This window comes from Prosopis cineraria, unplaced genomic scaffold (genome assembly GCF_029017545.1).
Source record: "Prosopis cineraria cultivar Desert tree isolate PC_DT_omini unplaced genomic scaffold, ASM2901754v1 PC14, whole genome shotgun sequence".
NCBI lineage: Eukaryota > Viridiplantae > Streptophyta > Magnoliopsida > Fabales > Fabaceae > Prosopis > Prosopis cineraria.
This window is the reverse complement of record NW_026555345.1, coordinates 27,824,740-27,943,592: the sequence shown is the minus strand read 5'-3', so window position 1 is coordinate 27,943,592 and position 118,853 is coordinate 27,824,740. Positions and strand designations below refer to the sequence as shown.

The 118,853-nt window shown below is 31.9% G+C and overlaps 9 protein-coding genes and 1 non-coding gene across 18 annotated transcripts; 5 read left to right on the top strand and 5 right to left on the bottom strand.

Moving 5' to 3' along the window:
- The first annotated feature begins 6,308 nt into the window (after positions 1 to 6,308).
- Positions 6,309 to 11,267, top strand: LOC129293409 (E3 ubiquitin-protein ligase XBAT33). 4 transcript variants are annotated; one of them, XR_008589153.1, is made up of 11 exons: positions 6,310 to 6,800; positions 6,904 to 6,963; positions 7,409 to 7,480; positions 7,718 to 7,905; positions 8,159 to 8,319; positions 8,394 to 8,452; positions 8,541 to 8,587; positions 8,672 to 8,815; positions 9,432 to 9,523; positions 10,247 to 10,889; positions 11,071 to 11,267. XR_008589153.1 is itself a non-coding variant. In XM_054931353.1 (10 exons), the coding sequence occupies exons 1-10, from the start codon at positions 6,624 to 6,626 to the stop codon at positions 10,780 to 10,782; spliced, it is 1,536 nt and encodes a 511-aa protein (XP_054787328.1). In that variant the 5' UTR covers positions 6,310 to 6,623; the 3' UTR covers positions 10,783 to 11,267. The 4 variants fall into 4 exon arrangements, 3 of the variants coding, with proteins under 3 accessions (XP_054787330.1, XP_054787328.1, XP_054787329.1); XM_054931353.1 differs by having other exon boundaries at positions 10,247 to 11,267; XM_054931354.1 differs by having other exon boundaries at positions 6,311 to 6,800; positions 7,721 to 7,905; positions 10,247 to 11,267.
- Positions 11,268 to 17,701: 6,434 nt separating this feature from the next.
- LOC129293403 (CEN-like protein 1) lies at positions 17,702 to 19,353 on the bottom strand. Its single transcript, XM_054931344.1, has 4 exons — positions 19,050 to 19,353; positions 18,602 to 18,663; positions 18,467 to 18,507; positions 17,702 to 18,307 (listed from the first exon to the last, which is right to left on the bottom strand). The coding sequence occupies exons 1-4, from the start codon at positions 19,248 to 19,250 to the stop codon at positions 18,090 to 18,092; spliced, it is 522 nt and encodes a 173-aa protein (XP_054787319.1). The 5' UTR covers positions 19,251 to 19,353; the 3' UTR covers positions 17,702 to 18,089.
- A 16,232-nt stretch (positions 19,354 to 35,585) lies between these two features.
- LOC129292738 (leucine-rich repeat receptor protein kinase EMS1) lies at positions 35,586 to 39,790 on the top strand. Its single transcript, XM_054930366.1, has one exon. It carries the CDS (start codon positions 35,760 to 35,762, stop codon positions 39,657 to 39,659), a length of 3,900 nt encoding a protein of 1,299 aa, XP_054786341.1. The 5' UTR covers positions 35,586 to 35,759; the 3' UTR covers positions 39,660 to 39,790.
- A 6,213-nt stretch (positions 39,791 to 46,003) lies between these two features.
- Positions 46,004 to 47,685, bottom strand: LOC129292555 (heat stress transcription factor B-2b-like). Its single transcript, XM_054930118.1, has 2 exons — positions 47,137 to 47,685; positions 46,004 to 47,050 (listed from the first exon to the last, which is right to left on the bottom strand). The coding sequence occupies exons 1-2, from the start codon at positions 47,383 to 47,385 to the stop codon at positions 46,346 to 46,348; spliced, it is 954 nt and encodes a 317-aa protein (XP_054786093.1). The 5' UTR covers positions 47,386 to 47,685; the 3' UTR covers positions 46,004 to 46,345.
- A 5,440-nt stretch (positions 47,686 to 53,125) lies between these two features.
- Positions 53,126 to 58,222, bottom strand: LOC129292125 (uncharacterized). Its single transcript, XM_054929647.1, has 3 exons — positions 57,608 to 58,222; positions 56,466 to 56,551; positions 53,126 to 53,422 (listed from the first exon to the last, which is right to left on the bottom strand). Exons 1-3 carry the CDS (start codon positions 57,837 to 57,839, stop codon positions 53,390 to 53,392), a joined length of 351 nt encoding a protein of 116 aa, XP_054785622.1. The 5' UTR covers positions 57,840 to 58,222; the 3' UTR covers positions 53,126 to 53,389.
- Positions 58,223 to 63,521: 5,299 nt separating this feature from the next.
- LOC129292175 (protein phosphatase inhibitor 2-like) lies at positions 63,522 to 68,222 on the bottom strand. Of its 4 annotated transcripts, none has more exons than XM_054929723.1 (5): positions 68,143 to 68,222; positions 66,867 to 66,938; positions 65,183 to 65,295; positions 64,622 to 64,786; positions 63,522 to 64,156 (listed from the first exon to the last, which is right to left on the bottom strand). In XM_054929723.1, the coding sequence occupies exons 2-5, from the start codon at positions 66,869 to 66,871 to the stop codon at positions 63,933 to 63,935; spliced, it is 507 nt and encodes a 168-aa protein (XP_054785698.1). In that variant the 5' UTR covers positions 66,872 to 66,938; positions 68,143 to 68,222; the 3' UTR covers positions 63,522 to 63,932. The 4 variants fall into 4 exon arrangements, with proteins under 4 accessions (XP_054785698.1, XP_054785696.1, XP_054785701.1 ...); XM_054929721.1 differs by having other exon boundaries at positions 68,008 to 68,148; XM_054929726.1 differs by lacking the exon at positions 68,143 to 68,222 and adding an exon at positions 67,990 to 68,102.
- Positions 68,223 to 68,951: 729 nt separating this feature from the next.
- LOC129294014 (U6 spliceosomal RNA) lies at positions 68,952 to 69,051 on the top strand. Its single transcript, XR_008589257.1, has one exon. It is a non-coding gene; the product is annotated as a U6 spliceosomal RNA (small nuclear RNA).
- A 7,989-nt stretch (positions 69,052 to 77,040) lies between these two features.
- LOC129293404 (uncharacterized) lies at positions 77,041 to 80,925 on the top strand. 3 transcript variants are annotated; one of them, XM_054931345.1, is made up of 7 exons: positions 77,041 to 77,182; positions 78,019 to 78,228; positions 78,315 to 78,455; positions 79,345 to 79,453; positions 79,602 to 79,663; positions 80,065 to 80,168; positions 80,313 to 80,925. In XM_054931345.1, exons 2-7 carry the CDS (start codon positions 78,136 to 78,138, stop codon positions 80,419 to 80,421), a joined length of 618 nt encoding a protein of 205 aa, XP_054787320.1. In that variant the 5' UTR covers positions 77,041 to 77,182; positions 78,019 to 78,135; the 3' UTR covers positions 80,422 to 80,925. The 3 variants fall into 3 exon arrangements, with proteins under 3 accessions (XP_054787320.1, XP_054787322.1, XP_054787321.1); XM_054931347.1 differs by having other exon boundaries at positions 77,064 to 77,182; positions 78,023 to 78,228; XM_054931346.1 differs by having other exon boundaries at positions 77,070 to 77,182; positions 78,089 to 78,228.
- A 2,374-nt stretch (positions 80,926 to 83,299) lies between these two features.
- Positions 83,300 to 85,401, top strand: LOC129292873 (E3 ubiquitin-protein ligase ATL6-like). The gene is made up of 2 exons (XM_054930546.1): positions 83,300 to 84,008; positions 84,737 to 85,401. The coding sequence occupies exons 1-2, from the start codon at positions 83,387 to 83,389 to the stop codon at positions 85,150 to 85,152; spliced, it is 1,038 nt and encodes a 345-aa protein (XP_054786521.1). The 5' UTR covers positions 83,300 to 83,386; the 3' UTR covers positions 85,153 to 85,401.
- A 307-nt stretch (positions 85,402 to 85,708) lies between these two features.
- Positions 85,709 to 91,161, bottom strand: LOC129292872 (methyl-CpG-binding domain-containing protein 13). The gene is made up of 6 exons (XM_054930545.1): positions 90,975 to 91,161; positions 89,567 to 89,677; positions 89,366 to 89,461; positions 88,997 to 89,143; positions 87,834 to 87,999; positions 85,709 to 87,214 (listed from the first exon to the last, which is right to left on the bottom strand). Exons 1-6 carry the CDS (start codon positions 91,056 to 91,058, stop codon positions 85,959 to 85,961), a joined length of 1,860 nt encoding a protein of 619 aa, XP_054786520.1. The 5' UTR covers positions 91,059 to 91,161; the 3' UTR covers positions 85,709 to 85,958.
- Positions 91,162 to 118,853: the final 27,692 nt, after the last annotated feature.

Genomic DNA, 118,853 nt, shown 5'->3' with positions numbered 1-118,853 from the left:
TCCTAATAAAGTAACTAACTTGTATTGTCCAGTGAGATAATTAAAAGCCACTTGTATGTTCCCATGACAAAGCTACTTATATTAAAAACTAGAATCAGCAACTTTCTTTTAACAATATTCCATAGGAACAAAAATTATCTTGTAAAAAGGAACAAATCATAACATTCTAAAAATCGCCAACATCTTATATCATAGAACATCAAATTATTTCAAAAATAATGTATGGTGAAAGAGGGCGGGTGAGTATCAATTACAATAAATATTTGAATCAAATTAAATAGAACCTACCTACTAATAAAATATTATCAACCTGTTCACCAAAAAATAATATCCGCTCACGTAACCAATTTTATTTTTATATTACTATGCTATTTTTTATTATTATGTAAGAATAAAAGATTGCATATAATACACCCTTCATAATCTGCTGTGGTACGTAGCATTAATGAATCACGGCTATATGGAGCAACCTTAAGGGGCAAGTAGTGGAGTGGATACTGGATACTCATCAAAGTTTCTAAATGTCCTATTGTGGGGAAAAAATTATTGGCATTCACATTCAAAAACCTTTTTATTCAATTCAAACTTTTATTATTACTAGACAGAATATGCGTGAGTATGCTTGGGACAAGTGATCAGTGTCTGAGTGTTAACTTATTCAACTGTGAGAGTGCAATTTAAAGATTGTTTAACACGCCAATTCTTCATAATTACTGGTTTAGATTTCAAACAATGGCATTATATACTAAATAGTGTTAAGAGATGACATGATTTTAATCTTTACTTTTAATAAGGTTTCAGTGGTTACAAGTTAATTTGTTGCTCTTAATTTTAATTTTATTGTTCCTTAAAATATGATGTTTGGTTGAGTTGTACACCTCATTTTAAGATGGATTAAGGTCATTGTTGTCCTTGGACTATATATGAAATATTATAAATGTCCTTAAATTCAACTATAAGTTATTTATATCTTTTAACTTTAAAAATTCCCTTTATCATCACTCTGATGTTGAAAACACATAATGTCCTAATGATTAGTGGGACCACTATTTTTTAAATTTTTTATCAGGTTAAGATTCATTTTTGTCTCTTAATTTAAATATTTTATAATAAAAAATATAATGTGAGACTCCCTAACAGCAGCTAAAAATCTATAATGTTGAGGGACTGAATCGACCTATAGGTGAGTTTAGGAACATTTTTAATCTTTTGTATATAGTTCAGAGATAAAAATGACACTTAATCGATTCTAAATTATCCCTTCACTCTAACCAAAAGGCATAATTAGGTTCAGCCACTCATTCTTGATTAAAACAAAATAATAAATATTAATTTTAAAATAATGAACTAAATTTTGAACCAACAATAGGCTCTAACAAGTGTCCAAGTCTTGTCGTTGGAGCTAATACAATTTTCCATACTTGATAACTTAAAAATGAAGAGAGAGAAAGTGGGGAGGTTAAGAGAAATTTTATAACCCAATTTAAATTATTGACAAATTTAATAAAATCGCTTAACCTTGATTAAATTTTCAAGTCTATGTGAGGTGATTAGGCTAAGAGAACCTACTTCTCCTTTACAAGGCATAGAATAATTATTTAATATTTAATATAAGTTATAAGGCATTTGAAGTACTCCCTCCATCCAATACTATAAAGCATTGTTAATTGGATCATGTTGTTTACTGAATTAGTTGATTATCTTTCAAGTTTATACATTCCTTCTATATTTATTCTTATTTAATAGAATTTTTTAATTAAAAAACCTTACTAGTTACATTCTTATTTTATTTTTTTAAAAATATCATTAATTACATTTTGAAATACTCAAAATACCTTATATTTTTTAAAATCTTACATAAAAAAAATGTCTCATATTTTTAAATAAATGGAGTGTCAATTATGTTTTATTTAATATTACTTTTATATAAATCCATTCATGAGAGAGAATGTAATGTAAATTAAAAAAATTATTTAAATAAAATTGAAATTAAAAGTTATTCTACTTTCAAATTTAAAATTAATAATTTAATTACCTGATTGCTTGATTAATAGTTAGTGATGCACTGGGAGTACTCGTAGATTGCAATATGGTTATAATATGGCGATATTTTTGGAGCTGGTAAGAATTTTTTCTATCTAAGACGAGCAATTTTTTTTTTTGGGATAAAAGGTCATGACAAAATCGTGCAGAAAAGTTAAATCCTAATCATATTTAAAGTCATAAAATTCTTATAGTCATCCAGTAAATTATTTAAAATCATAATATCAAAGTTTTTTAAATAAGATCTACACATTAGAAAATCATCATAATTATTTATTTCTCTATGCACGTCATAAAAAATGATCGCGCGGTCTCTCACAATGAAATTCTAAGATGAGCAATTAATGCGGGGATGTTCGGGTTTCATGAGCGGGACCGCATTCTCAAGCAAACATTTATGAACCGTTGATGATGGTTGGATCAAGGGGGTCCCGCTTATTAAAAAGGAGATCATTAAAATTGATCCACGTGTACGACTCATATCTCTAGGGACATGTGAGAATAGCTTTTCCTTTTGGTGGGTCCGGAATAGCGTGGTCCGTGGAGTACGATATATCTTTTTATACACACGAGGCGACACGCGCTTTGACTGTTCCTCTATGCTGTGTCAGGTACTGCTAAATCCAAGTACTAGTACTGCTTGGACTTTGGTATTTGGATTCCACTTGTGTTGGTCCTCACCTTCCCAGAAGATGATAATAAAGGTAAAATAAAAAATACTGACACTTATGATTTACTTTTTTTTTTTTGAGCAAATGATACTTATGATTTAGTAGACATAATTTTTAGAAAAACTTATCGAGTATTTTTTTTTTTTGTCTTTTTAGCAATGATCATTCATATATATTGGTTTGATTCTTGAGTACGTATATATGACAAGCTAAATGCTTGAGGTTAGCAGAATTAAATCACAATCAATCGCTAACCAAAGCGAAGTGCTAAGTTATTGATATTTTAGTTTGATTATAATGCAAGAGCCATGTCTACCAGACTACCACATTAAATGTTTTTTTTCCTGCAATACCCCTATATAATGCCTATCAATTCCTTTGTTTAAATGATTCCAAATTATTAGCCTAATTAAATGGTGGAGGTATTTTAGGAAAATTATCACAAATTTTAATTGCAAATACTCCTTCGTTTTTATTTGTAAAAAAAATATTATTTTTACTTATTTTTTAATATAAGTAAAATTACATATTTTAATAAGCATTTATTATATATTTTTTAAATTACCCTTATAATTTACATTATCAAAAAATAATTAATGTATGCTTTTATTGATTAACATAAGGTATTTTAGTTTAATTTTTTTATTTTCAAACATAATTATTATGATTAATTAATTTTCTTAAATTGTGTGATATAGTTTTTTTTTATATATAAAAATGGAGGGAGTAAATACTGAGTTAACATTTTTATAATCTTCATAAACTAAGCAAATGACTCTCATATCTAGGATCAGAGTGAGTATTCTTTAAAAAGGGAAAAAAAATCAACTGCTATTTAACATTAACGCTATGATTTGAATTTGAGGTGTGTTTTTTATTAAAAAGAGTAGTTTTTAAAGCGGTTTTTTGTTCATAAAAATTAAACCTACAATTATATTTAGAGTCAAGCCATTTTATTTGATACTCCATCTGATTTTATTTATAATTTATTTTTATTAATTTCATCAATATTAATATAATCAAAATATAATGAATTAAAGTAAGTGAAATGTCTAACATAATCCTAAAGTAAAAAGTAAATTAATTATATAATATTATTTTTTACCTCTCTTTTATTTTTTCAGGATAGTTTAAAAATTTTAATTTAAAACAAAATAATCACATTATTTAGTAACTTATAGTGTGAATTAAATTGTGTTTAGAGAAGGTAAGAAAGTATAAGGTAATGAAATTGTTCCTCTTGTTTTGTCAGCCAAACAACAGTTCTTAAATTTGTGGATTGAATTTTACATGTAGGCCGGAATACAGCAAAATTTTCATATTTTCATACCGCAAGACATGCTTGACAATAATTATTTTTTATTTTCTCAATTTAAAAATATAAAATATTTTTTTAAAAATTAAATGTTAAAAAATATAAAATATTTTTAGTATTTTGATGTGTAATAATGACTTTATATTTATTGTAGGGTATTTAATAGGGATAAATATAAAAAAATAGGATTAATATGAAAGTAAATAATAACTTTATTAAGGGTGAGATTCAGTTAAAAATATTTTATATTTTTTAATAGAGGGAGTATATTTTAAACATCTAGCCTCTTAAAAATTATATTTTATTTTTTTATTCAGATAGAATATTTATTATTTATAGGATGAAAGACGAAGATATATTAAATAGCGATGCAGCCACATCATCACCAATAATTTCGAATAATTAAAGCATGTGAGGGGGCGCTCATTATTATGTTATTTACAGTTAAACAACAAATTAATCAATGACACGTTCAAGTCCATTTTTAGGTGAACGTATTTTTCAGGAAATGCAAGTAATATTGATAAATTAAAAAAGTATTTGAGTTTTCAATTTTACTATTCACGATAATAATTTGTATTTAAGAATTACAATTTGATAAAATTGAGAAGGAATAATATTGTTTAAAATTAATTACTATATCCTGATCCTATATTCATAATCAAATGAGGTTTTAACTTTTAAAATTTTATCTTATAACTATGATCGGATGAGTACTTTATTTTTTAATTATATCCTTGCTTAACTCATAATGTTGTGCTGTTGGCATGACACGTGTTTAGTTTGACACTTTGACATTTGAAAGGTTAAACAATTTATTGGTACGTCAAAAACGTAAATTTGTTATTTTTATTTGTGTGTGTGTGTGTGTGTCTTGCAGAGCTGGAGGAGTCCCCCGTTTTCCTTATTTTTTTTATTCTCTTATCATTTCAATGGCAATACGAATTAAAATATTTATTTTAATAAAAAAATAACTTTGATCAATAAAAGAAATATATCGATTGAGATGTGCAGAGGTCAATTTCCACCGAATGGGAGAAAGGAAGAAAGACTTGCTATATAAATTGGGAAAAACATTGTGGTGGATTAGAATGCAAAGGCATGAATTTCATTTTTGGAAGACTTTAGGGATAGAGATCCCGTTTCACATACTTTATTTTCCCAGATAAGACAAAGAAGGATGCGCCTGTTACGACTATCACCGGAATAATTGAGGTTAGGTTTATTTTATTTTTTTAATTTTTTGGCCGTGAGGTTAGGTTTAATTTATAATTATTGCTTCCGACTAATATATTCTTTCTGAGTCATTCGAATATCACTTAACAATTTAGGAAGGGACGTTCCTTGCCTTTTTATTTTATTGCAGGCCTCTACTTCCTAATTTTATTTAATATATATAATATAAATATTTTTTTTTATAAAATACCTAATATCTTAGACCTCTCCTACATTGAGCTGAGAAAACTAATATAACCCAAACTAATTAGGATCAAGTTGGGCGGGAACCTCTCGGGTATGTTAATAGTTTAACTTTTTTTTTTTGGCCAACTAATAATTTAACTTTTGAAACGTTGTTCCAACCTTTTTCAGTTTAATTTTTAATAAATTATTAATTATTAATATCAATAAAATTTATAATAAATTACACTATTAACATAAGAATCACATATTCTCATTTGAATTATTTAATATATTTTTATATTTTTAAATGAAGACTTGTTACCTAAATCTCATGTAATGACAGAAAAAAATTTCTTTTTGCCGAATAAGGTAGCCCTATGAATTTCACATTCTCATTATTACTGCCTGAAAAATAGTTTTTTTTTTATTAAGAACTTCTGAATTGTTACACTTTTTTTTTGGTGTTATACTGTCATACAAGGAGGATGTAAAAACTTCTTAATTGAGTTGTTTTTTAGATAAATATAGAAATAAATTCTGTATCTCTCTTTCTCCAGCTATAGTGATAAACAAAAATCTGCTAATTAAACTGTTTACACAACTTGGATTTCCAGTCACTTAATTAAGGTAAAAGAGCTTCCACTCACGCCATTAATTCATGATGATATGAATATGAATTTTGTGTGTTACACAGTAGAAGCTAATCAAATGTAGATATTTAATCCAATAATTTAATTTAATCTACACTCAAGAGAGAGAGACAAAGAAAGAAAGGGGAAGAGCGGGGGAAACTCGTAAAGAAGACAAGAAGAAAAGAACACAGAAGGTAAGGTTAGCGGTTTCTACTATCACCTTTATTTGTTACCCACGTAAGTCAGAACTCCGACCCCAGGAGCCTCTCAAGGCTCTATTCATTCCATTCCTTCTCAGATTCACAGGACATAACAACACAGAGAGGGAGAGGGAGAGAGAGAGAGAGAGCCAAGGACGACTCTCACATATCTTCCACGTCAACATCCTCAACTTCTCAACCGAACTCCTAGTCTCTTCTTCCCTTCCTATATCCCATTGCGTGAAGTTTTTGCCCAGTTTCTGCCTTCCTTATTTCTGTCTCGTTCACCTAACATTGTTTCACTCTCAAGATTTGCTGCTCCACAGTGGGTTTGCTGCGGAAATCCTGACTCTGGGCTCTCATGGGGAATTCATTTGGGTGCTCCGCCTCCGGCGAGAGGTTGGTGTCGGCTGCTAGGGACGGCGATTTGGTTGAGGCCAAAATGCTTCTGGACTTTAACCCTTGTCTTGCCAAGTATTCTACTTTCGGTGGCCTCAATTCGCCTCTCCACTTCGCGGCCGCGAAGGGCCATAACGAGGTTTCGTGCCCTGATCTTTTTTCTTTTTTTGTTTTCGAGATTCTATTTTTATCATCTCACTACCCGTTTGATTCTCATAGTATTTTGTTTTTACCTCAATTAGATTGTGGCATTGTTGCTTGACAATGGAGCTGATGTGAACTCGAGAAATTATTGCGGGCAGGTGAGATTTTCATCTATTCTGTTCTCCCTTTTTGTGGCCGTTTGATCATGGGTTTATGTTTGAATTTTTCGGGTATTCGATTTGAGTTGACCAACTTACACGATGTGATTACAAATGGCGCGCAAGATTCGGCAGTGAATTTTTATTAAGTTCGAGGATTTGTTTTGTGTATGAACTTGGAAATCAGATTTCACTTTTTGGTCTCAGCTATTAAAAATTTAAGAGAATGATTTCATCCCATACAACGAAGTGCTGTCTGTCTTATCTAGAGTAAGTGAAAATCGAGAGATCTGGGTTCTGGTATCAATTCAATTGATGCCAACATGTTACGACGAAATTTATTAAGATTTAATTGAGATGCTACGTATTCTTTTTTTTAACTTTTTATACTTGTATATGTTGTGCTGACTTGAGATCATGTTTCACTTTGATGCCTCTTCTGAAGACGGCCCTGATGCAAGCTTGTAGATATGGGCATTGGGAAGTTGTACAGACCCTTATGCTTTTCAGATGCAATGTGAGTCCTGTTAAATTGCCTTCGATTAGCTCTGGATACCATCAATTCTATCTAAAGAAAACTGTATTTCCCCATAATTTTACATTTACTGTCCTGTGAAGATTATACGCTGAAAGTTTACTTAGAAAACTTCGACTATGTAGGACTTGTATACCTGGTCTTCCTGCATATTAATTTTCCTCTGTTCATGGTTAGACCTGCCTTTCAAGAATAACCAGACTGTAGTCAATTCACTAGCAGGTTATGAGAGCAGATTATCTCAGTGGGAGGACAGCTCTTCACTTTGCAGCTGTCAATGGCCACGTAAGATGTATCAGACTTGTTGTGGCTAACTTTGTTCCAAGCACTCTTAATGAAGCCAGAGACACTAGCTCAGATGCTGAAAGAGCCAACGGCTCAAATGTGAAGAACAAACATGATCAAAGGTATGCATGTTGAAATTACCATGTTTTCGTGCTTATAAAGTCACACAGGAAGTTACTACCCTGCACGATTAAGTCTAAGATAAAATGTTGAATGGAAGGCCATGCATGGTTTTGCTGCAGAAATATATGAAATTGATATTTTTCTTTTGGGTGATATTAGTTTGGCTCCTAATTTCACTGATGATATGTAGCAGAAAATTTTTTATTTCTATATTTTGTGTTCTTTCTATTTATCTACCTTGTTCCAGTGCAGTGCGCTGTCCAAGTTTGTAAATAAGACAGCTGATGGTGGTATCACTGCACTTCATATGGCCGCTTTAAATGGGTATTTTGATTGTGTACAACTGCTACTTGACCTTGATGCAAATCTGTCAGCTGTGACATTTCATTATGGAACATCAATGGATTTAATAGGTATATATTTTCCTTAATTTGATAAACATTATTAAGGTGGTTTTCCCCTCAAAAGAATAATATTCTTGTTAAAGGAGCCGGAAGCACTCCATTGCATTATGCTGCTTGTGGGGGAAATTTAAAATGTTGCCAGGTAAGAATTCCTTCAGTTTATACATACTATATACGTATTACTTCTGGTGCTTTCCTTTCATTATAACAATGACGTTCTTCACTTTCAGATCCTCCTAGCAAGAGGTGCAAGTCGGATGGCTTTAAATTGCAACGGGTATGATATTATATTTGCATATATAACCCTAGAGTTTTTATCTTATGACACAAAACCAATATAAGTCAGAATATTTTCCCCCAGATGGCTTCCTCTTGATGTTGCTAGGATGTGGGGACGCCATTGGCTTGAACCATTGCTGACACCCAGTTCTGATGCCACAATACCTACATTCCCTCCTTCAAATTACTTGTGCTTGCCTCTTATGAGCGTGCTTAACATAGCCAGGTATTAAGCAGTCAGCTACGTTTATATTGAAATGAAAAAGAGAGTTTCTGGATCATTTTGAATAATTATTAGGGGCTGATGAGTAGTTAAGGGCAAAAGAGACAGGAAAAGAATATGGGAAGCTGTGAAAGTACTCTCCTTAAGTCAGTTGGAAGACACAGATTACTCTTTATGCCCCTTAATTTGAAAAGAAAAGGAAGGAGAAGAAAAATTGATCAATAACTAGTGTGCCTGAAGTATAAGCCATCACTGCAGAACATTAATTCTTTCCTGACAAAGAAAATAATGGATCATATGTCAATTATTTTTATGGCCGTCTCAGTTTCGTCTGTATGCAAAATGGGATTTTATCCTTTCAGAATTTCCACTATTTTCTCTACATGGTCTTTTAGACAAGCTAATGTTGATCCTTCAATAAGTGGCCGTTTGCAAGCAGCTCTTTGTGGCTGTACCTTGGGGACTTGAGTTTAAGACTTGTACCGTTTCGTTAAGAATTTCAAATTGTCAAATAAAACTTGGTGAACTTTTTCAGTAGCTGTGTAAAACGACTAAGAATGACTTTTGTTATGAACTTCCTGTTATAAGTAGGACTAACAATGATGTGAAATAACTGCAGGGAGTGTGGATTGCAGTCATCTTTGCCATCACCCCATGAGACCGACTTTTGTGCCATCTGCCTGGAGAGGCCGTGTACAGTAGCTGCAGAAGGTACATAGTTATTTTTTCTTGTGGATACTGCCCTATCTGTTTAGTTAATCAGCCTTGACTAGTTATAATATTAGGACTACTTATTATCCTTCAAGGGTTGGCTAACTACTTATTATCCGTCACCTTTGTAATTTTCGATGTTTGCAATTAATAGTTTATGCTAAGTGGAAGTTTATGAGTAGTTTTATTAATATCGCTGATGCACCACTTTACATGAATGGCCTTTGGAGATGAAGAGGGGACAAAACATAGGCTCACTACACTTTATATTGAAACTCGATTTTGATTAAGAGAATTGAATAGCACATGTTGGACTTTTGACCCGTTGGACACTAAGTTTTCAATGTTGTGTCTAGGATTGCTTAAATGATTAAGCCTTTGGGTTGAAATGATTCTTGACATAATAGGAAAACGAGATCACAAAACAAGGAAATCAAGGAGGACAAATTGAAAAACTTCATCCTCTTTCATTTAAAAAAAAAAAAAAAAGAGGGAGGGGGGGGGAATCTTATCCCATCCCTCTATTGATCAGTATATGCAGCATCAAATTGCAACTTTCGTTCCTTCTCCCATTTCCTGAACTTGATATGGACATGGAAAACTTATTGATTAGTGACAGTCATTTCTTTAGGTCAATGGATGGAATGTTAAGAAATTCTTGCTCATAATGCTTTCCATATGTGCCAGAAAAGTTAAGTGATTTAAATGGACTTCCACATGCAGGGTGTGGTCATGGGCTTTGTGTAAAATGTGCACTCTATCTCTGCTCAACCAGCAATGTTTCTTCTGAAATTCTTGGCCCTCCTGGCTCCATCCCTTGCCCACTGTGTAGACACGCAGTTGTGTCTTTTGTCAAGTTACCTGGTTCTCATGCAAAAGAAAACAAATTGCATGTGTCGCTTGGCCTATGTACCCCATGCATGCTACATCCCCGTGACCCGGATCGGCCTCCCCTTTCTCACACACCAGATACTCAAGGAAATCGTGTATCTTCTGTACCTTCAGATATACTCTGTCCTGTCACTTGTAGTCCGTTTCCATCTATGGCAATTCCACTGTGTACCTGCAACGATGGACCCTGTCCCTCATATGAACCCCGTGAAGCTGAAACAGAAGATGAATCACGTTCACAATCATCGACAGCGGATCAGGATAAAATGGAAGGGCCAAGACTGGAGAAGACAACTTGTTCAAGCATGTTCTGGGGTAGAAGAAGTTGCAGCAGGGAGCACCAGTGCAATTCGGAGATAAATGCTTGACCAGTTTGGTTGTTGCATCGCCATTATTATGTTGTGGATGCAATTACAGACCCGTCAACGGATCTGTTTGCTTCACAGGCTGTATACTCTAGGCGTGATAAATACAGGTCTGTTTTCTTTTGAGGCGTCCTGAACACCTTCTGGACGCTTACTTATGATATTCATAGGGAGTGTGTAAAATTAGTGTTGTTAGGTTGTAATTGATTGCTATTGGATTTCATCTGAGAAAAGAAATAGTGATTTCTTACGGGGAAAAAAACTAAGGAAAATACTTCTTTTTTCTTTCAGGGGGTGTATCAGAGTAGCATGTTCTTTTATGTATACTATGTTTCTCTGGGATTCTTAAGGTATAAAAAGAGCGAATTTGGGGAGTTTAAGTTGCTTATTAATTAAGTGGCCCTGTGAAACAGTGGCTCTTGCAAGAGTTGCCTGTGTTGTAATATAATCAAATTTTAATATTCTCTTAAGTAGCCCTACTTTATTTATCTAGCAGCAGGGTTTAAGGGGTCAAGACTCGAGAAGTTGGTTGCACTTGCAGGGGCAAACCTTTGGTATTGTTTTGCATCTGAAAAACGAATGGACGTTTTCCACGTGGGTGAGCTCTGCCCCATCTGAAAAAGACTTAATTTGGATGCTTTGAAGTGAAAAATTCGTAAAATATTTTTAGTTAAATTTGTTCTACTTTTCTCTCCATTTTTATAAGCGCTTATTATTTCGGGAGATTCAAATTTTAAAGTTAATTTGTCAGTTTCTTGCTACAAATCTGTCCTTTTGTTGATCTTTCACAGGATATTCGATTGAGGTAAGTGGTAAAGAGGAGTTAAAAAAGAAAGAATGTTGATGGAAAACAAAGAGAGGAGAAGAAAAAATTGAATAAATCTGAAGTTTTTGACACTAGAAAAAAGAAACGCAAGTGCAGGCAAAAAGAAGATGAAAATGAAAAAAAAAATGAAAAAATGAGTTGAGAAAATATTAGAAGATGAAAGAAATTTCACATCTAAAAGTTAAAATATAGATCATAAACATATAAATTTAGGAAGCATCTAATTAAATGATTTAAACTATTTTAATAAAGTATACTATTCTTAAACATATTTAATATAAGAGATTTAACAATCAATCATCAGTACTAAGAACATTAAACTTAGTACATAAAAAATTAATTTGGAAGAAAATATTTTCAGCAAGAACCACAGTACTTATTTAAGATTCCTGAAATTTGCAGTTTTTAACTGCAAATAATGTCTTTAGAAAAACAATACTTGTCATTTCCCCTCTTTTTATCGGAAAAAGAAAAATTCCACTCTTAAATTTGGACTCTTATATAAGTCAAGTAGGATAACAGAAGTGAGAAGCCGTTATAAATTGATAAGAAATCAAATGATATATGATAAGTAGTCTAGCCAATCAAATAACAATTCATTGTTTTGAGATGAACAACACTATTATTTTTACGTAGCTAATTACAGAAACTAATTGAATCTGATAATTTAAAACCAAATTAATCTGAAAAACCAAAAAGCTGTTGTTAATAAAAGTGAAAAGTGATATCAACACTGTATTGTGGTGTTCATATTTAATGTCGAGAATTTGGAGAACCGGCTCAAATGAGCCTGACCCAAATAGACTTGAGTAGACTAGATTTCTAAAATATCTAAATGGTCAAACGCAACCCAAATTCTTTTGGGTTTCTGGATGCCTAAATATTCAAATTTTATTTTTAAAATTATTTTTAATTTAATTTTTTATTTAAAATTATTTAGTTTATTTTATAAAAATATAAAATATACTTTTTGGATATTTAAATTATGCACAGGACTCAAATTTTTTTTAAAAAAAATATTTGGGTCTTAAAATGTAGAAATCAATAATAAAATATATTTTGAGTATTATTTTGAGATATTTTATAGATTAAAAATAATAAAAATATTACAATATAAATATTTTTTTAAAAAAATATCCATAGTAATGCACTCAAATATATGGTATTTTAGTATAAAATGATCTTAAACTTAAAAAATTAATTAATATTTATTATATTTTATATATTTTTCAAAAAGATAATTTTTTATTCTGATTGGGCTTGGCTTGAATTTTTTAATCTTATTTGAGACTCGAATAAGCTTGAAATATTGATTTTTTTCCAAAGTACTATGCTTGACTTGGACTTTTTTCGAGCTTATTAGAGTTAGCCTGACTTGGGTTATCAACTCTATTCATATTATGTGATGTGAGTTTTTTTTTTTTTTTACATGGAACAACTTCACATAGAGTTAGTAATTTGGGTCAAGCCTTATGGACTGGCTTGAATAAGCCCAAAAAAGTTCGGGCTGAGCTTAATATTTTAAAAATATATTAATACTTTAAGCTTAATTGGGCTACTCAAATAAGCCTAGAAAAATTCGGGCCAACGCTGATCAAGTTTGGGTTTGACCTTAATACCTGAATAAAAAAAATTATCTTTTTTAAAAATATATAAAATATAGTAAATCTTAATTAATTCTTTAAGTTTTAAGTCATTTTATATTAAAATACTATATATTTGAGTGCATTACTATAGATATTTTTTTAAAAAATAAAAATGTTTATCTTGTGATATTTTTATTATTTTTAATCTATAAAATATCTTAAAATAATATTAAAAAATATATTTTAACATTGAATTTTGGAGTTTAAGACCCACATTGAATCCTGTACATTGTTTAAGTATCCAAAAAATATATTTTATATTTTTTATAAGACAAAATCATTAATTTTAAAGAAAAAAATTAAATTAAAAATGATTTTAAAAATAAAATCCAAGTATTTAGATCATTTGAAGCTGGAAGGAATTCAAGCTAGGCTTGACCATTTAGGCTTTGTTTGAAGTTTGGCCTATTCGAGTTTAGGTCTATTTGAGCCAAGTCTAAATAAGTTCAGCCTGCTTAAATTTCTGGTTCTAATTTCACACACACCTATCCTAATATGGATCATTGGATCTTTTGAAAACCAAAAAATCATGTTTAACACAAGCAAAATACATCAATTTGTTTTAGTTCATTAAATAATATTTTTTCCTTTAAACAATTTCACAAGTAATATTATTTATTATAAAGAGCAAAGGGGTAAAAAAACGCACCAAATGATTGGTTAGGAGCATCCAGTAGTCAAAAGTAAAAAAAAGGCAAAAATACTCTTAATATTATTAAAATTGGTGAAAAAATGATTAAACCGTTAACTTATCCTAACGTCCATTAGTTTTTAGAGTTGAATGCTGACTGTGCTTGCTATGTGTCAATATTTGCTAATGTAGACTAAAAAAAGACAGAAGTCATCGGCTAAAAGCTTCTAGTAGCCTAAAGTGAAAAAATAGTAGGAGTACCGTTAACGTTACTTTAATAGATGCAATAGTGATCAAATTGTCAAAATTCATACTACGTGGTTTCTTTCCATTGCCATGTATCCCATCTCCTCTCTCTCTCCCTACTTAATTTTCTTGTCTGCAAAACTTGAGATTTAACATAGTAAGATAGGTTGTATGTAATCAAAGATTGAGAACAAAGAGGCTGTGGCTTACTGTAAAGAACGCAAAAACTCCTTAAAGGAGGTTGTCTCTGCTTGTAACGCCTTCGTGACTATATACACCTCCTGTGCCACCTATACTACAATAGATCTAACAACAAAGGACGACTGTTTTTCCTAATAAAGGACTTAATATATATAGGTAGGAGATAATATAATATGAAGTTCCAGATTTAGAAAAGCAAAGAGGCCATATAAGACATACACGTTCCATAATCATCCTCTATAATTGGCCGTATAGAATTGTTATGAGCTTAGATTTTTTTTTTTTTGGAAATAGGGAGGCTGCTTTTCTAGCAGCCCCCTGCAATGCAAATACAATATACTCAATAATATTTTAGAATAGCTCAGAAATCATATTTACATTACTCAATTCAAAATTATAATGTTTACAATTTAATTACATCAAAATTATTGTATTTAAAATTTAATGATATAAACCAATCAATTTGCACTAAAATATCAATTCCTAAAATATCTAAACTACACAATGACATAGCTATGGCTATTTATGGTTGTGTCCCTTGTCTCTCCATACTTGTACCAACTACTAACACAATAATGCATTATTCATGAGCCATTATCAAAAACATCTAATAAAAATTTTCATTTAAGAGTACTAACTAGTTAGTAGTACTTTTAAAAAAAAATTCAATAATATAATGATTTAAAATTGAAAATTTCTTGGGCACTTAGCCCTTAATCAACACATCTATTACCTTCAATGACAAAAACAACAGTCTAACAACAACTATTACTTAATAGTAATATAATAAAATGCACTTAATTTATGAAGAGAAATAATTATAAAGAGAAATAAAGGACAAGCTGTCAAAAAAATAATTATAAAGGGAAAACACACACACACAAATGACAAGCTGTCAAAAAAATAATTATAAAGAGAAATAAAGGTTAATATAGACACACAAATGACAAGCTGTCAAAAAATAATTATAAAGAGAAATAAAGGTTAATATAGTCACCACGTGATTTGGAATACTCCAAGATAGAGGTCATATTGATATACATGCATGCATGTGTATTTGATCTCATATTATTTTATTTTCTTTTATTTGTTACAAACTGAAAATTATATATATGGTATGATATGGATAACGTAAGCGTGTGTGTATATTAATTAGTTTTTAAAACATTAGTAATTACTCTCTTCGTTAAAAAATATAATACATTTTTAATCGAATCTCACTCCCAAATAAAGTAATTAGCTACTTTCAAATTAACCCTATTTTTTATATTTTTACTTATTAAACACCTCATAATAAATATAAAGTTGTTATTAATAAAGGAACTTTTAAAAAAAGGCAATAATTACATCTTAAAAGATTAAAATGATTTACATTTTTTAACATCAAACTTCTTAAAAAATACCTTACATTTTTGAATGGAAGGAGTAGTTTTTAATTTTTTAAAGATTATTTCAAAGCGTTATTATTCCGGTCAAAAAGCTAGCTACTCAATGTAACATTGTAAAAACATGTGTAATTTTTTAATTTTTTTAGTTGGTTAGTACCTTCAATAAAAAAATTCCACACAATAGTTTAAAATTAGGACTTTTTGGAACACCTAGCCCTCTCTTCATGCTTAGTTTCTTCCAATACAATCTAATCAGACCTATTTCAACTCAACGATCTAATCCAAACAACATTCAACATTCAACATTCAACAACCCAAATATTTTAATTAAACCCCATATAACCTAAAATTAAAACCCAAACATAACATCATTTAAAAAGTTAAAATGTTGCACACAATAGCAATTCCACAATTCAATAACATGAGAGATTTTTAAATTCACATTATTGAACAAAAGAAATCAAACAACAAAAGCAAGTTACGAAAAATTAAACTTAGCCAAGAAAAATCCTAATTATTTATTTCAAACAAATTATAATTGAATATATTAAAAAAATAAAAAAAAAATACCTAAAGGTAGATGAAGAGGAAGCTTGAAGATGAAGACGAAGCAGAAACAGTGCTCAGCTTGAGGAAGCTGATGGCTGAGCTCAAATGGAGATGAATCTTGAAGATCCACGAAGATGGAGACGAAGCAGAAGCAGTGCCCAACTTTTCAAAAACCCACGGCGAGCTTTCCTTAATGAGACCAAAATCTTTGCTCGAGCTTAAAACGAAGATGAAGATGAAGGGCGAGTGGGTGATGGCCAAGGACGACAAAGATGAAAATGGCAAAGGGCGTGGGTGACGGTCGAGGAAACATATGAAGAAGGAAGAGAGACATTGCGGTGAAACTAAAATGAATTGGGGATTTAGGGGTTTAAAGGCAATATAGGATGGTTCAAGGTGATAACTGTCTTATATGTTATAATATATAGGACGGTTCTAAAAGAGAATCAACCTATAAACATTAACTATTTAAAAATAAATAAATTTTTAAAATTTGAATAATTATATGGATGGTTACAAAGATAACTGTGCTATAAATTATTATAGAGGATGGTTTGATAAGCAACCATCTTATATTGGTCAAACTAATTTTTTTTACTTTTTTGAACGCCTCTCCATATAGGATAGCTTTCTTTATAATTTCCTATATTAGGCATCCTATATTTGTAGTTTTGTAGTAGTGCTTCCTTAAAAATATTGGCCCAACCTTAAACGATTTTGTTTACAATGAGTTTTGAAATTCTCAAATGACTTTTGATGTTATTGGAAAAAAGCAAACCATTTGTTTGTTATTCGGTTAAAATGATATTTTTTTTATATGACATTGATACGATGACTAATCAACTTTTACTTAGGTATCAGCTAAACGATCAACATTTTAAGAGATTTGATGGATCGATCACTATTACATGTATTAAAGTACCATTATGAGTATTCCTATCCTTTTTCTTACTCTAGACTATTGGATACTGCTAGCAGACGACTTCTTAAGTATTTTTACCCTTTTTTATTCCACGTTAGCAAATATTAACACGTGACAAGTACAGTTAGCATTTAACACCAAAAATGTTAGGACATGTTAATGATTTTATTACTTTTGCATCAACTTTGATAATATTATTAGTATTTTTGTTCTTTTCTCAATTTAGGCCACTAGATACTCCTAGCCGATCATTTGGTGGGTACTTTTACCCTTGTTATAAATTATTTATTAGAGTAATATTACCTTTTAAATATCAAAATCATTGCAATATCATCTTCGGCTAACGAACATTAATATTGATAGCCATTGGAGCCATTGGATTATAAAGAGTAAAAATGTCCTTGAATCTTTTGTTCAGTAATTCTTGTACTTAAATTTCTTATAAACTCTTTGCCCTTGAATCTTCCTGGGTTCACAAGTCAAACGCCAAAAACAAAACAAAACAAAAGGCGATAAGCAGAAGCGTGATTAAATAATAGGTATGGATCATCCATATTCTACCTTGTATCCCAAATCCTACATAAACTCGAGAACAATACAAGGCTTTATAGCTAATAGACTATACAATAATGGCCCAACATCCCAGCAAGAGAATATTATGAAAGAATACAAGTGAAGAGTGAATATGAATTCCACCTTCTGTATTTATTCACTGCCCAACATCCCAGCAAGAGAATATTATGAAAGAATACAAGTGAAGAGTGAATATGAATTCCACCTACTGTATTTATTCACTCTTTATTTCTCTTCTAATTTACTTAATAATAATAATAATAATGCTTGAAGAGCTAGCATTGAGATCCGTTAGGGTAGTGAGACAGATGAGAGGTAGGTAGGGTTTTCATCGTCTTCTCGCAGCAGTCTCTCTCTGGGCGTTGAAGTAAACAGCAGCAACAGGCAGGCCCAAGCCATTATCCTGAGAGAAGCTCCTCGTGTTGAAATTATCTCTTGAACTCGGTCCTCTCACTGTCTGTCTTCCTCTCTGCTTGAATAGTATGAATACGTATCTGTGGATTCCTATCACTGGCTTTGGGCTTTCATACCCCACTATCTCTCTTCCTGCAATATTTTTTTTTATTAATTATTTACATATACATTTCCTTCTTCACGTATTGTTTCAACAAGTATATATGTATATATCTAACAGTTTATTATGAGCTTGTCTTTTTATTCAGGAAAAAAGAAGAAGAATGGACTAGTTAAGCTCAGAGTAGTTACCAAAGGAAGCATCTGTGGTCCCAGGAATATCTGTGACCATCCTGCAGGAATTGGACACCAACATGTTGGGAATAGAGAACAGAAACTTGTATGTGATCTGATACATACGCATTAGAGAGTTTCGAGAATACTAACCAGTGGAGATGTTCCCTTAGATATGGATCACTAGGACTCGGAGCGTCTGGGTCTGTCATAATCTGCAGATTCACACAAGTGCAAGGAAATAAGAGCATAAGTGTATATGTATATATATATAACTTATGTCAGTAAACAGCAGAATATATACATGTATAAATACAACTGGCTAAATTTTTAGCGCTAGATACAGGTGGTTTTCTGTAAATCTTTGACAACACAGATCTGCACTCCTTCACTTGCATGAGAAAAAATAAAAAAGAGAGACAAAATGGACTCTATGAGACTCTAAACTCACACAAGTGAGTCTCACTGCTTTCTCTCCTTTTCGTTGTCTCTGATGCAAGAAGATTCTCGCGCCGACTCAAACGACAAGACTACTATGTATCTGCAATACTTTAAAAAAAAAAAAAAAAAAACCAACTGAGAAAGAAAGTGAGAAACTTACCAAGGTATATGCAGATCTCATGTCATCACCACCAATGTCGACTCTTGGTTTGGCAGTAACCATTGAAGGCATAAGCTCATGACCATTGGCGACTCGGACGTTGGAATTGTATGTCACATTCATCCTCACGCTGGGGCTAAAGACGTCAATAACTTCTCCTATCACTCTTCCCACTGTAAGTGGTTCCATAACCCTAGACATTGTACACAGATCAGAAGGAAGACGATGCTGATCAGGGTAATGAATGTGAAGGAATGAATGAAGAGTTAGCTGGGCTATACAAAGTGAAGTGAGATCTTGAAGGCATTTTTATAAGTGTCATGTGTTTGGACCCATAAAGAAATCTAGATTCCAAACAGGCTTGTCTATATAGGGAAAGGACATGTGTGTTGTGTTTTCACAAAGTTGGCTTGTCTTTTTCTGTAAAATAGTCAGTAGAACACGCAAGAGAGTATGATAATTTGCGTTTATATTTATTAAAATGAGTTTGTATTGCTATTATTTTGTGTTAATGGCAGAATCTAGCATATACGGATGTCTTTGGCTTATTGGGGGAAAGGGAATGAAGAATATAACTTTTTTTGGCACTTTAATATAATATCTTTGGCGAATGGGAATTCACTTTTGATAATGTGCTAATGTCCATGCACATGCTTTCTTATCAACATCTGGCACTTTTATTTTTAATTCACCACTATACACGGAGATAGCAGCAGCCAGCAAGAACCCTATATTTTTGTTTGGAACGATTATATATTTATTTATTGGCCAGAGAAAAAAAGTTTTGATTGCTAATTTAAGAGGTGGAGCAAGAGAGTTGGCTCAAAGAGGTATAAGAAATATTATTTAATCAATTGATAATAATTAATCGCACACTATTTGTAAGTCATAAATATGATGTAATTCATGTATTAGACTAATTAAGTACAATATTATGTTTAACGTACAAGAAAATAGGCCTAGTTTAATATCAAAAGCTTGCAGCCAGTTTAACTTTGTAATTATATTACGCCAATTATAATTAGTTTTTTTTATGAAACTAATTAGAATTAGCTTTTAAGTGACTATAAATGAGTGGTTGAGTGAAATATATCTTTCATGTTCTGGAAGAAGCATCAATTTTATTTGAAATAAAACAAAATAAGACTTTAGTACTTCATTCTACACAAGTCATTAATTTTCTTTTTGTAGATTCATTCACTTCTTAACGTAATCATTCTTAAAAATGATTAACATCTTAACTTGATCATTTAAAGATATAAATCCCTGTGGCAAGAAAAAGTTATAACTCTGTCATAAAGGACCATTTTATATTTTCTAGATTAAGGTGTGAAGTAAAATTAGCTAACAATCTTAGAGCTTGTTTGGATACCCTTTTAAAATCAATTCTAGGTTCAAAACTATAATTTTGAAAAATTTTATCCAAACACCCCAATTTTTTCAAACTCTATTTGGAAGAAGTTGAAATTTGTTCCATTTTAAAAAATCAATATCATAATCAATTCTTGAAATTTTATCCAAACACCATCACATTCTAATAATCAATTTTTTTAATCAATTTTTTTTTAATTAAAATTCAAACACACCCTTAATCTTTTAAAAAATAACAATATATTTCCAAAACTATCTTCTTTAACGGTTGTGCTTTAATTTAAAGCACTTTGGATTAAATTAAATGGGAGTACTTTTTTTAATAATAAAATATTTAAGTGAGTTGGATACTAATAACTCAAAGGACAACATATCCCTTAAGTTCAAAAAGCATTTATAAAAATACTTATAAATTATCTACTAACAATATTTTCACATCGGACATGAGATTTGATCCCACGATTTTGTAGATTCCTTACCAACTAAGCCAACTTTTGTTGATCAATAAGAGTACTATTATTATGTCATAAATGCTATTTTTTATATGACATTTTAACTGTGTTAAATTCGAGCACTTTCTTGTGATATGAAATATACAAGCGTTGTATGAGTGTATTTACTGTTTAAGACCATCTAAAAATTACCTATGTTAAAAATTAAAAAATTTAATTTTTTTTTAGATACTTTTTGGCTCGTTATCAGCTATCTGTCAATATGAGGAAGACTGATCATTGCTGCCTTTCTGGATCCAATTCTTCAAAGAGACAAGATAAATAATACGTAACAATTATTGACGGACTAAATCAAGATAAGATAACTATAAAAAAAACTCTAATGAACTTTTACAGACAAAAATGCAAGCTAATCAACAAAATAATGAATGATTCCTTGGGATTTTTTACTAATGCGCCACATTATTTGCCTCCAGATGATAAGCAAATACGTTACGTAAAAGGAAAAAGGAAGGAATAACAAGCACAAAAATGAACAGATCGAAGGAATTCATTGGCCACTTCCCATTAATTATATTAATTAGTATTTCCTAAATCAATCTCACATGAAATTGGAGTCTCTCAATTATGACTATGAGATTCATGCATGTATCTCCCAATGACACGTGGCCTTTTAATATGATCTCTAGCTAAGTCACTAAATAGTGCACAGTTCATACACCCTGCACAAGAATCCTTGTTCATGACAAAATTGTGTCCCTCTCCATTCTTCTTCTTTTATTATGATCATTAATTAGCAGGTTGTAAGACGAAAAAGGACACTTGAAGAAATCAATAATCGCGGGATCTCTCTATTCATGGCTTATTGGAAGAATTGGTTTTATAGAAAGAGTGATCATAATTGAATCCCATGCGATCTTAAAAGGAAAAAAGAGTAATGGGAAAGGAGGATGAGGATTTGGGGAATAATGGAGGGGGAGGAAGACACGTGAGTGTGAGTAATTTGCAGAATATGGTTGTCTGCCAATACATAAATGTTTTGCTTTGTTTCTATATATGGAAGCGCCTTTTGTTAGTGTCTCTGATTCCATTTCATTTTAATTTGACTCACTTCCTTGTCTTTTCCTCTCTGTCTTTCAATTGTTTCCATCATCATCTTCTTTGTTTTACACTTGTCGTTCAACACGACGCATTTCATGGCCCCCACTGCATTGCATATATTTAAAAGCCATCTCAATTATCATTTGTATATCAATTAGCCTAACCAATCAAGTAGCTAGATTAGTTCAAAACTCAATTCAAATAAATACCTCACACGTGCAAATCGTGTTAGAGTATGTTTGGAGTGGTGATAGGGCATTAGCCCCACCAAAAGCACTTTGAAAAGGCAACAATTTGTTGTTTCAACGTTGAAAGTGCTTATATCGACCAAATACACAGTTAATGACGAGGTGATTTAGCATTAGACAGTCTTTTAAGAATGGAAAACTTGCTCGATAAATTATGAAACATCAAATATGAAAGATAATGATACAATTAATTAAGTAGTGTGCACGTTGTCCTGTTTACGTTTTTGTTTTCCAATGGCATCGACGAAAGACGTTTCTGAAGTTCGTTGTCCCGTAATCAAAGATGTTGTGACATTCCTGCACTCCATTTGCTTATATTTAATATACGAGAACAAAATTGATCGATGGTAATCAAAGCAATACAAAAACACTTGCATAAACATTTGATTTTCTATCAATACTCCTGCATAATATTGGATCGTACTAAAGAGGTATAATAAAGCTAAAGTAATGCATCTCAATTAGTAGAATCCATTGCTCATAATAATTACAGTGCAGTATTTATAGACGAAAGGAGCGTCAGCGTGCTACCGGCGAAGAGAAAATGATAAGCTCAAAAAGATAAGAAGAGGGACGCGTGGCTCTGTAGGCCTGTAGCAGTACCAAGTAATAGTGGGGCCTACACTGAGTAACAGTATCAGATTTGGTGGGCTATGCTTCGGCCTCAATGAACTGGGCTTGTGCATTTGCTTCTACACCTACTTCTGACATATATTCAGTCCTACAATAAGTGGGATCTGACATTTGGCCATCTCTATGCTTCTTTTTGGCAAAGTTGTTTTAAAAAGTCCAATTGACACTCGTACTAGAAGCATAGTATGCTTCTTCAATTCTTGACATGCATATAGACTCTATCTAGTATGAATTATGGGCGGAGGACCCTAATGTATCAAGCATATATAAAAGGAAATTAAAGTCCCGAGACAAGTGTATTTCCAAATTGAGCAGTTTCATAAAGGAAACCACCAAAGCATGCACATCCTATTCTATACATTAGTCTTAATCTTTGGGGTCTATCTCTCTCATTTCTTCAATATGTATGAATACTGCAGGATTACAGAACATCCAACTTCAACTATATATGAATGAGTACCCGTGAATCTGAGTTGTTGCCGGCAAAGGATGTGGCCAATACCAAGAGCATCCAAGGCTTTCCAAGCATTTGTTCATGTTGTCAGAGAAAAACCTGTGACTCTCAAGCCATTCGAGGACTCTAAAACCAAACTTCGAACACCTAACCTGCATTATACACAGGCATCAAAACAAGGCTCAGTAAGCACCAAGAAGAAGAAGAAGACTCTGTTAACACTTGAAATTGACACACAGAACTAACGGGGAGGTACCTGTGAAGTCCCAAGGAGGTTGCAAGGCCAGCAATCCCAGCACCCACAATCACAATATCTTAAGCTACTGATTCCATTCTATCTGTATCAGTCGTGTGTATCCTGTCTGGTTCAGCCTTATCTCTGCAGAATATCACTTATGTTGATACATATTCGCCTGTGGGTTTGTGTTTGGAGCAATGACGATGGTGGTGGGGAGCAATGATTCAAGATTCTGGCTTTGGTGATGAATTAGGTTCCACAGTGTTAAGAATATGGGTAAATAGAGTCAAGGTTTTGCACATAAACATTAAGATCTGGTTTGGTTGCTAGAAAGAAATATAATAAAATGAATTAAAAAAATTGAAGTAAAAATGAATTGAATTGCCTATAGTCCTATGATAAGTATAATAAAACTCATTAATGTATTTTATAAATGTAAAAATTATCATACCCTCCAAAAATTTCATGAATTATAATTCTCAATTTTATGAACTAAATTATTTCTCTCTTTATAAATGTGCTCACCTATTTTCTTTAATTATCACACTTATACTTTTATTTTTTTAATCCATTTTATTTCATTCTTTTCTGATAAGCAAATGTGACCTAAGTTAATCATAATACTTGATATAAGTATAGTAGCAAACACAAATATTATGACCTCATTCAATTAAAAATTCAACCTTTTATGCATTATACTTGTGAATAACGGATAGAATTCAATTGAGGTGAAATATACACGGTATCTTTATGTGTTTGTTTTGTCGACAAGGAAAAAACAACGTTTACGTGTCTTGTTTAACCTTTGAGTTTGAAGCTTGTTTTGCCTCCCCGCAATCATTTATTTATCTCTCACAATAAAATTTCGAACTTGTGTTCAACATATTATAAGAGACAAGATATTTTTCTAGATCCAATTTCTATTGATTAATGCATACCATTAATTGATGACGTGACTAACGTATAGCCAAACGTGAATGGGCAAAATTCTGCATGGCTTGATTTAGTTCTGTTATGGTTTAATTTTTTTGATGGAAAATGACAAAAATCACTCCTTATATTCATTCTCCAATAGCTAATAATGCTCACTTGGATTGTTGATTCCCGTATCATCTGCCAGCGGTTGAGTTGTTTACAAGCTAACACATTCAAGTCACCCATAACTTTAAAATTTAATGAATAAACCCTATTATTTATAAAAAAAAAATTATTCAAAGGATCAAATTCAGAAACAATTTATTTCTATAGATTCAAGCATGTAATATTCAAAATACGAAAATTTACTAGGGTTCATTCAAACATTCAAGATTTAACAGTCAAGGTTCTTAGAAATAAATAGTTAAATTTGGTCCTCGTGAATAATTTTTTCTTATTTATAAAATAATTATAATTATAATATATTTATTTAAGTATAAATAAAAATAAATAATCAGACCTGACAATGCTTTTTGGGTCCCCACCAATTGCCAGGCCTGGCATTCGTGTGCCTGACACTTTATGGCCCATCAAAGAATTGGTCCGTTCATCTCACCTCCATCACAAGAAGTTTAATTTGTCCACTCAAAGAGGATCCTACCTCAGTGGGAATCTGAATTAATTTGGAGTGAATTGGGTGGATAATGAACCCATCAACCCAGCATTTCCAAACACTTCAAGATACTAGGTGCAAAAACCAAAAAAAAAAAAAAATTGCCAACTCTTAATCTCACCGACGATGTGGTTACAATTTCATTTTAATATTCTTCTCTGATGAATCACGCTCTATAAAATTGTCAAGTTTTCTTGAGTTGACAGAAAGCGAGATTATTATTATTATTATTATTATATTGAATTTGAAGAAAAACAAAAGCTGGTCCAGTGAAGGTGGAGGTGTGAATAATGAGAATGATGAGGTGATATCAATGATATAACTAGTAGCAGTAGCTAAAATAATGACCATTATAATCATAATATAATGCGCTAGACTTTTGATAAAGGTCAAACCTGATAATATCTTCCTGGAATTTATTATCATGCACTTAATCACATGGGTATTAATATAAGCAGCAAACAATGTGGTGTTGTTTTCCGTGTTTTTATAGAATAGTATAATGAAAATATTTATTCCCACGTTTTAAACTCAGTCAAAAGCAGGATCAATTCTTGGAGAGGTAAACTTCTTTCTCAGCTTCTAGACTGACTTTAATAAAATCAGTTCTATTAGCCTTAAACATCCACATTATGTCTCGTGTGAACTTGCCAAAATCTATTTGTAATGCTATTGATTCCACTTGTGCAAATTTCTTCTAGGGAGACACTGAAGACAAAAGGAGATTACACCCCACAAATAAAAATTTATCTTTTCTCCCTCACTAATCAAGGAGGTTTGGACTAACGACCTACTGTCTTGGTTAACAAATCCCTTATTACAAAACAATTATGGAGAATCATTCATAATAATAATAAACGTAACATCCTAAATTTTAATATTTAAATTATTAATTGAGCCATTTTGATTGAAGACATTTTGAGTGACATCACCTTTTGAATAACACTCAATGTCCTTTTGAGTATTCAAATGAGAAGTTCTTTGGACTATATTTTTGCTCAATGTAGCTTTGCCAAATCTCTTTGGTCTATATGTCTTTCAATTAGAACCTCTTGTTATTCTAACCCTAGACTCATTGATTGGATCTTGAATGCTTTCAAACATCTTCATGCAGATGCTATGATTGATCATATTAGGCATATCATCATTCTATTAAATCTAATTTGGTTTGCGAGGAATCAATTGATACATCAAGGCACAATTCCTGAACGGATGAATTTGGCAAGAGCCTTTAGGAATCAATGCTTCATACTTGATAATGTTTGTTGTTGGGAAGACTCCATTCAACAAAAACATACGATTCCTCCCATTCCATCTAGACCTATAATTGTTTCCTCGGGTGAATGGGTCATTTGGAAGAGAAAGGTTAAAAACAGAAGTAGACTGAATGCCAGATTATTATACAATGGAACTCGCAATGCCTAAATGGGTTTGTACTACAGAAGCACATCCAAGACGCACAGTTTTTCTACCTTCTTTGCTTTAGATTGATATGGGGGATTCACAATGCTATCAGGAATTTCAACCTACCACATACAATCTTGAGAGTCAATTTTGTAGGCCAGAGATTTTTCAAGATTAGTTCTATCAACGAATTTAGAAGCATTGCTTTTGCAATGTACATTTTGAATCTCCTCTCTAACTTCTAGTTCTTTGACATTAATGTCTTGCAAGATGACTACTTCTTCTCTACTTTTCATTTTTCTCCTTGGTTTGTTAACTATAGAATTGTACTTTAGTTTGTTAATAATTAATTGTCCCAGCGACAACACCACATTCTTTTTTTAAAAAAGATCCTGAATTTGAATTTAGCGTTAATGTATTTATGTGCATGCGTGATATATATCTTCTTTTCTTATAGGAAATGATCAGGTTAGTGGTAAAATTTAAAAAAAAACTGTACTTTAATCATTTTATTGTTAATATATTATATTGACCATTTCTCCTAAAAAAAAAAAACCTGCAATGAAAATATTTAAGAAGGGTACAGGGAAAGGGTGGAGAATGGTGGTTCATAGGATGGTGGATGGGGTGGCTAACGGCTATGAGAGGCAGCATGAAGTTGCCTATTCTATTCTATTATGAGAGGCATCATTTTAGTGTCATTTAATATACATTACGTTCTGCCACTCTCCAATTACATCATAAGACATGCATGTTATTCCAATCATTCCACATTGCTTATATGCATATAATGCTTCGTCCTAGGTTTCTAGACTTGATGAATTCAGATTGACGTCTCCCTCCCAGTGGTTATAATTAAGGTAATCCACTTTCGACTTGATATATATGATTATATGTTTAGCAATGTAAGTAGGCTCCTTGAGCATATCACTCCGTATTATTGGACTAGCTAATCTATCATGGACACTGACTAAACTAGGAAGTCCCATTCTGTGCCTTGTTTTTTTTTTTTTTTTGTTGAGAGATTAACTATAATCTCAACATCTAGTAATTCCTCATGCTAAATAGAGTGTAGCCAACACATCGATCATTACCATCGCTCCAGTGCAACAAAAAGAGGTTACGGTACCTAGTCATGAAGTTCAAAAAACGTCAGTGTCCTACTTGAATTGTCTGAGATCATTTGTAAAAATAAAAACAACAAAAATGACGCGTTAGTTAAATACTCCAAGTTTGGATCACACACTTAATTTTTGCGATGTGTTACTAAAAATACCCCTATTTAATTAATTCAAGACTGTTCCAAAGGAAAAAAATTAGAGCCCACCCACTCTTTTTCATAGTTTTTTTTTTAAGAAAATAAGATTGCTAACTAATTTTTCTTTTTAGAAGATTTTAATTTCCCTAAAAATTAAAATATACTCCCTTCAATTTTTATCATAGAGTGCCTTTTAGAAAAAAAAATTATTCTCAATATAAAATTAGCTACCATTTACAAAAGAAGAGTACACTAAAAATAAGTACGACAATAAAACACTTTTTTTTTCAGTTGACAAAAAAAACACTTTTTGCACAAGCGATCGATATTTTAGGACAAGCCATCTTTTAAGTACATCAACAATTTCAAGTTAATCCGAACCGAGACATGACATGAAATTATTAAGATTGACAACCCTAACCCTTAAAGTGTTGCATACCCACATCTTGAACTCAAGACCTGTGGTTAAGCTAGCATAACTTCAACAACCCACGGGATTTATCAATAAATTATTTTATTTGTTGCACATGGTACTGTAAATACACACACGCAAACGCATCAAACATCGGGAAGCTTAAAAAAGTGTTAATTAATCATATAGACTTCATTCACCCCGTTTGATTGTGCTATTGTTTTTTCCACCATGGGATTTTTTTTTTGGAGGTATAATAGAGTCCAATATTTTTCAAGATTGTTAAAGTAACAGGAAATAGACTCTTCTTGGTTAAATTACTGCATGTACAAAAATTAATATTTGAATTCTTAATTATTTCTCTAATATTATTTGCAAAACAGTTCTAACATATTTAACTGAAATAAGAAAAACCTTAAAATATATTAACTTTATTTAAAAATTTAATAAATTTTCACCTAAACCTTATAATAAAGACAAAATAAATTATTTTTTAGTTAACATTGAAATTATTTTTTAGAGAAGAAGTGGTTAACCAGATTTTATTTCTCATATCCATATTTCTCAATATTTTTAGTTAACATTGCAAAATTTATTTTTACCAAAAAAGATAATTTCATAACATATGAATACGATTTTACTTCATATAATATCATGTTTTATAAACTGTAATTTTAGTATGCAAATATGACATCTTAATGAAAAATAAAATTTATATGAAGAGTAATATTAATATAAAATGTAAAAATTCTAATGAAAAAGGCTAATACTGTGTTGGCCAAAAAAATACTATGACATCCTTTCTAAATTATAAAATATTTTAAGAAAAGGTTTGACATCCTAAAATACAAGATATTTTGATAAAAATAATATTTTATTAATCATAATTTTTCAATATCTACCTTCCCATATATTATTTATTTAATATTATTTTACTATTTAATTATTAAATAAAACATATTTTTAAAAAATTTATATTTTTATATTAAAAAATAAAATAATAAAATATATTTAACGAACTTACTTGATACATGGAATTTTGTCAACCGAAAAAAAAAAAAGTGTTTTATAGTGGAGGGGGTGGCACGGGTGTGTAAATACTAATATGGATATGAGAAATAAAATCTGCTACCAAATTGTTAGAAAATAACATTAAAAATTAGCCACCGTACTTTCAGGTACTTTTTTCACCTAACTAAAAATATATTACCTACCGTTTTCTACTTTTATATATAAGGTTTTTTTTAATTAAATACTGCATATCAATAAAAATTTATTATTTAGTTGAAATTACATAAAATTACGGTGATTTTTCAGTTTTGCTTTTGATAATGTCATAATTAATATGATATTGGTGATAGGTAAAGCACACAACTAATATCTCTTTCATTTTTTAAGATATGGACAAAATTATTTAATTACTCAAAAATATCATGACATATCTTATATTTTCAAACAAAGTAAGCTTTTAGAAAAAATTTCATATAACATATATAGGGATGGAAGGGGTATTTTCAAAAATGTTCACATATTCAATTAATTTATTTGGGTGGCATGTTTGACTTTAAAATTTAAAGATATAATTAATAATTTTAATTTTGGGTAATTTGGGATTTCTAAAAGAATTATAAAAAGGAAGACACTTAACCAATTTTAACAACCTGTCTTAATTTGTGTAACTTGATTAATAAGAAGGGAGTGAGAGAGAGGGGGTAATACTCCAACTAAGAGTGGCAGAGACGAATTTCTCGCGTGATTGGAAGGATAGGAGGAGTTGGGTTGGTAAGAAGGGGAACAGCAATGAATGCGAGAGCTGGAGCACCATCCAATTCCAAGGTTCGAACTTGGAAGGAGAGTCAAGGGGGAAAGTTAAACAGTAATAATAAATGATGCTTTCTTCTAAGAAAAATGATGGCAAGTTTGATTAGGATGACATTCATGAGACCCTGCCACCCTGGCACTTGAAAGGAATCTCCTCCCCTTACCTCGACCTGCTCCTACCTCCTGCTGCTGCACATGATGCCCTCAGAGTGAGAGAGACTGAAAAATGAAAATGCATATAAATACACTTCCACTCACGCAAAGTCACATCACAATCTTCCTTCCCTTCTCATCCCTCCATCGTCCAATTGGGGAAACCCCAACTCCTTTTTATTTATTTATTTATTTGGGGGTGTTATTGACTTATTGTTTTCCAATGGCCTAGTAAGCGTGCACGTTTCCACTTTACCCTTCTCATTTATTACTCCTTCACTTATTTATTCATCTCCTAACGCTCCTCCCAAACGCTGCCTTCCTTTCCCCCTTCACGCCTCCTCTGTTTTTATTACGCCTCTCTTCCTCATCTACTCACTTCTTTTACTTTTACTTTTACTTTCATATTTCTTTCTTTATGTTACAATTGAATGCATCCATATTTTTGAATTATAAGTATTGAATAGATTGTTACTAATAATTAAATAGTGAACCCTGGCAGGATAAGATGTTCTTGTGAAAACTACAAGTCTCACCTGTGAAAGGGACAAGCGAGTTGGGTTTGGATCGCAAGGCTGAAGCCACTCTTGGAGGTTAAAAGGGAGCGGCCACGTGCCTGCCTTCCCCTCCCGTACCATTTCCTAATTTGCTTCTTCTCTGTTTATCTTTTGGCTTAAAGGGCATATATTTGTCCTGGAGCTTTTAGTGTAAAAGTAGAAAAAGATGACGTGTTGTGACTTGTGACTCAAAGTAAAAACGAAAGATTTAAAGTTATGGACTTACATCTATTTTTCAAATGGTAAAAGATAAGAGAGGTGAGATGAGAGGCGAGAGTGGTAGAGACATTATAAATAAAAACGTAAAAAAAATAAAAATAAAAACTCTCAGAATAACTGAAATTTTAAATAGTTATAATTCAGAGAAAATTTAAAATTATAAAAAATTAAAATAAAACATAAATTTGGATATAGATTAAATGGGAGGTTTGATTCAAATCCAAATTTTCGTCTTGATGTTAAATTACAAGCAACTCATCTCCTTTATGCATAATGTTGAGAGTTTAAATTTAATATCATGTAATTAGACATTAAATATTCATTAGTCATGGTTGAATTTGTATCACATTCGGTAGTGTTTGTATACAACCATTGAACTTGCAATTTTCTTGCACCTGAAAAATTGAAATGATCTAACTTGTTTTCAAGGGAATTGAAGATCCCCTATCCAACCTGTCTATCACTGGCGAACGAGGGAACGTGTAATGCTAACATGCTGTTACTATTAATATGATTTTTAGGTATTTCATTTTACTGTACTAATAGAAGTTTACTTCTCATAAAAAATATTGTATTATCATTAATATAAATATGAGTTCAGTTATTTGATGAAATATGTATCATATTAAAACAAAAGTCATTATATTTAAATTCGTATCAACGTAGTTCATTGAACCAATAAATGGTTAAGTCAGGTTCAATAAAATGCATTGTTCAAGATTGGTACTGATTAAGATAGTATTAAGATTTGACTATACTTTTAATAATTAAAATGTAAATTAATAGCTGAATTGATTCAATAATTAATAACTCAAAAAATAGATAATACGTTCAAAAAAATCCTGCTCCTTGAAAATATTTGAATGGATGATTCTCCCGATGAACTTTCCGGACAGAGTATCTCAGCCACGTCACTTCATATCATTTGCTCCTAACAGAATCTCCACGTGTTTCTAGAATGACGAGAATACCCCCACTCTCTTCGTAACATACGTTCTTCCCCTTTGCCCATCAGCGTCCCCAATCCCGAGTGCCCTCTCGGTTCTCGAGGGCTTTTCTGTCACTTAACTTTGGATATACTCCACCCTTTTTCCTGGTCCCTGTCTCAGAAGATCGTCCGAATATGCGTTTGTAAAAAGTCATAGTCTCCCTCCGGCGACCTCCAACCTGAACAAAACACTGCCTCTCATCGTTTTGAACTTTTGATATCGTCTTCAATGTAATATACCTTTTTTATGTAATTTTTTTTCATGATGCTCGTATTTATTAAAGTGTTTTTATTTCAAGCAAGGTTATAGGGCTGAGTATGTGTGTTTATTATGATCCTATTTAAAAGACACTTTAATTATTATTATATATATTTTTATATTTTATCCGTATTAAATGTTAAAAAATTTATCAAATATTAGAGTATTTTATTTTTAAAAAACATAATTTTGAATCTATGTATTTTGTTTAAGTTTTATTATAAGTCCCTATACTTTTATTTTTTAATATTCTAGGTAAACTTGAGCAAAGTATAAGAGCCTAAAATTATATTTTTTTTTATTTTTAAAGTATGTATATTCAATAGGAATAAAGTTAAAAATTTATTAAATTTTTAAATAAAATTAATAAAATTTAATATTTTTCCTGATTTTGATAAAAAAATTAAAATAATTTATAAATATGATAAAAAAATGTAAGTCTAAAAGCATTTGGGACCAAAATTTATTAATGTGACAATATTCCTTTTTAATGTTTGAAAAAGGTGTAATGTCACTAATTAATATTAACTTTAATTGTTAGTTGAAAATAAATTCAAAAAATAATCATAAAAATTAAAAAAAAAAACCTTAAAAATTGTCTGTTGAGGAGGCTACTCCTGATTTCAGTATTTTAGTCGGATAAAAATCAAGGTTGATGGGAGAACTAGAAATTTTGTTGACCAAGATGGAAGAACTAGGTCAGAATCTCGTAGGGCTTGCTTGATGAACTCATGAAAGTTGAAAAAGTGTAGTGAAAATAATAAAGCCTAGGCCATGGAGTAGCATTAGAATGTATGTTTATTGGCAAAGATAAAGCAAGAAGAGACAAAAATGAAAAAAAAAAAAAAAAAAGGACAGAGAAAGGCAGACATGCTCAGCCTCTATATTCGATAAGAATGAGTGTGGACAAAATCCGGGTTTTCTGAAACCCCCTTTGCCACTTCCTTGTCCTCTTTGACTAAAAAATTATGGCTAACTCTGCAATTTTTATTTTTCCTTCAACAACCCGTATTTTTTTTATCAGGTTTTAATGTCATTGTTAAGTGTGTGATTTTTAGTTTGCATCTAATAAAAAATTATTTAAAATATTTAATTATTTATTAAATTTGATAAAAATACATTCTAAATATAATTTGAATGTATTTTTAAGAGTCATTCAAATAGGGTATAAATCTTGAGAAAATGCGGCCACTTTACACGATAACAAAACCTGCCATTCATCTTTATATTAGTAAAATTTATATTATATCCTTTTGAACAATAATTATATAATTAAAAATTAGTATATTTTTTAATAAATAAATTAATATAATAGCTTTTTCTTAAACAATGTAAAAAAATAGCTCCTAACCCTTATAAAAGAATGGGATTAGAGAGCTTGTCACCAGAAGGTAGTAAATAATTTTTGTCAAATCATCCAACATTTGAAATTCATCTTACATTCCCACACTTCAAATTGAGCGAAATAAAATGTTGATTTGGAGTTGCGTATCTTTTACTCCCTCCATTTTAAATTATAAATATTTTTAAATAAAATTTCACATATCAATAAACTCATTAAATACACTCAATAACCTTATCTTTTTAAAATAAAAATATAAACTTTTAAAAATACCTATCATTTAATATATTAAAAAAAGATATAAATTAATTATAGAGAAAGAAAAAGTAATATTACAAATGTTGCATTCAATAAAATTTTAATTCATCCAAAATGTCTTATATTTTGGGTTAGAGAGACTCCTTTAAAAGTACCATATAATTTGAGACAGAGGTAGTATGAGTTACTAGTACTCCCCCTGTCTTAAATTGTAAAACACTTTTAAATAAAATCTTACATATCAATAAAGCACATTAACATATACTTTGCAACTTTATTTTTTCAGATAAAAATATTAACTTTAAAAAATATCCTTATTTTAATACTCTATTGATAAAAAAATATTGAAGAGAGAGAATATATGAGAAGGGTAATAATAAAAAAATAACATTAATAGAACTTTATTTTTATTAAAGTGTCTTATATTTTAGGATGTTAAATTTTTCTTAAAAGTATTTTATAATTTGAAATGAAAGAAATACTATATTTTACTATAAATCACTTGCCTATAATAGTGTTATATTTTTTTTGACCACACATATCTATACTCTCTCTATTTAATATTGTAAGGTACTCCCATAATTTCATAAGACATTTTGAAAGAGTTTTTTCATCTCAAAATATAAAATACTTTGAATATTTTAAGGTTTCATTAAATAAATCAATTTCAATAGTATCCTTTTTCTCTCTATAATTAATTTTCGTCTCTTTTCTTTTCAATATATTAAATGATGAATATTTTTAAAAATTTAGATTTTATTTTTAAAAAGATAAAGTTGTTAAATGTATTTAATAAAATTTATTGGTATGTGAGATTTTATTTAAAAGTGTTTTATAATTTGGGATGGAGTAAGTATTTTTAATCAAATCACATCCTTAATAAAGTGATTAATTATTTCTCAAATTATATACTCTTTACATAAAAAATGTCTTATCAATTAAAAACCTTATTAATTATACTTATAATTAAAGATATTTTTAAGAAATATCATTAGTTACACTTTAAAAAATCCAGAATATGCTATATTTTTTTTAAAAAGATGCTTTTTATTTTTTAATGAATGGCGTGTCTATGAGTGTCTTGAGTGATATAGGTAACCATTCACAGGTGGTAAAAAGAAACACGTTGTGTAACTAGTAATTGAGGTTCGTACTCTCATATATGATAAAAATAAATCATATATAATTTTAGAACTATTTGAATCCCTAAAAAAAAAAACTCATATTTAAATCTATAGATTTGATGTGTTTTTTCAATAAAAAACAAGTGGAATTCAAATATTATTTTTCTTAAATAAGAATTGTCAGTTTAAGGGTAGATCAAGAATTTAAAAGATATACATGAACCGACAACATTTTTTTATAAGTTATCCTGATATTTCAATTTATTCATAAAAAACCTGTATCACATTGGCATCTCATTTCAACATTTTGTAATTAATAAACATTAACAATAAGTATGACTCTCTAAAATTGTTTCTAATATTAAAAAGAATCTGAATGATGAACCTGTAGACTGTAGTCACGCCATCTCGGTCTTGGGTCTCAGTCTCATTACAGGTTAGGTGGTTTCTCTGATCCCAAGCTTGTATTTTGATAAATGTACTTTGCATGATTAAGGATGGTAAGGGAATGTAAAGTTCTCTTAAACGTGAAACTTTTGGCCGTCTTGAAAATTTGCTGTTACGAGAGGCGAAGTCACGTGAGGTCCGTTTTGCCACCTGACACTTAACTTCTTTAGGCACCCACTTCCCTCACTCCGCCTCTGCGTTTTCCGTATTTCGTTTTAGGCAAACGCCTTTCACGCCTTCTTCTTCTTCTTCTTCTTCTTCCCCTCCCTCTTCCTCTCTCTGCAATGCCATCTCATTTCCGTGCCTTCATCTCCTTTCCTCTTTGCCCCATGAACTCTTTCTACCTCACAAACTAATCCCTCTGCTTTTTTTCTCCGTCCGCCATGGCTCTGCCTTTCCATCTTCTTCTTCATTACTTTTTCGTGTTCCATCTCTGCTTTTTCCTCGCTGCTTCTATTACGCACCAGACGGATGAAAACCCTGAGAAAAACCATCTCCTTTCTTTCAAAACCAGTCTGCACAACCCCCACCTTCTTGCTTCATGGAACTCCTCAGCCCCACACTGCAACTGGGTTGGCGTTACTTGTGAGCACGACCGAGTTACCTCACTTTCTCTTCCGGCTCAGAACATCAAAGGCCCGCTCTCTTCCTTCCTCTTCTCCCTCACCGGCCTTACCGTCCTTAACTTATTCTCCAACGCACTCTCTGGTGATATTCCTCCACAGATAGCTAATATGAGAAACTTGAAGGAGCTCAATCTTAGTTATAACCAGCTTACTGGGGAAATTCCACACGAGCTCAGTGGTTTGACTCGGCTGACAACTCTCGCACTCAGCTCCAACTGGTTCACCGGGATAATCCCCCCGGAGCTGGGGTCCCTCTCACAGCTCCGTGTCCTCGACCTCTCTGGTAATGCGCTCACAGGAGCTGTACCGGAAACCATTGGAAACCTGAGTCGGCTTCAGTTCCTTGACCTCAGCAACAATCTTCTCTCAGGTTCTCTACCCTTGACTCTTTTCACAGGAGCTCTGTCTTTGATTTCCGTTGACGTTTCAAACAATTCATTTTCTGGTTCTCTACCGCCGGAAATCCGTAACTTGAGGAATATCACTGCCCTTTACATTGCTGTTAATAAATTTACGGGTAGGTTGCCTTCCGAGGTTGGCGAGCTTTCGCGGCTTCAAGTGCTTTATGCACCTTCTAGTTCTATAGAGGGTCCATTGCCCGAAGAAATGTCGGAACTGCAGTCATTGTCTAATCTTGACCTTTCTTACAACCCCTTGAAGTGTTCGATACCGAAGTTTATTGGGAAGCTTCAGAATTTGAAATTGCTCGACCTCTCTTTCGCTCAGCTTACTGGGTCCATACCGTCTGAGGTTGGAAGTTGTAGGAACTTGAGTTCTTTGATGCTTTCCTTCAACTCGCTTTCTGGGTCATTGCCAGAGGAGCTTTCCGAGCTTCCCATGGTGTCATTCATAGCTGAAAGGAATCAGTTTCATGGACCTTTGCCTGCTTGGCTTGGAAACTGGGATCAGATCACTACTCTTTTGCTTTCGCAGAATCGATTTTCTGGTAAGATTCCTCCTGAGCTTGGGAATTGCTCTTCATTGGAGCACCTCAGTTTGAGAAGTAACATGCTGGCAGGTCCCATACCTGAGGAGCTATGTAATGCTGCTTCACTTTCGGAGATTGACTTTGATGATAACTTCCTTTCGGGCACAATTGAGAAAGCATTTGTCAGGTGTAAGAACCTTATCCAGTTAGAGTTGATGAAAAATCAGATCACTGGTGCTATACCCCACTACCTTTCGGAGCTTCCTTTGATGGTGCTTGACCTTGACTCAAACAATTTTAGTGGGAGCATACCTTCAAGTCTATGGAATTCATCAACTCTAATGGAGTTTTCTGCTGCAAATAACCGTGTGCAGGGCTCTCTTCCTGCGGAGATTGGGAATGCAGTTCTTCTAGAGAGGCTTGTCCTTAGTAACAATCAACTGACGGGTACTATACCTAAGGAAATTGGAAATCTCACAGGTCTATCTGTTCTTAATTTGAATGGAAATCTCCTAGAAGGGAATATTCCATTGGAGCTGAGAGATTGCACTTCACTGACAACCTTAGACCTTGGAAATAATCAACTAAATGGATCTATCCCAGATGAACTAGTGGAACTGAGCCAATTACAGTGTCTGGTTCTGTCCCATAATAATCTGTCTGGGTCCATTCCTGCAAAACGATCTTCATATTTTAGCCGACCTGCCATCCCTGATCTGAGTTTTGTTCAACACCTTGGAGTATTTGATCTGTCCCATAACAAACTGTCTGGGATTATACCTGATGAATTGGGGAGCTGTATGGTCGTTGTGGATCTTCTGCTCGGCAACAACATGCTTTCTGGGAGCATCCCAAGCTCACTCTCTCGCCTGACAAATCTTACAACTCTGGATTTGTCTGGTAACTTCTTGTCAGGTTCCATTCCACCAGAACTTGGAGATTCCCTCAAGCTACAAGGATTATATCTGGGACATAATCAGCTTACAGGCACCATCCCTGAAAGTTTTGGAAAAATGAGTAGTCTGGTGAAGCTGAATTTGACACGAAATAAGTTGTCTGGTCCAATTCCAATTAGCTTTGGGAACATGAAGGAGCTGACTCACTTAGATTTGAGCTCTAATGAGCTCAGTGGACGGCTTCCATCCTCTCTATCAGGTCTTCAAAGCCTCGTTGGTCTTTATGTGCAGCAGAACAAGCTTTCTGGCCAGATAGAGATGCTCTTCTCCAACACCATGACATGGAGGATTGAGACAATGAATTTGAGCGTCAATTTCTTCAATGGGGATTTGCCAAGTTCTTTGGGGAACCTTTCGTACTTGACAAATTTGGATGTTCATGGAAATATGTTCACGGGAGAGATTCCATTGGAACTTGGGAATCTAGTGCAGTTGGAGTACCTTGATGGTTCTGGGAACAGGTTACGCGGAAAGGTTCCTGAGAAAATTTGCAGCCTAGTTAATCTGAACTACCTGGATTTGTCTCGAAACAGATTGGAAGGGCCAATACCCAGAAGCGGTATTTGCCAGAACCTGTCAAGAGTTGGATTTACAGGAAACAAAAATCTCTGTGGGCGGATTTTGGGTGTCAATTGCCCAATCAAAGGCATTGGTAGATTTTCGTTGTCTAATGCATGGCAACTTGCTGGGATTGGCATTACAATTACACTGATGACTCTGAGCGTTGCTTTTGTTCTACACAGATGGATTGGCAGGAGGCAAAATGATCCAGAAGACATTGAGGAACACAAACTAAACAACTATGTGGATCGAAATCTTTACTTCTTGAGCAGTAGCAGATCAAAGGAACCTCTGAGTATAAATGTTGCAATGTTTGAGCAGCCTCTTCTGAAACTAACTTTGGAGGATATCCTTGAAGCTACTGGCAACTTCAGCAAGACTAACATAATTGGAGATGGAGGTTTTGGGACTGTATACAAGGCTACGTTACCCAATGGCAAAACAGTTGCAGTAAAAAAGCTGAGTGAAGCAAAAACGCAGGGCCATCGTGAGTTCATGGCTGAAATGGAAACTTTAGGCAAGGTGAAGCATCAGAATCTTGTTCCACTTCTTGGTTATTGCTCCATGGGTGAAGAGAAACTCCTCGTTTATGAATACATGGTGAACGGGAGCTTAGATCTTTGGTTGAGAAATAGGACTGGTGGAGCCCTTGAAGTCCTTGACTGGAACAAAAGGTACAAAATTTGTACTGGTGCAGCAAGAGGATTAGCTTTCCTTCATCACGGGTTCATCCCCCACATCATTCACAGAGACATTAAAGCTAGCAACATATTGCTAAATGAGGATTTTGAGCCTAAAGTTGCAGACTTTGGACTTGCTAGGCTTATCAGTGCCTGCGAATCACACATCACCACTGACATTGCCGGAACATTTGGGTACATTCCGCCAGAGTATGGACAGAGTGGGAGGTCCACAACAAGAGGTGATGTCTATAGTTTTGGGGTCATCATGCTTGAACTGGTGACTGGAAAAGAACCAACAGGGCCTGATTTCAAAGACATTGAAGGTGGGAATCTGGTGGGGTGGGTCTTTCTGAAGATAAAGAAGGGACAGGCTGCTGATGTTCTTGATCCAAAGGTTCTGGATGCAGATTCAAAGCAGATGATGCTTCGGATGCTTCAGATTGCTTGTGTATGCCTCTCTGATAATCCTGCAAAGAGGCCTACCATGCTTCAGGTGCTCAAGCTTTTGAAGGGGATTAAAGGAGAGTAGTCATTAGAGGTGGTGGGTAGTATATGGCTATTTAGATATCAATAATCTGGAAACTGATCTAACAAAAAGCTAGCTAGAGTAGTACTGTAATCGCATATATAGTTATTTACATCAAATCTTTTCGTGTTGTTGACTGATTTCGCCACAAAATATTTCTCACATGATGAGGGACAATCTTGAAGAATTATCGTCTTAATTTCACCGGTTTGTTATAAATATGTGCTGATAATCTGCAGTTTATACAACATATTATATTTCTATGTAAACAAATGACCTATGAACTCACAATATATTTTATTAGCTTATACAGTGAAGCTTTGGACAATTCATAAATAAATTTTTGATAGTTTATATTTACTTACCTATGTACTATAATCTAATAATTTATCAATAGTTTTATGAAATATTAAATTTGAACACTCCAAATTTCATCCAAATTTCACAAACGATTGTAATGGCTTGCTGTGATACTGGTAAGTCTTTAGAATTAAAATCATCGACCAAACAGAAACAGTATTCTATCTCCAGAAAAAATTAATGCAGAAAGATGAATTACAGAAATGTGGGAACACGAATATGTCCTGCAAGCTGCAAGCGCACAAAAGCGAACTGTTATAAAAATTCTGAATAAAGAAGGGGGGATTAAGTAAATGAAAGCAAAACACCAAAGCGAACTGTTACAAAAATTCTGAATAAAGAAAGGGGGATTAAGTAAATGAAAGGAAAAAAAATAAAAAATAAAAAATCCCATCACATGTTCAACAGATTCACATTAATATACTGCTATTTTCATGAAACATTCCTTGGCAACTAAATACACGCTATGGAACAAATATTAATCATCAGAGATTATATATAAATTCAGCAGATTTACATTACTATTCCATGTACAACTTAACTAATGTGTTACTATATGTGAACAATTTACAATGCAATAGCAGTAGAATACATAATGAATCCAAAAGCCACAATGAGACAGACTACCTGCAAGTATATACTGAGCCCTCCGTTTTTCATATAAATGCCGACTGAGAAAGCGACACTTAAAGAAAAATTACTGTTGTTTTATTTAGTAAAAAAGTCAAGTAATCCATGAGTCTATTCGAGGTTTTTATCCAAATTTTCTAATTTTAATGACAAAAAAAAAATTCCATCAGCTTGTGAGTTTACAGATATATATATATATATATATTTAATTTGTCAATTACTGAACCCCACTTTAGGTTCTATATTACATGCAACCAAAGGGATTTTTTTTTTTAAGATTTCTAACAATGTCAAAAATGAAAAATTGGCATTTACACGAAAATTATTTTTCTAAAATCAAAATTTTCCCCATTCGGCCATAAAAAATATGAGCTTTTTACCTGGGCCGGCAATCTGGCTTCTTTGACTTATCCACCAAAGATGTCAAGTTTCATTTTGGGCCATATTATAGTGCTGAAGTCAGCCGAATTATCCTTAAATTAAAAATAATGAGTAATACTTTATATTAAATGTTGATGAAACTTTTTCAAGGGTTGAACTCTTACCTTCATTTCTCTTTTTAAGTTTACGAAGGTGAAATATTTATGAGAATCTTGATTATTTCGCTTATTGATCATCTCATGCTTTATCATTCAGAGAGCAACTGCAAAGCATAACACTTTTCTAAATGTCAAAAAAACACACTTCAATATCTTCACAACAAACTCTTATTATTAATATTATTAACATTTTAAAATTTAATTATTTTAATTTAATTAAATAAAAATATATTAAATATATAAAATTAAGTATAGAAATATCTTCCTTTGATTAAAGTTATGGTTCAACGTACGCAATGATCAATTTGTCTTTCATCTCACTCACAATAATTTAATACTTACTTTTTTTATTAGAAAAAAAAAGAGTCTGTATTTACCGTATATGGACGTTATTCATTGAACACGCGAAGACACCCTCTTGTTCATTGAAGATTATCTGGTAAAAAACATTTATAAAGGCGTGACGAACTTGTCCTGTATGGTTTTGTTATTTAATAAGATCACTGGCAAAAAAAAAAAGAGGAAAAAAAGAAAACAGAGAAATGTCTACAGACTTGAGTTTTTATTTCCATTAATTGAGGATAAATTCTTTCAGCGGGATTTGAAAATTTCTGGTGAATTAGAAATGTTCACGGAATGAAATGGGATAGAACTCTGTATCTCACCCCAAAAAGAAAAATCAAAAATAAATTTTTGTTCTATATCTTGTTCTATCCTGAAAGTCGTCTCATTCTATTAGGAATCGAGATAAAATTTGAAAGTCTCACCATTCTGATAAATCGAATAATGTCAAAAAAAGATCTAGATAATAAGATTCATTAAAATTTTAAATTAAATAATTTATTAAGTTTAAAATCAAAACAACACAAGTACATAAATTACAATAATTTAAAGTTAATTATTGAATTATATTAATCACAACTACACATTATTATAATACTTATAAATGATCTTTAGGTTATAAGAGTAGCAACAATAGACAAATCAAGTACAATATCAAATTATTGTTTTTTACTTTAGTTGAGATGTGTTAAGCTAATTTCTCTTTTAAAAATAAAGTAAGAAATAAGATATAAATAAAAGTTATTAAATAGATAGATATAAGAATAAATTGTATTAATATAATTAATATATTATAAAAAAAGATATTACCCTGTTTACTTTATATCATTAAAATTATCAATATAAAAAACTTTAATTTTATATAAAAATTGTAAGTATTAAAATTATAATTGATATAATTAATATAAGTATAAACTATATTAATATATTTAATTTATATTTTAAAACTAAAAATAATATATATATATATATAATATTCGGGATGAGACGAGATATTTTAATAATAATTTCGTGTCCCATTTTATCCCATCCTGAATTTTTTTTTTGTCCCGTCTGACAAAATTTCATTTTGATTGTTATTTTGATTGTTTTTGAACTTGGACGAGACTCATTCTGATTATATATTGAACCAATTGAAATTGGTACAGATTGAACACACCTACGGTAAACAGAGAAGTGAGTTTGTTGGTTCTCTTTGATAGTTTCTGGCAAAATAATAAAGGAAATAATTAATTAATAGTAGGGTCTAAGAAAGCGTAAATGAGGAAGGGCCAGAAAGTGTGGGTTTGATGAGGGACATGACCAATTTTGGAGCTTTGTATTTTTGGCGATCAATCATTGAACTTTGGAGCCTACTTTTGCTCTCTTCAAGCAACTCTTAATATTTAATAAAAAAAAAATCTGACTGTTTTGGCTTCTTGTGCCACCTTCATGCATTGCCAAGTAAAGGGAAAGTACCCAGAAACACTCTTTCTAATATTTTCTCTCTTCATCCTTTGAATGAGAAAGTCACTGCAGCGCCTTCTAGATCCACATCATATCTCGCCCTATCAATCACCTTTAAAAAAAAAATTAAAAAAAGGAGATGGAAACGATAAACATCGAAGCTTCTTGTTGCATCTCATTCAACTTTTTATTTACATAATTAATCGGAAACTTGATGTGTGATCAAGACGTGCCAAAGCCGAACAAAAAGGGGAAACGCATGGCCCTGCCCTGCAGCTCATATCGTTTAAATTCAGGTAAGCAAAAACTTACTCTTTATATGAAAATTTAAAAAAAAATTAATATATACTTCTTCTATTAAAAATATAAATCATTTTTAAAAGAATTAAATATTTAAAAATATATAACATTTTAACTCTTTTAAAAATAAGTCATATTTTTTTAAGACGTCTCTATTGAATAGATTACTTTATATTTTTTAAAATAAAATATGTTATTAAATAAAAATAAATATAAAAAATGACTACTATTTATTGAGAAGTGAGATTTAATTAATTTTTTTTATTTTTAAATAAAGGAAGTATGTGTGTGCGTATTTCTTAACCACCTTCTATTCAAGTGTTCTCCGTCCAAATAAGACGCTTCTTGCCATCATCATTTATTATACAAAAGATTACAATGATAGTGATTATTAAAGGTACTTGGTTCAATTAATTAACGAAATTAAATTAATTTATCTTGTACTTTCAATTTTATGTCCTGTGATATACTATTAGTTTGAGTTAGAGGTGATAATATTTCTAGAATTTTAACAATACCAAAAGATGGGATGAAAAAATGATTACAATGTTCTCAAACTCCATTGGAAATTTATTTATTTACAAAATCTAAGAACCAAATACATAAAACTAATGCAAGGATGTCACCCTAAGAATCATAAAACTAAATTAAATCAAATATTACAAACGAACTTCACACAAAAAAACACAAGCACTGCATGTGTAATTGACAAATCTTAGCCATTCCATCCCTATTTTCTTTAATATTTGCAATTATAAAAATATATCCACCCAAAAAATAAGAAAACTAAAACAATTCCTAGTAATATCATCCTTAAAACATAAAAAAGTAAATAGTCTCATAATTTATAGAATGAAATACAACGACATTCTTTTTGTTTTGCTCGAATTACATTGACCTTTCTTATATTTTCAAAACCTACACTTTAGTTTAATTATTAAAATAGATAGAAATGTTCCATTAAAAATTCTAAAATACTTAATTTTTTATTTGTAATATGTTAAAAATTTTAAAATTATTATTCTAACTTTATAATTTGATTGTATATTCTCTCTCTCCGAAACTAAAAAATTTAAATAATTACGTTGATATTTAAATAAATAATTTTAAATTTTATGTTTAATTAATAAAATTTAAAAAATATTTAAATTATATTGACTATCTTATAACATTAAATCCTATTATTTCATTAATTTTTTAACTGCTTCTCTACAATATTATTTTTGCCAATTTATGCATTAAAATTTTAGAAAATGTTACTGAATAAATATATGTATGTAACTAAAAATTAAAATATAGATGAGAAAGTAAAAATATATATATGCATTAATTTTTTTATAATTAGAATGATTTTTAGATAACTATATTTAAAGAATGAGTATTTTAGTCAAACATATATATAATTTAACTGTCAGCTAAGATGAAATTAAAATTTTAAAATAGAGAAAATGTTTGTATTTTCAATTTTGTAATTATTTATATTAGAAAACGTTCCTATATAGATATAAAAAATAAAATAATATATATATATATATAATTAAAGTAAAATAAAGAAGAGTTTGTTCACCAAAAAACAAATAAAGAAGAGTTTAGAGCATTTTATTCTAACTTATTATCACCGGCCGTCATCACAAGTCCCCAATATCTCACGATCAAGCTCAACGATGACTTCAAAAGACGTAACTACCAAACCAAAAAATATATTGGCTCAAAAAAAAAAAGATGACCAATTTTTTTTTTTTCAAGAATTTACCAGCATGCAAATGCTCACCACTGGGAGAAGAAAATGATACTATTTTAATCTTATTTATAAGTCACTTTTAATATATTTTATCAGTATAAAAAAATTTTAAAATTAATTAATTCTGTCTTAAAATTTAAATAAATTTTTAACTTTAACCTTATTAAATACACACAATTTAATAATATATTTTCTCTCTTCAATATTCAATGGAGGGTAAACAAAATTTATAATAAAAATTTAATGACGTGACTTATAAATAAAATTAAAAAAATTTTCTCTCTTTCTTTTAAATAGGATTAGAGAGAGTAATTTCAATCACTTAAAGAGAGAGCATAATCTAATGACCAATAACTACTCCCTCTCCTTCATAAAAAAAAAAAATATTAGTTTGGTCTTTTTTGTGACTTCCAAAAATATTTGTCGTTTAGAATTTCAAAGAAAATATTACTTTTTTTTCACTCCTCTACCAAGTATTTAAATGAACGGTATTAAATTTAATTACAATGTAAACTATTAAATAATTTCCCCGTTTCCCCGTAACCTTCCCCTCACCCCCTAAATGCATTTAAGGATGGCAATTGAGAATGAGTCAATGGGCTTAGGAGATGTTAGGCGCACAACAAACCTGTTGCTGACCATCTAATAAACACATGATCAAAACCTTCTCCCTTACTTTTTTTTATTTTAAATAAACTTTCACGTATCAATAAATTTTATTAAATATATTTATTATTTTTTAAATTAAAAATATAAAATTTTAAAAATCTTCATAATTTAACCTATTAAAAAAACCAAAATTAATCATAAAAAATAATATTAAAATTATTACATTTAATAAATTCTTAATTTACTTAAGACATCTTATATTTTAAAATAAAAAAATATTTTTAAAAATATTCTATAATTCAAAGACGGAAGAAGTAAAAGTTAAATTAGTAAATTAACAAAAGGAAAGGCACGTGAATTTAGACATTAGATGGAACAAGTTTCTGAATTCGCTTCCTTAGGGCGACGAAATTTAGTAATAAAAATATGGGATCTACATAAATTTTGATCTAATCTACAATACAGAGACCAAAGTTGAATTCAATGCAAAAATAGAAAGGCAAAATAATTAAACTACAGAGAGAGAGAGCGCATCGTTTTCTTTTCAAAGATGCAGACTCCGTGAATGCGCCTCTGAGAAACTTCTAGGAACTGGTCCCACTCGGTTAACGACGCACGTGACCCTTGGCTCGTACGTGCGTCTCCGTATTACGGGACCCGGATTCTCTATGCCGTTCCTATCCTGATCTAAGCATATTCCCCCACTGGTGTGTGCCCATTAATTAATTACACACACTCTGATTAGCCATGTCGCACTGATTCAGCCACGGTGTCTCCTGATTCTCTCGAACGTTCTGACAATCCAACGGCTCAGATTTCACCTCCGTTGGCCCCGGCTGGTGTAAGCTTAACAGTGTGTCCTCCTCCTCCGCTCCAGCGGTCGCTTCTCTCGCTCTCTTCGCCCCAATCGCCACCCCAAACAGCTTCGGATTTAACTCTTCCGCCGCCTCACCGGAGTTCCGTTTTGACGGCATCAAATCCAGCGGTTTCACGGCGTCTTTTCCTTGCAAAGCACCATCGTTTTGGTTGTTGGTGTAGTTGGATAACAGAGAGAAAATATTGTTACAGAGAGATCTCATCTCCGCTAATTCCTTCGACAGCTGGACGTTCTCTTTCCGCAGCCTGTCGTTCTCATCTATGAGGTCAGCCGGAGCTTTCGAGGACGACGAATTCGACGAAATCACTTGCTCTTCATCTGAGTTTGATGGCGATATGATAGGCATCGCCGTCGGTATAGAAGTCAACGGTACCGGCGTCGGCACTGCCACAGTCGCAGTGGCTCCGGCCTTCGCGACCGGCGACATCGTTGGCGGCGTCGAAGGTGTTGAAATCTTCCGTCGCTGTATCTCGCACAAAAGCCGTTTCTCGCCTCTGCGAAAACACTCGTTCGAGAACTCCCACCGATCGGGTACAACCTTTCTGAATCCCTGCAAATATACAAAAAATAAAATACAATTAAATTAAAGATTCAACGGATTGAAAAAAGAAGATTAAGACGATATATGATAATTACATAGGTGTTGAGTTGGCGGACAAAGCTAGAGAAGTTGTTGTGCTTAAAATATTTAGGAAGCAAATCTCTGGCGAATTCGGTAGGGTTCCAAACGATGAAAGTGGATCCGTCTTCGTTCCACGAAATAACATCGTCTATGGTGTGGTCGTCGACGAGCTGATACGTTTTGGTGAGAAACGGCGTTGGAATAGATCTCTGGGTGTCACCGGCCGTGGACTCGCCGTTGTGATCCACCGGCGGCGGAGCCATATAAAACTAGCCAGAAAGCACCGGAAAATATGACCCTGAGATCAGGTTAACTCGTAAAATTTACCTGAAAGTGGTGTCTTTGGGAGGGTTCAAGACCGGCATCGTCGGAAGGTGAGCCAGAAGCGGGGAGAGAGAGATGAGGGAAAAAGTGGAAGGAGGGAAGGGACGGAGGAATTATGAAAGCATTTCTAGAAGGTTCTCATGAGAATTTATGAATGAGAGAGAAAATGGAATGAAGGACGGAAAAACTGGGGAAGAGAGAGAAAAGAGGGGAAAAGGAAAGGAAAACGCTAGAAGGTACTACGTTACGTCTTCTAATCGAGAAACTTCCGTTTCTTTCGTTAGTTTCCGTTTTCATGCATATATGAACTACTTGTGTGTGCATGTGTAAACCGTACACATTCGGTTTTTTTTTATAAATTATTTTTATTAATCTTATCAATGTTAATAAAAAATTATAAAAAATAAAAATATGTAAAATTTTAAATATGTTTTTATAAATTTAATATATGATTTTATGTTCTTTAATAAAAGATAATTTTAAAAATATACATTGTAATTTATAAATAAAATTAAATAAACCTTTTAAAATATTTTTCATAAATGGAGGAGGGAGTACATTTATACTATGTTATATATTTTTTAAAAAAATTAAATAAGTTATATGCATAAAAAACTTATCAAAATCAAGATAATCTTACAATTTAAAAAGTATTTATAGAGTGCTGTCTACTCTCATGTTCTATTTATAAAGGAAAGAAAAAGATTTTAATTCTATATATGAATCGTGTTATTAATTGTTTATCAGAAGTTTTTATGGCTGGGATTAGGGAGAGTATTAATAAAGTTGTTATACTGATACTTGTGGATTATTTATGATCACGGGATTTACATCACCGCAAGGATTTTCAACGATGTTCTTGAGTTGTGAGGCTGGACCACGTCTGTTGGCTGGTAGCCCATCATCATTTATGTGGGGTGTCTTTTAAAAAAATTAATAATACACTTAGTTTTTTAATTTTATGTAAGATTTTAATTCATTTTTTAATTTTATAAAGTATTTTTTAATTCTTTACCTCATTAATAATTTTAAATAATTATTTTTATATTAATTATTATTATTTTAAAAAAATTAAACTTAATATATTAAAATTTAAAAATATTTTATTAGCATTTAAAAGTTTAATGTAAAAATTTGCTGTGAAGAAATTAATGATATGAAGATTAAAAATTTAAAGAATAATTTATAAAATTAAAAAATAAAATAAACTTTTATATAAAATTAGAGAATTAAATATGTATTTTAAGTAAAAAAAATAAAAGAATGAGATTTTATTCAAACTAAAAAAAATCTCTCTGTGGAAAGGGACAAGCACTATTTAACATTTTCAAGAATGTTATCTTGAAGAAGGTGCTCGTCCAAAAAGACGCACGTCTGCGTAAATAATAATTGAATAATATAATTATAGCAACAATTTTTTTAATAATGTATTGCTGGTCTATATTCCTCTGCTTTGGAATTGGAATAATGAAATATATCCGTCCAGTTCATCATCAATTCATGTAGTATTTATCGATATAACAATATTTTAGACTTCATACAAATTTTGTATTAAGAGCCATTCTTATACAAATTCTTTTTGAGTTAAATTATAGCAACTTAGTTTTTCTCTTTTTTTTCCAAACCAATACGGCAACTTAGTTTTGTTGTCAGTGTCCATTACTTTGTCTTGTTATGGTACTTTCACATCAGGAAATAATGCTTTGTCAATTGTCAGTATAAATACTGTAAAATATATTAAAATTTAAAGAAGAAAGGAAAGTAAGATGATCGAACGAAAACTGCACTCAAAATACCACATTAAATCAATTTAATTTTTTTTCCCAAATAAAGAAGTTTTTTACTTTTAAGTTTTACTTATTCTTCTAAACAAGCTGCAGGAATCTTCGCGGCCTTAAAAAGAAAGAAAGAAAATAAAATAAAAAAACAAAGCTGAAGAAAATCATTTTTCATGGACCAACAAAAACCTTCATGGTCAAGAAAGACAAGTAATAATGTTCAGAACAACATTGTAAGTGAACCATAATAATTATAAACGAATCAAAGACGATGACTATAAAGTTAATTATAATTATGATATCCATTATCCAGTAACGAGAATGCTCCGTCAATTTAATTAATATTTTAATAATTTTGATCTTAATCGTCTTATGATTTAATCTCCGCAGTTTCCTTATTCAAAAATCACACATACCTTCATGCATCTAAACAAAGGCAGTGAGAAGCGAGTAAAGTGGTAGAAGAAGATGATAAGCAAATGAAAATTAAAGACTGAGTTTGAGTGGGTCCCCCTTGGACCTGGGTTCGAGAGTGATCTTCGGCGGTTGGTTTCCATGCTTATTCTTGAGATGAAATATAGATCATTCAAATTTTAATCTAAATAATTTAAATTTAATATTTTATATTTATTAAAATAAAAATTATAAAATAATTTTAATAAGTTTTTTATTCTTAGTCTGATTTAGATTTAATTTAACAGGTTTGATTTAATATTAAAATTTTTATGCTTGATATATAATGATTATTCAGATGTATCTTACATAGTTCTGAACCGTGCAGAATAAATCTAAATAATCAATAGACATCAATTATAAAAATTTTAATATTAAATTAAACTTTTTAAATTAAATCAAAACTAGATTAAAAATAAAACATTTATTACAATTATTTTATAATTTTTATAGCTTGTATTTTAATAAATATAATATATAATAATATAATAATATTTTAAATCTGAATCATCTAAATTTTTTATCTAGATGATATAAATTTCATCTTAAACACGTGCTCATTTGAAAACGAGCAGGGAAACTCAATCTGTGATGGTTGTGAGGCCACCAATTATGCCAATCCTCTCATTGGCTTATCCTGTTCTCTTCTCCAAATTCCATTTTATGTTTATCCAAACCCATCGACGGCGACCCTCCCTATCTGTCTACCGCTCTCTTTCTCTTCACAGTTGATGATATTTTTTGTTTTAAATTATTAATATTGTGTGGAAAAGATTTAAATTTCTATAGTTATTCTTAAATGTGTCATCTTTCAAAACCTGCTCTCTCTCATGTGTAATATTCTACTCTACTCACAGGAAATATTATGAAAGGGTGAAATTGAAAAAAAAAAAAATCATACAAAGTGGAAGGTGTGACTTGTGTTTGGGATTATATGAAATATATTGATTTGTGTTATGGTGTCTAGCAAACGAAAAATCTTAGTTCATCACACCACTTTTCCTCCCTCTCTCTCTCTTCATTCCTTTTGAATGTTTTCGCCCTGAAATACACACATACACACATCAACAATTTAAATTCAATATTTCTTTAAACGAACAACAATAGTGGGACCATGTACCTTGAGGCTCACCTATTTTTTTTTGGCCAAAAAAGCTCACCCATTTTTTCAGTACAGCTAAAGAATTATTTTATTTTATATTTTATATGTTTCAAAATCAAAAAAATTTAAACAGTAATTTGACCCTTAATTATAAGCCCAACAACAATTGAAATTCTAAATTTATTTTTTTTATATAATATTCTCCTTCAACTTTTAAAAACAGTGCAGCGTCAAAAAGGATCAAGAAAATATTCTTAGTATTTTTCTTTAATTTTTGGGGTTCTTGTTTGTAATTTTTGAATAATTTTCTATAATTTTTTCCTGGTGGTTTCTTTTATTATTTTTTGATTAACTAATTATCTTTAATCTATAATTTAGGAATCCAGTTGTCCCTTAACCCAATAAAAAAAAACATATCACGTCTGAAAAAAATGTTCAACTCAAAACATTCCAATCTAACTGGGTGACTCAAAAAATGAATAACGAAAAAAATAAAAGGACATGCTAATAAAAGTTGGAGCTCTAGGCTAGATGATTACTTAATGAAAAATATAAAAAACCAATTTTTTTCTCGTTTCCCTTGGCCTTCCCTTCTCATTGTTTCATATTATGTCCTGTTTGGCATGAAAAGAAAAGTTTTTTATAGAAGGAAAAGTGAAAGTGAAATAATAAAATATATGCTATTTGATATGATGATAGAAGTGAGAAAAGAAATATGTTATTTGATACAGTGATAGATGTGAGATAACAATTTTATTTAAGTGAGAGAGATGTAATTGAATTCTAGCGACTTCTATAGTTCATGATGAAATTGAGTTTTAGAGAATTGAATTCCTACATATCAAATAAGTAAATTTCATAATTTCATTTTCACTTTCACTTCTTCAATCTAAATTCTTTCATACCAATTAATGAATGGCGTGTTTGAATTTCAATTGAAAAAATTTATTATTAAAAAGTGATGACATTTGCATAAATTTTCAAAAATTACTTCTGATAAAATTAAGAATATTTGGATAATTTTTTTATAATCAATTTTGAATGAAAACCAGAATTGATTTTTCAAAAATATAACAAATTTTAGCTTATTTTAAATAAAGTTTTGAAAAATAAATAGAATTTGGATAAAAAATTTTAAAACTATAATTCAATCCTAAAATTAATTCTAAAAAGTATTCAAACGGCCAGAGATATTATAGTTACTATTTGCATAAATTCCAGTTGATGACTTAAACCACGCTGATCAAGAAAACAGAGACACAAGCCCGTGGCTGAAACATGCACGTTGCGATCACAGAGAAAGATTTGTTTGTACTTCCAACCCGCTAATAAGTTTCCTTGTCATCAAAGCAATTATTTTCGTTCCATTCATAACCATAACTTTAGGGCATTTTACAAAAGAGATTAACTAACAATCGGCAAAATATGTTCAATGTCTGATCAATTGCTTGATACATCCATCTCGGTTTCTAATATGTTGAAATTAGAGTGTGGATCTTATATGCTTATATAAAGTTAAAAATAAGTTGCAATAAAACAATATAGAGCTAAAACAACAAAAATTAAAATGACTTTAGATTGTAATGACAAAAATAATAATTTACTCATTTATTTTTGATAAAAATAATTTACTCATTTTATTAACTCGACCAGCAAATTATTCATAGACAAACATAGGGGTGAACATTGATCGATTCGATTTGATCTCAAAATATGCAAGAACCGATCAATCGAATAACACTAAAAATGAAAATCAAATCAAACCGAATAAGGATCGAATCAAAATTTAATAATTTAATTTGATCGGTTAATTCAATTTTTTAATTTTATATTGAGCTATTGAAATTGGGCCTATTTTTTAAAATATCAAAACAAACAACACTATAAAATTGAGCCCTTTTTTTATTTATTTTTTTAATATGAGCTCATTTTAATTACATCCATATGACATAAAACTTAAATATTATAAGGGCATGATAATCAAATAAAAAATTTATAAAAAATAAGGTTGAGAGTAACTAATCAAAATAGGGTTTCAAGTGATGTTATTATTTTTTATTTTTTATTAAAATAAAAAATAAAAATAAAATAAAATAATTTATAAGTTAAATATAATTTATAAATTAATAAATTATATGTAATTCAATCGATTTAATTTTAAATTTTACTAATCGAATTGAACTGATCAACCGAAATATTTAAAATAAAAAATTAAATTGAACCAAAAAATTAAATAATCGAATTAAATAGATAAAATTTAATTCGATTCGGTTCGATTTAATTTTACTCACCCTTAAAGAAATGATATCAAACATAACTCATATAAATTTAATGGTGGAATTCATGTACAGCTAGCCAAATAATTGAAATAGGATTATAAAGTGAGAATTAGGGTTCAAAACCATTCATGGTACTCTAAAAAGACCTAATGTAGTGTGGGAAACTAATATCTGATTACAACGAAAAGAAGTGAAAAAAGAAACTTTAGCAAGAAGATAAATAATAATAATAATAATAATAATAAAATTGAAAGAAGAGACGAGAAGGATTCCAGGGTCTTGTCATGCAACCAACGCGACAGCACTTGCCTGCTCTGAATCATCAGTAATATCATGTTGTCCGTTTCTCAATCTCTGGGACCACCTGTTAGGGACGCATATAAATTAGCCATTGGTTCCCATGTGATAGATTTTTCAATTTCAAAAGCTACCAACTTTCGGTTGGTTGTGTTCTGAGTTTTCTTTCATAACAATGTAATATTGCATGCGCTCATGTATGCGTGCGTACATGATAAAACCATAGATTTAGTCATACGAACTATTTTTCAAAAAAATAGTGGATAATTTATATTATAAGGTGTTATGAAATAGATTATTAATAGCACCTAATACCAACCGTAATTTACTATTGACGAACATTTATTCAATATTATAGCCCTCACATGAATCTAATCTAATACGTGGCATTATTCATTCCTCCAATGCATCTCTCTCCTACCTCTCCCTTACCTTTAGCATGTCTTCTCTTTCACTCTCTATCCTCACCATCCCTGTCCTCTTGTTCCCGCTCCATCAATAAAACAACCCCACCCTGATGTGTTTGTGATTAGTGCCAATGCACTTAGTGCGAAAAGAATTCTGGTCATAGAAGGCTCTCTTCGGCCACCTGAAATGTCTCATCCAGCTTTACGCCAGCCTCAAAGATTCCAAGACTGGAGTCTACTTGAGGAGGTTAGAGGCTTGCTTGACACCTCCAGTGTCATTGATGGCGATCACGTTGAGGGGAGATTCCTTGAGAGTTGCGACAGTGAATGTTAGGAGTTCAACACGTGGTGCTAGACAAAGTCACCAACTCACTGGGATATTGCCATCCAAGAGCTTAACCCTCAGTTCACTCATGCATGGAAGTTGGTAGAAAGAGTTCTTGAGCTCTGTTTTAAGAGCTCAAAAACAAGGGTAGGAAGAAGGAGATCATGAAACGTGAAGGAACTTAAATCTAACTAACAATAAACTTGCAGAGGGTGATACCCATTATCCTTACTACAGACGCTACTGGTGGGTGACGAATTATGGGTTTCACTGGAGAAACGTAACCCATTAACTACTACAAATTGCTGCAATAGCAATAGTAACTTGCCACGCTTTTTCTTAAATCATAGGAAATCCCACATTTAAAAAAAAAAATAACCATGGGCTTTTTTTTTTTTACTGAAAAATACTATAGCCACGGTTTTCAAAATATGTTTTTCTCACGATTCATGTAGCCATGTTTTTTCACAACGGTCGGTAGGGCACTCTTCCAAGTTTGCAAACCGTGGCTATTGAACAAAGCAAACCGTGCCTCCATGCATGTTTGGTTATAGTGATTGGAATGTGGCTCTAAAAGCATAGGAGTATCATGGGGTCCAAATCGGGGAGAGAGAAACTTGGGCAAGAGATTTGTGCAAGCAAGTTGGAAATGGTGGTAAGAGTGAGGGTCTGAGCAACCACGACGAGGGAAGGAAGGAGTTGTTTGAGAGAGTGAGAATGTTGGGGAAGCAGATGAAAGCTGTGCTGGACATTTGTGGTGGGTTCCATGAGCTAGAAAATAAACAACTTTTGTGAAAAATAAACGTGAGGTGATGCTTTGATTTTTATAGTTCATCATTATTTTTTTCCATCACCTCATAATATAATAATATAATTATTCAGTGATCTTTAAAAAATAATTCACCACTAAATTTACATTTTACATGTACCTGCAATAAATATCAAGGTTTTAAAAACTGAATCAATCATTAAATCAGACGAGGCACTGATTCACAGTTCATTGGTCGAACTGCAATCTAACCAGGGTCAAACCGGTTAACATTAAATTAATATATTTTTAATTTATGTATCATAATTAAATAAGAAATACATTTAAATATGTATTTTTTTCAAAAATAAATTATAAATGCTTGGTAATATAATTTATTATTGATAAATACATAATTAATATTAATTATAAGTGAAGCTTTTCATTTAAATATCAAGAAAGATGTATTTTAATTTTAATTTATTTTTTTATTTTTTAACTTTTGTCCAGTTTTCTCATGAAAATTGATCCGGTTTTTATCCGATTTTATCGATTGTTAACCGACTCCATAATGATTAGTTTTTAAGGGGTCAACCGAACCGGACCACGAGCCGGTTTCCGGTTCAACCGATTGAACTGGCCAGTTCAATTTTTAAAACCTTGATAAACATTTCACAGCGACACTAAGGTGGGGATGATATTTTGGAGTCAATAAGAGGAATATCACCCCTTTTTTCGTTTTAAATATAAAACTATATTTGGGTGCTGTCTGAATAATTTTTTAATGTAGGCAACATGTCATTAATTGGACAAGCACAAAACGAGTAAGAATAAAAGATTCAATGAATATATATGCGGGAGTACAAGTGGAAAATAGCTGGATGGGCCGAGCTTATAAAGGTCAAGCTTTTAAGCTCAATTTTTTTTAAATTATTTTTTTTAAGCTTGATTGTTATTAAAAGGATTAAGGGTTGAGCCTATAGGCCTATAAGCATTTTATGATTATTTTTTATTTTTTAAAATTAAAAAATTTAATTATAACATTTTACATTTTTTAAAAATACAAATTATAATATTAAAAAATTAAAAATAAATAATAAAAAATTATATTTTAAAGTATAATCATATATTTTAAAATTTAAATTCAGTTTAAAAATAAATCTATTTGATATTTAAGAGTTAAAATGAAAAAGAACCTAAAAGGATTGTGTGCCAACCAAAGTTCATTTTTTCAAAACTTATTAAAACTAAGCTTCAAAACTTGATTTTTGTTAAAAAGAAACAGAAATTTTTTTAAACCCAAACTTTTATAAAATTGAATTTAAATAGGGGTTAGGCTCGCCTTTATTCCCTATTCTATGTGTATGTGGAGGCATTTAGGCCTAACAGCAAGGTTCATATTATTCTGCTACGTATTTAGCGTCCTAGTCAAACAATATCCTACCCACCTTATATCACCAGGAACAAGAGCCACCAAAATATTCATTTTCATAATTATTTATTCAACAATCAACACCTACACACACGCACACGTAACTTTAATCTCTTCCCAAATTTCACTGTTAATTATTAGCTCTAACGTCTTGGTTTAGTTATTCATATTAATTATTAGGATTAATATGTTACGTACCTGATCCTGGAAGGAATTGTAGGCTTGAGATGATCTTCTCCTCGGACTTCTTCTCCCCTTCATTCTGCTTCTTCCACCCATCAATCCTGCCAACTTTACACCGTCAACTTTCGGCTAACAACTAGCATTTAACCAAACAGCCTAAACGGAAGAGGCATACATTTAAGACGAAAAACGCGCACGTTCAGATCTCAATTAAATTTCTTGGCCCAAGAAAAGAATCAGAATTTTGACTCTGAATAATGAATAGTAAAGTTTACATGTGTACAGAAAAGTGACGACTCCTTTGTCCATTATATACATGCGCGCGCGCGCGGGCGGCAAGAAAAGTTTCTCTGTGACGTCCCGTTCGATCTTTTGGGATCTCCCCATCTATCCTTTTTTTTTTTTAATCAACTTTTTTCATTTCTTCTATATTTTTTAGCTAACTAACTTTTTCGGCCAACATAGTAAATACTAAATACAGTAACTGTATCTTTTGTATTTTTATTTTATATACTCATCACGCGCGCGCCGCGCGCTATGTATATCCGTATATATAATTAATATATATATATATAGTATTTAGTTTTTAAAATATTTTAAATGTATTATATATATAATTACAAGCGTTTCCATTGCACTAAACAAATTTTCGAAAAAAGAAAAGAAAAGTGATAGTATTACTACATCCCTCATTTAATAACTTAAAGATATAATAATAATAATAATAATAATAATAATAAGTCTAGAGAAAATAAGAAAAATATTTTTAATAAGTAATGTAAAATAAAATTTTTCCCAGCGAAAATAATAAAATAGAGCGAATGATTTTTTTTTTTTTACAAATATTGATCCGCTGGTTGTTTTCAAAAAATATAAAAAATTCAAATTAATAACCCCTTTTACACTAGAGAAATGAAGATGGTAAGTCCTGTTTGGTTTCATGGTCTGGGAGTTGTGTTGTACTGTAGGGTTAGAAACCGTCCGACACTTCGCACGCCCCCAACCAAGCAGCACCGATGCAACAAAAACAACCGGTTTCACCCGATCCCGGAAGCGCGCAAATTTCTTGGAATGTGGAGCCAAACGCGGCGTTCAACATCTCCGTCCAAAGGGACCGAGAGACAGAAGGATAAATGAGAGAGGAGCGCTAAGATTACCTGAATCAGCAGCGTTGACGGAGATGGTGCGGCGGGGATTCAGATCCGAAGTGGACTCCGAGGCGTCAAGCAAGCGAGGGCGGAGGCGGTGGAATGAGCGAGAGCTGTTTTCCAGCATTGCGGTGACGAAGGAAGCTTCTATGGAGTTCAGGAACTGCACGTGCTTCTCGTCCGTCCAAAACGACGCAGTTTCAGCAGCCGTGGCGGGATAGTTCTCGTCCTGCGACTCCATCGACGAGGATGAAAACGGAGAGATTACGGCTCAAAGCGAGCGACGGAAGGCGGAGAGCGTGAGGATAGAAGAATGAGAAAGAGGTAAGAGTCGCAAATGGAAGAGAATTAATTAAATGACGATTTTAACCCGCGATCCGTTTGGCGTAGATATTTTGAGCATCTGATTGATTGATGGATATGGCATCCAGGGAAAACAATAGTTTGCCTCTAGGGTTTGGATCGATGATACATGATTTAAGGGGAAATGGGTTTGGAAAATGGGGGAGGAAGGACTTAGGAGGCACTAATGAAAAGTCAAGTCACGATCAAAGAAGTGGAAATATCTGGGGCGTCTGGGGAAGGGCGAGTGAGGGAGGAGTATTGAATTACATCTGGCTGGGTGGAGAACAGGGACCGCTGGGTGTTAGATATTTTATGGTGAGAATCATTCTTTATTCCTTTTTTTCTTTTTCTGAGTTGTGAAGATATCAATCCAACCCCTCCATCGACCATCACCAATCACATCTCTACAGTCCCCTGCCCAAAGGTTACCCCCGCCTACCGTCAATTATTACTCCCTCTACCCCTACCTCTTCACCTTAACGCCGCCTCTCGGGTGTCATTACTTATTATCGGATTACCCTATTACCCTCTCCGTTTTAAATTACGTACACGTATATAAGTAAAATACAATTATAATACTTTATAATTTTTTTATTATAAATTTTCAAAAATTTTTATGCACGCTCAAAAATTATTTAAATTTTTTTATTTGAAGAGTTATATTAAAAATGTATAGTCAATAAAATCTTATTCTTCTCACATTGTTTTATATTTTAAAACAATAAAATTTTTTATAGTTATCTTATAATTTAATATGGAGGAAATATTAACTAATTTATATTTCTTTTAAAAAAATTGATTAAAATCTTGATTTTTAAAATTTTTCTTACATATTTTCAATTGTGTCGTAATATTTAATTTATTTAAAACACTCTCATTAATTATTCAATAAAATAAGGGTGTAATTGAAAAAATATATATAAATCTGCCCAATGCCTTGTTTTTGGATTAAGTAAAGTTTTTAGAAAACAATTTATATTATGATCTAAAAAGAGTAAATAGTAAATTTTCTTTAAAACTGCGGGTCTTGGAGCATTTAAAACCTAAATTTATTTTTAATATAATATCTCCATTTAATATTTAAAAATGATATAATATTGCTCCTATTATTAACAAAAATTAACTTTGATTGTTAGCTAATAAGAGAATAATAGAAAAAGAACTTACAAATTACCAAAAAAAGGACAAAAAATCATAAATTTTTTTATATAATACTTATTTGCAAATTTTTTATATCATTTTCTATTATTTTTTTTAGAGCTGGGAATTCGGGCGGGCCGGGCTTATTCGGGCTCGGCCCGAATAGGCCCAGCCCGAATAGGCCCGAACCCGAACAAGCCCGTTTTTTTAAAAAGCCCGAATGACTAAGCCCGGCCCGAATACCCGAATTTTATTTTTAAAATTATTTTTAATTAATTTTTTTACTTTAAAATTAATTATTTTATTTTATAAAAAAATATAAAATATATATTTTTAATACTTAAATGATGTTTAGGACTCAAATATATGATATTTTAGTATAAAATAACCTAAAAATTAAAGAATTAATTAATATTTATTATATATTATATATTTTTAAAAATAAAAATAAAATTACTCGGGTATTCGGGCCAAGCCCGAACCCGAATCGGGCTTGGCCCGAAATTTTTCGGGCTAATTCCGGCTAGCCCGTCGGGCTCGGCCCGAATTACCAGCTCTAATTTTTTTATTAATGAACGATCAATGTTAATTTTAATTAACAGTAAATGTGATGTTACATTGTTTTTAAATTTGGAAAGAAAACATTATGTAAAAAAATAAGTTCAAATTTATAAATGCTCCTAAATCTATAATTTAAAGATAAAATTATCCTCTAGCCCTTATTTACTCCTTTCATTCAAAGATATAAAGTATTTTTTAAGGGGTTGGATGTTAAAAAATGTAAGATATTTTTTATTTTTTGAAGTGTAATCATTATCTTTTTTTAAAGTGCCCTATTGAATAAATTACTTTATATTTATTTTAGGATATTTATAGGAATAAATATACAAACTAAAGTTAGTTTACAAATAAATAACTATTTTATTAGGGATGGAATTCGGTTAATAATAATTTATATTTTTTAATAGAGGGAGTATAAGATAGAGAAGGTTTTTCTTTTCCAATTTATAATGTATGTTATTGATTTTTTTATCATATATTTCTAAAATTTTATAATCAAAGTATATATATTTAATAAAGATAAAAAATTTTATTTAAGTTCTTAAGAGATGAATGATTTGTAATTAGAACTTGAGAGGGAGTATATAATTACAAAATAAAAAAAATTATCCCTTTCATCCCTTTTTATAACAAACAATTGACATTATTTATTTTAAATTTAAACGTAATAAATAGCTAGCTATTATTTTATGAATTTATTGAAAATTTTATTTTTAATCCTTATTAAACAAAATAACTATCATTATTTATTAAATACACAACCACCATAACAATTAATGAGTTTTTTAGAAAAAAATCTTAAATATATTTATTTATATCTTGACTTTTTTTCTATGTATAAAATTTGTATCTTGACTTATGTGATCTACTCTCTCCTGACTAAAATATAAAGAATTGATAATTGATTCACAATTTTAAAAAAATATTAGTTAAAATCCTAATTTTTTAAAATTTTTTACATCATTGCAACTATACCTGCATTAAATTTTTTATATAAGAGCTTTAATAATAATAATTAAAATTTTAATGCATTAATTTTTTTTAAAAAATAAATGAAATAGGAATATAGTTAAAAAAATAATTATAAAAGTTACTCATACTTTATATTTTAGATTAAATAATATATCTAAAAAATGCCTTATAGTATGATCTAGACAAATTGTTTGTTTTTTGTTGAAGGACATGGGTAAAAAAGTAATATCAACATCAATATATTTATAATAATAATAATAATAATAATATTTGGGATTATATACAGCTTATAACAGGGTATAATTATAACAGGGTATAATGCTGAATAGATACAGCTACGCACCATTTTGGTTCTCCTTATTCCCGAGGCAAAGAAGTTTAGGTCACATTTGGTTAATAAAAAAGAAAATAATAAAAATAAATGGAATAATAAAAAATATAAAGGAATGAAATCACCGTAACTATAAATTTATTTGATAGAATATTTAAATAGATAAAAATAAAATTTATTTATATTATTTATTTAAATATAAATTAAAATAAATAGGTCATAACTATATTATTTCTTGCATTAATGCATTTGCCTTCTTTCCTTTTTTTTCAAAAGTTTTCCAAAAGCTTTTAGTTTAAATTCTTACCCACATGCATAACATTCTTTAAAAAAATAAATTATTTTAAATTTAAATTTTACTCTATAAGAGAAAAACATTAAGGAAGATATGTAAAATATCATACACAGGGAATCAAATTTAAAATTTGACTAAATTCAAAAACTTGTTTAAAAAATATTTTTTTATAAGATTAAAAATATTCTAAAGAGAAAATAATAAATACAATTAAAACTAAAAATGTTATTAAATTTAATTTTTTAAGAAAAATTAACTTAAAAATATATAATTGACTACTGGCAAAAATGAAAAAAAATCAAGGGAAATAGGCTAGATATGTGAAAAGTTAACAAGGGCATTTTGATAAAAACATGTTGAATTCAAGGTGGGTAACATGATTCCTCTCATTTTTTCAAAAGCTTGCCCAATCTTAAAAATATGATAGTCCATATTTTTGGGAATGGTCATTTCTTGTCACTTATAAACAACCAACATAGATAAGATTGGAATAGAGATATGATTATCATTTTATAAGCCAAAATTTGTATAACCAAAGGTGACCTTGTTCCCTTGCAGATATAACCAAAATTTTTACACCAATCCTGTGACGAGTCCCTAGTTTTAGTTGCTTCTACATATTGGACAAAGTTGGTAGGAAATATGGGTTGATTTCTCACTATTAATTTTTTTTCTCTGTTATTTTTTAATATAAATTTAAACTGTTCAAGTTAAATTTATACTTTTAAAAATTATTAAATCTAAATCATAAAATTTAATTTAACAGTCTAAATTATAAGAGGAGAGCGAACTTTGGAAACATGACACAGTTATTTAAAAAATAATAATAATTACTAAAAAAAACCCTAAAATTTGAAAATACCCATTAAAGATTGGGCCTGGATTCCTCTTCGTGGAGAACTCGTGCCCGTAAAGATTTTTAATTAATGATACTATGAACCAAGTTTCATTTACTGGACAAACCACAGTTTTCTTCAAAAAAAGAAAGAAAGCTGAGGTGGAACAACTTGTAACATGTGGAAGTTTAGTAGACGCCTGTTTGAGAATAAAAAAATATTTAGAAACTATTTTCAATATTTATAACTAGAATCATAGAATGTGCAATTTTTTATAGGGTGGATAATGTTTATTTTTAAATATTTTCTTATTGAGCTTCTATCTTAAACAAGGGAGATGTTTATTTTGTTTCAATCACGTTTTTTACTTTTAAACACCATTGTGCTTTCAACTACCGTGCTCTTTGGTTGGCATATTTAATTTTTTAGATCTTTAACTGTCATTAATATTTAAAAAGTTCTAAAATATCATTTTCACAAGTCAAAAAGTTAGCTCCTTAACAACTTCATATATTACATGGGATAAGGGCTTTTCTTGGTCAGATTTCTTCTATGCGTTTTGTTGTCTATATTTAGACATGTCAATGCCACATTGCCATCACACCTGACAAGAACGCAAACCATTTTTTCTGCATAAATTTCCTCCGCACTTGTTAAGCCCATTTACAATTTTTCATAATTTTTTTTTCACATGTACCTTCTCATAAAAAACAAATAGTAATTGAAATAACTATAATCATTTGAAAATTTTATCTCAAGAAAAGTTCTCATTTAATCATTTAAATATATTTCTTATCTCATTCCATATTTTTAGTTCTACTTATGAGTAAGGAGGCAGAGAGCTTATTTTCAGTTTTCCAAAACAGAATAAAAAATAAAAATAAAAATATTCTCAATGCTATAGGGAATATTCAGTCACCATGGTAGAAACTTATAATAAATGAATAGAAAGTAGAGGAAGAAAGAGAAAATGAGTAAAGATAAGGGTGAGGGAGCCCTGTAGAATCAGAATCCAATCTAGAAAGAAAGAGAATCTCACAGAATTACTGAATAATTATTTATTCATGCTCATAATAATTCATAATAAGTATTTATAATCTACAACAACAATAACTTCCCTATCCCTAATACAAACCGACAACAACTAACTTAGGACACTTGTAATCGCCAACATAAGACACATGGTAAATATATAAAATACAAATAACATGATAATTACTGACAATAACTAACTTAGGACACCTGTAATCACCAACATAAGACACATGGTAAATATATAAAACACAAATAACATGACAATAAGGTTCTGGTACACTAAATTGACTCTTCATTATAAATAGGACTACCTAGCCTTTCCCTAGAATAAACTAGCAAAGGAAGATGGCTCCTAAGTCCTAACACACCAGCAACCAGAATAGAGTAAAATATACATCCACACGATAATGCATATAAACTCTTGTCAATAAAGGGGGAAAATCTTGGATACAATTTCTCAAGTGTTGGCTATACAGGAGGGAGACAATCAGGACACAAGCTATCAACTATATAAAATATTCAAGCACCCATCTATATCATTTTATAGCCACGCAAACAATGCCCATACCCACAAACAAATTCCCTAAAAACTCTGACTTATAAGTTCATGTCAGGACCCATCACATTTAGCATATTACAAGATTGTGTAGGATCGTGCCGGTTTGGATGATCAATAATCATTGTGGATGAAGAATGAAAGCCTACACTTTGTACCTAGAATACAAGTGATTCGTACAGTTATTTCTTATCCACAAAATAAAAGAAAAGACCCAAAATAAGGGAGTGGGCTTTATTTGCTGATCACCATCCCCAGAACAATTAGCTGGGGGCACTTAGCAAGTCTTCTTTCTTTCCATCAATGTCTATCCCTTTCACACTTGCACTCAGTGATGATGAGTCACAATTCTCCTTTTCACCAAGTTCAATATTACCATCTTCATCGCTTTCTTCCTCGAGTGCAGAACCCTTTTGCCGCAGCTCTTTGACTTTAAAAAATTCATCATAGTGAGCTTTTCTGTGTTCTTTGAACCTCAGGCTCCTATCTGTCCACGTGAGAATAGAGCAAGTAGCATGTCAATATAAAAGCATCAAACAGACTCACAATGGCTAATTTCTCCAGACAAATAAGTCTGGTTTTCAGGTATTCTGAATTTAACAGCAGCTGATAGCAACATGCTAATGGCCATTAGATATCCATTTTCTGACAGTGAACATTAATCCAAGAATACCAAATTTAATGATTTTCTATGGGCGATCCCCAGATTACATAGCAGATGGAATTGCTTGACTTAACTTCATGATCTTTTCAAACTTAAATCAATTCATGCTTGATTAAGGTTCTAAGATATGCGTATTAAACTATTTTAAGTATTTGTATAAACAAGTATTCATCATAATAGAACCATTTTAGATGAAGATCAACCCCGATAAAGATTCAAACTTTGAAGAAGGAATAATAAAGCTTCATTTTTTGACAAAATCAGATTATACACAAAGCAAATAAAAACCTTCATCATCTTGTTCCACTGCATCTGATTCATCCTCAGATGATGTCCAGCCACTAGATCGACCAATTCTGTTTCTGCTACAAGAGGCCCCATCTTCAGCTCCCACTACCACATTATCATTGTCAATACACGAATTAAAGCTTCCTTGAAGAGATGATGAAGAATCTACAAAGTTAAAGCATTAAGGTGATAAGCAGCTGTGCATAGGACCCAGAACACAGAGCTTAAAAAAAAAAAAAAGCACAGATATGGATCTTCATCTAGCTACATAAACAAACAAATAGATCAATACGCTTTAGCATTTAGAAATCAGACCATGTAAAGGCCACAAAAAAAAAATGTAGTACTTGGCAGTAAGACTTTATTGGAAAATACTCATTACCAGAACAATTAATGCAATGCCAGATTTAAAAATACTGTTAACTTGCCAAAATAAAAGCAATACATTGTTTCTATAAGTATACAAGCAGATACATACAATTATGAATGGACTTAATCCAATATGTGCTAGAAGATGTTGAAGAAGCATTCAGTCTAAGTGTTCTAGTGATCTGTACATACCATCATCATCAATCATAGGATGATATGGAGTCTTGGGCTCAGTAATTTTCTGCCTCACAGGTTTGTTTGCCTCAATTTCTTCAATGTTAGCCTCATCCCATGTTACACGGCCTCTGTTTTGCGATAACAAATGAAAGATTCATAATATTAAGAATATGTGAACCATCCTTATAAACAAAAAACTTTATAAATAAAAAGCTATGCAGGATTCCATTCCCCATTTTCTATAATCTAGAAAAGTTCACCATGTCTTAAAATTGCTAAAGGATAAGACAACTTTGACGTGCATTTACTTTCTAAATCACTTCTGAAGAGATTTGAATGACAAAGTTTGGAGTCTTAGAAAGCCTAGGATATTTCCACAAGTATATCTGAGAGAACTGAGGAAACCTTCTACTAGAAATCACTATACCAGGTTAGTTACAGCCTCTTCTATAGAGAAAGGACGAGGAAAAAGGGCTATTGCAACTAATTATAGCTGTTACAGTGAATAAATCCAGAAAATAGCAGCAGAGTTGTAAACGAACAAGGAGCAAAATAGAACAGTGTCAAGCTACTCCCTTGACGTTTGAGAGGTCAGGCCTCTCCCATGAACCAACCAAAAGAATCCCCCCTTTCCTTAGGGCACACAACCCTAGATAACAGTCTAACCCTTGCCCTCATTGGGCCTTGGGCCAGCATCAGATCCTATTTCTGTACCTTTCTCCTTGGGTAGCTTAGTGGCCCTCTTTCTCTCATAAACACAGCCCGCTTGGATGTTGGGCTTATCAATATCATACAGCAATGCATTCATCCTAGGCTATTTGGTTGACATTTTGTACCAGCATTCACTCAGCTACGAATTCTTTAACAATCTAAAATGCTAGAAGTTGTCTCTGAAAGCACATCTTCCTGCTATCAAAACCCCAATGAACTTACCAGACCATTGACCATAACATTGACAATACTTCTGACATCCAATATGATTTAACACCAACTGTATAACCAGGGAAATGACAGATAGTAACTCTCCCTAAAAGCAGCATACACAAATAAGCTTACCAACCAATCATATTTTATCATTGTTCTCACAATCTCTCCCATTATCAGCAGTACCAATTCTAGACCAAAAACTCAAAAGTTTATTTATAAACTTTATTTGACTTCAATAACTGATTTCATCCTCAGAAAATCACTGGAACAATAAAACTGTAGTGTTCTCCAACTTACAGAATAATATGGTCCTGCCAAATTAAGGCTACTTAGGACCATTTGCTGAATCTTGGCTGACTAAGAAAAGTACAGGTCCATATAACAAACCACTAAGACCCAATAAATCATGTACCTTTCCTGTTCTACATTTGCAATCAGTCTTTTAAGTGAAAATACAATGCAGTCTCTTTTTGCTTCAAACAGAAACAAATAGAAAGCAACAAAGTCAGCACTACAAAATTGTTTTCATATTCATGATATGCACGCTGTAAACATAAGTTTATGTATTTTCAAGAGTCAGTCTTCAACAAGAAAGTGTGAAAAAAAATTGCAAACCATTGGAAGGTACAAGTAATCTATCTAAAAGACTTATCAATTTATTGCTTAACAGTATACAACCTTAAATAATATGGACCTTTCTGATTTAAGTCATTTAAGCAGTTTCTTCAGAAAGAAATAAGCCAACTAATAAAAAACAGATTCCTTGCATTACTTCATTTTGCTAGATGGATGAACTCTTCAAACACGATGAGCATGCAAATCAATCTCCATGTGGCTAGGACAACTGAAAAAACACAAGAAGTTCAATCCTTAAGTTCTTAAACTTCAAAAGCACATATTTGGTGGGGAAACAAAAGAGAAACGATGGGGATAAAAAGGCAGGTAAATGCTATAAATAAATTCAGAGACAATGTGAACTTAGATTTGATAAAGAATCAAAAGGAAAACATAGAGGAAGCAACCATGGGAAAAGACAAAATCTGGTGCTGCCGTCTAATATAGGTTCTTAAACAGATATGCCACCATGATGATGATGCAAAACGTTGGTTGATCACATCATTAGCAAGGCCATCATAATTATAAGCAATGGCTAATGTTTACAAGTGAGTGTCTATGTGACTGCATCAACTAAACTAATCGTCAATGTGTGTGTGTGTGTAAGTAGCTAAGCCATATTGCTCAGAGAGTTGTGAATAGTATCACTTTCAATTTTAAGTTGGATGCAGAATCAGGGACGATAACTAATGTTTACAATTCCAGCCATCATAATTATAAACGATGCTCCCTTTGGTATAAGCTTCCACAATTCTGTATGATCATATAACTAACTCAAAGGTTTTTGTGGTCCGGTTTGAAATGAATCTGAACCTCCAAATCATGTTTGGATTGATCTAAATGTTTCTATAACAATAAACTGATAGTCTGAATCAATTCACACTCAAAACCTAATCCTCTGAGAAATGAACATTTCAATGAAAGCCATATTTTTTTGCCCCTGAATTGAAAAAGAAAAAGAAATGACTCCACGAGCAAGAAGCAAATGCATAATAATGTTAAAAATGCAAAGTAATCAGATCCAGCTTCAAGACTTTTGAATCCAGCTACAACAATAGCAAATAATGAACGGAGATCCATGAATCTAAAGCATTGATTCTAGTGAATTTCAGAGGCAAAAAGTAAATATAATTGATCATTGACTTGTTGTGAGAGTCTTGCAAGGAAATGGAATATTAAATCAAACAAAAAATCCAGATCCCCGATCAAACTAGAACGATAATTTGAAAGACACGCTATCAAGTTCGCAATATTGGAGTCTATCCCGTGGTCCAACCCACTTCGAAGGGAAAACCAACATTCAATTTTGCTGCAGTTTCACCGAGGAACAAGAGGCGAGAAGGAATGGAGAATCCAAATTGGTCGCTAAGAAAAGAAAACGATTGGAAAAACTGATATAGAATATTGCCAGGTTTAGGTGGAATTGGTCGAACTGCTCAATAAGCAGCAATTTCAAGCGTCAGAATTCTTCGCCGCGATTGAGAATTTTATAGTTCCAATACTGCCCTCCTGCTTCCCGGTTAAATATCCTATTTTATTTCGACCATTGAAACGGGGGATTCACGCTGTCCCTCTGATCGTGGTGGTCCTAATGAAACTAGAAGCTGACCAAAAAAAAAAAAAAACAAAAACAAAGAAAGAAAGTCCAAGAAGGCGAGAACCATTTATTTAAAAGATTCTTGAATTAGCTATGATATGAAGGCCGAAAATTATTGAAATGAGAATAAGTTTTAACAGCTAATAATGAAAATGACCCTCGTTTTAACCAAAAAAAAAAAAAAATCAGAACCTGCCTAAAAGAAAAAGAACGGAAGAAAACTTTCACAATTCAAAAAGAATTTAAAAAAATTTTAACTTTAAATTCTTGTACTTTATTTAAATTTTGTTATGATATTTGTATTTTTTTTAAATGTGTGGGATTTAAAATATTAAAAAAAATAAGAATTTAAAATATTAAAAAAAATATAAGAACTCAAAGTTAGGTTTTTTTTAACAAAATTTCATTAGGTTTTTTCTAAAAAAATTTCTCTTTAGCTTGTGAGCATTGGTGGAAAGAAGCATGATAAAAGGAAGAAGATAATGAAGACATGGATGGAAAAAAATGCTAAAAAAGAAGAGAAAGAGAATGAAAGCAGTAGATGATGAGAAAAATAGAGAAGAGGGAAAAAAATCAAAACACAAGAAAAAAAAAAATACTTTACGTACATGTGTGCGCATTGACAATGTAAAATACTGGAAAAAAGTCCCATAGGCATCCAATAAAATTGGAATAATACATAGGAGATTAGTATGGCCACTGTGCAATAATGACGCCCACAAATTGAGAAAAAATATTGAAAAAAAAGACGTGCTAAAATATAAAATTTTTACTTTTTTGCTAAAAATTTTTTATTAAATTTCACCTCCTAATAAAGTAATTATTTATTTTTAAACTAACACTATCTTTTTAAATGTACCCCTATTTAATAAGATATTTTATCCTAAAATAAATATAAAATAATTTATTTAATAGGGGCATCTTTTTTAAAAAGGCAATAATTATGCCTTAAAATAATAAAAATGCGTTACATTTTTAAACATCCAATCCCTCAAAAAAATGCTTTACATTGTTGAAAAGAGGAAGGATCAATTTCCCTGTTTTCTATTACTATTGTATTTGTATAATAATATAATGTTTAAAATTGATACACAAGTATCAAATGTTTAATATATTCATATATGTGTTTGGGCTAAAATATGAAATATTGCTTGGTAGGTTATAAAGATATTTAGATTGTGTTACAGAAGAGTCAGGCCCAATCTGAATGAAAGGGTTGGCCCCAAGTTTAATAGAAGACCACGATAGGGTGAACATGCCAAAATCTTGCCAGTTGCAAACATTGTATTATTAGCACATAAAGACATGATCCCAAGTGATCACGAAATCTACGAGAGCAGTATCATCATGCCTAGATATCTCAGTGAGATGGGCTGGTTGTCAAAAATAGAGAATATTGAGTAAAAACTATGTCATGAGTTTTGTGGGATTCATGATTCTTTGGCAGAACATTCTAAGTTTTAAAGGAGAGTCTACTATCACTCTGACACTATAAATATAATACAAAAACACAAAAGAAAGATAGTCAACACTTAATAAAGACTCGCATTCTGCACTCATAACTTTTTAGTTTTAATAATTAGTGGTCGTGGGATCGGCGACAATGGCTGTTTAAGGTTTCTAAGGCCTTTTAGATCCCCCAATCTCAATGGCTCCTGCTGAGCTAATAGAGGAACTACCTTTAGGGCCTTGGTAAAGGCAGTCTCCCAAACTTTATTGGCCCCAAGCCCTGAGTCCCCATTCCGGGGTTATAGTAGAAACGCCCTCTAGGTTAGTAATAGCCCCAAGACCTTCTAAGTCACCGGCACCATCAATGGCCGCGACAAGCATGGCTTCCGAAACCTCAACAGCAACTACAGGATCTCCTATGCTCCCCACCACCTTGCGGGCTACCTTACGAGCAATCTCTATAGGGTCCTTAGGGACTGCCTCAGGAATTGCAATAAAGGTAACCCTTTGGGAACCCACAATTGCCATAGGAATAACAAATATGACCACTTGAGGATCCGGCGTTAGCTCAAGTGTGATAGTGGAAGTAACTACCTGAGGGTTTGGAGTTTGAGCTTTTACCCCTCTACGGTGTAGGGGACTTATCCTGCTGTCATCAGAGTCATCGGACAGGATAATGGTCCGTTAATGCTTATGCATGTGCTTTCCCTTTTAGGGATAGGTCCAGCCGAAGAAGGTATGGAGGAAGGTTGATTAGTGAGAAGGGGTGTTGTCTTCTTTCTTCTCTTAGAGTCAGGTGAAGGAGATAGAGCCCGCTTCCTCTTATCAGGTCCATCTCCTTTATCCGTGCGGCTTAAGGTGACTCTTCCTAGATCCATGCTTCTTTGGGAGACATGAGAGGTTGCATCATCCCTCTCAATCTCTTTAACTACGGACCTTAATGAAGGGGCCGTCTAGGTCTCCGAAGCAATAAGATTGTCAATGTTTCCCCTCAAGAAATTCATCAGCACATGCGATTGTATCCAATTACAGCCTATAAAGATTCAAAACAGGTCAAACTATGTCAAAAAGCGAAAAGAAAAAACATAGAAAACAACACTTACTGGTATGGCTCTTTATTATGCGCTTAAAGTGCTAGGGCCACTATTTGTTGAAATAAAGGCAAGCAACACGGTCTACCAGTCCCATCTTGCACTGCTTTTAGGTAGTGTGTGGAATGGCTATGTGATTAATAGCCTCTCAATCCAGTAACTCTATGCTAATTTGGAGGTCAACCTAAACTGGCCTGCTACCAGGTAGGGTTAATATGACTCCAAGCAAACCTTCAAGGATTTAGAGGAAAAGTCAGTGTATGGCATCCACTTTTTTCTGGGAGTAGTGGCTGAGAGGAAAACCTCATCCCTTAACAATAAGGAAGGCTTGTTCTTTTGGTCCACCAAGTGCTTGTACCAGGTAGGAAGGCGACGGTCTAAAATGTTAAAGGGCTTTAAGGTCTTTCGTAAGGACCAGCTCTACCCACGAAGAACTCAAAGAAGTTCTTCGATTCATCCAGAGGATGACCACCTAATAAGCAAGTGAAAGGGTGATTGGTATGAGAGTTTTCATGGAAAGGTTCCTAACGGAGCAGAGGGAAGTATGCGGTCGTTCATAACTTCAAGAACTAAACAGGCTCGTGGAAGTTGCTAAAGGGCTTCTTCATTAGGGAATTCCTCATGTCGTCATATAGACGATATAACATCCTTAATTTTAAATTAAGATTAATTAAGTTCAATTAGACTAAATAAGTGTATTAGTGAGGTGTATGGCCAGAGAGGCTTAACTTGGTATAATTGTTGTGAATTTAGCCCTAAAAGTGGGTCCAAATTGATAGCGAGCTACCCGGGCAAGGAAAGAGGAAGAAAAAGTGAAGGTTTCCTCTCTACGTCACATGCCATGGTGTGTGGTCAATCCGCCATGGTGCACAGAGCCAGATTTGAATCTAACGGGCTCCTCTGCGCTATGTACCGTAGTGGAGGGCCAAAATTCTAATATATTAACTTTGAATCTGCGTGAGAGAAAGAGAGAAGAGGAAGACAGAAATAAAGAAACGAAAGAGTAGTGCTAGGGCTTGGGAGAACTAAATATTAGGAGTATTTTGAAGGTCCTAAACATCAATGGTAAGCTTTCTTATTTAAATCTTCCTCTCTTCTTCTATTTTCTCGAAGGTAAAGGTTAGGATTTGATTATTAATGGTGATTTTTGATTCATAGAAGCTATGAGTCCAAACCCATTGATTTAAATTAAGTTAATGGGAGTAGATTGAGCTACATAAACTGGTATTAATGGTTTTATGATGATTGGTGGTTTGAAGACATTAAATGTCTGAAATTCTCATAAATTTAGTGGTTAGGAATAATGTGATTTCATTAACAACCATTTAAGACCTCAATGTTATTAATGAGAGTTAATGGAAGCTAAGAAGCCTTAGGGGTAATTTTACATGAGTTAAGAATAAATCTTGAGTATTAAGAAATGATGAAATGTTAGTGAAAAATAGCTCAAAAATGGATATTGATGTTTTTCATGGTAAATGCTTGTAAAGTAACTACCATTGGCACCATTCAAGCTTCTTGGAAGCTTTCGGAGTGAGTAATTGAGGGGGTGAAATTTTTGACCTCTCAAAGGTTTGAGATAACTGGATAAATTCTATCTTATGCTTTTGTGTATTTATTAGTTTATGGATTTTATGATTTATCATTGAAATGTATAAATTTTAAAAAAAATGCAAGTGTGGCTTGATTTGTTAGAAAATCTACTAAATCAAATTGTGAATTTTATGCCTTATGATGTAAAATTTCTTGGAGAACAATATCGATGGATTTTTGTATTTTGTTATTAGGAGTTCAATGATTTTATGAATTGAGAAGTAACATGAATCTTTATTTATGAGAAGTTCTATGATGTTTAAAATAGTGGAGTTCAATTATTTTGAAGGTATGAAGTACAATGATTGTGAAGTTGGAGTTCAATGACTTATTGAGTTTGAAGTTTCATGGAAATGTGTTTTAAGAAATCTAATGATTTATGTAATGATAAGGTTCAATAAAAATTAAAAATGTGAAGTTTTATGAACTGTATATATGTGAATTATGGCATGAATGTACATTGCATGATTTTGAGAGGCAGGAGTTTGCTTAGGAAGAGGATTAGATGATAAAATCCATATGGTAGGGCCTATTTGTGAGATGGTTTGTCGGATTGATTATATCTATATTATCCCACTAAGTCAACGAGGGACTGTCCCACTAGTTCAACGAGGGATTGTCCCATTAGTTCAACGAGGGATTCAAACCTAGCTAACTATCCATCGGTTCAATAAGGAGCCTTGTTTAGGGTATATAACATCCCATAGTGTGAGAAATAGGGGAAACCATATTTCATAAGTGAGTTGGGTGCGCTTTGACCAGATAATCCCCTCACAAGTGTTTAGGTTAGGAAAGTCAAGGAATATAGACTATCCCATTGAGTTATAACCCACGGTTTCATGTTAGAGCAATAAGGAGGATATAAGGGAGGTGTGATCATGCATATAATGAGTAAAAGCACCTTTTGTCTATGTGGTATCCCTAATGATGATATCATGAGTTAAGTTTTAATTCTTTCAATGTATTTGTTGATGAATTGTGTGACCAACTCTCTTTATATGAAAAGCTCTAAAAAATATTGTTTCTCAAATTAATGCTATTATGTGAGCAGAATTGTGAATATCTATTTTCAAATGTTTTACATGGGTTAAAGCATTAACATTAACTACCACTTGCATTTAAACTAATTGACATGCATTATTATGGGTTAGTCGGACCTTGGTTACTGAGTAGTTATACTCATCCTATTATCTTTAATATTACAGGGAATAGTTCAAGAGGTGTGGATAAAGAAAAACATCAAGAGGCTTAAGACCACGATCCTTTTGTAGTAGGCCTTTTTATTTTGAGTAAACTTATGTGTATGATAATTTTCATTGTCAATTAGGAATTCTCATTTATTTTTTACTTGCATCATGTGAATTGTAAATTATAAGTGTATTTTGGACACTAGGGAGTGAGTTGATGAATATGTGTTATTATGATAGGGCTAAAATATTAATGTAAGTAAGAATATATCATATTATGAGACGATTTAGGAGAACTTAATGAAAATCGTGGTAAACTCCCCCTTTTTATGTTTTAGAGGTTAAGAGGTTGAGTAATAAAAATTTAATCTAAAAATATTTCATATGATATGGTGCATTGCAAGAGTCAGTCTTAATGATTTGTATGTGGTCAAATTGATGTCGGTGGCTATTGACCCTTGGTATTTGGTTTGGGCACTTGATTTTGTGAAAATTATTGTAAAAGTATAAATTTTGAAAAGGGTGTCCAATTTTTGTTTTAAAAATAATTTGAGTTTAAGACTAATTCTATTAGTTAGAGCTCAAAAAGAGCTTTCGGTAGACACCTAGTTTGTATCATTCTGACATCAGACGAAAATTTGGGACACGTTAGAAGTTGGCCCTAATACTGTCAAATTGATAGCAGAATTCATTGTTAAAATTTGTGCAATTACGCCGCAGTGTGTGTCACAGAGGTGAACATGCCACGGCATTTGTTCAACAAGCCGCGGCACATGCCTAAAAAATTTTCAAAAATTTTCTTGTTTCAAATTCTTAAATAAATGCACTCACTTATGTAATGATCTCATGCTTTTGTATATTTATGAACTCTGATTTGTCTAATTGTAAGACTTGAAATGATATTTGTTTTATAAACTTGAGATCCTCATTTTGTTAACCAATGAAAACTTTATATTTTGATAGTTACTATAATCCCATTCTCTAATTACTTAGAATTTGGTTTTAATTATGGGATTAGAAAGAGGAGGATATTACACACGGCATAGAAACATGGTTATTTAGTTGCTATAGGGAAAGGATTGAGCAATCCGCAGGTAGAGTTGCATAGGCTTTCCTCCCCTTAGGGCCAGGATCCATTGGCAAAACAATGCTCTATAGGGGTGACGGGCTCGTCAGTTGGTTTTTTAGAGAACAGCTCCATGATCTTGGTATAGGAGCCAGCACCTCTAATCTTGCTTTCTAGGTCGACTAAGAGGGTAGAGTAAGAATCGTGCCTCTCAAGGATAGCATAGAAATTCCCCTCCCCGGTGATCGATAGCCCCAGATACATGAAGACGTCCTATAGTGTGATAGACATGGGACTCAGCTCGAACATGAAGGCATTGTAGCCTGGCACCCAAAAACTTAGAAGGGCTATCAGCAGGTTGATCGAAATGCGACATCAGCCAAGGAAAGTTGAATGAGGTCATAAAGACCCATCTCTTTTCACTGTTGTTCATAGGTCTGCTTCAAGCGTTTTACCAAGTTGGTCTAGGTGTGATGAGATTGGGGCCAATTCTAAAGCTTTTAGCAAGATGACTTGAGAAAAGGGCAAAGTCATTTAGGCCAGAATTAGGTTGTGAATTGAGGTTAGGGCATAGATTTGGTTGGGGAGGAGCAGTCACCTCAGATAGGTCAGAAGAGATAGTCAGATACTTGACGTTGCTTTTATTAGAGATTTGAAAACTTTAAGGAGAAGTACTGAAAAGACAATGAACAGTCAATATTTTCATCCCAGATAAAATAGAAGGACTAAAGACTAAAGAAAAGTAAGAAGCTTACTAGAAGGCAACGGAATCATGGAATGATAAATCCTCTTGTAATAGAAATAGAGAGATGTCCTAATCCAGAGGCAATATGAGTTTTAGCAATTGGATATGTATCGTCGTCAATCCTCCTAGCAAAGTAACGGGATTCCTAATGGTGCCTAGGGAATCAGGCAGACTTCTGATAGAAGTAGTAGATGGCGCAGCAACAAAGGTGGTGGCAACAGTATAGAAAGCCATTTTTGAGCAAAGGGAAGATTGGAGCAAGGGATGCAAAAGCTTAAATGACAAGAAATGGCAAGAGAAGTGACAAGAAAAACAAATAAGTTTATATTAACAAAGGGCGCTCAAAGACGAAGTGACGTTTCAGTTTTTTCGAACGTGCCACATGGCTTACATTATCAGCCACTAACATCTAGGGGGCATTATTTGGGCTAAAATATGACATGTCACTTGTAAAGCTATTTGGTTGAGTTACTGAAGAGTCAGGCCCAATCTAAACAAAAGGGCTAGCCTCGAGCTCAATAGAAGGCCACGATAGGGTGAACATGTCAAAATCCCATTAGCTACAAACATTGGACCATTGGCATATAAAGACACGATCTCAAGTGATCTCGAAATTTACAAGAGCAGTATCATCGTGCCTTAATATCTCGGTGAGACGATTTAGTTGCTAAAAATAGAGAATACTGAGTAAAGATCGTGCCATGAGTTTTGCCGAATCCCTGATTCTTCGGTAGAACGTTCTAGGTGTTAAAGGAAAGGCTACTATTACTTTGACACTATAAATAAAGTATGAAAACACAGAAGAAAGATAATCAATACTTAAGAAAGACTTACATTTTGTACTTATAACTTTTTAGGTTTAATAGTTAGTTTTTACCTTCAATTTAATCTCGTAATCTTTTTACATTTTAATAAAAATTAAAAACACTTGTTCTATCAAGTCTTGTGTATCTTTTATATTTGAGTGATCTGTGGTAAGGAAGCTCAAGACCCTTTTGTTATTAATTGAGACTCAACGTCTGTGACACGCTTGGATATTTGTTGTTCACACACGAATAATATAATATAAATATAAATATAAATATTTAGTTATTTACAAAATAATAAATATTTTTGTTATTTGCACATACTTTGAAGAATTACTATAATCACTATTCAGCCAGAAAACTATTCATATATGTGTGTGTATATATATATATATATATATTTTGCGCGTGTGTGTATATATATGTTGCGTTAGTATAAAATTGTGTGTTATAAGTTACAACATATTTTGACTTGCTTTACCTTTTTTTTTAAAATAAATTTTACTTCTCCTACACAGCTTGAAAAATTTAAAATTTTAATTATTTGAAATTTTTTTAAAGGAATGAGTATGAGAAAACATAAGGACATTAAAAAAGAATATATGTATTTGATGTATTTAGAATTTAGAAGTTGAATCAAAACCTTTGTAAAAATCTTATGAAAAAATTAAAATTTTTACAGATATAATCCATATTACAGGTCACGGCCCCATTTAACCAAAATGTTCTTAATGCTATTTTATATTTTAATGAGGTAATTATTTTGGTTATTCAAGTAATTAATTTTCGACCTTTCCTTAATTATACGTTACAACCCCGACAAAACACGATCTCGTGAGTGGCGGATCCATTTCTCTTCATCGACACGACGAACAAGCATCCCACACTCCGTCAGGCGCCGTCCACCGTTGTCAGCCCTGCGTGGTTGTTCTTTATCCGGTGAGATTGATTTGTTCAACCTGGCTTTGAATCTAGATTGGAAATTTTTTCCCTCGTCATCTGTTTTCTGAGTGGTTGTTCTTGTTTTGTTTTAAATTTGGCTTTGAATCTGGTCGTGTAATCGTTTGAATATTGAAGATTTTGAGCTTCGGAATATTTACAGATTGATTTAATTTTTTTGGCACTAGTTTTTGCTTGGATGGTGTGTAATTGGCCATTGTACTTCTGCCCTCTTCATTTTGATTACTAGCGAGTTGTATGATTGGGATTGTATTGTTTTGCAATGTTGGATTTGTTGTGTATTGGCATTCTGTTTATTAATCTTTTTATGTTATCATCAATTTAGAAAATTGTCAAGGCATTTGTCATGTATGATCTTGTAAATGACTTGGCTCGAGATGGTCAAAGTATCTGGAACAAAAATTAAAAGGGTATTATGTCAACTATGCATATTTCAAAGATTTCAGTGGGGGCAGAGCGTAATATAAGCCCGCATATGGCTATCTGTATCATGAAAGTGGGATTCAAATTGTGCAGGGATTGCCACTAAGATCAAGTATAGAATACTTGATCAACTATCTGCAGAGTAAAATCGTTTGATTGCAAATAATCTACTTTTTTTGTGGTAAAGTTGAATCTAGTTGTTGGGGCACTATCAAGTTGTGCATATGAATTTGCTAATATGACACTTAAATAGAAAGGGGTAATGGGTGATGAACCAAATACCGCCTGTTAACTGCTTATTGCTCAAGCAGACTTTCCCCTCTATTTTCATGCATCTAAAGCTAAACCTTGACTTGAACAAGAAAGCTGAACGTTTTAGTTTTGTATTCAAGATAGCGTACTGTTGACCAGAGGAGCTATTGTGTAACATGGAATGAGCTTCACAATCTACTCTTCTTGAAGGTGAGAGAGTCAGAGATAATATACAAAGCAAGCTTATAGAAGAAGCAATGTTTACACTGTTCTATGGACTTTGGAAGTATATGTTCAGTAAGACAGAGTTTCATGTTCTCATTCTTGGGATTGACAAGGCTGGCAAAACGGTAATGCAGCGTTCAATTGCTTTATTTTCAAATTCCAAAACCATTTTTCATTGTTCTGAATTGTGGTGCTATTCATAAATTTGTAGACTTTACTGGAGAAGTTGAAATCATCATACTCAAACTTAGAAGGACTTCCTCCTGATCGAATTGTTCCAACCGTTGGACTAAACATTGGTCGGATAGAAGTATCAAATACAAAACTTGTATTCTGGGACCTGGGAGGCCAGGTATGGGCATCAAAGTGGCAAACATCTTTTTCATTCTGGCTTTTTATGAGTTGCTGAAGACTTTAATGCTGTCACTTAGTTAAAATTCTTTCTTTTTATAAATTTGATACTTCCGGTGATTCTAGGTATGTCTTTTCTATGCTATTTTGATAGACTAAAACAGAATTACTGGAAAAGAAAGAAAATATTTTTATTTCAAGATTTTTGCGGGAAATCTGATTCGCTTATGTGGTTAAAAGTTACTGAAATGAATCCCCTAAAAGCTGTGATATGGTTATGTTGATGAGGTTGTATTTTTTTCTCTCTGTTTTCTTCATTTTTTTCTTCTTTTAAAAAATAGGGAAAAGGTCAGCAATAGAAGTTTTGAAGCCTTAAACTTCACCACTTTAGGAGATTCTCAATTTCATCAGATCCCCATCCGAAGTTACTCTGAAATTTATGTTGGCTTCGTTGTTTATCTTAGCTACATAACCTTTTCTACCTCTTCTTTTCTGGCTATATGTTAGAATTTGTTACTTGTTTGTTGAATCCTGCAATTTTCCACCTTCCTAATTTCACCCTTCCCTGTCTGAATCTCAAATTTTCTAACCTTGTTAATGCTAAAGGACTTTTGTTTGTGCAAAGCATGCTTCTTCTTCTTTTTTTTTCCAAACAGATGCCTCTTTCCTTTTCTTGGTTTGTATTTTTCCTCATTATGATTATAATTTATATGGTTATAATCTCAAAAATGCAATAGTTTTGTTCAGTTAGCTTGCTGGTATGGGGCCATGAGTAGTATCTATCATTTGGTGGAAAGCGCATGTACTTTTCACGCTCTCTTCTGTCTGTTATTGTGTTCCATTCCTTCTCTATTTTGGTTTATAAGATACTGATGCAAGGGGTGTATCAGCCTGGACTTCGATCAATATGGGAGAAATATTATGAAGAAGCCCACGCTGTGATATTTGTTATAGATGCTGCATGTCCCTCGCGCTTTGAAGATGCCAAGTCTGCACTTGGTTAGTAAGATTGATCTTTATGTTATAGTTTATAAATTCACAGTGCTCTAAGTCTAAGGTGTTTTCTGGCAATTGCAATAATACTGAATGTGTTTGGGGGGGGGGGGGACACAGATTGATGATGTAATGACTTTGACTTGTATATCAGAAAAGGTACTTCGGCATGAGGATTTACAAGGAGCACCTCTTTTAATATTAGCAAACAAGCAGGTGAGAGTAATTATCCCTTCTTGTGGTCCTATATAACCTTATAAGCTTTTGACACGTCATGAGCAAAATTTCTTGGTTCAGTATCCTCTGTCTATTGGATAATGACTATAAAATATCATGCAGTCCTGTGTGGATGTATGAGAAATTATAATACAGTCCAGTGTTTTTGGTTGCCATACATGAATTCCCATAAATTTTGAGACGCCAGTGCTTATGCAGCCAATGGGCACTGTAGGGGCACAAGGTAGTTTTTTTTCACCCGCAAAAGGGCAGAATTTGGCGACTGTTTTGTTTCCTTTTTTGATCTTTCCTTCAAAAAAGCATCTCAAGCTCTCTTTTGATCTTCTTTTGATTTCAATCTCTCTGTGGGAGCTGCCTTATTCACATTATTGTATTTATAGGATCTTCCGGAAGCAGTTTCGGCTGAAGAACTTGGTCGTTACCTGGATCTAAAGAAGCTGGGTGAAAGAGTTTACATGTTTGAAGCTGTGTCAGGCTATGATGGGTAAGTAGGAAGTTTATTTTCCAATGCATCTGGTTAGTAATTATCCATTCACTTACACACACCAAGCTAATATTTGTGTGTGTGTCTGTGATGATAAGGAAGCACTGAGGTTTTGTAAATGGGTTTTGTTTTAAAATATTGCAGAAAGGGGATAAAGGGGAGTGTAGAGTGGCTGGTGGAAGTGATGGAGAGAAGTAAGAGGACTGAAATGTTAAGAGTTCGGGCTGGTGCTATGGGTTCAGGCCCTGCTTAGGAGGGATCTTGAACTGAAATTGAGCTGTTTAACCATTCCTTTTCATCTTTTTTAAATCCAAATTGGAATGTAAATGACTCAGTCGTTGGAGAAGAAAAAGGAAAGAAAAGGAAAAGAACAGCTTCTGACTGCAGATCACCTTGATCCTGAAATTTCATTCAATTGTTGAAATTGTAATACAGTAGAAGCTTCACCAGGTGCTAGCAAAATCAATTTTAAGTCCTGGGAATGGAGGACTTTCTGCTTCTCTATAGTTCTACATAGGACACGCTATGTGAACTCCGCAGTCTTTGGTTGATGTGAAACTTTTTTGTGTTTAGATAATCAATCAATTATAAATATATCTGATATGATTTCTATCGAAAAGTACCCTCTGACGTGATTCTTCACACGCACACACTGCCCTATTCTATCAGCTGTATGCATGCCAGACCAGGCTAGTCCATGACTTCATGTATCCATTGACCTTGAAAAGGATTTGAAATTTACCATTTTGGATGACAATGTTAGTTCAACTCATTTACATATTTTTGTCAATTAGATTGTGGCCTGTGGGTGTTGCGCTTCTGAGATATCTTGCTAATCTGAATTTATATAAATTTTATACTGTATTATAACAATGTTGATTTTTATTGAGGATCGTGTGAAAGAGCACTTTCATTTATTTTAAATAATGAATCAATTTAATGGATTACTTCTCTCTTCACTTCTAAATGTAAAGGCTAATTGTCTAATTTACAGAGGTTAAACAAATTGGAAAAGCAGGTTATCTGTGAAAAAATGTGTGCTGTTTTTTTTTTAAATGTTTTTTTTAATCATGTACAATATTGAAGTATTATCAATATAATTTTAACTAACTCCATGTAGTTTAGGGGAAAAAAACTAATAAATTATTAATTAAATTAACTTCGTCTTGATCCCTAACTTTGAAAAGCAAATGGGATTGAAAAAGATTGATATTTTCATAGATTGTGCTGAAGCTATGGAAATAGTAAATGGAGAAATTCAGAAAAACCACCCTTCTAATGATTTTGTAGAAGGTGCCAGACTTTTCGTTAGAAGATATTGGCAAGTTTATGTTATTTTTTGTACATTGAAGTTAATCAATGGACTCATCTTTTAGTTAGGACGTTTCATGATCTTGTCTTATATTTTTTGTATCTTTCATCAACTCCCACTTCTCTTTATAGTAAACGCATGTAACCTCAGTATATTTGACTAATGTAGTTTTCAACTTCCATTAAAAAAAAAAAAAAGCAAAACCAAGTAGAAGGATGAAAGAAAAAGCAAAACCGAGTAGAAGGATGAAAGAAGAGTTTGGAAGATGCAAGGTAATTTAAGAGAGAACGAAAATACAACTTCGGGAGCATGAGAGATCCTCATCCTCATCCTCAGTGACGAATGCAAAGAGTGTTGTGGCAAGCTTGGAATTCAAGTTAAAGCTTTCTGCTGACTCATCCCACACATTAAACGCTTTCATTAGGCCTTGCACAGTCCACCTCTATTGTCCATTCTCAACTTACAGGAACTAATATATATGGTTAGGTTCTTATGAATTCTAATATCAAAGTTCTTATGAATTTACTTCTATGAAGTAGTTCAGTATAGCCTTGTAATTGCGCATTATAAATTTTTTAACATGACTAATAAACAAGTGTTTCTTAGTATAGAGCATCCATATAAATTATAAATAAACAGGTGAGACGAACTTACATCACCTTAAATCAAATATCATGTCTCTCGTTCTACATATAATAAGGGATGCGTTAGAGAGGAAAAATAAATGTAAAGAAAAAAATAAATCAGATATATAATCTTATTTTGTTTTATCAATGTCAAAGGAATCATAGATCTTGCAGACACATGTTTTTAAAGTAGTTTTTAGGTTTTTTCTTTCTATAAGAAACTTTTTCGACTTGAATTAAAATAAATCTCACATTTCAAATCAATAATTTAAAATCTTCTTTTAAATTTAGAAACAACTCATGGAGATAAACATTGAACATTAACAGTAATCATATAATAAATATTATATATTATATTCTTATATAATAAAAGTATTTATTTCCTATACCAAATACACCCTTGTTTTTTTATTTTTGTAAACAAATTCATTAAATTGAATACTTACTCTTCTTGGTCTTTATCATGAATCAAAGTAAAAAGCAGGTACACGAATCCATTGAAATTTATTTCGAAGTAAATAAACCTTGTAATGTATGAATCGATGGACATCTAATATTTTATATTTAGATAAGCACTCTCCCACATTAAAATCTTAAAAAATGAGCTGCTATTCTATAACAATACAATTTCGTTACGTTGGGTTGGGCGGATTGCAAAGTTATAACCCTACAATTTTGCTATAAATCCAATAGTATATGTTGATATTTTTGTATTACTTGGGGTAGACGATATTCAGATATTCAGATCGTCTCACGTCAAGTAGAGAGAATTTAATAGAATTTAAACTAATTTAAATTCAAATTGAGTATTGATAAATGCTTTGAAGTGACAAGCTTTTCACCAAATTTTAATACTTTTGTATTTTCACGTATCCAACTTCATATGCTGATATTACTTACTAGTTGTTGCTAGTTGTCAATTACCACGCATGCATTATCAGTACTTTCCCTTGTTCCCTAGTTTCTCAATAATAATAAAAAAAAATTTGTTGAAAAGGCCATTGAGGTGCGAGTACTTATGATAGCTTTTTCACCAAATTAAAACATTACTATTTATAAAATAAATAATTATGATTTTAGAATTTGTTATTTTAAGAATCTCAATCAAATCCATTTAATCAAAGTAAATGAAAAATGAAACAGCTTGGTCCCCAATTCACCGAATCAGTAATCATAAATTCAGAGCCGTCTTCTCCAAGAAATTCTTCCGTTTCTCTTTTTGCTTAACAATTAAAATCAGTTCAAACGAGGCTGATCATTTTCAGAACTTCTGAATCCAAATGATCGAAACCAGACGATGTCACTACAGCGTACTTACATGGTCTCACAGCTTACTCTTGCTCCTCCTAGCAACGATGAACGTCTCCGGCGGCGCCGTTCCACAGTCAGCTACTGCACCATCGCCGCTGCCGCTTTCGCCGGTGACTCCCGATGGCATCGACTTTGTGATTTTTGTCAAGGCCACAGCCATCGTGTGCGCTGTCCTCTTCATCACCGTCTTTTCGGTCTACCTCAATTACTGGACCGCGTTAGCGTTCGCCGGCCAGCACCAGTTGGGCGGTGGCCTTGACGGCGTAAATTGGCGGTGTTCTTGCTCCCGAGGAATCGACCGGGAAGTCCTGGACACATTCCCGATCCTCGTGTATTCCACCATCAAAAACCACAAGATCGGAAAAGGAGAGCTCGAATGCGCAGTGTGCTTGAGCGAGTTCGAAGACCACGAGACTCTCCGGTTGATACCAAAATGCAACCATGTGTTTCACCCCGAGTGTATCGATGCCTGGTTAGCTTCTCATGTGACTTGTCCCATTTGCCGCGCAAATCTGAAACCAGATTCCGGCGAAGTAGCAGTCAGAATGCCGACTCAGTTGAACGCTAATGAATTGAGCGTAGAGAGTGGAGGTAACAACTCGCGATACAATTTTTTGATGAACAATTCGACGTGTGAAATTTTAAGCGAGTAAATCTTCTCAAGCTCAACACTTCTAATAACAATGCATATGTACAGGTGGCAGCTATAGCTTAAGCCTCAAGGTTCCATATGTCGAGTTGATTTTTTTTTTTAAAGAACAGTTCAATGCTTAGATTTATAATTTAGGGTTTATTAATCGAAATCAATAGACTTTTTTTTTTTTGGAAGGCTTACCAATCATTTTGACCTGTTAATTGGTTTATTTCATTGAATTTGATTTCTTAAATTTATTTCAATTTAATATTTAAAATCAATTGATATTGGCATTGGTATCCATATCATATAAATATTTAACTTTTTTTATGATTAAAAGTGATATCTTGATTTTTTTAATACTTTTTAACTAATATCTTTTAAATATTAAAATAAAAACTAATCGTCAATCATCATCGACATATAGTAGATAGATAAAGTATAAAATTTATATCAAATCATATCGTTTATATGCCATAAATTGTGCTTGGTGTAGACATAATCGAATCAAATCTTATGGGACAATGAATTTAGCGAATTTAAAAGATTGAATTTTTGAATCTACAGAGACTTTTTGGGTTGCAAAAAAAGCGCTGAGAAGATATCTCATAAATCGTTCATAATTTCATTCAATTCAAAGAAATGAGAAGTAATTTGATTCGTGTTGATGGATATGAAAATTCAGGCAGAAGCAGGAGAGGTGAAGCGAGCGAAACACAGTATCACCAAGTGGCGCGGGTACCAAACGACGTCGGTCCGAGCAGCAGCAACTCTTCAGGAACAGGTAGAGCCACCATGGACGAAGCCAGAGCTAAGCAAAGTCGAGATCAAAGATCGAGATGGAGAATGTTCGAGAAGTTTCCGAGATCCAACTCAACGGGGCATTCGCTGGTGGAACAGCCTAGGACGAACAACGACACGGAGAGGTATACGCTAAGGTTGCCAGAGGAGGTGCGGAGGTATATTCTGATGAATCACGCGGCCATCGGGCATTCGGTGAGCTACCATGGGGTGATGAAAGGGGTGGGTTGGAGCGACAGCGAAGGAAGCAGCAGAGGTAAAAGGAACATGACGCCTGCAAGTGTTCATCGCAAAGATTAAGGTTTCTTCATTGTCTTCTTGATAAAAAGACACGCAACGTTGCGAACCACGAAAAACTTCTGGTTTGAAATGGTGAGATGCTGAGTTGGAAAGTATCTTCACTGTTGGTTCTTTCATAGCCTATATTTCTGATATTATTATATCTATTTTTTATTATTAGGCTTTTGTATTTGTTGCATATTCTAGGTTCGGCTTGGTTGATAGTTTGTATTATTTATCCAATTTTAAATATTTGAATTTTGTTTTTAATCAAGGGAAAAATATATTTTCTTCACTGTCATCAAAAGTTCATTTCTGAACTCATGTCTTAGATCACTTTTTATCTCATAAATTTTTGTCTGAACATGCATGAAATACCAGATAGTATTCTCGCCTGAAATATTATTGTGAAAAACCACTCACCACGGCATACAAAAACGACAGGTACAGAACCATTAGTATTATGCATCTAGTGCAGCTGTGTCAATTTCATCCTTAACCATGCAGTAATCCTCAGAACAAACTAAAACATTTGATATTTTAACCGCAGAGTATATACAAAAATAGTGCAGAAGAATTGAAGGGGAGGACCATGCCAGAATGCAAATAATAATGGTAAAAGTGAATGAAAAGGTTAAACACCTACTTTACTGTCAAGCTAACAAGAAACTAGTTCAGAACAACTCCTATAATGTACACAACACCAGAACCAGGGTTTCCACGCTCAGAAAACAACCAAAAGGATGTTAAAGGTTTAGTTGGTTATCTTTTTACAAAATATTTCCTAACTGTACAGTCTTAAGTTAGTACAGTTACTAGCTGATTGTTTATCTCTGGCACCCATTCCTTCTGTCTTGGCCGCCATATTGGCGCAGTCTGGCTCCAGCAGAATCCCCCATGCCAACGCCTCTAGTGTTGGGTAAAGCTGGATCCAGAAATGACTGTTGTTTAAATAAAGGATTCTGTGGTCCAAGATATTGGCTGCAATAATAGTCGGTCTGGCATAGATTATTTAGGCCACCACCTGACAAGGCTATCTCATTGAGTTCCTGGTTATTTGAAGTTCCGAACTGCTGCTGAAGGCAACTCTCACTATTTGGGTCATATCCCACTGGGATATTGCCAGTGAGAGTTTTTACTGCAAATTCTATGCAAGGATCCATCCATGAAATACCAAACGGTGATTCAGAAGTACTGCCAGTATGTTCTGCCGCAAGGTCTTTTGGTGGTGAAGACACATTGCATGCTTGCTTCCAGTCACTCACATTCTGCCCTATGATTTTCCTGTCATCCCCTTTAGCAGCAGCTGAAGTTTCAGAATACTTGCTATTCCTTAATTCAGATGAAATCTGACTGTCTTTGGAGGTTTCAAATGTTCCTTCAGTAAGAGTTTGTATTGCAAATGCAATGCATGGGTCTGATAATAGCTCTCCAAGGGGCAAGTCAAGAGAGTAGTCAAACTTTGCACCACCCTCCAGGTCTTTCACTTGCTCTTTGACAATAGCTGTGTTTCCCAGAGGCAAAAAAGAACAGCATTCTTGATCTTTTTCACTTTTTGGCTCTTCTAGAGTCTTCTCAGGAAGCTTTTCTCGAGCACATAAATTCCCATAAGAACGATTGCCCTGATTCAACTTTGGTGGCTCCTTTGTGTTCATCAAACTTCGAGGTTTATGCTTGATTTCTGATCCACTCTCATGCGCAGTAAGCTGTTTTGTTTCCTCATTAGGAAAACTCCCTGAAGATTTATCCTCATTTGTCAAGGCTACTTCACTAGAATTTTTAGCTGCACTTCGGCGCCTTGTTATAAGTTCTGGAACAGGATCAACCTGAATTCCAGCAAGACGTTTTGAGGCACGGCGAGGCAAGTTAATCTCCTTCTTGCGCTTGGATTTGCCCTGGCCTTTTTGAACTGTTTCAGTTGCGTGTTTTGCCTGTAAACTTTCTGGAAGTAGCTTTTCTGGGACAACTCCATCTGCACAACTGGGAATTAAATTACTTTCAGCTGAACTAACCTTCCCTTCTTTTTCATCTGAACATTCAGCTTGCAATGGAACTGAGCTGGTCAATTCAATGCCCATCGCACCTATATAATCACATGTAACCAAAACACATTAAATGCCTTTGCTGACTTGAGAAAAACCAAAATTCATTAATAATCAGAATGGTACACGGGTGTTTACATATAAAGTGAGCAAGTGTGAATGAGAGGTGAAAATCATGGAAAACCAATCCTCTAAACATCATCATACAGTGAGCAAACAAAGATATTCACATTAATTTTAATTTGATTCTTGAATACAATCTTCACCAAATTACTACTTGGACCAAAGGCTATGAAAAATATAAAACCTACTCAATTCCATATCTTTTTAAGATAACAGTAAGACGGAATTATTTTCAACCAGAATCACACTCTACTTAGAAAAAACATGCATCTTATTTTGAGAAAATATCAAATATATAGCAAGAAAGAATTTAATCAAATATATCTAAAAGGTGCTAATGTGAAATCAAACTTTCTACTAGAACATAAAGATCAAACTTCGTGTGAAATCTTCACCAAACTCTACTTAGAATAAAAACTTTACTAAATCGATGAAAGGCAAGATAATTGCATCCAAGCTTCATATAATCACATGAAATCAGTATAGTTTACTTCAGAAAAGGAAAAAAGGAAGGAAAGATAAAAATCAGAACTTTACAATGACAAGAATTGTGTTCGGAAAGAGGCATAGATTTTCCTGTAGATGCAGTTTTTTGAGTCTGATGGTCATTAACTATCCCGTCCAAATTTGCACCCTCACCCAAGACAGAGTGTCGAGTCACTCTGCCAACTGTTAATTTTGGCTTCTTGGCTACGCCTGCTGACTGAAAAGGAAATGTGAACAGGATTGTCAAACTAGAAATCTTGGCGAGGGAATTATGTCAAGCAAACAAAGGATTTCAATCACTCTGCAAGGATTGTCAAACTAAAAATCTTGGTGGGGAAATCATGTTGCGCAAACAAAGGGTTTCAACCACGCTGCAAGGCTGAAAATATGTTCATCAACAGAACTTATGAATCCAATTTAAGGCATTAATTCTAGTAATGAGATGACTGCTTTAGTATTCTGTTTTATAAGGCCACAATCAAAGATAGTTTCACCAGGTACACCGATAAACATTGTATTTAATTATTATCATGGCTTTGTTAACAAAATTACTGTTAAGATAATAAAGGGGCATAAATTGTATCATGTCCTACTTGTCAATAAGTAGCAGAACAAGGAAGGAAATTGTATCATGTCCTACTTGTCAATAAGTAGCAGAACAAGGAAGAGCCTGTACTATCACACCCAGCCTAATTGAATCTCACAGCCCATAGTCAACCAGTTCAACCAATATCAAATTATGTTGCAGACGAAGCAACATAGACTATTATCAGAATTGTCCATAGACATTAGAAAAAGAGTTAATTCAAGAAGCAGACCCTCAAACAGCAAATGTCAGATCGTTTGATGTTGTTAGATGCCCGTTAATGTTTGTGGGGTTCTTTCATGCTGTCAGGACGTGGCAATGCACTTTATTAAACTTGTTCCTGTCAATACTTGGTTATAATCTCATCCATGGAAAGGGAAACAGAAGAAAAGCCCAAATGAAAAGAAAACAAAGCTAATCACACAACAGTTCCAGATATTGTCCATTTAACATCTTGTTTGCAGTGCTGGGCTATTAGAAATTCCCTTTTCCAATTTTTACATGGCTAGTTGACAGCATTTTGACACACCAGGAAAGCCCAATGGTGGATGGATGCAAGTCAAGAGCTTATCTTACGATATTAACCAAGCATATAAACTGGAAGAACTCAAATAACAACAGCCCTTACAGAGAAAATGTCATCTTTCAATACTATATCTCCACTTCCTTTATCTTTTGGTTTGAATGCATTCCTTCCTATCTCCCCAGATTCAAGATAGCGAACAGCATCTTTTATAGATCGGAATACATACCCACTAACAGGATCAATGTAATACTGCAGATTAAGCATACAATTTGAAGTGCATTAATCATAAAGACAAATTAACAGCTCAAACTATTAGACATAACTTCAACTTTCAAGATCTCAGAAGACATAGCAATATGAAGCACAATTGGTAAAATTTCAGAGGCTAAAATACAAAATATTGAAAATGCTTACATTAAAACTAATTGGGAAGCATTATTATTCAATAGAAGGTGATATGGTAATGTTTACCGAATCTCTTCTTATTGTAGAACTCTTTTTTGTGACTCTGGTCTTTTTGATCCATCCTTCTGGTAACCCCTCTGCAACACCTTTCTCAATTACAACCTAGATTGCTTAAAGAAGCAAAGTTTTCTCACATTAGTTGATAGGACCAGATAGATTTATGACCCAGACAATATATGATCATCAAAAGAGGATTTGTAGACACACATTTTTCGAAATGTTTGTGACGCTGACTTGATTGTTCTGAGCTTTGTCAAGATAACGAGAAACCTCTACCATGGACTTGAATTTAAGTCCACTTGAAGGAGAAAAGTAAAACTGCAATAAGTATGAATTTCATAAGATTTAGGTTGACATCTTTGAAAATAGTCCTTTGGAGTTTCAGCGCGTAAATGTCCTTCTGGCTCAGTTAATTATTAAAATACAGCAAAGCAACGACTAGAGACAAAAGAGATAAAAGCTTGTTTACTTTATACTTGTTTTGCCATCACTGACTGGGAAATATTTTAAAATCGGAGCAAATATGATATGGATTTTTGAAAAAGGAAATTGCAGATTGAAAGATTAATAACCATTCCACAAATAGATAATTGAACTTAGCACCAGCGTAGGTTTCACGTAAGTAGATAACTGAAAAATTAATAACCATTCCACGCTAGTAGATATAAGAAATAAAGCACATTGAGAGTGCTAATTAGATTTCTCCCACAGCTAGTTTGGATGGATGGAATATAACATCATGAAACTGGCATCAAGGTAAAGATGATTCTCTCATCGACCAACAAAATAGATGACACTCTCACTTACGCTGCAGTTCCCTCTGTAAAATAAGCGACCAGGAATCAGAATAAATAGTTTTAATGAAAATTTCAAGCTTCGTAAATAGGAAAATCAAATTTGAAAAACTGCTTCGAGCGGTAAAATTCTCTAGATTCAAATATTATACAGACGCACAAAAACTTGCATGTATTTTTAGGAATACTGCTTCCAGAAGAAGCACCTCGATGGTCTAGCTTCATTCTTCTATGAGCTAGTTTGACTGGTGTGAAAATAGGATATACCCTCAAAACAGGTCCATAAACATCCAAAACCCTTTTATAGGTTCTTAACCCAAATAGTCAGGGAAGAGAGGACCTATAACACTTTTCCTTTAGTGCTTTCCCCTGACTCTGTAATCACAGAGAAAGAACAGCCACAGTCCATATTGATTTAGAAACTTCAATTGGGACGATATAGTTATAAGAAACAAGGTACAAAATGTCATGAGAGAACATGCAAATAGCAGATTCAACCAAAATGTAAACAACATAGAAATTTTGTTTCCCTATTACCACACGAACTGCAGCAACTTATCTCAAAAGCCAAGACTCTGTCTCGAAAATTTCTGAAAACTAGCGAAACCTAGCTCGCATCCATAACATTCCCTTCAACAAATACGAGAAAAAAAAAAAAAAAACATCTCAATTCCTCAAATGTTGTCCACTTTGAGGCAACCAAACCTGAAATCTCACCCCCGGGGTGAAACAGAAGAAGCTTATATCAACCCAAGGTAAGAGATCTCACATTTCTTAAGACAAGCCGTCAGAAGAAAAGCAAGCAGGAGAACTTCAATTACCTTGTCTCTCTTACCATTCTTCCTCACTTTCACTTCCACAGTCCATCCCGGAGGCAGGCGGTCGTCGGAGTCGGAGTCGGCCATTGCCGGCAACAGCAGTCGAGGAACAGAGATTCCGCTGATAGCTTGTTCGGGGGGCGGTGTGTCTCGTGATTGGTGTTTCTGCTTTGGAAGTGTCGGGGGCTTGAGTGCGCCTGCCTCCGAGTCAGGCCCTCAAAAAAGGCGAAACTTGCAACACCCACGTGGTGCCATACTTCCCCTGGGAATTGGGTATCTTTGTTTTTCATTATTATTAAGGGAGAGAACTTTGATAAACACATTTGGATCTTGCTTATTTAAATTTAAAATCTTTAAATTTTTAAAATTTTACTAAATTTAAAAGCATTAATTTGATACTAAATTTATAAAAAGTAATAATTTTTTTATTTAAATTAATATTAAAACTCATCTACTTCACTTATTTCTTTACTTACAAAATATTATTAATTAACTTACTTCACTTGTTCATTTTTCTAAAATAAAATCAAGTAAAAATCTGGCAATAAAAAAAAAAAGACAATGAATAATAATTCATAAATAAATGAATAACATAAAATGTAAGAACCAATAAGTTATCTTAAGATGATTTAAATACTTAAAATAAAAATAAATTAAGTAGGGTAATAAACAATATTCTGTAAGTAAATTAATAAATAAATAAGAAACTTTTAATATTAACTTAAATGAGAGGCAATTTTATCATTTTTTTAATTTAATATCAAATTAATACTCCTAGAATGTAGTAAAATTTTAAAAATTTAAGAACTTTAAATTTAAATAACTATGGTCCAAGAAGTTTTATTGAAATTCTCCCTATTATTAATTTATTATGAAAAAATACAAAAAATATCCTTAAAATATTCATATGTCAATTTAGCAAAGCAAAATTTGATAATTATGATTTGTTCTAAAAGATAATACGATTATTATTCAATGGAAAATGAGTGCTTTTATTATATTATTGATTAAAATAAAATATAAAATGATTATTTTCTTTATAAATTTCAAAAAGAAAGAAGTTATTTCCTAATTTATTCATGAATCACATGTTTGAAAAACAAGGGAAGTAAAGTAAATAATCCTTTTTTATTCTATTTTAATCAATAACTCAATTAAAATAGTTATTTGTTAACATATAATAGTTGCTAATTCTTAGTACCTACACTTGATTTATAAATAAAATTTATAAAAAGAAAATAATAACTTTCTATTACTCTCTCTGGTCTTATTTAAAAGGTAGAGAGATATTTTTTTTATTTATAACTTATCTTATTAAATTTTTATTATAAATTTTTTCATTCACCCTTCATTGAATGTTGTAAATAGAAAATATATTGTTAAAATATATTTAATAAGAGTAATGTTAAAAAATTATTAAATTTTTAAATAAAATTAATAAATTTTAAATTTTTTTATTTCAATAAAATATATTAAAAATAATTTATAAATAAAATTTGAAAAAAATATTTTAATCAATAGCACAATCAAAATACAATTTCCCAACACATAATACTCACGGAAGAAAAATATATTATTTTGTAAAAAATCAAAACGTCGTACAAGCCTTCGAGCACTAAATAATAATAACCATCATCATCATAATAGTGATATGCATATTGTCGGATTTTTTTTCATTCTTTTATTATTATATACATTTCTTTTTCATTTACTTTTCAAAGTGCACATTTGCCATTTGCTATACTGTGCAACTGCTTTTTCCCGTACGCCATTAGATCTTCATCCCTTCGTCTACCTTTTACCTGTTCATTTGAGTCACTTGTCCATTTCTTTATTGTTATTATTTTATTTGCATTTCCTAAGATTCAGACTTGTTTCTTTATTTTAAAGCCCAACTATTGGCCTTTCACCTTTCTAAGCTCACACATAATCATGAGTATTTGTCCGAAGGGGAAAAAAACATATCATGAACTTTATATTCCCTTTGTAATAAAATATTATTTGATTGAAAAAGTGATTTTAGTTTCACAAGATGCCGCGTAAAACATATGCTCATATTCTCTTTTGATTCTGGTACTATTATAAATTTTTTTAACATATTTTATCATAATAAAAAATTAAAATCTATTAGTTCTATTTAAAAATTTAATAATTTTTTAAATTTATTTTTATTATATATATATATATATATATTAATAACATATTTTCTCTTTTCAGCATTCAATAAAGAACAAATGAAAAAATTTATGATGAAAATTTAATAAAATAACTTAAAAATAAGATTAAAAATTTATCTTTCTACCCTAAAAATAGGACTAGATAGAGTATTTATTACTCATATGTCTTTGTGATTATTATTTATTTTTGATAATTTTTTGATATTGTGAATGTCTGTTTTTAATAGCTGTTAATTTTCATTTTTATAGATTTAACCATAACCGTAGATATTTGCGATGAACCCGATGTGATACGATTCCAACAGTCAAGAAAGCAATTCAGCTTCCTATAAATCTATTATATTCATGGGTTGTAGATGTATATATAGATGTAGTAAATGGGAAGGATAACATACAAAGAGCTCAATGAAAATTATTTAAACTCAGGCTTAAAGAAATTTAGATGAGTGTTGAGCATTTTCAATTTCCAGTGAAAATTCTAAAGTTTTGAACTCAAAATGAATGGAATATGGGATGGTAAAAAAATATAAAGAATACTCTCTCCAATCTTATTTATAAGGTATATTTTAAAAAGTATATTTAATTTTATTTATAAGTTATAGCACGGCTTTTTATATAATATTTAAAAAATATTTTTAAAATTATTTTTATAAAAAAAACTCACATTATATTTTAAATTTTTTATATAAAGATATATTTAAAATTTAATACACTTTTATTTATTTTATTTTTTTATATTAATATTGATAAGGGTAATAAAAGTGAATTAAAAAAAGATCAGAGGAATATGTTATAATATAAAGCGGGGAAGCAAGAGGGAAAGTGTAAGGCTGAAAGGGAGGTGGCGGGGCAGGGGACTATTGCTCAATGGCCAATGCATGTCAGAGAGGCTGAGGGTCACGTGCTGAGATCTCCACTTGCATTTGTCCATACTCTTGCTCACTCCCTCGCCACCCACTTCTCCTTTCCCAAGGCAACCCCTTTAACTTTCTCATATTTGTTTTCAAGGGCTTTCATTTATGTCCCCACGCTTTCTTTCAATTTCACTCATTCACCCCATCCTTTATTTTTGGATTTGAGACGAGAGGTGGGACGTGACCAGCCCATCCCTGTCTGGTTTAGCCGCATGGAAGGGAACGTGAGCTGAAAATGAGATTTTAAAATATGTTTAGTTTACACATGAAAATATGTCATTGTTTATCAGATAAGTGAATGAGAAAGTGAGTTCCATGGGTATGAAAATGGAAATGAGTTTCACCAATTTGGATAAAAACAGATTTTTTAAAGAAGTGAGATTCATTGTATCAAATCATCTACTTTTTTTAGTTTCACTTTCACTTTTTCAATCTCAATTTCATACTAAGGTTATTTAGTCTGGAAACCTTATTTTCCTTCTATAATATCACCCTTATTACTTTCGCACTAAACCAAAACCATCACAATAATTATGAGACTAATCCAAACAAATTATTATGTTTCAATTTTAAAAAACTTAACTACAATTAAAAGAGTTTACCATAGTAGAAAGTAAAGCACCATTATGGCCATGCAAATTGAAAAGCTCTTTGAAAAGTCAAATAAACATTGCATATTTTAAAAATAAAGCAAAAGGGATCCCAAGTTTTGAAAGTTAAACGCCTTAAAACCAAGTAAAACTAGTTTATATCAAAGTATAAACATGAACAGAAGCATGAGATACCATATGGTACTTAAAATATTTGAAAATAGGTTGAAAAATATCAAAATGACACAACCAGAGGAATCAGTTGTAGCTGAAGGAGATGCGTTATGACCAGCTTCTCTTTATGCCATGCATCACAATACAATCACCATGCGTTGCAGTGCATTGCATAGAACTAGATAGCCAATAGGTGTCTTTGGGGTTGGAATTCCATTGTGTTATATTTCTTCGTTTGACGTTCTATCGAAATGATCTAAGTGTCCACATAAAGCTCTTTTTATAATTTAGCTAGCAGCACTAGTTTTATTCCTTAATTATTTTTTATTAAAAAGTAGGATACCCATACATATTGAAACTATTTCACAATTAACAACAACCAAGGTATCAAAAACCTAACCCAAGTGCCAAAAGCATAACCTGACACCAAGAACACATTCAATAGACTTAGAACAACCTGTGCAACACACCACAATATACATATCATAAATTTAACCCCCAACCCTTTGATCTAAAAAACAATAGAGGGAGGTTCTCAACATTTAATATCTCAAAATATTATTCATATGTATCATTACGTGCACAACTATACTTGTACTAATACTTCAGCCTTAATAAAGTAACTCGCATAATCATTGGCTTTAGAGCTAAAAATACATCCAACCATATAAGCATGCCAACAGTGCAAGTATAACCTAAAATAAATCCCTAGTTGGTAATATCATTAAGAATTACACATATATAAAAAGCATGATAAAAAAGGCATGTAGTAGGAAACAAGGTTCTTATGCCTCTAGTACTTTCCCTCCTTCCTGCTCTGAGCTGGTGCTTGTAAAATATTAAAGAGAGGGGTAAGTACAATGTAATATCTTAGAAAAGTTAATCCCCAATTAGCTAAATTAATGTGTTGTGTAGTTATAGAGAACTAATAGATGTTACAGGTTGTGATTTTAGCCATATATAGGATTGAGTCTGGAGCAAAGTTAAGCTACCCAAACATTAAAAAGTGAGAAAAATAAAGGGGAATGGCTTTGTGCCACATCTTGTGGTGCATGCATGAGATGCCGTGGCTCACAAGCCACCAGAATGTAAGGGTTCCCTCTCTATGCCATATGCTGTGGCACCTGTAAGGTTACATTTCTACAAAGATAAGAATGTGAAATAAACATAAAATAGAGGAGAAACAAAGGAGGAAACAAGGAGCACATGAAAACCTCTACTAGTGCTTGGGATTTGAAAGCATTTAGAGTATTTTAAAACTTTTAAATACTAGAGGTAAGATTTCTAAAGTCTTTCCCTCTCTCCCTCTTGCATTTTCTTAAGTTTAGGAGTTAGTGTTTGTTTGAAAAAGGTACATATCAATCCATAGAGATTATAGGTCTAAAATTCATTGACTTAAATAAAGTTAAAAGAATCATGTTTACATTATTTAAACCTAAAATTTATTGCTTTATTCATTTTGGGTGGTTGGAAGTCATTAATGCTGAAAAATGCTCCATAAATAAGGAAGATGGAGTAATGTGGCTCCATTAATGGTTGTTTAAGAGTTCAATAAAGTTAATGTGACCTAATGGGAGTTAGTGAACCTAATAGGTGTTGTGAAAAATGAGGGAGTTGTGATTTTGAAATTTGAAAGTGTTGAGCAAGTGTTGGAAATCATCCTAAAATGGAATATTGACAATTGAAAATGTGATTGATTGTAGACTAATAACTTATTAGCACAATTTAAGCTTCATGAAATCTTTAGAAGTGTGTAATTGAGGGGTAAACTTTTGACCTCTCAAATGTTTGAGATAACTAAGAAAAATATCCCTTGTACTTTTGTATGTTATTTAATTTCTTGAATTTACTAAATCGTGTAAAATTATTTAAAATGAAAGTGTGGCATAAAATAGTTAAAAATCAAATATTATGATTTGTGAGATATTAAGAAATGAAATAATGTTTTTGGAGTTGAATGACATGATTTATGTGAAGTTTGATGATATGGTTTTTGTGAAGTCCAATGAGTGTGTATAGAGAAGAGTTCAATAATGTAGAATGTAATAGAGTTCAAGGATTTGTTGATATGGGTTTTATGTGATGTTCATATGTGACATGAGTATAATGATGATAATAAGCATGCCTGTACATTGAACATTTTGCATACTATATAATATTGCATTTATGCATCGTATGATTATGAAATGTGGGAGTTCACCTAGAAAAATGAGCAATCAATTTAAAATTCATATGGTAAGGCCACCATTAGAGCTCAATGGTTTGTTCGGATATTATTACCTTATTGTCCTACTTGTTTGATGAAAAACTATTTCATTTTGTAATGAGAGACTTAAACCCACTCTAATTTCTACTTGTTCAATGGGTAAGCTAGTTTAGAAAGAGCGACACCCCATGGTGAGAGATTTGGGAAAAATCATGATCTACAAGTGAGTTAAGTAATTTTAATCGGGTAGTTTCTCATGCATGAATGGCTAGGGTAGTCTCATCACGTGGATGATCTTAGTGTATAATAGCCTATGGTTTTATATTAGAGGCATAAGTAGGATATAAAGGAGGTGTGATCATGCATGAGTTTGAGAAAATAATTTTAATTTCATAATTGTTAAATATATATTGCCATATGTGAAAAATGAATATTATGAATTTGAGAAAATGATATTATAACTTGTGAAAAATGGAATTTAAATGTAGATGATATGAGTGAAATGATAAACTGTCACTTGCAATTAAATTGATTGACATGCATTAATGTAAGTTAAATAGACCTTGATTACTGAGTGATTATTCTCTCCCCTCTCTCTCCAATATTATAAGAGCTAGTTCATTGAGACAAGACCAGGGGAAATAGACTGATGCTTAGGATTTCTATCCTAAATTATAGGTCTTGTTTAATTTGAAGACTGATGTGTATAATTTACTTTGATATTACCAACTAGGACAATCCATGATTACTTACTTGCATTATATGAATGTTAAGTTGAATTATGTATTTTGGGCCTCAGGTTATGTATATGTTAATTGTGAAATTTAGAAAGGGCCAAAATACTAGTACAAGTGAGAGGTGAGCAAAAATGTGATTTTTATTGATTTGGTATGATGATTATGAAATTGAGGCTCCCCTTTTATTTTTGTTATTAAGGGATTTATTATTAAAAATGTGTTAGTGGTGCTGTTTATGAGATGTGGTGAATTGCACAGGTCCGTTTTAATCTATTGAGTATAGTTTAGCATGTAAATTAGAGTTTTGGTACTTGGAATGAAATTCAAACACCCAAGTTGTGTTGAGACTGTGAAAAGGAGTGAGTTAAAAATGAGTGTCTGATTTTTGACCGAAAAATAATTTGATTGTAAAAGTAGTTCCATTAGCTAGAGTTAGGAGAAAGCTTTTTGTAAACACTTAGATCACCTTAATCAAACATTGAATGAAGAAATAAGGCACATCGAAAGTATGTCCTAGTTTTTATTAAAATTATGCAATGTGCCATAGTGTAAGGCATAAAAAGGAATGTGCCATGACGTATCTCTATGTTGTTACACTGAAAAGCTTTTTTCTCATCCAAAATGGAAATGTTTTGTTGTAAAAATATTTTCTATGCTTATATGAAATTATTTTACTCTAATTTGTGATATACAAACATGTATTAAAATGTTTTAAAAGTTCTCAAAACTTGGAATCTTGTGCGAAATTTACAAATTTGGTAATTCTTTTGAGTTAGTCCCTTGATTATTTTTGGAATTAACTGAAGATTAGTAAGGGAGACTTTACATGTAACTACTCAGTAACTAAGGTACATCTAATCTAGGCACATGCAAGTCAATTAATTATAGAACATGTGAAGTGGGCATTCACAAATACAATATAACCATACTTAGATCACATTTATCACAATCACAATCTTAACAATCGTGTGACAATTGATAATGAAATGTATGATCAATACCTCCCTTATAACCTCCTAATACTTTCGATCGAAACTGTAGGCTATTAAATTAAATAGGGTCCCATCTACATGAATGAACTACTCAAACTCACCAATCATGAGAAGCAACCTAACCAAAGGTTATCACACTTTCTCTCGAACTATGATTTTCCCACCTTTTGAATCCCTAGGGTGTCATTAACCTTAAGTTAGACTCCTCAAAGAATAGTGGAAACAAACTAGATTTAAATCCTTTAACAAATAATAGGGCTAAGGGTAGCCTTCGATTACTGAAAGGCAACCATACTATGTGAATTTACACCGCTCTCTTTAGGCAAACTCCCGCTAAACATGATCATGCATTAAAACATGCTTTCAAACATTGTGTGCCATTAATCATCTGATCATGCTTTAACGTAGTTTAGCATACCACATGCCATAAATCAACATGAACGTCACCTCACATATCTCGACACATGATCTCATACTATAAAATTATCATCTCAACACATAACCTCAAGTTATCCCATCACATTTAGGTAACAATTACTAAACTTGGTCACTAGGAACCACATTGTTCACGCATCACATAACTCCTCAAATGCTTATCATAGAATCCCATTTAACTTATTTTATTCAAGTTCAATTCAAAATTAATTTCAAAGCCACACTTGCATTTTAAATCTTTCTAAAAATATAACTTATGTCATAATAGTTATGAAGAGTAATCTACTTCACATATTCAATGCAAGTCTTTAAAACTCCATAATCAATCAACACGCAAGGTGCATAAACTATATTTCTTTTGATTATCTCAAACCTTTGAAAGGTTAAATGTTATCTCTCAATTCTAGCTCACTTCTAAAGCTAGTTCCAAGCTTAAATGGTGCATAAGGCGATTAATATGTAATTAATCATGCCAAACATAGTTAATACCATCATAAATATACTTCTTACTCCTAATTCTAACACTTTAACTACCTAAAATTCACAATAATTAGTATTTACTCACACCTATTAGGTACATTAGCTTCTATTAATTTCAACTATCTTTATTACACTAAATAAATACCATTAATGGTTGTTAATCTCTTCAACCATCACATTTATGGCACCTTAACAACCCAAATTCATCCATTTATGAGTGTCTAAGCTCAAGGTGGCAAAACCATCAAACTTAGTTTAAATAACTTAAACAACTCCTATTAATTTTATTTAAGTCAATGGATTTAGACCCATTGCCTCTAAGGTCTGAAAATCAACTTTTCAACATAAACCCTTACTCAAAAAATGAAGTAAAGAGGAAGAGGAAAGGGAAGGGAAGCTTATTAAAGGCGATAGGAAGCTCAAAATCTTCATAAACCACCCAAAGAGTCATGCCCTAAAAGAGCCAATATAGCCTCCTTTGTTTTTCTCCAAATCTCTTATTATTTGAACTATCGAGCATCCTTTTAAGATATGTTTGGTTGGGGGGAGGGGAGGGGTTCCCCTCCACTCCCCTCCTTTGGTTAGGTGGATGGGAGGGAAAATTTTTAAAATTTCCCCTCCCATCCCTTCCAAAACCCCCCCAAATTAGGGGGGACCCCCCTCCCTTCCCCTCCCCTTGAATCAAACAGGGCCTTAAGTAAAAAATTCTACCATTTGGCATGATGCAATGGCTATCTACCATGATAGATGATATAGAGAAGGCTAGTTAGGTTCTGCTCTCCAATTAAGCTTAAGTGGCCTAGCTCACCTTAACACTTGGTCCAAAAGTTATAATCAAAATCCAATAAGTCCATTAACCCTCTCTAACCATCCTCCAATCCAAAACTATTAAATTTAGTTAATTACCCCTCATTAATTTAATTAAATTGGAAACTAATATCCTGAATGTTACAAAACCCAAGCATTAAAGCTCAATTTTTTTAAAAAAAATTTAAGAGAGCAAGAGAGTAAGTAGTAAAGAATGAGTTAGTAGTGGTAAAGGGTGAGGCATGAAGATGTAGAGAGTCAAAGTGGGTCTAAGGCTAAGATGGAGATATAAGAAATGAAGACCAGAGAGAGAGATTTAAGGTTTAAGAGGTGAAAGTGAGATATTGCTAGTTAGTTAGTATTTATAGTGATTGAATTGTGAATGTGAAACTAAGGTTAGCAAAACGTACTTGATTAAAAAAATAAAATAAAAAAAAAAGAGAAGAGCTTTAAGATTGACTTGGCACAACCTATTTTTTCTAAGACTTTTAAGCTTGAGCTCAAAAAATCTATTTTCTCTAATTTTTTAAGTCCAACCCTATATAAAATACGAGGGGAAAAGTCAGCCTAAATTCTCAGTCTCATTATTGTAACTTCAATCTAATCACATGATATCCACACTGATAGACAAGCGCCTCCATTCTAATGATTCTTTAAAGAGAATGAAGCTTATGAATTAATAATTACAATTATTTGGATTGCGATTAGTCATAGAGGTTCTCATGATCTCATCCCTCAATAAAAAAACTTCATTCACAACCACAATATATGGAGCAAACGTAGTTAAAAAACATATACTACTTATCTTTCTCATCATAAGAGACATGTTACCAAACTAAGGATACTCCTAATCTTAACAAATGTTATAATTAAAGGACCAAAACTCACTAGTGCAAAAATCATTTTTCACCATAGTTAAAATGCATTTTTGGCGACGAAAGATACTGTATAGTAGAAAATTATATGGTAGTAAATAGACATTTATTACCACAGGTCAAAAAAAAACTGTGGTGAAATATAATATTTTTCGCCACAGGTGCCATCTGACCTGTGGCGAAAAATATAGTGGTAAAAAATATAATTTTTTGCCACAAGTTCAAGACCACCTGTGGCGAAAAATTATTCTAGAGCTATTTATGGCCACAGTTCTATCAACAACTGTCGCCATAAATGGCTTTTTACCACAGTTAGTGTAACAACTGTGGCCGTAAATACAATATTTTTTTTTACTTGTACACTTATATCTATATACATTCCCTTACTTACAAAACCTACATTAATTAAGAAACAGCAGCTCCAAAGACCAATACAAATATGTCTGGTATATGAACTAAATTTACATTTCCAATACAAAATATCTAGAAAGTTTCTACTCTAATCCTGTTAATTCTAAGAAAAAAACTAGACCATAAATTGTGTATATGTCTCAACTCTTGCTTAGAATATGGCTCTAAATTTTAGAAGTGTTGCAAATTCAATAACAATATATGTATGAATAATAACTCAAGTATATGGAAAACTTCATAATTATAATATAAATTATTACCTGATCAAATGAGTGAACAATACCTTGAGTGATGATTTCATACATAAAAATCATTACATAATAACCGCATTCTACACTTCCTGGTTGTTGAGGACACTATAAAGAAAATAGAAATAATTAAATTTATTAAACCAATATTATAATCTTCATTCTAATTAAGGAATAAATTTGAAATACTTACTTGCATTGGTACAAACTTGATTTTATTTTTTTTCTTATCAACCATTCCTGCTAATTTCCAATATGTCGCTAAAGATCTATTTATCAAATATACACACTTAAAAAATATTAAATATATATTATTAATAACACAATGGAATTATTTAAAAACTTATAATTCAATCAAAGACTTCATATCGTTGCTTACTTTCCTTTTCAGTGAACAAAACCAGTATATAGTATTTTCATATGGGCAAATGACAGAAAGCATCCAATGATAACTACAATATATTAATTTATATTAATATCACATTATTAAGCAAATATTTTTATAAATTGAACGACAAATTTAAAATTTGATACCTGTTAATAATTGGTAAAAACCAATAATACTTTTATATTTCATGCACAACCATGGAGGAAGATTATAAATCACTAACAGAACAGGCCACGAGCTATGTTGACTGCTAAGATTGCCATAAGGATTCATGCCATCTGTACATAGTCCAAGCCTGAGATTTCTAGGCTCATTGCCAAATTCAGGAAATGTTTGATCAATTCCTTTCTATTATGGAGAATCAGCTGGATGCCGGAGCATGCCATCAATTTTTCTCTCATCAACATGCCATCGCAAGTTTTGGCCTCATTAAGATTAGCGAACAAGCATTTAAACCTTGGTATTATAGGAAGATACCACAATACTTTCACTGGAGGCCTCTTAGTAATGGAATCATCACTACCGTCTATTTCTTTTACTTTGTAATGTGATGCCCTACAAACTAGGCACACATCCAATACTTCAAAATCATTTCTGTACAATATACAGTCATTAAGGACAAGCATGTATCTTTTGGTATCCTAAACCCATTGGACATAATATTTTTTTGGCTTTATAGTAACTACTCGAAAGTGTGTTACCCTCGGGAAGCATCTCTTTCAATAATTTAAGTAACTCTGTAAAACTCTTATTGCTCTACTCATATCTGGCTTTCAAGTTGAACAACTTTAGTATCGCTGTCAGTTGCGTATATTTTGTACACCCTAGATACAAAGGAGTTTCTGAATCAGTGCACAAACTATCATATTTGTGCACCTTTTCAACAGCTTCAATGCCAATGTCACATAACATATCCTCTATTTGATCACCAAAATCCATATCATCATTCTCAACTTGTGGTGTAATACGTTTTCTAGATTCATCATGCAATACCTACTATCTATATGCTTTGTAAAACCCAAAAGAAATTAGGTGATCCTTAATCTCCATAGAACTTCGTTGCAACCCATTCAAGCACTTAACACAAGGACAATAGAACAATCCTTTATTATTAGGAATATTGTTCTTTGCAAATTTTAAAAATTGATCTACCCCCTTCTTATATTCATCACTTGTTTGCAAAGCATATATCCAACTACGGTTCATCATTACCTATTTCAAAAAAGCAAGATCTTATCTAACTATGGCATCATAACAATTTATAAAGCGAGATCTTTGAGATACTAAATCCTTCAATTCTATCAATTTAATGTTACTAAAATGCCAATTTCAAGAAATTTTAAAAATATCAATTATTCAACTACAAATTAATTATACTAAACATAAAGAAATTAAAAATTAATTATATTTAGGTAATAAATAATTGAGTAATAATTTACTTTAACTAATTAATTAAATTAAATGATTTAATTTTTTAAAATTAATTAAATTAATTTACTTTAACTAATTTCATTTATGGCGACAGTTAATCTTAGAATTGTGGCTATAAATGAAATACATAAGCATTTAATTATGAAAAAGCCACTTGTGCATATATTATCACAGGTTTTTTAGAAACTGTGTCATTAAAATTTTATTTTGCACTAATGACTTATGGAAAATTATCTCCACGGATTGCAATAATTTTTTTCTTTTTTGACAATTTATACCTTTGCCCGCCGCCCTCTTGTTGACGTAAAGGCAGCAAGCTGAACTTTAATAAAAACAATAATTATTTCTATCTACACCTTGAATTGCAATCAAATACTACCTAGTGTGTCAAGCTTGACTTTGTTTTCCGCGTGCGTGGAACTTGAAAAATTAATTAGAAAAAGAAACCCAAAAATATGCGATGTGAAAAAGCAGAAAAACATAGCCATTGATAAACATTAGAGGAGCCAAATAAAATTCAACATTTTTGGTGTTAGATGGTGATTAATACTCAAACCAGTCTCTTGCTAATTTCAATGACTCTATATCACATATTACGCCTTTCTTTTAAAGCTCAAATTACTTCGTACTATGACTATTTTTTAATAAAATACTAATTAATCCTTTTCCATCATACATACAGACATACATACATACATATTTTGGAGTTCCCATCAGAAAAAGAAGCACGAGAGAACTGAAAACTAGAATGGACAATCTGTTTATACAGAACTCTCGGCAGAAGAAATAAAAAAGAATCTTAAAACAACACACACACATATCTATTATGATATCACATCATAGTAGATATAACATATATAGATTCAGAGTGAAGAGGGTTTAATATAGCTACAATCACCAAAAAAAAAAAAAACTTCAATTGTGAAGAGGGTTTGGTCCAGAAGGGACGAGCCTGTGAGAAACATGATGAACATGAATCCGCTTCAACTGATCATGAAAATCACTGATCTTCATGGACGTAGAGGAGGATAGAATAGCAGAATCACTCTTAATGAACATTGAAGAAGGAACTGCCTTTGTTTCTGCTTCTGATCTTCCATGGCGGATGATGACGAGAGAACGAGAGGTTGAAGTTGAACGCTGCGTTTCAGACAAAACGACAAGGAGAAGCAGAAAGAGGGTCAGGGAATATTTTGGAGCTCTCATAGCTTATCAATGGAGGAAGAAGAAAGGATTAGAAGTGGGAACAATATTATTGAGAATCAATGAGCAAGTCCGCTAAGTATCAAGAGATGTAGGTGGTAGAAATCTAAGAGATTAATGTAACGTTGAAAATTTCCATGTGTTGACGTATACGTAATTTGTCTGAAGCAGAATGTATCTGCCAAATGTGTCCTACGAAATGTCAAAACTTGACTCTCTCACAAACTTGCCTATCTTGTTCAAGTATAGGACGCCTCCTATGTGCATTCTATGTATAATTTAGTTATAATATATTTTAATATATATATGTATATATATATGCAGACATTATTGTTGTGGGACCTTCAAGTTTTATGTTAATATGAGGATAGGCGTCTCACCTCATTATTTGTCCACTCCGCCTAATTAATTTTAGATATATAATAATATCAAATGAACATGAAAATTATAATGCATGCATACTGACAAATAAATTAAGAGTTATATAATCTGATTTTTCTATGATAAGTAATCAATTCAACACAGCCAACAAAAAGAAGTATGCTGGCATGCATATATACACACACACACAGATTAATATAATTAATAAAGAAGAAAATGACACTAAGTATTAATTTCAATTTCTTGCTCTTGACGTACTTTACTTGTGATCCAGTGTGTATGCTTCTAGCAGCCATTGACCAATACACAAGTCCACACGCTATTTACTTGTCCAAATCAAAAACCAATTAGAAAACAAAAACAAAAAACGCTCTTCTCTACAATTTCACTTAGTATCCTCCTTAGTCTCATCATATTTTTTAAAAAAGAATCAAGGTTTGCATTATGTTTAAACTATACACATTTCTTCGTGCATTTCATCAACGAATGAGCGCAAAAATGTTTATATCTAGAACTTGTGACATGCTCGAGTTTGTATTTTTTTTAAAAAAAAAAACTACGCCCTTTTTTCCATTTCTTATTTCCGTCTCTTAAACTTGATGTTGCTTTATTTCAATATATGAGGTTTTCTTTTATTTGTTTTATATAAATATATGATATCTATTACTATCAAGTCATATTTCAGCATTAATATTAGATCCAATTAAAAGAAGTCCAGTTACCATGATTTTTTCTATCCATGTGGTTCAAACCTTCAACCTTATTTAAAGAAAATCGGGTCTCTCTTACTTGACTTAGCTTGATAACCACCATTAATTATTGTAATTTATAACAATTTAACATTCAACTCAAAACTCAAATTTCTTAACATTACCAAGTTGTTTAAAATAAAATTTATTATTGTTAATTCATATGGAGGGAGGAGTTTGAAAAAAGTGCTTCAATAATAAATTTAGTAGTTAAAAGACAAAAATAAAATAAATTAAGAGATGATGATAATATATAAAACTAGAAGCATAGCTAAAAAAAAATATAATCCAAACCAAGTGAAATTTAATTAAGGAAATTCTAAAATAAAGTAAAAAAAAACACTTGCTCAATAACTAAAGTTATGACGAGATCAGCTAAATAAAATTTCAGATGGACAACACTCAATTATTTCTGTTTCACAATAATTTAATGTAATGATAGAGTTAGATGTTAATTAATTATGGCTATAACTAGCTTTAACAGATTCATCAGTACCATTTCACAGGAAAAGAACAGAAAAATAAATTTCAAGCAACACAATATACAAGTTCTTCCATATATATATGATAATAATTCATGAAGCTATAGTTTAAAAGTACAAAGCATTAATCTTCCTATTCAACAAAACTACTGATATATATACTTACTTTGTTACATGTTCATATTGATCAACCACATATATCTCCGATTTGTATAATCAGATCTACTGCTTCACCATAACAGAAACTTCAAAAACAGTAATTTTAATCTGATCGAACTCGTCAGTATGAAGAGGGTTTGGTCCTCCTGGAGTTGCAGTAAGTGAAACTCTGCGGCTTCCGTTAATTCTGTCTCTAAATTCTGCATCATAATACCTCGTGGATAGAAAAGACAAGCCCTTCTTTGGTCTTTCTTCCATCTTCGTCCTCCAGATTTGTCTGCAACTTGAAGGGTTTAGTGTTGCTAATACACAAAAGAGTAACACAACACGCAGAACTGAAGATTTCTGCAGATCTCTCATGGTCAATTGATTCCAAATGATAAACAAATTGCCGCTAGTGGATAGAGAGATCAGTTTTATTGGAGAGAGACCTAGCTAGGATCACAGGACTTAGTAAGGACCACGTGCATAGATAGTTATTGTGAGTGGCTAGCAGATGATGATTGATGTATTAGGTATTCTATCCCACACATTATCTATATGTGTGGGGTCATTTTATATAGTTTTAAATTAAAAATTTAAGGCTTTCGTTTTATAATATAAATTTAGAGTTCATCTCTAAAATTTATCCTAGTTACCAATTTTATCCTTCAAATTTAGCTTTTATCAATTTAATTAATTCCTACAAATTGACTCTCAAATTAATTTTTGTGTAAAATATATATGTTGATGACTTAACATGTATATATATATAATAAATGAGAACAAATTATTCTTAAATCATTTTAATTTTTATCAATCTAATCATTTATGCTGCATTTTTGTTATTTTGTTTTTTATTCCTAAGTCAGTATTTTTTTATCTAAATAATTACATTTTCTTCATTAATCGACATGAGTGTCATCGATATTCTCTTATCTACGTAAATGAATTTTAATAATGCCACCCCTCTTTAAATAATAAGAACCAAATGGATACTTAAGTTAAATTCAAGAAATCAAATTGATGAAAATTAAGCTTGAGGGGACTAAATTGATAATTGGGGCAAACCAACTAAAAATTTCATTAGCACATTAAGCTATCATGCAATTATGTTAAAGATCAAACAATTATGTCATTTCAGATTCTGTAGAATTACTCCCTTTTATGTGATATTATGACGTACTGGGATATTCAATCAACATTTAACTCGCGGTAAAAAGTTTAGATGCTTCACCTAATCATACTGGACGATTACTGGTTATTGCTTGATTATTATGTGCTTGTGTTAATTAATATTGCAGTGGCTAATCACAGTGTTTAGCAGCGTGACTCACGTGTAAACGAAACAAATTATATGTCCTTGTCTCACAGTACGCCTAAGTAAATTTTGAAGAGATAATAATGGAATGCAGTTGTAAAGGGTCCAACACATTTAACATAAAGCAACGATCTTCATTAATTGGTTGCTCAGAGCATAACAATGCTTTGGTTCAGATTGCTGTTAATTAATATTAGATAAGTTTAAATTTAAATGTACTTCCTGTAATGATATCGCAGTTATGTAAGAATTAATATACTACCAACATGATGATAAAACTTCTTTCAACGAAATGATTAATCGAATTTATCGTAAGCAAACCCTGATTATGTTCATGGTTCAAACTAATTATTGCTTAATTAAAAAGTTTAGAAAAACACTCTTCTAATCCTGTTATAAGGCAGAGAAAGAAGAAAAATTTTTGTTATATATATAGAGCATTGTCAATTTTCAATGCTCCTTTTTATATTTTTACTATTATTAAATACTTTAAATAAAAATATCAATAATGAGATTTAAGAATATTTATTAGAGATAAAGGTGAAAAATTTATTAAATTTTAAGACAAAATCAATAAGGTTTAATGTTTTTTTTATTCTGATAAAAACATATTAAATATAACTTATAAATAAGATTAGAGAGAGTAAAAACTATCCTACATCAATAGATGCCAATTCAAATTCTCTTGAAGCCATTTAAATTTTCGTTTTGTGTGAGATCTCTTTCTAACAAACTACTAAAGCACTCCCGGTAGACACACATACGTAGTGCTTTGACTGCTTTCTAAGTGTTTTTGTGTGTATGTTTTTATGTAGCAGTAATAATTAAATTTCATGTGATTTAGCAAATACAATAATCTTTTAAGTTATGTCTATATATATTGATGTTCTCATAGTGTAAAAAAACAGAATATCATGGTCTACCTTTAAGATATTCCCTTGTTACAGTTTTTTAATATTACTCGTTTTAAATGTCTGTTGCTTTCTTTTTCTAATTGACTCATTTCATATTTGAAGCATATTAGTTTTAAATATGGGTAAAGCTAGACTTCTTTTGACATTTTCAGACATTATTATGAGTTAATAGCCTTTGATTTCAATAAAAAAACTATAAATATCTTATAAAAAAGATAGAACAAATATAATTTTATTTTGCGAATGTATACATAACAATGAAAAGCTGCATCAGCAAATGAAAGTAGAATTTGCCACTGCCTTTATGACTTAGCTGTGGCCTGAAAATTTTCCTGCTAGTGAAATGTCGTTGGTTCAATTCCAGTTAATTATAATTTATAACTTCAAGTCGTTAATGCTTATCACTCTAAATAAAAAAAAGTAGAATTTAATATTTATTGTTCATTTGCGTGCAACAAGGGGAAGAAGAGATTGTGACAAGTTGAATCGCAGGGACAAAGAGAGTAAGTAGTGTTACTAATTTTAATCGGAAGGATCCGATATATTGAATTGACAACAACTGTGTGTAGGACGACCCTATTAATTTGAGCTTTAATTAATTGCCTATGCTAACTTAAGGGAATTAAATAGTGGTGCCCATAATATTACTACCCGTCCGAATTTATAGAGGATACTTTTAAAAGAAATTTGATATTCAAAAATATAATACATTTTGACAAAAATAGAGTTTATTAATTATGCTTTTTCAACATTACTCTTCCCACCATATTATCTCTCTCTAATATCTTTTCAAAAATGAAATATTAAATTAAGGGTATTTTTAAAGTTTATATGTTTGCTTTAAAAAATTAAAGTTATAAAGTGTCTTTAATAAATTTTATTAGCATGTATGATTATATCTAAAAGTGTCTTATAAATTAGAATAATAAGAATATTATCCAAATCATCACCATACATTGACTTGGTATTCACGCTGGATAACTTGTTAATGAAGAATATAATCATTATTTATTTAGTAGTCACTGATATATAAAATATTTATTATTCTCCATTTGTTAACTTGTTCATGAAGAATATGCTTAGTGAGAGAGATTTTTTATTTTTCAAAGGAGGGAATTTTGGTGAATGTACATAAAAAACTAATCATATTTAAGAACCTTGGGACTTCACAATAATTTGTGAAATTGGTGGGACTTTATGGTATTTTGTGTTGTTGAGTTGGGTAGACTTTAGAGTTATTTTCCTAAAACTAGACAATGGTAGTATACAAAAATGTATGTATGTATGTATGTATGTATGTTAGTTGAATTTAATGAAAGGACTCAATTCTTTTTAAATAAAATGGTTAATATATAATTTAGATCGTGAACTATAAGTTTATGGGTAATTTAAACTCTATACTTTTAAAAGATATGTTATGGACCCTGAACAATCAAAACTGGTGTATCTTGGCCCCCATCGTTAATTTGGTGGCAATATCCATTAAAAAAAAAATTTAGGTGGCATCGTTTTCTTTGCTGCTGTTGGTTGACATGGGTGAGTTAAATTCTTCTAAGCTAACGCATTTCATCCCCACCCACCCTCTTTACTCTGCCTTACCCACCTCCCTTCCTCTTCCATTTACTCTCTCATATTCCTCAACATCAACCTATAGAAATGAGGAGGATGGTTGATTCCTTATCCTTATGTCATCCATGAGTAGGAGGAGGAATCATAGACTCCTGAGGCAACAAGGTGCAAAGACTGTTTATAAAGGTGATGCCAGACACTGTCATTATGGGATTGTGGCCTCTCATTAGACTTCATAGAGTGAGGCTAACCCTGGTAGAAGGTTTTATAGGTACCAAAATTATAATCAAATATTCATAAATTGAAGCTTCTTCCTCTTTTCCTTTTAGGTTTTGATAAGTGAATGATCCTATACAAACCACCATTTCAACATGACAAGGAAGATGTGAATATTTTATATGGCATGATGGTGAGGTGGAGTATAGATCGAAAAGTGATAATTAATGAGCTTCTGGACCATATAGATATGTTGCATGAAGAAAAGAAGTGTGTCAAAAGGAGATCAAAAGTGAAGGCTCCATGGCAAAAGTTGATTTAATATATATTGTATTGAAAGAGGCTTGAAATGAGATAAGGAAGTTTCAAATTGCAGTGGCACTGTTGATCTTCTCTTAGCTATTGTTTGTAATTTGTAAACTTGCATTAATTAGCCCAAAAGTTTGCATTAATTGTGAAATTTATCTTCTCTTGAATGTTGCTTGAAATGAGATTTCTCTTTTGTCTTTTGTAATTTCCTTTGTTGTAGTGAATATCAGCTTTACTTGATCAAACCTAAAAAAATCCCTGACAGAAAGTTTTAAATTGTTCGAAAATAGCTTTTTATATTTTCTATACCTAAAAAAGGACAAAGCATAAAGCTCACAATGATTTGAGATCTTTATATATAACTAGAAACATAATTATCCATTTATTAATAAATTATGCATAAATGTTGTCAAAATGTCATGAAGATGCATGCTATATGCCTAAACCATGCATTTGATAATTACAACTAGTATAATGGCATCATTCAAAGACTAGTGGCTGCCATTAAGAAAAAATCACTACCACCATTTATAGTATTCAAGGGCTACAATATTCACATACAACCATCATTAATAAAAATTACAAATATCATTTACAACAACGACAACTAGTCACAAAAATTACAAGAATCAACGGATATTCCTTAATTAAAAAAGTGGCAGCACACTACATTTTTTACTTGGATTCCATCTTTTATAGTCTTGGACCTTTAAAGTCCAATCCTTCTATTTCTAGGCCTTAAGTTTGGATATTGTGATGGTTGCCTTGCCTTGACCTTTGAAAGGTAATTTTTCAAGTTCCTTGACATTAGACCCATCTCTAGATATTTTAATTTTCCTTGATTTGCACTAAGATTTAAACTTACTTTCATTCCTTGCTCATCCTTATCTCCTTCTCATTTGCAATAGGAAACCTTGTTTCAAGATATGTCTGATATACCATGTACTTGACTCTCAATCACTTGTTCCAGGCTAAGTCTAGGCTAGTCATAAAAGGAAATTATTCTTAATGAAGGTGATTTAAATGAATCAAATTAAAGGTTAATTTATAATCCTTACATTATAAATATGAACCTTATGGTCTCATCAACTCTAATGCCAAATGCAACCTCCTTTTTGGGCTTATAGAGTGTCTTGCTTTAAAGTTGTAGTGTTGATGCACTTATATATGGTCTTATATACATCTTTATGGTAATACCTCAAGATTTGTGTGCTAAGGTCAATGTCAGCATGGTACACGACACAGATGTAGCACATTGGCTTAGAATTCCAGTCAAGTCCCTTGCCCTATATGTACATAACCTATTATTCAAAAATATTATATGTCTATCTGGCTTATCACTAGCTAACTTTATATATTGCATCTCCATTGAAAAATATACTACAATGCATGGCTAAAATCCTGTTTGACTCAAAGAACTTTAGACACTCAGGGATGTAATCTCCCGCCCAAAGTTGTCAAACTCACAAGTTTAGGCAAACTCACGACGATGACAACGTAAACTTGTAACATAAACTCATATCATAAACTCATAAGAGTCTATCTCTAATAATAAATACTATTAAAATAAATAATAACTTTCAAAACATAATATTTTATCTATTTTACTTAAATATAATCAAAATCAACATAATTAAAAACAAGACACACACACCCCCCCACAATTCATAATTCTCATTATAAAATTAGCGATAAAGTTTTTAAACAAAGTTATACAACCTAAATGCTCATAAAAAAGTCATTCAACCTAAACAATAATAAAGCGTATTAATTTATATTTAATAGAGATCTTCAAATCTTATATGATTATCTCCATCATCTTTAAATTCTTTATCAACATCATCATTTCCATATATATCACCACCATTATGATTGTGACTATCAATATTTAAATCAACATTTAAGTTAACTCCAAAATGATTACCAAGCTCTACCATTGGCTTATGAGTAGAATTATTAATATTCTCAGGGTTTCTAATAGATTGCAAAACCTCATCCTCCTCTTCCATGTTGTAAGCATCATCATTTATCCTCCCTTCTATTATCCATTCATCATTTGAATGAATGTCATCAAAGTCATGAACATAAGATCTTTTATTCTCATTGCTTCTTAATTTCAAGTTGCATATCACAAATGCTAAATCATTCATCTTTTTTTTATGCATGAAATTCTTTTTTTGGTGTGAATTTGAAAAAAAAAACTTCATCAATATTTTAATATTTAATATAACAACTTAAATATAAAATTTGAAAATTTATAACTTACCATCTTAAAAGTACTCTAATTACATTTAAATCCTAAAGAGCTACAACATAAGCTAAGAATGCAAATTGTAATTTTTTTAAGCTCAAGACAACCATCCCCATAAGAATCCTACCATTCTGCCAAAGGCATTTTTGTTCTTAAAGCCTATGCACTATCACGTCCAAATAAGTCTCTTGCACAATGGAAGTCATTTAATTGATATTCGATCTTATTTCTCTCTTCTAGATCATCAATCATTTTTTAAAAACAACTATACAATCCTTCTTTAACTCAATAATCAGCTTTGAAATCAGGGTCATAATAAAAATGAGGATTGAGATAGTATGCAGTTGCATGTAAAGGATTTCCCACCTCTCATCAATTATGTTCAAAATTTGCTCATAGCTACAAACAAAATGATAAAAAGAAAAATTATGATATAAAATTGCATTTATAAATTTAAGTACTAGAATTAAATTTACTACTTACCTCCTTTTGACATTGTTAAAATTCTCTTTAATCTTCTGCCTTGCACTTTCCATTGTTTCATATATGAATCTCATAGTTGGCTTCTCATTTGAGTCCACCAAGTAAAGAACTTTAACAAGAAAAGTAGCAGCCTTAAGATACGCCACAATATTCTTCCACAAACTATTATCTAGAGCACTTCTAGCTACTCTTTTTCCTTCTTTGGTGGATAAAAATTTGCTATCATTCCATTTCTTAGAACTAAATTTATCAATGCTACTTTATTTTCACTAAGACACAATATTGTAAAATATGCAATAGCAAATTGAGTTGTAGCTAGTTTAATTAAGTCTTGACCATATGTGAATTTTCTCAAAATACTAATGAGCATTATTCTATTATAAATATATGTTTTAATTCTTCTACTCTTGTTTATGGTTTCTTGATGCAATATAAGTTTTTTATCAAGGTCCTCTAACATCAGGTCGATACAATGAGCTGTACATGGTGTTCAATACAAGTGTTTTCTCTTCTCTATCAATTTTTGTCCAACTACTTTGTAATCTGTAGCATTATTTGTTATTATTTGCACCACATTTTTCTCTCCTGCATTTTTTATAACTTCATTAAGCATATCAAAAACTCTATCAATTGTCTTTGAAATATTAAAAATGTCCAACAAATATAAAAATATAGTCCCCTTAGGATTGTTTACTTAGAAATTATAAATTGAACTCTTTTTTTATCAATCCACCCATCAAACATGATGGAACAACCTATTATTGCCCATTCACTCCTAAATTGATCCAACATAGTATCTGTGTTTTTTACTTCTAAATTCAAGTACTTCTCTCTAATTTCATGATAAGAAGGAGGTATAAATCCAATGCCATATTTTCTTATAATCTCACACATCTTTATAAACTTTGGATTTTTCACACAATTAAAAAGAATGGCACTTGTGTAAAAAAATCAAGCTGTTTATTGACAAGCTTCTTCCCTCAAGTCTTTCTTGAACATTTGATTAATAGTTGATTGAGTGTTACTCACATCCTTGCTATTACTTTTTGAACTTTTCAAGAAATTTATGATCCATTTTTCCTTTTCTTGATATCCAACTTGTGCTTGTGTATTTTGATCTTTTTTCACCAACATCGACACATTGTTTTTTTTCTTTTAGATGTCGCACATTTAGCTTGTGTTAACATCATGCTAACATCATCAGAAACACTGACACAAGGTTCAACATCTATTTTACTATCAACTAAGTGGTGTTTAAGTCTATAAATACCTCTACTATTACCAGGATATTTTTGTTTAGTAATAACTTTTTTGTTGCAGCTCCACTAGACGACATACTCAATTTATTATATTGATTACTACCAAGCAGTCAACCAAAATTTTAAAAAAATATATTAAACAAAATTAGATATATAAAATATAATATTTTATTTAACATATCATTTTTATATTTTATATATTAGCAAAGCAACTCATTTTTGTAAAAGCTAAATAAAACTTTGAAAAAGTTAAATTGAAGTTGAATTGATCTAAATATTCATTTGATCACTTTTGTAACCTTGACATATATAGGCTATAGCAACAAAAGCTATTGTCCTTTTTCAAATATTTTAAAAACCTCAAATACAAAATGCTGGAGCATACCTTGAAAGGATCGTTGGTATCATGTTGTTTGTTATCTTTTGTTAAGTCACTGTTGCACTTCTCTTTAATTAAAAAGAAACTCCTTCCTTCCACTCTCTCTTCTTTCTTCCTCACCCTTCTCTTCTAGTTATTTTTTGCCAATGAGTGAGTCAAGTCAAGCCAAGGCAAACTCTTAAGATTTGAATAATAGAAGATGAATCAAGAAGGCATAAAGAATGGAGAACAGCTGAATATGTTTTTCTAGGGCAAGTTATCTTTTGTATTTTGTTTTCATTTACTGTTTAGGCTCTTGGGCTACTTTTGGTGTGTTAGATGTTGATGTAGAGTCCAACTAGCCTGATTCAGCTTAAACTCAGCAAGTTTACCGTTTTGTTATGACTTTAGCCGAGTCAAGTTTAGAACCGAGTTTATAATTGAGTTAACTCATTTTTCTAAGCTAAAAATGTTAACTCGGCGAGTTTACCAAGTTGACTCGGTGAGTTCACAATCATACTCCCACCCATTTTTCAATGTTTGTCTTACTATTAACCCATTTATTCATCAACTTCACCCTAATGCCATCACATATTCTAATTATAGGCAGAAAATGAAACTCATCTATCTGGACATTTAAGCTTTCTAATGTTATTGTCTACCATCCCACTTTGACACCTAGATTTGAAATAAGCCATAACCTAAGTATGTATAGGATAAGTTGCTAAAATCTCAATAGCTTCCTTACTAAGACCTCCAATCAACTTCAAGTTGTCATAAAATTATTCTTCATATATACTCCAACCATATATGAAGAACTTTTTTCTTTAGTAAAGGTCTTCCCCACCTCTTGCCCCAATTAGCATATATATGTCTAGCATATAACCTATATTTGGTTTAAGGAAGAACTTATATTACTACTACTTGTAATCCTTACCAGTGAAGAAGCATTACAAATAGAATTTATAAATTAAAAAAAATAACCATTAAGGAAAAGAACCATGAAGATAAATAACCTTACCTTTTGCATGTCAGGCATTATAATTAATTTTAAACCATTTTCCAAGGTCTAGTGATTTATGCAGCCATTGCAAAAACCATTTCCAGTTCACGATATTCTCTTTTTTATGTTAACCCAATTGTGATATGATAGACTCATTTGCATCCACTCTCACTATTGTAAGAAGTATGCCTTCTGCATTTCCCTTAAAAAATGTACCATTAAGGCTAATAAGTGGCCAACAATCACTTTACATCTAACCTGTCCAACAATTACAGAAGTTAAATAATAGGAAATCATTAGAAATTAAGAACAAATTATGTGGAAAATTAAATAAATTACCTTAGATGCCTTCTAGCATATATATAATATATTGAAAAGCTTCTTGCCTTCTTATCTTCACTCAGATCTATCTTCACATTAGTCCTTGGTTTGAACATTTGAGTTCTTCATAGTAAGCTTCCAATTTCCTAAAACTCATCTTGATATCTAGCTTCTAACTCCTCCATAATAATCCTTTTAGCCCTCCTACACTTTTGTCTGCTAACATTAACCTTTGAATCATATTCCAATATCTTTTTCATGTCTATAACTTTGAATATATTTAGGGTATTTTTGTACTTTATCCTTGAACTAAGAAGCTATCCATCTAGCTGAAACTCTAGAATTCTTAAAAACCCTTAGACATCTATGTTCCATGCATAAGGTTCTAATTTATAGTCCTTGATGTTTCCCATTAGATATTGTGTACATAAGGAAAATGCATCCTTCCTAACATTTAGTCTTAACTCTTTTGGACTCAGATTTAATCATTCTCAAATTAACCTCAATTCATATGGCATATGTATTTAATGCCTTCCTAAGCTCTATACTATTAGGCCAAGTCATACCACACATTAAATAAGTCCCTATCATCTTCTATTAGATCTTTAGCTTTTTCTAAAGGACAATCATTTATGGGTAGGTCCACATGTGGTTCTTCATCACCTTCTTCCTTCTCACTTTCATATTCTTCTTTACTCACACCTTCATCTTCCCCTAATCGTTGGTAATAATAAATACCATTGCTATCTTCACCACTGCCATGCTTAATTTTAGACTCAGAGTCATTACTACGTTCATCTACATCCTTCAAGGAATTTTGAATGCTAGAATCATAAAAGACTATATTTCCATCATTTCCCCTATCTACTATATCTCTTTCTAGACTTATACTATCTTTAATATCTTCTAATGATTTGTACAAGGAGTTTTTAGCATTAGCTCTCTCTATCTCATCCACTACCTGATCAAGTTTCTCAAATTTATTCCCCTCTTCACCCCTGTTCTCACTTCATTATTAGTTTCCTTAATGCCCAAAGTTTCTCCTACATTCCTAAACAATATATGATAATGTTTCATCTAAATATCCTTACCATTTTCCATCATCGAGCATACCTCAGATAGCAAAAACCCATTATCGCCACCATTATTATCAAAGCCACTATCACTATACTCAACGTTGTTCTTGGCTCCATCATCACTACTCTTCTCTTCCATGTCGTCATGGGACCCACCATGATCACTCTCACAGTTTGGCATAGCTATATAAAATACAAAGAAGACAAGGGCATTGGAGTGATTTTACTATACAAGAATCGAATAAATTGCAAAACCCTAAATAATCTTTACCTCTACTTCAATCATTGGTTGTAATTAGAGATTGACTTTATGGTTTGCTTGGATTAAAGAGGGAACAATTTGGATTTAGGGTTTAGAGAAAGATGAAAGCAAGATTTAGTCTAGAGAGAGAATGGCCATCTTATTTTTGCATGTAATTAGAAATAGAGAAAGTCAGAAAAATTATGAAATTACAAATCTAACCTATTGAAAACTTTAACCCGCACAACTTGCATGACACTTAGGCAAAATTTGGTCAAAAGAAGTTTCTCCCTCCTAAACTCACTGTCAACATCAGATGCAATTAATGGTGGGGGCTAGAATACCTTAAGTTTGATTGTTCATGGTTCAAAATGTAGTTTTTATGAATATAAAGTTCAAACCACCGCTAAATATATAGTTTAATGACAAAATTGCCTATTAATCCTAAATAAAATAATATATGGATATAACGTGATAAGATGTGAGTTTGAATACTCCAAAATTGAAATTTATGTGAAATTTGCCTTTTCAATTTTTTATTTTTATATAAAATAATAAAATGAAAAATAATACTAAGAAAAAACTTCACAAAAATTCAAAAAAAGTTGACTTTAGAGGATTTAGATCTGCAAAATATAGTCATATTTCATATATTGATATCTATACATACACACACATGATACGAAATTTATAAGGTGTTGTATTACTCTAAAATCATTATGATTTATCTCAATTTCATATAA

Excerpts from the sequence above, each read along its gene's own strand:
- LOC129292175 (XM_054929723.1), bottom strand. Across the intron at positions 64,787-65,182 it reads TCCTATGATTGATGATGATG|ATTCTTCATCATCTCTTCAA; the intron begins GTATGTACAGAT and ends TTAACTTTGTAG. Across the intron at positions 64,157-64,621 it reads AGTGGAACAAGATGATGAAG|ATAGGAGCCTGAGGTTCAAA; the intron begins GTTTTTATTTGC and ends TCACGTGGACAG.
- LOC129293403 (XM_054931344.1), bottom strand. The coding sequence starts at position 19,250 with ATGTCTAGGGTTATGGAACCACTTACAGTGGGAAGAGTGATAGGAGAA. Across the intron at positions 18,664-19,049 it reads TGAGATCTGCATATACCTTG|ATTATGACAGACCCAGACGC; the intron begins GTAAGTTTCTCA and ends GTGAATCTGCAG. Across the intron at positions 18,308-18,466 it reads GACCACAGATGCTTCCTTTG|GAAGAGAGATAGTGGGGTAT; the intron begins GTAACTACTCTG and ends AAAATATTGCAG.
- LOC129292873 (XM_054930546.1), top strand. The coding sequence starts at position 83,387 with ATGATCGAAACCAGACGATGTCACTACAGCGTACTTACATGGTCTCAC. Across the intron at positions 84,009-84,736 it reads ATTGAGCGTAGAGAGTGGAG|GCAGAAGCAGGAGAGGTGAA; the intron begins GTAACAACTCGC and ends ATGAAAATTCAG.
- LOC129292555 (XM_054930118.1), bottom strand. The coding sequence starts at position 47,385 with ATGGCTCCGCCGCCGGTGGATCACAACGGCGAGTCCACGGCCGGTGAC. Across the intron at positions 47,051-47,136 it reads TCCGCCAACTCAACACCTAT|GGATTCAGAAAGGTTGTACC; the intron begins GTAATTATCATA and ends GTATATTTGCAG.
- LOC129292125 (XM_054929647.1), bottom strand. The coding sequence starts at position 57,839 with ATGGAGTCGCAGGACGAGAACTATCCCGCCACGGCTGCTGAAACTGCG. Across the intron at positions 56,552-57,607 it reads CGTCAACGCTGCTGATTCAG|GATTGATGGGTGGAAGAAGC; the intron begins GTAATCTTAGCG and ends TAAAGTTGGCAG. Across the intron at positions 53,423-56,465 it reads ACAATTCCTTCCAGGATCAG|GTGGTCCCAGAGATTGAGAA; the intron begins GTACGTAACATA and ends CGTCCCTAACAG.
- LOC129292872 (XM_054930545.1), bottom strand. The coding sequence starts at position 91,058 with ATGGCCGACTCCGACTCCGACGACCGCCTGCCTCCGGGATGGACTGTG. Across the intron at positions 89,144-89,365 it reads CTACAATAAGAAGAGATTCG|TATTACATTGATCCTGTTAG; the intron begins GTAAACATTACC and ends CTTAATCTGCAG. Across the intron at positions 87,215-87,833 it reads CGAACACAATTCTTGTCATT|GTGCGATGGGCATTGAATTG; the intron begins GTAAAGTTCTGA and ends GTGATTATATAG.
- LOC129292738 (XM_054930366.1), top strand. The coding sequence starts at position 35,760 with ATGGCTCTGCCTTTCCATCTTCTTCTTCATTACTTTTTCGTGTTCCAT.
- LOC129293409 (XM_054931353.1), top strand. The coding sequence starts at position 6,624 with ATGGGGAATTCATTTGGGTGCTCCGCCTCCGGCGAGAGGTTGGTGTCG. Across the intron at positions 6,801-6,903 it reads CCGCGAAGGGCCATAACGAG|ATTGTGGCATTGTTGCTTGA; the intron begins GTTTCGTGCCCT and ends TACCTCAATTAG. Across the intron at positions 8,816-9,431 it reads AGCGTGCTTAACATAGCCAG|GGAGTGTGGATTGCAGTCAT; the intron begins GTATTAAGCAGT and ends AAATAACTGCAG.
- LOC129293404 (XM_054931345.1), top strand. The coding sequence starts at position 78,136 with ATGTTTACACTGTTCTATGGACTTTGGAAGTATATGTTCAGTAAGACA. Across the intron at positions 79,664-80,064 it reads TAATATTAGCAAACAAGCAG|GATCTTCCGGAAGCAGTTTC; the intron begins GTGAGAGTAATT and ends TTGTATTTATAG. Across the intron at positions 80,169-80,312 it reads GCTGTGTCAGGCTATGATGG|AAAGGGGATAAAGGGGAGTG; the intron begins GTAAGTAGGAAG and ends AAAATATTGCAG.